The sequence below is a fragment of the Tripterygium wilfordii genome, chromosome 20 (assembly GCF_013401445.1).
Source record: "Tripterygium wilfordii isolate XIE 37 chromosome 20, ASM1340144v1, whole genome shotgun sequence".
NCBI lineage: Eukaryota > Viridiplantae > Streptophyta > Magnoliopsida > Celastrales > Celastraceae > Tripterygium > Tripterygium wilfordii.
Window position 1 is genome coordinate 9,214,790 of NC_052251.1, and position 125,542 is coordinate 9,340,331.

Genomic DNA, 125,542 nt, shown 5'->3' on the forward strand with positions numbered 1-125,542 from the left:
TTAACCCCAGCGCGGTAGCGACAACAGAAATTTAAGAGGAAGTGTTCTTCAGCTACAATTACTCTTCCCGTCACTTCTTCTCCTACCGTGGTTGGATCAGATTCTGAAGGTGGAGGTGAGGAAGACCCGGATGATGATGAACTTCAGGATACTTCCAACGAGCATTCATTCTCTTTAGGTGTGTTTTCCTTTGCTTAATATAGTTGTTATTATTATATATATATATATATATATATAGGTACTTTTATATACATACCATTTACCTCGTATGATTGCAGAAGCTCTTCCAGGCGGATCTTCCGGATCTCTGAGAAGTGTGTCCATTCCTGATCTTCCTAAAACCAAATTTAGTCCCTGGGCAAACATCTTTGGAGCTCCTAATCCTATTGGAGGATCCTTAACCTCATTCACGAGCTCTTTTTTAGTTAAGTCGACGTTGTCTTTTCTGTCTCCAGAAACTCATAGTCTGCCTTCCTTCGGAGTGTCCAGAAGTGCTGATAGCTCTTCTTCTCAAGGTAGTGGTACTATGTTTGCTCCCTTTACTCTTGGCAGAACCGCCTTGAGTCCTTCATCTTGGAATAATGTCGACAACATGTTTAAAGGTTTTGTGGATAATCCCTTGTCTTTGCAAATCGGATATTCACCTTTCTGCCTTGAAAAGCTTTGTTCTACTATCTCTAATGAGGATAAAGAATTCTCTAACAAACTTCCCAAAGGCGAAGACTTTGGCTTGCAGATGCTTCTCGGGGTTTTCTTCTTACTTATTCTTATTTATTTAACACGTATGTGGATTAATTCATACTAACCCTTTCTTTGTTTGAATCAGGGATCTCAAATGTGCCTTCATTACATAGTTGATTTGAAGTATCAACTTTTTGACGCAAAGGCAGAGCTAGTGAAATCAAAGACTATGCAAACTGAGTTTGAGAAGATCGTGCAAGAGAAATCCATTCTTGAAGAGAAACTTGCTGAAGCCAACGAAGATAAAGAGAAGACCCGGAGCGAATTTTCCAAAGCCAAAAACCAATTTTCCAGAGCTGAGGCAGAAAAAACGAAAGCGGTTGAAGAAAGCATAGCCCAGTGTTGTAAGAAATATACAGAAACTCATGCTGTTGAATCCAACGAAAAATTTGGACTTGGGCGTGGTTGTACACTTCTTGCACTCAAGATTCCTCCAGAACATAAAGCTTGGTCGGAGGACTTCTTCCAGTGGCCCGCCCCCAACCATCCTCGCCCAAGCCTAAAGAAACTTCGTGAAAATGGCATTGGCCTGGGCACCAATGCTCCTGGGACTACTTCAGCCACTGATCCTGGACAATAGGAATATGTTTCTTCTTGCTAACATTTTAGATTCTGCCTCTTCGGCTTGCATATTTAATTAATTGTATAAATAAAGCCTTTCGGCTTAGACTTTTCTTAGTCTGTTTCTTTGAATAAAGTCTCTTGGCTTAGACTTTTCTTAGTCTATTTCTCTTAATAAAGCCTCTTTAGCTAATTTTTTTTTGGAATAATGCCTCTTTGGCTAAGACTCATTTGTATTTTTCTTGGAATAAAACCTCTTTGGCTAAGACTCATTTGTCTTTTTCTTGGAATAGAGCCTCTTTGGCTTTGTTTTTGTATAGCTTTTTTCGTAGGTATTTATTCAGAAAGTACCTTATTCATTGTATAAAAGGGAAAATATTACAATCTTTAAATGGACTAACTTGCTAGAACTACCATCGCCGTGTCTAAAATAGATTTAACACGGGTTGAGAGGTCCAGAAGAGACATCCGGAGCCTTTGTGGGTCTTGAGCCATTGACGCTACCCAGGCCATGTCACATATCTGGATGAGTGAGTGCTGAACAGTTTGCAGAGTGCCTAGGAACTCCTTGTTGCAATTGTTAGCAGTCTGGAACTCCCTCTTCAGATACTGTAATTGTTCCTTAAGATCCTCAACTTGGTCTTCCGCATTCCTGGTTAGGAATGAATCGAGAACCTTCAGTTCTTCGTCATCCTCATCGTCTTCAATTTCAATCACCTACGTCGGTGAATTGTTTACTGGTTGTCATGGATGACCATGTCCTCATCCTCTTGATATTCCAACTTAGCCTTTTTCTGGAGGGAGGCGCCTGTTGGACGTTTAAGATTGATCAAATCGTCATCCTCCTCGTTCTCTATCATAGACCTCTTCTTTGGTGGGACATTGGCGGAATGTGAAGAAGAACTCGTTGTTATAACAATTGTTGTTTCTTTCTCCGTCTCTCTGTACCTTTCTCATTTCCATTTATATGTGGAAGTGATAAGACGGTTGAGTTGTGATGAATAATGTGTGGAGTAACTGCTGAGACGGTTGAACGACAGTTTTGAAGTAACTTCTGGCCCTTTTTCCAACTGCAAGTAACCTCTAGCCTCTTTTCCAACCGCAAGTAACTTCTAGCCTCCTTTCCAACCGCCTCTTAGTGAAAACCACTTGATTGATTTTTTGACTAAGATTCCCAACTTGTCTTGGAATCAAAAATCAATATTCTTAATAAATTGAAACCTGAGTAAGAATTAGATTACACGACTGAATCTTAAAACTTTCGTAAATTTAGTTAAAGAAGTAGCAAGAAGTAACTAAATGCAAAATTAGATGAAGAGGAAACTTATTCTTTTATTGATGATACGTTGCCGAAGGCTTAAATAAGCCATAATCGGCATTACACATAAAATCTCCTTAGGTTGGAGATATTCCAAGTTCCGTGGACACTGATGTCATCTTGCCTAACTAGCTTATAGGCTCCTTGGCCAACCCGTGCTATGACTTGGAAAGGTCCTTCCCAGTTCGGACCCAACTTTCCATCAGTTGGATCCTTAGTCTGAGATAAGACTTTTCGTAAAACGAAGTCCCCAATTTCAAAGCTTCTTGCCCTAACATTTTTATAATAGGATCGAGACAACACTTGTTGGTAAGCAGCCAGCCGCACCATGACCTAATCCCTTCTTTCCTACAGCAAATCCAAGTTTCTTTCCATTGCCAGATCATTGTTGCCTTCGTCAAACATTTGCGTTCGGAGAGTTGGAAGTCCTATTTCTAAGGGAATGACAACCTCTGCTCCATAAGCAAGCACAAATGAGGATTCTCTCGTAGACCTGCGAGGAGTGGTTCGGTATGCCCACAATACTGATGGGAGTTCTTCTACCTACCTTCCTTTGGAAGACTCCAATCTTTTCTTAATTCCGTCTAATATGATTTTGTTGGACGCCTCTGCCTGATCATTGCACTGTGGGTAAGCAGGAGTGGAATAAAGATTCTTTATCCCATATCTACCACAAAATTCTTTAAATTTGGCACTTGAAAACTGAGTTCCGTTATCACTGATCAAGGCATGAGGGATTCGAAACCTTGTTATGATATTTTCTCAAACGAACTTCCTCGTTTCAATGTCTCAGATTGCTGCCAGAGGCTTTGCCTCGATCCATTTCATGAAATAGTCAGTGATAGTAATTAAGAATCTTCTATTGCCAGTAGCTCGAAGAAGCGGTCAAACAATATTCAATCCCCATTAGGCAAAAGGCCACGGACTTGTAAGAGGACACAGATCCCTAGCTAGTTGGTGGGGGATTGGTGCAAATTTCTGACACTTCTCACACTTTTTTATGTACTGCAAAGCATCTTTCAGCATGTACAGCCACCAAAAGCCTTGGGTGATTGCTCGAAATGCAAGTGTCCTTCCCGCTGCATGTACTCCACAAGAACCTTCATGAATCTCAAACAACAGGTCCTCAACTCTTCCTAGGGGAACACATAATAAGTATGGACCTGAGAAAGACTTTTTATAGAGCTTCTAATCAGGAGACAAACAGAAGCGCATTGCTTTGACTGCCAATTTTCTGGCTTCTTTCTTATCTTCGGGAAGAATGCCATCATTTAAGTAAACAACGATGGGATCCATCCAACTTGGCGCCTGCTCTTCTGCGCATCGTTCAAGCACTTGCACTTGGATAACCCTTTTCACCCCTAGTTGGTCGGCCGACGCAAGGGTAGCCAAAGCATCTGCGTGGTCGTTCTGTTCCCTTGGAATTTGCATTACCTTATAGTCATAAAGTCGGTCGAGCAACTGCTTAGTTTTTTCCATGTAAGCTGCCATAGTTACCGTCCTGGCATTGTAGAGTCCAGTGAGTTGATTGACTACCAATTGAGAGTCTGAATAAATCACCAACTCCTTTGCCCTAAGTCTTAGAGCATTCTGGACTCCTTGAAACAGGGTTTCATACTCTGCTTCATTATTTTTTGCTGGGAACCCTAATCGTGTAGCCATCTCTAACACTTCTCCTTCCGGTGCTATGAGCACAATTCCTGCTCCGGATCCTCGTCATGTTGAAGAACCATCAACCTGCAACTCCCAAAGATGCGAAGGAGTTACTTGTACCTTCCATATCTGGTTGGCTTCTTCAGGCCATTGCTCCGTGGCGAACTCGGCAACAAAATCAACTAAGACTTGAGCTTTAATGGCAGTCATTGGGATGAACTGCAAATCATACTGAGCTAATTCCACTGATCATTTGGCAACCCTTCTAGACATGTCCGTTTTTCCTAACAAGGTCTTCAATGGATATTCTGTCACCACTTCCACTGGGTATTCCTGGAAATAATGGTTCAACTTCCTAGAAGCCATTAGCAATGCCAAGAGAAGCTTTTCCAGGGGTGAGTACCTTGTTTCAACATCTAGCATTGTCTTGCTTACATAGTAGATTGGGTATTGGACCTTCTTTTCTTTTCTCAGGATTACGGCACTGACGGCATGATCTGACACTGCCATGTATAGTTGAAGCGTGTCTCCTTCCTTGGGAGTTGCTAACAGTTGGGGCTTCTGTAAATAACTCTTAAACCCAAGAAACGCCACCTCGCATTCATCATCCCATTGGAAAGCTCTCCCCGACTTAAGCAATCGAAAGAAAGGACTGATCTGTCTGAGGATCTACTGATGAACCTGTTAAGTGTCGTCGCCATTCCAGTTAATTTCTGTATCTCCTTCACCTTGGTGGGTCACTCCAAGCATTGAATGGCCTTGATCTACGTTGGGTCAGCCTCGATTCCCCTTTGTGTAACAAGATGGCCTAGGAATTTACCCGTACTAACTCCAAAAGCGCATTTGCTAGCATTGAGTTTTAGGTTATTTCTCTTTATGACATCAAGTACCTCATGAAGGTGCATCAAATGATCCTGCTGAAATTTGCTTTTGACCACCATGTCATCTATGTAAACTTCCATAGTCTTGCCAATCAGAGGTCCAAAAAGTTTCGTCACCATCCTCTGAAATGTGGCACCTGCGTTCTCTAAGCCGAAAGGCATTACTTGGTAACAGAATATTCCTTTTGGGGTGATGAACGAAGTCTTCTCCTGATCAGACGGATGCATTGGTATTTGATGGTACCCTCGGTCTGCATCCAGGAAGCTCATCCTTGCCATTCCTGATGTCATATCCACCAATTGATCAATTTTAAGAAGCGGGAACAAATCCTTCGGACATGCTTTGTTCAAATCAGTAAAATCAACACAGACCCTCCATTTTTCATCCTTCTTTCGGACCACCACTGTGTTCGAGAGCCATTCGGGATATTGTACTTCCCTGATGGCCTTAGCTTCCAGCAAGTTTTCTACCTCCTTAACCACGACCTCCGTATGTTGAACGGCTGACCTTCTCCCCTTCTGTATTACAGGTTTAAAACCTCGTTTGACATTCAACCTATGGATTACCAATTCCGAATCCACCACTGGCGTCTCATAGGGAGTCCATGAAACACGCCCACATTTCTCTTTAACATCCCAATTAAGGATTCCTTCTCTGGTATGGGCAAGCTAGTCCCAACTAAAGTATCTGTCAGTACTTTCAGGTGTAACTTGAACCTTTTCGAGTTCTTCCATCGACTTTGTTGCTGGCTCCTTTCCAACTTCCTCTAGGGCTGGAGCGTCTTCTTCCATCATCATTATTCTTCCTGTTTGCTTTGCTTTTGCCATAAAACACTCTTTTGAGGCAGCTTGGTCTCCTCTTATTTCCACCACTTTGTCCCCGAAGGGGAATTTGAGAATCTGATGATAAGATGGGGGAACAGCCTCCATTAAGTGAAGCCAAGTCCTGCCCATGATTGCATTATATGTCGAGGGTAGATCTATAACAAGGAAATCCATCTCTATTGTTCTTGGACCTGCTGTGACTGGGATTCTTATCCTTCCGAGCGGCCAAACTGGGGTTGCATTAAGTCCCACCAGATGTGTTGAAACAGGAATCAAATCTGCATGAGTTATCCCTAACTTCTGGAAAAGTGAATAATACATGATCTATGCGGAACTTCCTTGGTCTACCATCATTCGCTTCACTGTTGCTGCTCCGATTTGCAGGGAGATCACAAGAGCATCATTATGCGAAAAGATCACTCCTGTTGCATCTTCCTTGGTGAAAGTGATTGCAGTTGCCTCCCTTGGTCTCTTTGTTCCCAAATGGGGATTAAAATCCATCTGCATTACCTCTTGTTGGTGTCGGACCCTCTTATACTCCGTTCACCTTATCTCATCACCAAGTTGTGCATTCGGTACAATGGCATCAATAAAATTAACCACGTAGTGTGAAGGTTCTCCCCGCTCCTTTGACTGAGGTTCTGCCTTCTTTTCGGCAACGGTTTTCTCTTTGTCAATAAATTCCTTAAGATGCCCCTGTTGAACCAATTCTTCCAAATGCCTTTTGAACTCTTTACAATCTTCTGTCCTGTGGCCTTTGTCTTTATTATAGGAACACCATTTGGATTGGTTTCGAGTGGATGGATCCCCAAGAATTCGAATGAAGAAAGATACTGGGGAAGTCTTATGGAGTGCTCAGAAGAAGGCCGAACAAAGCCTCAGAAAGATGACTTCCACACCCTTTGTACAGGCTCTGCAATTGGAAGATCCACCAAACAAGTTTTCACCCCCGACGTTTGCAGTCTATGATGGAAATTGCCTCTGTCTCCATGAATTCAAGGCTCTTTTGGCAGGTCCGATCGATCGGGAATGGCTCCGATCGATCGGAAATCGGTTCTGGAGTAAAAATCTTCATTTTGCATTCTTTTCCTTCCTTTCTTGCCTTGACACCTACAATATGCAAATATAACTTTCTTAGGCAATATCAACTCTTAATCAACTCAAAATGAGATGAACTTATGTGTAAAAGATGCATAAGTGTATGTATATATTTGACACATCAGTGGTGTTGATGGTTATCGGAGTTGGCCGTATTGGCCGAATCTAGCTCTTTTTCAAATGGTTGCCGTGATTTCAAGAAGATGTTTTGGTGAATCAAGTGATAATCGATGGCCAGTGATGACTGAGCTTTGATCGAGCTTACCTAGAACTTATTTCGGTAGTTTGTTAGTCGAAAATGATGACCGGACGACCAATTTCCAGTGGTCGAAATGAAGGAAGAAGAAGAGAGAAGAAGAAAGAGAGAGAAAAAAGGAGGAAGAAGAATGACATCACGTGTGTGACTCTAGATGGATTTTAAAGATATCTTTAGGGGTATTTTCGTCAACACAATATAAATGTGTTTTTTTCTAATATTTTTTCCGCTTTGTCCTTCCTTGAATATATAACTATCAGATTGTCCTTTCCCCTAATTGCCCCGAAAATTATTTCCTCAAATCCCTTTAGAGTCCATGTAATAGCAGAGGTGGACTTGATTGAGAGTAAAGAAACATTATTGTTCTATGACTATTTTTGGATTCTGGACTTGGCCAAGTGTATAATAGCGAACAAAAAGATATGATTTGACCCTGGGATGTGAATGGAGTAAGACGAAAGGAGAAATTTTCTATAAAATTTTTCAGTTGGGCAAAAACATTTCTTGGGGTAGCATGGCGCGAGGAATAGCTCTATCTCCCGATTTCAACTCCTCAAATATCTTTCCTCGAAACAATGCATTCACGCGAGATCTGTTTGTCTCGGATTTAATGAATTGATTCTTTCAAGAAAATGTCAAGTTTGTCGGAAGGAGGTTCGTGTTTGAAGGACCAGTTATAAGCAATCTTAAGGCCAAAGCAACTAGATTAGGCCTGCAGAAGCCAACGCGAGTAGAGGTAGTGGTTGCACTCCTCTTTAAATGCATCATGTCTGCATCCAAGGCAAAATCTGGTGCCAAGACGAAGTCAGCTTTGTTATCAACTTCGGTGAACTTGCGACGAAGGGCTGAGCCAAAATTCCCATAAACAATAGTGGGAAGTATACTTTTGGTTGCAGCGATAGTAGCAAATAGTGAAGAAACGGATGCACGTAGTTTCGTGTCCCGGATGAGAGAAACATTATCCCCAATGAATAGTGATTTTGTCAAGAGCCTTCAAGGGGATCATGGATTGCAGTCTCTTTGCGAATATTTTAGGAGGCTTGGTGAATCATATTCAAAGGGTATCTCCAATGGAGATGAAATAATTGTGTTTAATAGCTGGTGTAACACAGGCACTTACAGTATTGATTTTGGTTGGGGGAAGCCATTATGGTTCCCAGCTTTTGGTTCTGCCCTAGGGATTTCTGGATCTGTGATTCAGCTCGTGGATACAAGAAGCGGTAATGGAATAGAAGCATGGGTGTCACTGGATGAAGAAATCATGGCTATGGTAGAACATGACAAAGAACTCCTTTCAGTAGCCTCAATGGATCCTAGTCCTATTGAAATTGATTTCAAGTCAAGGCTTTGATCAATTTATGCCTTTAACTCTTGTCGTTGTTGTGGTTTCTAATTTTGAATTCCGTTTTGAAATGGTTTAATTTTCAGTCTCTTTTCAATATTGTTGGTTTCATTTTGATTGAATTCAAACACATTAATAAAAGGAATATCCTTCCTGTGAGTGCACTTAATCTAAGTATAATATTATGCTAGACGTAAGAGCAACAATCTTCTGTAGATTAGAACCTCATGAGAGAGCAGTATTACCCAGAGGATATACAAAACCTGTAGTACTCTACTTGCTATCAACATCACCAACTAAGTCAGCATCCACATAACCAGTAAGTTTCAAATCAAATGCAGTGAAATAGAGGCAGGTATCAGTCGAACCCCTTAAGTATCTCATTATCCTGAAGAAAAAATAGGAGCAGTTGTAGAGAAGAATAGAGACAATATTTGGTGTGTATATATCTTGATGTTTTACATTACAATTACAACCTCATATATATAGGGATCAAACATTACACCCTAAGACAAATGTTCCATAATTTGATGAGCAAATTATGGGACAAAGGTTCCATAATTTGAGGAACAAATTATGCCATAATTTGAGGAGCAAATTATGGGACAAAGGTTCCATAATTTGAGGAGCAAATTATGCCATAATTTGTGGAACAAATTATGGGACAAAGGTTCCATAATTTGAGGAGCAAATTATGCCATAATTTGAGGAACAAATTATGCCATAATTTGAGGATTTAATGTCAATACTCCCCCTCAAGCTGGATCAAGAGGATTGATTGAGCCAAGCTTGGACAATAATCGGTGAAAATGACCAGAAGACAGAACCTTTGTAAAAACATCAGCAAGTTGATCATGGCTTCGAGTGTAAACTGTTTGAATAACTTGAGTCTGAACTTGATGACGAATAAAATGACAATCAACTTCAATATGTTTTGTGCGTTCATGAAACACGGGATTAGCAGCAATATGCATAGCAGCCTGATTATCACAAAAAAGAGTCATAGGAAGACTACTTGGAAAACCCAAATCTGCGAGCAAACTCTTAAGCCATATTAGTTCACATGCACTGGATGCCATTGCACGATATTCAGCTTCAGCACTAGAACGAGCAACCACATGTTGTTTTTTGCGACGCCAAGAAACAAGATTTCCACCAACAAACATACAATAGCCGGAAGTGGACTTTCGATCAAGGGCATTTCCAGCCCAATCAGAATCACTATATCCTGTAATCCGTAAGTGACCGTGCTTAGCTAGAACTATGCCACGACCAATAGAACCCTTGAGATAACGTAAGATTCGTTTGACAATGCCCAAATGGAAAAGAGTAGGAGCGTGCATGAACTGGCTAACAAGACTTACACCATAAGCAATGTCAGGTCGAGTAATAGTGAGATAAATGAGCTTACCAACCAACCGTTGGTAATCACTAACTCCTTGTAAAGGTTCACTGGCTGTATCAAGATTTAATTTGCTATCCAGTGGAGTGGATGTTGGTTTTGAATTCATCATTTCGGTTTCCTCTAGCAAATCAAGAATATACTTCCTTTGATTTAGAAATAAACCTTTGCTGGAAACTGCCATTTCAATGCCAAGAAAGTAATTTAAGGAACCAAGATCCTTAATAGGACATCGAGATTGAAGAGTGGTTTTGAGTTGAGAAATAGCGTCAATATTATTCCCAGCAATAATAAGATCATCAACATAAATTAGGACCACCACTATAGTATTGGAAGAATGACGAATGAACAAGGAAGAATCAGCTGTACTGCGAGAGAAACCAACCTCTTGAAGAACGGTACTTAACTTGGCGTGCCAAGCACGCGGAGATTGTTTCAACCCATAGATTGATTTGTGTAGGTGACAAACCAAAGAAGAATCCGAACTCTGTGGATGTCCGGGAGGTAGTTTCATATAGACTTCTTCTTCAAGATCCCCATGAAGGAAAGCATTTTTGACGTCCATTTGACTCATAGACCATCCACAATTTACGGCAACTGAGAGGAGAGTACGCACTGTATTCATCTTAGCAACAGGAGCAAACGTCTCTTTGTAATCCACACCAAAGGTTTGAGTAAATCCCTGGGCCACAAGGCGAGCTTTATGCCTGTCAATGGTACCATCCGAGTGAAATTTAGTTTTATATACCCAGCGGCTCCCCACTGGTTGTTTTCCAGGAGGAAGTTTAACAACACTCCAAGTCTGATTTTCAGCAAGAGCTTGAAGCTCTTCACCCATAGCTTGTCGCCATATTTCCTGAGAATTTGCTTCCTTGAAATTCTTAGGTTCATGAACAGTAGAAATAGCGGTGAGAAATGCCACATGAGCTGAGGAAAGACGATGATAAGTGACATACTTGGAGAGAGGATGACAAGCAGAAAAAGTTAAGTAATCTTGAAGTTTTGTTGGAGGAACGCGGTTTCGAGTAGGATTTCGTCGAACCAATGACGGTGAAACCTCAGGAATATTAGTGGAAGCAAGCACATGCACATCTTGGAGACTCTCGGGTTGTTCGGCTGGCGGATTCTCAACCAGATTTTCAGCTAGCACATTTGGAAGGAGTTCAGCCTGTCCAGTTGGAGGATTTTCAGTCTGCATATCTGGAGGATACTCAGCCTGGTGTGGAACAAACTTAGCAATATTAGGCTTGTGAGGAACCCCTTCAGAAATAATCTCGGATATAGGCAAGGGAAACACGTCCTCTAAATCATCTTGAGAATTTGTATAATAAGGTGTTGCTTCTTCAAACACAACATCTCTGGAGACAAATAATCTTCGTGAATCAGGATGATAACATTTATACCCCTTTTGGGTCGAAGAATACCCCAAAAAAATACACTTAGCAGCTCGGGCATCAAGCTTATCACGATGAGCTGCTTGTATATGCACAAAGCAAGTGCAACCAAATACTCTCAAGTGAGACACATCAATAGTTTTCTCCTGCAAAACTTCAAGGGGAGATTTAAAAGACAACACTCGGCTCGGAAGCCGATTGATGATATAAACTGCTGCTAATACTCCATAAGACCAAAAAACTTTTGGAACATGCATGTGAAGCATCAAAGCACGAGTTTTTTCCAACAAGTCTCTATTTTTACGTTCGGCTACTCCGTTTTGTTGAGGAGTACCAACACAACTAGTCTGATGCACAATGCCATGAGAATATAAGTACTGTGTCATATTTTTAGACATGAATTCTGTGCCATTATCAGAACGAAGTGTTTGAATTTTAGAGGAAAATTGAGTTTGAACAAGCATATGAAAATCTTTGAAGATATTCATAACTTCACTTTTTGATCTCAACAAGTACACCCAAGTAACACGTGAGAAATCATCAATAAATGTAACAAAATATTTAAAACCATCAATTGATTCAAGAGTAGGTCCCCAAACATCGGAGTGAACAAGTTCAAACATTCTAGTAGTTCTAGAAGAAGAAGACACAAAAGGTAATCTAGTGGATTTTGACAAATGGCAAATATCACAAGAAAAATAATTGGTATCAACATTTGGCAACAATTTAGTGAGAATATTATCTGAAGGATGTGCTAAACGTTGATGCCAGAGAACATGATCTGCAGAGGAAGAAGGAAAAAACGAGACTTGAGTACTTTTGCTAGGTTGAAAATTTCCGGAGATGTAGTAGAGCCCTTTCAGAAAAAAACCTCTACCAATGATCTTCTTGGTGACAATGTCCTGAAAAAGTACCGAATGAGGAAGAAATATTGCACAACAATTTAAATCCAAAGTGAGTTTGCTAACCGAAAGTAACTTGACTGGAAAGGATGGAACATATAAAGCTATTGAAGTCACATCTTTAGATAACAATTTAAGTTTACCTTCACCAAGAAGAGGAACACCTTTTCCATTGGCAATTGACACATGAGGTGGAGTAGAAAATTTTTTGAAGTCAGACAAATTTGTTAATTTATTTGTCATATGATGGGTGGCACCAGAATCAACAATCCAAAAATCATGCACAGTATTAAATTCTATAGCAGTAGAGAGTGCACTGAAAATACCTTCAAAGTTGTCATTGAATTGATGTCCCGAGTCTGCTAAGAACCCAGCAAACTTACCAAGAAGGGCTGTGAAATTCGAGTGTTCTGTACCAGAAACTCCATGTCCTCCCTTCTCCTGAAGATAGGTTGCAAACTCATTTATAAGAGAAATTGGATTTGAGATGTAATTTACCATATCTCCATGTAATGTTTTTGCAACATGGACTCTTGGTTTAGAAAGTCCCTTATCCTTAGCAAACTTTGGTTTCAATTCTGGATGGAGAACCCAACACCTTTCAACTAGATGTCCCAGATGATGACAATGTTGGCATTTTAAATCCGGTCGCTTGCCTTTGTATGATGCATAAGCACGAGACTCAAAGAGGTTAGGCCTAGCTTCCACATTCATGACTTTCCTTCTTAATTCTTCTCTCTGAATCATGGAGATGACAGAAGCAAGCGATGGAAGTTCTGGAGACATGAGAACTCGGCTGCGGAGATCTTCATATTCAGGTCCAAGACTTGCTAACAACTGAAATATTTTGTCCTCCATTACACGATTGCGAAGAATCGTGGTATCAACTGTGTGAGGACGATACAACTCAAGTTCGTTCCACATCTTTTTAAGACAGCTAAGCAATTGAACAAAAGGTTTTCCGGCTTGTTGAAGATTCACAATATCTCGCTGAAGTTCAAAAATTCTGGCAGAATTATTTTGTTGGCCATACATATCACGAATTGCCGACCACAAGATAGAAGCAGACTCCGAGTAACTAAAGATCTCTGCAAGAGAAGAATCCATGACCGCACTAATTGGTCTTTTGATAACCATGCTCCATAATCTGGAGACTTTTCATCAGGAGAAGGAATCTTTTCATCAATAAAATCGAGTTTAGGTCTTCCACCAAGAGCCAGTGTAATAGATCTGGACCATGGAAGATAATTAAACTCATTAAGAAGGACAGAGCACAACCGTTGATTTGGATTGGACTCTAACTCAGGAGCACTTGGAGCACCTGTAGAAGACGACTTTGCGCCAGAGAAGATAGAATCGTCGTTTGCCATAATTGTTGAGCAAACAAGAACTTAAACAGGACAAAAAACCTGCTCCGATACCATGAAGAAAAAATAGGAGCAATTGTAGAGAAGAATAGAGGCAATATTTGGTGTGTATATATCTTGATGTTTTACATTACAATTACAACCTCATATATATAGGGATCAAACATTACACCCTAAGACAAATGTTCCATAATTTGAGGAGCAAATTATGGGACAAAGGTTCCATAATTTGAGGAACAAATTATGCCATAATTTGAGGAGCAAATTATGGGACAAAGGTTCCATAATTTGAGGAGCAAATTATGCCATAATTTGATGAACAAATTATGCCATAATTTGAGGATTTAATGTCAATACCCCTTAAGTATTCTCACTAACATTTATCTTAAGTATCATGTCCAGACCCTAGCTTACATCATCAACCCTATAGCTGAGTGTATGTATGTTTTTCATCTTTTTACGATCTTCATCTGTCTTGGGTGATTGATCTTCCCCAGTTTGAATTGACTGTCCGAAAATATACACACGGATTTGATTATGTCCATGTCAAATCGACGGAGAACCTTTTCAACATACTCTTTGAAATCTTGAGTGTATCTTTGGATTTGTCCCTTGCCATCCTCAGGCCAAGAATCTTTTTGTAGCTTCATATCCCTAATCTAAAATTTCTTTGACAACTGCCTTTTCAGCTTACTAATCTCCTCACTGCTGGATCTTGCAATGAGCATATCATCCACATACAATAAGTTGCCAAATTACCTAAAATAGCAGCAATGTTCTGCATGAGTTCTACTATAAACTAGAACTGCACATGAAGTTGTCGAAGAGCTAACCATTGTCTTGGCGCTTGTTTCAAACCATACAAGTTCTTCTCCAATTTGCAAATAGGATTCTCTTTACTGGTACTGCGAATTCTTCTGGCTGATTCATATAAACGTTATCCTCCAAATCCCCATGAAAGATAGACACGATTATGCATACAAAATCTCAGCTGAAACAAAATTTATTTTATCACATAGTGTTTCACATTAGGGAATAGAATAACAACATGGTGAAACAAATCCGGACAACAATTTTGGGAAAGGGTTTTGAGCAAGTGAACGTTCAAATTTCTAAATCATTCCTTCACGTAAAATGTTCATCATGATGTGTTTTAGGTTTCTACGAAATTTCAACTTAATTGAAGTTCATTCAATACAAAAACAATCGCTGAGTTCTTAACTAGTTTTAGATCACTTCAATGAAAGTCATATGAATAAGTTCATTTGATACAAAAACAATCGCTGAGATAATATCAATAGAGTGCATCAAACCCTAGGGGCGTTTCTGAGGACGGGTGAGACAGGCGGTGGCCTAGGGCCCCCAAATCCTCAGGCCCCATAATTTTGAAAAAAATTAAATTATTGGTAGTATTTTTTTTTTTTAAGAAAAGGGCTTAGCCTGAAATTTTATTAATCAAGGAAGAGAAAAAGCCTCTTCAATGGCTTACAAGAAACGAGTGGGCATGAACCTGACCTCGACAACAAGAAGAAAAACACACAACAAAAGCACAACCAACCACACAACAAGAAAATCCACAAGAACCCTATTTTCTGATACGAAAAGCTGGGATCCCCAACCTATCCATCTGGAACAGACCTTTAACAGTAGGGAGGAGATTACAGAAACTATCAAAGACTACAAAAACTTTACTATTGGAAGCTTTGAAAGCCAAGAGCAGCACCATTGAGCTCCCTGTATACATGTTTGAAGCTGATATCCAACGACATATAATTTTTGGCTATAGCTCTCTTCAAGTAGATCAGATTCCAAGGGCAACTCATGCTCTCAGAAGGAAGGTTAATAACAATTAATGAATCAGATTCGACAAGAAGGTTTGAGAGCCCTAAGTAAGCAGCAAGATTTATACCCTCACATATAACCATCATCTTAGTAAAGGTAATGGAATTAGAGCCATAAAAATTAGATAAAGCAGCCACAAAAATGCCAAAGCTACTTCTAATAACACCTCCACTCTATATTGTCTATTGAAAGTGATTTGGCAGAAAAAATTGATTACACTAACATAATTAGTGATTTTGCATCTAAAAATGCTACAAGATGTCATATTTAAGTATTATATACGATATTTAATTTTTTTTTGAAGAGGCCCCTTATTTGAAGTTTTTCCAGTGCCCTCGAAGACTCAAGTACGCCACTGACAAACCCTCATCTCCAATACCTCATCACCTTAGAACCCACAAGATCTCTCTTATCGTTCAATTCAGCATCAAACATGTTTGTTTTGACAATCAACTTTTATCTCCCAAACCAATAGCTGCCTCCATCTCCACGAGATCCCAAGTGTTGAAACAATACGCTGGAAAGATCCCAAGTGTTCAAACAACACTCTTTCCATTGATTGTAACAACGAGGGAATTGCTTATGCGTTGGCATGAGTTAATTGTAATTTATGCAATTATCACATACGGCCTGATTTCTCGAAACTACCCAGATGTGTGCCATGCGAAATCATTCTTCATAAAATGACTCCAGGTGCCTATGTTGTTATGGTACAAGAAACTGTGTTTGTTTGTGGTGGTTTTTTTTAAATTGAGACTTCTCTTAGTTTATTTTATAATCCTTTAGGTATTAGAAGATAGAGTTGTGTTTTCATCAAACACTTATATTTATATGTTATTTAGTTAGTTCTTCTAGTGGTAATAGAAAAAGGTCTTCTAATAATATTAGAAAACAATTAGGTGAGTTCTATATAAGTGAAGATTAATTTACGCTTTGTACGGTGAGCTTCTCTCAAAGACAAATTTCTATAGTTTTGTCATATTTTTCGTTCTCCAAATTCTGTGATATCTTTTATTGTTCCCTGTCTTGGTATTTAAGAAGCTATTTTTCTGGTTATTTCAATTGACAAATTTATGGTGTTTTTGGTGGAGATTTCTTGGTGATTTACAGGTTAGTAAACCTTCAATTTCTAATAGTGGTATCAGACCTTATATCTTTGAAGGATCTATGGAGATTTCTAGCATGTTTGCATAATTTAATCTGCTGGCCAGGTCTGATTTCTGAGTTTGTGAATCAGATCTGATTTTTGGAGTATTTTTTTTCTTTACTAGCTTGCTGGACATTGTTGAAGTTGCTTATTTCTAATTTATTAGCAACATAAATTTCTACCAAATATATCGGCTTCATCTTTGCCTTCTCCTCTGATGTTCAAAGCAGAAAACAATGATTTTTGGGCAGTCAAGATGGAGGGTTTCTTGATGGCTCATGGTATTTGAAATATAATAGAAGTTAGATATGATTCATCCTCACTATGAGAGAATCCTTCAATTCAGCAGATTAAAGATCATGCCGACTTGAAGCAAAAGAATTTTAAAGACTTAACATTCATTCACTCAATTATTGATGAAACAATTTTCTCAAGAATCCTTGGATTGAAAACATCCAAGGTTACTTGGGACAAGCTTAAAGAAGAGTTTCAAGGAAGTGAGAGAGTTAGGGCAGTGAAGGTCTTGATTCTAAAGAGAGAATTTGAAAGTGGTGGAAAAAATGTTGATTAGCTTGCATGAAAAATTGAAGCTAAAGTGTTAACTATATATAGTGGAGTCTTGTGACTTTAAGAAGTTTGACAATTTCTGAATTGTGCGACAAGTTGCAAGCACAAGAGGAAAGGACCTCCATAAGGTTAGATGAAACTATTGAAGGTGCGTTCCAAGCAAGACACAAAGGGAAGCAAAACTCATTCAAGAAGGATGATAAGAAATCAGGATTTGACAAAGGAGGGAACGATAAATCACATGAAAACTTGAGTGACTCATCTAAAATAGGAAAATTTCCACATTGTGACATTTGCAAGTTGACTAATCACTTTGAAAATGACTGTAGGCACAAGGGAAAATCCAAAAACATAGACAAATTTGGTATAACTTTTATAAAATCATAATATGCCATAACAAATTATATGCCCAATATAATAGTATCGAGTTAAACTTCATAAATCATGTTTTGGTCGAAAGTCATGCACGAAGAATTGAAATCCTTACACGAGAACCACACTTCTAACTTGGTGAAGTTATCTCAAGGAAAGGAAGCTCTTAAGAGCAAATAGGTTTACACGTTGAAGATTAAAAGTAATAATTCACAACAGAGGTATAAGGCACGGTTGGTTGTGAAAGGGTTTGGTCAAAAGAAAAGTGTTGACTTTGAGGGAATTTTCTCTCCAGTTTTGAAAATGTTCTCTATCTAAGTTTTTCTTCGTTTAGTTCCTTTACCGTGATTTAGAAGAAATTTTTTTTTTCATGGAGTAACTTGAGGGTTTCAAAGTCAGTGGAAAAGAACATCATGTTTGTAAACTAAACAAGAGTCTATATGGGTTAAAGCAAGCATCAAGGCAGTGGTACAAGAAATTTGATTCTTTTATGGTAAATCATTGGTACAACAAGACAACTTCAGATTATTGTGTGTTTACAAAGCATGACTTTATTATTCTACTTTTTTATGTTGATGATATGTTGATTGTTGGACATGATGTAATTAAAGTTGAAAAGATGAAGAAAGAACTTAGTAAGTCTTTTGCCATGAAAATCTACTTTGAGATCAACAAAGCAGATTCTTGGTACGAAAATCTCCCGTGATATGAAGAATGGAAAGCTTTGGTTATCTCAAGAAAGCTACATTGAGAACGTTCTTGGAAGATTCAAAATGAATAAAGTCAAAGTAGTGTCATCTCCACTTGCAGGTTTTTTCAAGCTCACTTCTCAACAATGTCCTATAAGTGAGAAAGAGAAAGAATAAATGACTAACGTTCCTTATTCTTCTGCAGTTGGCAGTTTGATGTATGTTGTGGTCTGTATGAGGCTAGACATTGCTAGCTTATGCATCGGGGTTGTCAGTAGATTCCTCTCTAATCCTAGTAAAGAACATTGAGAAGGAGTCAAATGTGTACTTAGGTATCTCAGAGATCACTCCAGCCTTATCTCTCTATAACATTTCCTCATCTTTGTGATCCTTGTATGTATGACATATGGATGAAAATTAAACCATTTCAAATCGGAATTCAAAATTAGAAACCACAACAACGACAAGAGTTAAAGGCATAAATTGATCAAAGCCTTGACTTGAGTAAATCAATTTCAAGAGGACTAGGGTCCACTGAGGCTACTGAAAGGAGTTCTTTGTCATGTTCTACCATAGCCATGATTTCTTCATCCAGTGACACCCATGCTTCTATTCCATTACCGCTTCTTGTATCCACGAGCTGAATCACGGATCCAGAAATCCCTAGGGCAGAACCAAAAGCTGGGAACCATAATGGCTTCCCCCAACCAAAATCAATACTATAAGTGCCTGTGTTACACCAGCTATTAAACGTAATTATATCATCTCCATTGGATATACCCTTTGAATATGATTCACCAAGCCTCCTCAAATATTCGTGAAGAGACTGCAATCCATGATCCCCTTGAAGGCTCTTGACAAAATCACCATTAATTGTGGATAATGTTTCTCTCATCTGGGATACGAAACTACCTGCATCTGTTTCTTCACTATTTATTGTTATCGCTGCAAGCAAAAGTATATTTCCCACACTTGTTTGTGGGAATTTTGGCTCTGCCCTTCGTCGCAAGTTCACCGAAGTTGATAACAAAGCCGACTTCTTCTTGGCGCCAAATTTTGCCTTGGATGCAGACATGATGCATTTCAACAGGAGTGCAACCACTACCTCTGCTCGTGTTGGCTTATGCATGCCTAATCTCGAAGCTTTGGCTTTAAGATTGCTTATCATTGCTCCTTCAAACACAAACCTCCTTCCGACAAAGATGCCCTTTTCTTGATAGAGTCGATTCGTTAAAGCCATGATAGTTAGATCTTGCGAGAATGTGTTGTTTCGAGGAAAGATATATGAGCAGCTGAAATCGGGAGATAAAGCTGCTCCTTCTCGTGCCATGCTACCCCACGAATTGAGGAATGCCATCATCGAAGTTGCGTCGATAATGTTGTGTGTAGTACCAAAGCCTATTGCAAAACCACCACAAGCAAACATAGTTTCTTGTATCTTAACAAGATGACAACCTGGAGTCATCTCACATAGAATGATTTCTTCTGGCACAAATTTTGGAAACTTTGAGAAATCTGGTTGCTTGAGATAATCAGATAATTTGCAACTGACTTTAGCCACTGTATAGGAAATCCCCTCATCATTACAATCGATGGAAAAGTTGTCGATGTTCCTCCCAGCGAAGGGATAATAGAGAGTTAGTGTTCGTGATAGCGATTGTTTCAAAACTTGTGATCTCTGAGAGATGGATATGGAGGCAGCTTCGTTCGCAGAATAAAATAAGAGGTTTGAAGCATAAATGGGAGGTGCAAATTGATCAAGAACACTGATAACATGGGTTCTAAGGTGAGTAGGTGTTGGAGAAGAGGGTTTGATGTTCTCTCTTGATATTATCTCAATCTCCATTTTTCTTTTCTCCACTTGCCAGATGGAGCTCAACTCCCAATATAAGGGCTATGTAGACATAAAAATTTGCAAGGTCAAACTTGTACACCTACTAAATTTAACCTTCGCATGGCATGGAAATCGTGCCAACTTATATGACATGTTAAGCAATAATTAAAAATTTTAAAAAGAGAAAGAAAAAAAAAAAGAAGGAACAACATTGATGACATCCATGACAAGAGACTAGAGAATCGCGAGTAGCTCAGATGAAACTCATGTGTGTGGTATTTTATAGAGGTCTTAAGTTCGAACCTCTCTCATCCCCTTCCCTTGTAATTAAAAAATAATATTGAGAGACACTGTTTGGTGAATATGGGTTTTGAATGTCAACTTTATTTGCTTCTTGTTGAAGAAAACCGCTTAAGAAGTTGGAGAAATTGGATTTTGAATGTTAGCTTTATTTGTTTGTTGTTGAAGAAAATCACTTTCAAAAATTGGGCTTGCAGGCTGACATATATCTCATATAGCATGTCAAACAGAGAAATTGATGCGGATCAAGATGTCAAGAAATTTCCTATTAAAACTCTTCAAAACTAGAGGTCGGGGTTTCGAAGAGGAAGAAGATTGTCTTTAAATGGAGGAGATTGACATAGGATAAGATTTTCATTATCTACTTAATTATTAAAAATTATTGTTGTTGTGTTACTAATAAGACGTATTTTGTAGTTATTATGAATTCAGGAAAAATTAACATTTTTGGACGTAGAACGGTCCATGGAAGAGTTCCTTGAGAAGTTGAAACGTCCTCGAAGGAAGCCAAATCGAAATCGGAATTGAAGTTGCTGTTTTTGGGAATTAAAGATTCAACTTCCAACTTTGACGTCCGTAACTTTTGATTCCCTTGTGTGTTTCCTTATCATAATATGTTTCTGAGGACTGATTTTGGAAACCTGAAGTTTAGAATTGGAAGGAGATCGAAAAGACATCGTTTTATAGTCCAACGGAGTTAATTAATTTTCCTGCACGTTTTAGGCTTTCAATTTTCCAATTCTATTTTAATTAGGAGTCCAATAAGGGTTTGATTGTTTTGTCAGTCTATAAATAGTCTCATAAACGTTTGTAATTGATACATTCAGTTTTATTAATAAAATTCTTTGAGGGTTTCTCAATTGTTCTTGGTGGATTCCAAGTTTCTTGATTTCGACGTGAACGAATTCAAGGGTTCTAGTTTCCGCACTGCGTCATTTTATTATTAATATTTTTTGGTAATTTAATATTGTAAAGAGTACCAAAAATTGATAAGTTTGTCACAGTGGGGTGATGGGGCTCTACTGTAGGGAAAAAAAACTACAGCAAAGCCCATTGTAAAATAATTTTGGGTGTAATTTTTATAAAAAAATTTTTGAAAAATCACATTTGCATTTTGGATTGGTTTTACGAATCCAACGATATTTTTTTGTTTAAAACAAAAATCAAACTCAACATGAAAAATGTATGTAATGTGTTTTGATTTATATCCAATGGTTCATAATTGTTATGTATTTTTCATGTTGAATTTGATTTTTGTTTCGAATAAAAATATATCATTGGATTCATAAAACTGAGAAAATATAAATATAATTTTTCAAAAATTTTAAAAAATCTTAAATCTTATTAATCCCCTACAGTGGGGGCCCCCTCTCATCCGTCATCTTGGTCTACTGTTTATTTTTTTCCAGACTAAAGTGAAAAAGCAAAACTCATATAAAACAAATAATAGAGAACCATTAGATTTTCAGCTATAAGTTAACCACTTAACTAAATCAAATATAACTAAGAACTTATTAACTTAAGCTAACTATAAATATTAAACATACATATATATAATTAATAACGGTTGGTCTGTTTTAACCGATCAGTTTTGTATAAAAACAAAAAACCGACCAAACATTCAGTTTATTTCATCTACAAAACCGATCAATCGGTTTTTTTCAACACATTAATATTAAAACCGACCAATCGGTCGGAAGGTTCGATTTTTTTTACACCTCTACCCGTCACTGTGACCTGGCGCTGACTCTGCTTGAGCATGAACTGCCAAGCAGTATCTCATAGTGGAAGGACGAAAAAGAAAACGTGTGGGGACAATTAAAAGGATGGCGCAAGTTTGTCTTTCTTTTGCACAAGTACGGCAGTTTGTTCTTTTATCAATGTTGTGTGGGGAGAATAAAAAGGTGTGTTGGTGTAGCACCAATCAGGGCGTGAGCGAGGAGAGCCGTGGGTACAGAGCCGATGAGAGATTCTGGTGCACCGGTGCTGTGGTGCACTGGATGATATGCTGGAGGCGGTGGTCATGTGAAAGCGCAGAGTCAGGAATTCATGTTAGGGGGGACAGTTAAAAGTTGACAGGGTTCGGGGGCTGCCCTCGAAATTTTTTTTAGACTATTTACATTACACCTATTTAATTGACAACACATGTTACTGAAATTAGTTTGTTAGACATGTAGGTTTACTGTTAGTTGAGAGTCTTGAGACGAACTTACGAAGCAACACGATTAGACACTTGCACTAGCGAAGGATAGTAGGTACGAAGTGTGTTTTTATTTAGGTTGCTAAGTGTATATTTGAGGTATGACGCTGTATATAATTGTATTTTTATTTATTTATGTATAATTATATAAGTATATATCTATGGAGGAATTCTCCTATGTTGACCAAAAAGTGTGGACCAACTTTATGGATCAAAATCTAATGGTTGTAATAAAGCACAATATAAGTGAGGGTCACACATTTATTATGGGACCCACCACATCTATGGTTGAAAAACAACTCCACAAAGTTGGTCTACATAGGAGAATTTCTATATATCTATGTATATATATGTATGCATGCATGTATGCATATATATGTGTATATACGTGCGCGTGTATATATGTGTGTATATATGTATGTATATATATAAAATTACCAAACATTTGGGGGGACTTCAACCTAGTGTAGTCCCCCTAAATCCGCCCTCATGTGTTTGGTGTGATACAAAGAACAAATTCTTAAACCTCTAGAGTGAATAGTTGTTGGCTGGTACTATTCCATGTGGTTTACGGTTTTGTATCAAGGTATTGTCTGTTCTGGGATTCCGTCACTATATTAGACGAAATATAAAATCTGTCGCCAAATTCTATCTCATGACGCACATCTTTAGAAAATATTTAATACAAATTAACGACGGAATAGAAAAACATGTATTTCCTGGCCAATTGCATAAGAGAATCGACTTTTACCGACACATATTAGGCGATGGATTTTAATTCTATCTTGTGATACATATCCTTAAAAATATCTAATTTTAATCACACAAATTAGTTGGGGAATTCAAATTCCGTCACTAAATTAGCGATGGAATATCAATTCCGTCGATAATATCTATTAATATACTGACACAAATTCCTATAAAGTATCTACTTTTACTTGCACTAAATAAGCAACGGAATTAATACAGGAAAATTTGGTCCCAAATTAGCAGTTTTCTTATAATGTACCCAATTTATCAACTAGAGTATTGAGGTCATGCGTCGGTCACGTGCCTTATTTGGGTCGTGACAACCAGGGAGAGAGAGAGAGGGAGAAATACTTGAAGCAAAAATACACCTCCATCCATAACTGATCCAGAGCCAAAAGAGGCTTACCAGATGATTTTTTTTTTCGGGTGTAATTTATAACTCTTAAGAGACTTGGTTTAATGCTTATATTTGGCAATTATTGGAGAAGTTCCTCTGATAGCTAGCCAGTCGAGGTTTTGATGATGGGATTTTCATTAAAGTTAGTTTCTAGTTCAAGTAACCTTTGAGTCAACCTGCGCTCTTATCAAATCCCAGATCCTGAGTTTGCGTTGATATGTAAATTAGTCATGGTTGCCGTTTTGTGTGTGTTTAAGGATGTAACGCAGGTGTGATAATTAACAAATTAAAATTGCATTAATCTGAGAGTTAACAAATGCACAGCGCCAACCATTGCAGATAAGCAAAAGCATCCAAGAAAATCCAAGTGGAGTGTGGCGTCCACCCATTTTACACATAAAATTTATGAAAAATATCTCAATCTCAATCTCAATCAATAGCAGAGAGAGAGATGGGGTTGGGAGCCTACATAATAATTAAATTGAATAAAAAAAATTAAAGTACAATTGATTTATTATTTAAATATGGTTTTGTTGGACCAAGACTTAGTGTCTAGGTCAACATTGTGTTTTTGATGATTATGTGTCAAAATGTGTGTGAGAATAATCGACTTGAATATGTCTTAAAATGTGAAAAAACATGTTTTGATGGTTCACCAAAATACATGTTGAATACGTGATCTTGAGTGTGAACTATGATTATATCTTAATTGAATGATTTATCTACGAATTGCTTATGCTTATAATGCTATATATGCTAGAAGTTTAATTATTTGATCATAACTAACCTATGATTCAAGCATGAAGCTCAAACGAGCTTACAAGCATTTTTTAGAATATTTCAGGTTAAGTTTAAATACTCCAATGAATATGTGAGCTATTTGGCGGTCCAAAAATGGTCTTGGAAGACCTAGGGCTTGCTAAGAAATTCCTAAGTACCCTTGGCAATCCACTAGATGCAAATTGGAGTAAATTTGGAAAATGTCATATTGGCAAGTGAGGTGGCGAAGCATGTTATATTTGTGTAGATGACATGACGCGTTTAAATTATTGTTCAAGGTTGCCATTTGAAGACAAAGTGAAGAAGGAAATTTTATGTGAAAAAAAACGAGCAAGAAATAAGGTTACTTCCTTATTCATGCTAGGTATGTGAACCAAGCATATGAAGAAAATTCAATATCCATCCTTATGTGTACTTGACGTGGAGAATATTTTGTGATTAAGTGAAAGTTCCACTTTCCATACTTAAAATCTGAAATCAAGGAAGCCATTTCGAAGAGTAATTCACGGAGAGCTCAGTCAAATATTCAAGAAAGCATAAATCACTGAAGCATTTAAAGGAGATCTTCTCATATGATGCAAGAATGAAGTCGGCTAAGAATGAAACAAATAAGATGATGCAAGTCAAGACCAGCCAAGCAATGAATCAAATCATGAGACTTTCCTTTTCTACATTGAGACAAATGAGTACACGGCAAGTGAGGAAGTTTAAAGCTACATTCCATATCTATCAAAGAGAAGCCAATTAACTAAGGAAAGGGATTTGAATTCAGCCGATCATATCAAGTCAAAAGGAGATGATTTTATTTCCTATTTCATGAAGATTAAATTCAAGGCAATCTGAAGATACTTTCCATATTCATGAAAGAGAAATCCCTAGCTAGTCTACGTCAAAGTCAAAGCTGATTTGTTTTCCATCTTATGCGAACTAAAATGGAGTCAAGTTTCCCAATCTATGAAGAGGTAAATATGGGACGAAATTGCTGAATTTATGGAGACAATATTACAAAGCTTAATGGGTGAAATTCAAGAGGAAAAAGTTACTGAAATCGTGAGGAGACTTTTAAGGGCTTTCAAACCTTATGTGGCACACCTATATATGCAACATATTCAGTAAGTGGAAGATTTGAAGAACTTATGCTATTCTCTTGAACCGATTTTCTATTCTCAGTCTCTCAAAGTGCAAGCAAGCTTATTCTAAGTTCTTCTACCAAAGAGTATCACATACTTGTATTCATTGATTGTTCTTCTTTAAAGCTCCTATACACTTCATTAACATATCATACCCGTGAGCTATCATCCTTGTTCTCCTAGTTTGCTGCTGTAAACACCGAGAGAGAACCTGAGCCAAACACTTGTAAAAGCCCTTAATTGGGTATACCATCCTTGTGAGGATTGTGAGAGTTTTGTGGTTTGCCTGTAAAACCACGTGTGTAAAAGTTAGGAGGGTGAACTTGTGAAAACTTCTGAGTTTCGGTGGTGAACTCCGAAAAATCACCGTTTACATAGTGGATTGAACTCCTAAGCAAGGGTGCGTAGGGAATGGAGTAGGAGGACATGGTGAAGTCGTCGAACCACTATAAACCACTGTTTGCATCTCTGATCTCAACCCTACCCTTTTATAGTTTTGTTTTATTGCTTTAATATGATTTTATATGTTCTATATTGTTCACTGTCTAATATATATTGTGCAATTATGTGTGATTGTTTTATATGATTAGAAACTAATATATTTGTTTGATTGATACATGTGGGTCTAGTTGGAGAAAGTCAAGTTTGCATTGATTTAAAATTATTTTATTAATTGATGAAATTGCTTCCGCTTATCATACAAATTATGCATTGATTAAAACTTGAATATTCGCTCATTATCTTAAATCTAATATTATATACATTGTCTTGACTTTATTTTATATATTGTTGGAACTTGTTTTTGTCATACTTATATTACAAGTGATTTGGTTGACTTGATTAAAGGCCTCATTGAAATTTGCTTGAATTGACTTAGGATTTCCTACTAAAGACCAAGTATTTGTGTGTGTTGTGCTTTTGTGTGACGATTTTGTATTAGAAGATTCCTAATAGGAATTTGGGGACACAATTCACCCCCCTCTTGTGTGGCATAGGTCCTTCAGGTTTCATTTTTTGTTATGGAAGTTGTAAAAAGAATTGAGTTTAAATAATAAAATTGATTCAATAAATGAATATTTAAATGATTTAGAGTATCAAGTATGTGATGGTACAGTAAGAGAAATTGTAAATCAAATGACATGTCTACAGCCCATTTCGAGCCCATTTGCATATGTACTTACAAATACACAGAACAAACCAAGTCAAAAGAAACATTCAAATAAAAACATGAAAGTTTATATAATAGTAGAGGAATTCTTCTATGAGGTCCTAATTTTTAGGATTTAAATTTTTTTTAAAAAAGTTTGGAAAAAATATTTTTTTTATTTTGATCAGTTTTACGAACCCAACGATATAAGCCTCTCTCATCCATATCGTCTCATACTATGGACTCATCCATCTAGAAATTCATTTGCGGCAGTGCCACATGAACGAGGAAATCTTAATTAAAGAATGGAACTTATCGCAAATGAGCCATTGGTTGAGTGACAATGACTTTGCATGTCCCTGACTTCAGGTCATGAGTTCTAGTCTCACCTCCTCCTGAATATTTATAAGGAGATGTGTGGGCTTAATATGCCCCTGCATGGGGGCTTGCTTTGTGTCTCCTGCGTGGGGCCTGTTGACACATGTACTTTCATAAGGAGGTGTGTGGGCTTAGTCTGCCCCTGCATGGGCTTGCTTTGTGCCTCCTGCGTGGGGCCTGTTGACACATATACTTTCATAGGCTTGATCTGGTCGTGTGTTGTATATTGTATTTGTACTTCTACCTAAAAAAAAAAAGAATGGAACTTACCTACGGGCTGAGACTACTTGACTGGTAGGTAGAAAAAAAGAATGGAACTTACCTACGGGCTGAGACTACTTGACTGGTAGAAACAGGAAATCTCAATGAAAGAATGGAACTTACCTACGGGCTGAGACTACTTGACTGATAGCATTGGTGGTAGAAACAGGAAATCTCAATGAAAGAATGGAACTCACCTACGGGCTGAGACTACTTGACTGGTAGTATTGGTGATAGAAACAGGGGATGTTGATGTTGAAGATACAAATGAACTTTTGGGGACTAGAAATAGAAGTCAATCATCGAATTTCTTGGTGGGCATGCAGAAGTAGATGTTCATAGCTAACAAACATGTCATAAAGTTGGCACGATTTCCATGCCATGCGAAGATGAAACTTAGTACGTGTACAAGTTTCACCTTCCAAATTTTTATGTGTCTATATAACCGCCATTATATTGTGAGCTCCATCTGGCAAGTGGAGAAAAGAACAATGGAGATTGAGATAATATCAAGAGAGAACATCAAACCCTCTTCTCCAACACCTACTCACCTTAGAACCCATGTCCTCAGTCTCCTTGATCAACTTGCACCACCCGCTTATCATTCAGCCCTCATATTTTATTCTGCTAACAAAGCTGTCTCCATATCCAACTCCCAGAGATCACAAGTTTTGAAACAATCGCTATCACGAACACTAACTCTCTATTATCCCCTCGCCGGAAGGAACATCGACAACTTTTCCATCGATTGTAATGATGAGGGGATTTCCTATACGGTGGCTAAAGTCGGTTGCAAATTATGTGATTATCTCAAGCAACCTGATTTCTCAAAGTTTCCTAAATTTGTGCCAGAAGAACTCATTCACTGTGAGATGACTCCAGGTTGTCATGTTGTTAAGATACAAGAAACTATGTTTGCTTGTGGTGGTTTTGCATTAGGCATTGGCACTACACACAACATAATCGATGTAACTTCTTTTATGGCATTCCTCAACGCTTGGGGTAGCATGGCGCGAGAAGGGGCAGCTCTATCTCCCGATTTCAGCTCCTCATATATCTTTCCTCAAAACAAATCATTGCCGCTAGATCTAACTGCCTCGACTTCAATGACTCGATTCTTACAAGAAAAGAGCACCTTTGTTGGAAGGAGGTTCGTGTTTGAAGGACCAATGCTAAACTATCTTAAGTCCAAAGCAACGAGATTAGGTGTGCAGAAGCCAACACGAGCAGAGGTAGTGGTTGCACTCCTGTTTAAATGCATCATCTCTGCATCCAAGGCAAAATCTGGTGGCAAGAAGAAGTCAGCTTTGTTACCAACTTCAGTGAACTTGCGAGGAAGGGCTGCGCCAAAATTCCCAGAAACAAGTATGGGAAATATACTTTTGATTGCCCCGATAAAAGCAAATAGTGAAGAAACAGATGCGCGTAGTTTCGTGTCCCGGATGAGAGACACATTTTCTCCAATGAATGGTGATTTTGTCAAGAGCCTTCAAGGGGAGCAAGGATTGAAGTCTCTTTGCGAATATTTGAGGAGGGTTGGTGAATCATATTCAAATGGTATCTCCAATGGAGATGAAATAATTGTGTTTACTAGCTGGTGTAACTCAGGCATGTACAGTGTTGACTTTGGTTGGGGAAAGCCATTATGGTACCCAGCTTGTGTACCTGCACTAGGGATTTCTGCATCCGTGATTCAGCTGGTGGATACAAGAAGCGGTGATGGAATAGAAGCATGGGTGTCACTGGAAGAAGAAATCATGGGTGTGGTCGAACGTGACAAGGAACTCCTTTCAGTAGCCTCAGTGGATCCTAGTCCTCTCGAAATTGGTTCACTCAAGTCAAAGCTTTGATCAATTTATGTCTTTTAAAACTGTTTTGGTTGTTGTGATTCTCAGTCGATCCTAGTCGTCTTGAAATTGATTCACTCAATATTCTTGTTTTTGTTTTTGAACATTAATAAAAAGGAATATGCTTCGTGTGTGTGCACCTGATCTAAGTATAGTTTTGCACAAGAATTTTGTTATAGATACGGGGACTAACAAAATCTTCTTCTTTTTTTCTGACCGGGAAGGGCTCAGCCCAACTACCATTTTGTAATCGGCAAAAATATACATTTAATTTCACCCAATGCTTGGCCTAAAGAGAACCTTGAGACAAACTGAGCATTGATGTCCTTCACTCCTCTTCTTTGCCCTGACACCTCTCTCAGTCTTGTTGTCACAGTGTTCGATGATAAAATGCTCGACAGAACTTCTGCCAGCAGTTTCAGTGCTGCTGTTGATTCCGGACGCAAAGCAGCCTTTGTTCTTTTTATGGCTGGCTCTGTGACCTCCTAGAGCTTGGTAAGAGTGAAATGTCTTGCTGCAACTAGTACACTCGAATTTGTTTCTCTTACTAGAGCTATTGAAGAATTTAGAATCAGAAGCATCGATCCTGAATCTCTTCGAGTAATAACAATCGAAATGATCGCTCCATTTTCTCTCGCTTGAATCATAACTAGCTTGATCTGGTCTAGTTTTGTTGGTCTCAATTTTTTCTTTCTTCACAATAGCATCAACAAAATCTTCAGGTTTCATAATCTTAATTACTAACATTTTTACTAGTTTGAGTGGATGAGGGAGCATCCAAAGAGACATAATTATTATCAGAATACTCAGCAAGAAACTCGAAACGACCCCAGTTACTCGCATCCTTAGATAGCATGATCAAGCACATTGCAACCTCTTCTTGTTCTTGCTCAATATCAGTAACAGAAGAGGAAGCATTAGTTAAAGACAATGAAGAATCTGCAGTTGTCATCATACAATACCTTGTTATTCTTTTTGATCTTCGATTCAAACCACAGCTTCGGCTTCTGATTTACTGTCAAGGTCTTCAGTTGAATGATCTGTGAACCTCCAAGTCTTCCTGGGATTCTCTCTGAGGCCATAACCAGTGGATTCATGATCTGTGTTTAGCTTGCCATCAGTGTCATTGATGTTGTGAGACCTTATGTGGCCTCCCAAGGATCTACCACATTGAAACCTAGCGTCTTCCTGCAGAACTTGCACTCATGTCTGAATTCTTGATCTTCACCCATCAAAATTGGGATCACAATCAAGAATTAAAACAGCAGATCAGACAATGAAATGGAACTCCAAATCTAATCCGAGCAATGCTTCAATTCCTGATCTTAAATTAGTGCTAATGAAACAGAGGACCAGATCAGGGTGTTGAAACAAAAGCTTGCATCCATGGAGTTGAATTGTATAAAATCATGGTTGATCGTACTTTGTGGAAAATTTGGACAACAACCCATCTCAAAATTCATCTCTCTCTTGTGGACATCGCTGTAACAGCCTGCCCTTCAATACCAGTAATACTTTGTCTGTTTTGGGCTCCATTGGTCCTCTTACAGAAACACACTTAATTGCAGAGTTTTTATGGGATTTGGAGTCACCACTCCAAGGAAAAAACAGAAAAATTGATGCGGATCAAGATGTCAAGAAATTTCCTATTGAAACTCTTCAAAATTTGAGGTTGGGGTTTCAATGAGGAAGACGTAGGTGATTGTCATTAAATGGAGGAGATTGACATAGGATAAGATTTTCATTATTTACTTAATTATTAAAAATTATTGTTGTTGTCTTACTAATAAGACGTATTTTGTAGTTATTATGAATTCTAGAAAAATTAGCATTTTTAATTTTATTATTAATATTTTCTGGTAATTTAATATTGTAAAGAGTATCAAAAGTTGATAAGTTTGTCTCAATGGGGTGCCGGGGCTATACTGTAGAAAAAAAACTACAGCAAAGCCCAATGTAAAATAATTTTAAGGGTGTAATTTTTATAAAAAAATTTTAGAAAATCATATTTGCATTTTGATTGGTTTTATGAATCCAACGATATTTTTTTTTGTTTGAAACGAAAATCATACTCAACGTGAAAAATGTATGTCATGTTTTTTGATTTATATCCAACGGTTCATAATTGTCATGTATTTTTCAAGTTGAATCTTATTTTTGTTTGGAACAAAAAAATATATTATTGGATTCGTAAAACCAAAAAAAATATAAATATAATTTTTCAAAAATTTTCAAACATCTTAAGTCTTATTGATCACCCTACAGCGGGTGCCCCTCTCACCCATCGGCGGTCACTGTGACCTGGCGCTGACTCTGCTTGAGCATGAACTGCCAAGCAGCGTCTCATAGTGGAAGGACGAAAAAGAAAACGTGTGGGGACAATAAAAAGGATGGCGCAAGTTTGTCTTTCTTTTGGCACACGTACGGCAGTTTGTTCTTTTATCAATGATGTGTGGGGAGAATAAAAAGGTGTGCTGGTGTAGCACCAATCAGGGTGTGAGCGAGGAGAGCCGTGGGTAGAGATTCTGGCGCGCCGGTGCTGTGGTGCACTGGATGGTATGCCGGGGGTGTGCCGGGTATGGTGGAGGCGATGGTCATGTATGTATATGGTGTGATACAGAGAACAAATTCTTAAACCTCTGGTGTGAATAGTTGTTGGCTGGTACTATTCCATGTGGTTTATGGTTTTGCATCAAGGTATTGTCCGCTCTGAGGTTCTGTCACAATAGTAGACGAAATATGAAATCCGTCGCCAAATTCTATCTCATGACACACATTTTTAAAAAATATTTAATACAAATTAACGACGGAATAAAAAAAAAACATGTATTTCCTGGCTAGTTGCATAAGAGAATGGACTTTTACCGACACATATTAGGCAATGGATTTTAATTCTATCTTGTGATACATATCCTTAAAAATATCTAATTTTAATGACACAAATTAGTGGGGGAATTCAAATTCCGTCACTAAATTAGCGATGGAATATCAATTCCGTCGATAATATCTATTAATATACTGACACAAATTCCTATAAAGTATCTACTTTTACTTGCACTAAATAAGCAACGGAATTAGTACAGGAAAATTTGGTCCCAAATTAGCAGTTTTCTTATAATGTACCCAATTTATCAACTAGAGTATTAAGGTCATGCGCCGGTCACGTGCTTTATTTGGGTCGTGACAACCAGGGAGAGAGAGAGAGGGAGAAATACTTGAAGCAAAAATACACCTCCATCCATAACTGATCCAGAGCCAAAAGAGGCTTACCAGATGATTTTTTTTTTCGGGTGTAATTTATAACTCTTAAGAGACTTGGTTTAATGCTTATATTTGGCAATTATTGGAGAAGTTCCTCTGATAGCTAGCCAGTCGAGGTTTTGATGATGGGATTTTCATTAAAGTTAGTTTCTAGTTCAAGTAACCTTTGAGTCAACCTGCGCTCTTATCAAATCCCAGATACTGAGTTTGCGTTGATATGTAAATTAGTCATGGTTGCCGTTTTGTGTGTGTTTAAGGATGTAACGCAGGTGTGATAATTAACAAATTAAAATTGCATTAATCTGAGAGTCAACAAATGCACAGCGCCAACCATTGCAGATAAGCAAAAGCATCCAAGAAAATCGAAGTGGAGTGTGGCGTCCACCCATTTTCCACATAAGATTGAGGTGCTGTGAGGTAAAAAGCTGTGGTGCTGTGAGGTGAGTTGGAACGCAAAAGCTGTTTGACGTGTCACAAAAAACTGTGGTGCTGTGAGGTGTGTTGCAACTGAACACAGTTGACAAAAGAACAATGGAGATTGAGATAATATCAAGAGAGAACATCAAACCCTCTTCTCCAACTCCTACTCACCTTAGAACCCATGTTATCAGTCTCCTTGATCAATTTTCACCTCCCATTTATAATTCAAACCTCTTCTTTTATTCTGCGAATGAAGCCGCCTCCATATCCATCTCCCAGAGATCACAAGTTTTGAAACAATCGCTATCACGAACACTAACTCTCTATTATCCCTTCGCTGGAAGGAACATCGACAACTTTTCCATCGATTGTAATGATGAGGGGATTTCCTATACAGTGGCTAAAGTCAGTTGCAAATTATCTGATTATCTCAAGAAACCTGATTTCTCAAAGTTTCCAAAATTTGTGCCAGAAGAAATCGTTATTTGTGAGATGACTCCAGGTTGTCATCTTGTTAAGATACAAGAAACTATGTTTGCTTGTGGTGGTTTTGCAATAGGCATTGGTGCTACACACAACATAATCGATGTAACTTCTTTAACGGCATTCCTCAACGCTTGGGGTAGCATGACGCGAGAAGGAACAACTCTATCTCCCGATTTCAGCTCCTCATATATCTTTCCTCGAAACAATGCATTCCCGCAAGATCTAACTGGCTCGGCTTTAACGAATCGATTCTATCAAGAAAAAGGCATCTTTGTTGGAAGGAGGTTTGTGTTTGAAGGACCAATGATAAGCAATCTTAAATCCAAAGCTTCAAGATTAGGCGTGCAAAAGCCAACACGAGCAGAGGTAGTGGTTGCACTCCTGTTTAAATGCATCATGTCTACATCCAAGGCAAAATTTGGTGCCAAGAAGAAGTCAGCTTTGTTATCAACTTCTGTGAACTTGCGAAGAAGGGCCGAGCCAAAATTCCCAGAAACAAGTGTGGGAAATATAGTTTTGCTTGCAGCGATAAAAGCAAATAGTGAAGAAACAGATGAGCGTAGTTTCGTATCCTGGATGAGAGAAACATTATCCCCAATGAATTGTGATTTTGTCAAGAGCCTTCAAGGGGTGCAAGGATTGCAGTCTCTTTGCGAATATTTGAGGAGGCTTAGTGAATCATATTCAAAGGGTATCACCGATGGAGATGAAATAATCATGTTTAATAGCTGGTGTAACTCAGGCACTTACAGTATTGACTTTGGTTGGGGGAAGCCATTATGGTTCCCAGCTTTTGTTTGTGCCCTAGGGATTTTTGGATCCGTGATTCAGCTCGTGGATACAAGAAGCGGTAATGGAATAGAAGCATGGGTGTCACTGGATGAAGAAATCATGGGTGTGGTAGAACATGACAATGAACTCCTTTCAGTAGCCTCAGTGGATCCTAGTCCTCTTGAAATTGATTCGCTCGAGTAACATATTTGATCAATGTATGCATGTAACTCTTATCGTTGTTGTGGTTTCTAATTTTCAATTATGTTTTGAAATGCTTTAATTTTCAATCTCTTTGCAATATTGTTGTTTTTGCTTAATTTAAATCGAATTTAAACACATCAACAAAGGAATGTCCTTCCTGTTGATCTTAAGTATAATATCATGTTAGATGTGAGATCTCGAATAGAGTTTGAACTAGGATAAATTCTGTGTTGTTCTTCTTTTTTACTTTTCAATGTATATTTTTGCTCTTATTATATTTTTGCTTTCTTCATCTGATTGGGTGGATATCTCTAGTGGGGGGTTGATTTGATTGAGTCACACAATGTTCACACAATATCATATCCTGATGTATTGTACCATAACCAATAGGATGATGTCAATTCATGAGTGGTTGGTGACAATTCATTTGTAGTCGGGAATGGAAATAGTTATCTTACAATTTAAATTTCAAAAATGCACCAACAACCGCCTGTGAATTGACAGTGCTCTCTTAATTCTAATGCATCATATCAACGTATAACGTGGTGTGTTAGATAATTAAATAATTACTCATTTTCACTAAACTCAAGAAATCAAAATTATGGAACACGTTAGTGGGCTGGGGTTCTATTGCTTGGCCCAATTTCATTAAGGTTATGGGTTTTGATAAGTTCTAAATGTGTATATTATTAGCCTACACTTGCATAAGTAGGTACCCTGTCCAAAAACATGCCATTTATATGCCATGGACGTAATATTTCTTGGATTTTCTCATTTATGGGTTCTAACTTCTAACAACCAACCCTACCATCTTGTTTCATTCATTTTTTCAACAAGTGATAACCATAAACTTGGTGATATAACGCAAACGCAAACACATATTAAATCATATGTGCCAATTAAAGTAAATGCCATTCAACAACCATCACCACACACCATCTTGTTTCATTCACCATCTTGATAAAAAAATTATATATACTTTTATAATTATACATAAACAAATAAAAAAAATATACTTATACATACTCATAACTAAATATCTAAGATCTTAATTGTTTAAGGCTCTAAGCGACTAAGGGCTAACTATACCACATAAGGCCCTAATTGGTTAAGTTGTCTTCTAAGTGCTCACTATCTTCTTGTTAATTTCTTGTTAATTTCATTTTAAATAGGTGTAGTGTAGCAAATGATCCTTAAAATAATTTCAGGGATGACTTTTATTATCCCTCCAACATCAAATTCTGACTCCGCCCTTGACAAGGGATGACATTAGAATTCATAGAGGTGGTTATCAACCATATCACGTGGTTGACCTCATTTTCTAGAAGAAATTAAACAAAAGTTGGAAGCTAGCATTTCAAATTTTCCAAACTCAGACTTAGGGGTACATGTCATGAATATCGCTACTTGCATGAATGATAAGAGAGTAGTGGTAAATTTTATGTGTATATAAACACCGAATTGGGAGATTCAAGTTATGAAGTAAAGAGGTCTCCAAGTGATCCAAAAAGAAAATGGAGATTGAGATAATATCAAGAGAGTGCATCAAACCCTCTTCTCCAACACCTCATCACCTTAAAACCCACAAGATCTCTCTGGTTGATCAGTTCAGCATTCCCATGTTTGTTTCCACAATCAACTTTTATCTCCCAAACCAAGCAGCTGCCTCCATCTCAAAGAGATCACAAGTGTTGAAACAATCTCTATCAAAGACACTCACTCTTTATTACCCCCTCGCTGGAAAGATCATCGACACTCTTTCCGTTGATTGTAACGACGAGGGAGTTTCTTATACAGTGGCGCGAGTTAATTGCAATTTACGCGATTATCTCAAGCAGCCTGATTTCTCAAAACTACCCAAGTTTGTGCCAGGGGAGATCATTCTTCATGAAATGACTCCGGGTGCTCATGTGGCTATTGTGCAAGAAACTATGTTTGCTTGTGGTGGTTTTTCCCTAGGCCTTGTTATTCCACACAACTTTTTTGATGGAACTTCTGCAATAGTATTTCTGAAAAATTGGGCTATGATTGCTCGACAAGAAGAAGCTCAATCTCCCGATTTTAGCTCCTCGTATATCTTTCCTCAAAACACTTCATTCCGACAAGATCCAATGAGTTCCACTTTTGGAAGCCTAGCTTTTGGTAGAGAGGGATATTTTGTATCTAGGAGGTTTGTGTTTGAAGGATCATCTCTAAGCAATCTTAAGGCCAAAGCAACAAGGTTAGGTGTGCACAACCCGACGCGTGTGGAGGTTGTGATTGCAATCCTCTTTAAATGTATCATGTCTGCATTGAACGCAAAGTTGCCTCCACGGAAGTCAGCTTTGATATCAACTTCAGTGAACTTGCGACGAAGAGCTGTGCCACCATTCGCAGAAACAAGTGTGGGAAATTTAGTTTTGGTAGCACCAGTACCAGTGAATGGTGAAGAAACAGATTCGTATAGTTTTTTGCACCGGATGAGAGAAGGCATAACCCTAATCAATGGCGACTTTTTGAAGAGCCTTCAAGGTGATCAAGGAATGTATCGGTTCAATGAATATGTGAAAGAGCTTAGTAAATCATATTCTAAAGCTTCATCAGACGGAGCAGAAATAATCGTGTTTAATAGCTGGTGTAACTCAGGCATTTACAATGCTGATTTTGGTTGGGGCAAACCTATATGGTTTCCGGCTGTTTCTTTTGCAGTAGGGCTTCGTGGATCGGTGATTCAGCTCGTGGATACAAGAATGAGTAATGGAATAGAAGCATGGGTGTCCTTGGATGAAGGAATCATGTCAATGGTTGACCAGGACAAGGAACTCCTTTCAGTAGCCTCAGTTGATCCAAGTCCTCTTGAAATTGATTCAATCAAGCCAAGGCTTTAGTCCATGCCTGTGCGAATGTTGTTGTGGTTTTTCTTTTTTCAATAATCGATGCATGTTGTAATAAAAGTATTATGACAATAAATCTCTATGTTAAAATTTAATACACCATCAAAGTCGGATCTAAATAAAATAAAAAGTATATGACAGATTTGTCCTCATTTATATAACATATTTGTTTCCTAATTTTTAAGAATCTTCAATTTTTTTTACCGTGGTCTTCCTATCCTCTGCAACCTTACTCAAACTCGCCATTGCTGCTTCATCTCAATTTCATATCAAACCGCAAGTATTAATAATTAGAAATTTAGATCTCAAGGTCTTTTGAGGAATCGTTCACCCTCACGACTACAAACCGTGAATTCTTCAAGAATTGAAAGTTTTCGAGATTTTATGTATTATATACTGGTGTGACTAGGATGCTGACTGGATGTGAGAGAAAAATGTAGTCCAAAACATGTGAGACAAATTTTGAATTTTAAAAAATTTCAAACAAAGAACACACTCTCTCACCTCTCCCCTCACTCTCATGTTCTCTCTCTTCCTCTTTCTTTTCTCTCTTTTTTACTCTCTCTTTCTCTCTCACTACTGGAACCCAAGATCCGCCGTCCGGCCACCAATCAGGGCCGGCGACCCACTGAAATGAAGTGCAAGAACTTCATGACTCATGCCCAACCTTCGTTCTTTGTCAATAGCCACTTACTTCTCCAAAATCTCGCCTTGAAGCCACGGCCAAACGAAATTTTGAAGGCCCGATCCGGCCACCATAGGCCACCTCTCCACAAACCACCACTACCGTTGGACTAGTCTTGTTGAGCTCTACAGGTTTCAGCCCTTCGACGGCCGGAATAGTCATCGGAATAGTTATTCCATTGATTTATGTATGTGCATTCTACTGATTTTAGTATAACAATGTATTTGAATTTCGTATGCATGTACTGCTCTCAGAATGATGTAATAATGGTTTTGCACTTCCAATCCATTCTCATTTCCTCGTCTTACTATGTTAAATTGTGAGTTTTGATTGTTTAATTTCACTATATACCTCTTTAGACGATGGATCTAGAGATTGGCTCCATATCAGGATTGTGTTTTTTTTTTTAAAATGGATGTTAAACTAAAAACAATGGATTCTAGACTGTGTTTTTTAAAAAACAATGAATTCTGCACTTTGTTTTTAAAAAACAATGAATTTTGCACAGTTGCTTTCAAAAACAATGAAATCTGTATAAAAACAATGAATTTTGGACAGTTTTTTCAAAAAAAATAATGAATTATGGACAGTTGTTTCATTGATTCTGTACAATAAATTCATTGTTTATAATAACTGGAATAGAACTCACTGTTTCCCATGTATAAAGAAAATCAACAATTGGCCCCAAAAACTCTCAAAAAACAATGAATGCACAATATATTCGTGTCACAGCTATCTACACCAAAGGACAAGCTCCTTAACCCTTAATCCATATCATCTAGGCTAAATTATTACATAAACCTTTTACATTTGTAGAATCAGTTGTTGTGTGTGCTTGGGCAAAGTAAATTGTTGTTCTAATTGAATCACAAGTGATGTTGTTGGGATAGCAAAATTCATTGTTTTGAACCAACGAAACAGCTAAATCCATTTGTTTGAACCAGTGGAACAAGCTAAATTCATTAGTTTAAACCAGTGGAACAACTAAATCCATTGTTTAAAATCAGTGGAATAGATAAATCTATTTAAAAGCTTAAATGTAATCGCAAGAACAAACTTCCTGTTTTTGCGCAAAGGAAATAAAACTTAGGGACACAGGCTATGTTTCTATATTTTTGCTAGCTTTCCAAACAATCAGTAGAATAGCTAAATATGAAATCAGCGCAATCAAAGCCTGAAATGAAATATAAATGTCTGGTCAATGTGAAAACATAATTTAAAAAAAAAGAAGAAGAAGAGCTTCATTTCTGGTGACAGTACAATTTTTTTTTCTTTAATATAGATAAATGCAATGGAAGAAAATATATTTTGTCTCTGTCAAACTAACAAAAATAATGATAGAGAGCCCAGAAATAACAAAAATATTTTTCTTATGATATAATCTTCATCTTCAGATATGTAAATGACAGATAGATCATTGTTTTCAGCTTTGATTTTTTCCACTCTCCTCCTTTTCTCGGTTTCAACCTTTTTGTGACATCCTCTTCTCGATTTCAACCCGTGCAAGGAAAACATATACAAAGAATACAAATAAATTTATTAACTAAACATGTTCAGGAGCCACAAGAAATTTGAAGACTTCAGGCGAAATTGAATGGAATAGCTAAATTCCATTTAATAAAGTTATTCCATTGAATTCCGTACATTGCATACCCCAGAGGCGATGGGAATAAACTGTACACAGCAAACAAACTCATTCATGCAATACACTACCGTTGCCTATAAGCCAAGCCACACTGAAACAATTCACCAAATTGAAAACAATCAGATTGTTAAACGTGGCAAGGAAATTGGGAGCAAAGATTTTATAAAGAAACCAAAAATTGAGACCAATTAATACATAAAATAAAAGAACCACTGCAGATTGAGAAACTCATCTTCTTTTGTTCTAAGATTTCGAAGCAAAAACTCAGCACAAGTCTTCATTCGAGAGTAGATTCAACTGGGTTATCCTCCGTACAAGTCTTCTCAGGTCAGGCGGACGGTTCTGATGGATCGTACTTAACACAAGAGGGGGGTGAATTGTGTCCCCAAATTCCGATAGGAATCTCTTTTTATAATTTAAAAGGAAATCAATGTCAATTAACAATTAGCACACAAAATTGGACTCTAATAATTATCTTAATCAATATTCATTTCAATGCAAGATGTGATACAATATGGTGAATGATCAATTATCAAATAATCAAGGAATTGCAAAAACAGATTTTTTAAACAACACACTGCGCACAGATTTTACAACTCAAATTTCACCTAGCAAATCAAGTCAGAATTCAATGAAATTTGGTATGCAATATCACAACACCCTAATGAATACTATAATCTTCAAACTTTACAACCAAGGGTTTCAAGCACTCCCTTAAACTCAACCTCAACAAGGTTTTTGCCCAATGAAGGGACTTTTACAAGTGTTCGGTATAAATGGTTCACTCAAGGTTTGCACTAAGCAAATGGGGTTGAGGAACACTCAAGAATCACAATATCACCTCACGGGTTGGATAGAAAATGAAGAATAATGAGGATTTTCGAATCTGAAAATAAGAAGCCAAATGAGAAGCACTCCCTCTTTGCAAAAGCAAAATAGTGAGGAAGCCTTTAGAGTGGCTTGGGTAGAAGCTTGGATTCAATGGCACAAACTAGCTTGAAAGCTTTGAGAGCAAGAATTTCTTCAATGTAATTTTGGCTACTCCAAGTTGGAATGAGGAAGAACCCCTCTTTATAATTTACCAAGCTCTTGTGATTTCCACCATTGGATCTTTTTCTATCTTCAAATCTCGACCTTCAATTACATGTGTAAATCTTGGCCATTGAATGAATAGATCATTAAATCTCAACCTTGCAATATGTAGCCGTTGCACTTGCATCATTTTCCAAGTCTAGCTTTCCAAGATTTGAGTTGTCATGTGCACTTGCAGCCATCTTTGACAATTTGATCAAACTTGCACCAAATCTTGACCTTGGTATCTCCAACAATTTTGTCATCTTTGACCATTTGATCAAACTTACACCAAATCTTGGCCTTGGTATCTCCAATGATTTCCTACAAAATGTGTAGCAACTTGCAACCATCTTTGACTCTAAAAATCAAGTAAGATCTTCTTTTAAGTCAAAAATTGCAAGCAAGAATATGGTCTTATGCACAACCATTGGATTCACCTTTTAAATGGTCATCTTAACCCTTCAAGTCTTGTTGTAATCTGATCCATTCATAATTCAAAACAATTCAATCTCAGCCATAGATTAGTGTACCATTGGAGCTTGTAGTCTTCAAGAATATCTTCATAATCTAAGTCTTGTCTAGTTGCAAAATATACTTTCTCATCTCCTACAAATTTCAACCATTGCATTTGTCCTTTAGCTTCATCAATTGTCTTCTCACAAAAATCTGATCATTGACCTCAATAAAGGAAGCATGTACAAGATCTTGTTTGATGAAGATAAGAGATCCTTCACGTGACCAAACATGTCCCTCCAATCTTGACTTCAAACTCTGAATTTGGCAGCACCAATATATCCATATTATACAGCCCTAAGGCTAATTCCAATCATCAATCAAAATGCCTTAGTGGAAGGTTGATGAACATAGGTTTTTCTTGGTTTTCTAGAGATCCAAGCTCATACTTGAAAACCGGACTTCAATTCACTTGAGCAAACTGAATTCTGAGTGATATAACATCCTCATGATGATTAACCTACAAAGAAATAGGAGGTAGAACTCCCCAATTGCATGTAAGAATTCATATTACTGCATGATAAATCATTTTATATATATTAGAATGTCCATATAAAATTTCATAACAATCGGAAATCGTTTGGTCACTCAACCAAGCAAATAAGTCACTAATAGTGAAACCGATGAATTCTAAGTGTAAATTCAATGTCATTTTGCAAACTCAGTGTAAATGACCTTTTCTCTTAAACTTTACTAGGTCAAATATGTTCATAGTGATAAAACTAAGATGCACACAAAATTTCATTTAAATCGGAGTTCATTTGGTTCACCACGTTCACAAAAAACACATATGCACAAAATTAGGTAAAACCTAGTTTTGGCGGAATTTAAGCATATGACCAAATATATATGTGATGCACTTAATTTATCATGATTATAGTCCTAGAACATATATTAGACCTTCATATGCATGTGGTTCAAGTTTCAAGTCATTTGGACCTAAGTAAGATAAATTATGATCATTAGAAGATTAATGCCCTAACTTAGTCCATGTATGTTTGTTTCCAAAACTTAATTTCCAGCACTATCTCAAAAATATATAGATATCAAATTCACATAGAGATATACATAAGCCTTCATTTGTATATGCATAATTAAGATATTAAACAATTAACCAAATAACCATTTAAGCATGTTTTCTAGCATTTTAGGATATGTTCAAGTCAAGCATGCTCACACACATTTTAGTATACAATCATACACAATCATCAAAAACACAATGTTGACCTAGACACTAAGTCTTGGTCCAACACTTCCTTCATATTCCATTCGTATAAATATTCAAAAGTAAGAATCAGCATAAACCAATATCTTCCTCAAGAAATCTTCAAGGATGGATACTCCTAACTCTCCACCTGCAAAAAGGTCTAGAACTGATGAAGGTTCTACTTCTAAAGAAGAAGAAGGTGGAGATGATCCCAGATTCAACCTCTCCCCTATAAGGGAAGACGTATACGAGGACGATCCCCAGAAAACCATCGAATCTCTACAAGAAGCTTTGATGGAAACCAAAAGGAGACTTAAAAAAGTAACCGACAAAGTTCAAGACTACAAAAGGCAACTTATGGTTTCAAGGTATGCCATACAAGGTGTTCGATATATGTCATGGGGCAGACAAGCAAGTACTCATAACCCAGATAAATTGCACGAAGCAATCACTGAGATCACAGTACAACTTGGATCTGTTGCAGATGGAATAGACAGTGTTTTTTATACCCTAGAATAAAATTCCTGTCCAACAGGTTCTGAAGAGGTTGCACCGCCAACGCCATGCCTGAGAGAGAGGATATCGGAGATGTTAAGAAGAACCGGAGAAATCCATGTAGACCCACCGCCGATCTCAGAAGGGTTCAAGGTCTTTGGGCGAGAGATGGATGGAACAGAGAGAGAGGGGGGGAGGACGGTAGGGTTTGTGTAGGAATATTTCTGGCACGTATGATTTTTGAAATTTAAAAATTATACAGCGTGACAAATGATATGGCACTGTCACATAGATTTGGGCTCCAAAAATTTGGACTCTTTGTCATTTTCCTTATTGTTCTATGGCTATTTTCGGATTCTGAACTTGGTCGAGTATATAATAGCGAACAAAAAAGATATGATTTGACCCTGGAATGTGGATGGAGCAAGGAGAAATTTTCTACAAAATACCTTATCAAATTAAAGAATATTGTCTCATGGATGACTATGATTGTTTCGAAAATGGAAAATAGGGCGCGAGGGTCATATTTGTATAGTGAGATGAAAGGAGCTGGTGTGTCATTTGACCATGTAGAACAATGAACGGGCAACAGGGGCGAAGCTTCCCTTGCTTGAAGGGGGTCAAATGATTGAAACAAATAGACATGTGACAATTATTATTTATCCTATTTTATAAACTTTTGATCTTTAGTGTTGTTTGTTGTACTTTCGAATGTATAATTAATAGATAACCCAAAAAGAAAATTATGGGACACCCCCGCTTAGCTTTACTAACCTTGACATAAAATCATGCGTCCGTCCCTACCGAGCCCCCTCGTATGTATCCTGACTTCATCCCTGACAGGCAATGCACATTGAAAGTTAATTTCTACAACTCTTTTCTAGATGCAAAGCCTGTGATCTAATGAAGTGAGACTTCCTGACATAAGCTTCACTGCAGTTCTCTCTGCCAAGCAGCCATGCTGGATTTCTCGACGAGGGTTGTCAAAATTTTCAGGCATATACTACAACAGTTGAGGCAACGTCGGCGCTTTTATCTTTAATGACGTATTAGCACCGTTAATACATGGTGTTGTTAATGTATTCCCGGCGCCTTAGATGAAACGTCGTTAATTTAAAGAATAACGGCACTTTTTAAAAGCCATTTAATCACTGAAAAGTATCAGATATTCAATTGTGGAATTGGTTTGGTGGAACTAAGTGCCATAATAAGTTAATAACGTTAAGAGTGTCGAATATTTTATGGCGTTTTTTGGAACTGGGTGACATAATTATTTTTCGTAGTTTCGTTTAGGTCAAATGTCATCAACCCCTGTGGTTATGGTTATTTCTACATGCACTCATCGTTTTGAATTCGTAAGAATTGGACTCGCTGTGATTTCTGTTTGACTCATGGTTGGTCCCTCTGTCTAGTTGATTGTCATTGACTAACGGGGCTCAAAACGCACCGTTTTTGTATTTTTTTGTGCCTCTCCATGGACAAAACGACATGTTTTGCTTTCAACTCCACCTTTGTCTCCACAACTATCCAAAATCACCGCCACTACCACCTCCATGTCCATTGCCTCCCTGAAACCTAGTTTCATCTCCTTCACCAAGAACCCATTTCTTAAATTTCTGAAAAATCCAATTGTTCGCAACAGTGAAGGCAGTGTAGTAACTCAGGTCAAGATGGCGGGCACCAACAACTATGATTCCGTCCAAGTAGGATACAAGAGGGTTAGGGATCGGAAACTTATTAAGCCTCTTGTGACCCATGGGTGACAACCTGGTTGCTTCGGCTAGGGCTGTTATTGGTACGGTTACCGTTACCAAACACGGAATACCATTACTATACCAATTCTTTCGGTAGCTCAAAAAATGTTACCGTTACCGGAAGAGTCGGTATACCGATGGTCGGTATACCAATCGATCGGTAATGGTAAGTCGGTAATTGGTAAATTTACCAATTCTTAAAACCTATTTAAAAAAGAGAAGAAAAAAAATACATCAAGTAGCATTGTGCTTAATAGTCATTGTATGAGACTACAACACTTTCATCTTGCCTACAATACCAATAATAAAAATTATAGATTAATGAGAAGGATCGTTGTGCTACATGTGAATAAGAGAAAAGACCTATCAATCGGAGAAAAAAAGAAAGGAGAATTCACATAACATTATTCCAACAATCTATTACGGAAAATATTTCATTTCATTAATTTATAATATTTTTAGTATCCGAAGTGTTTTAAACTCCATAACAGGAAAGCTAAAAGAAACAAGATAAATAAAGATAAAAGACCATAATGGAAAGGGAGAAGAAAAACATGTGTAATCAATACCCACAAAGCATTTTGTTATGTAACAAACACGGCTTTAAAGTTAATAAAATTGCTACGAGTTATATATAAATGATAACCCTAAAAATAATCAATGGTTTAGATTAAATTAGATCAATCTAATGGTCATAATTAAATAAAACTAAAACTAAAACTAAAACTAAAACTAAAAATAATATTAATATATATTTAATATATATGCCGGTAATCGGGAAATTTACCGGTTTTGAACTTTGCTTACTGTTTCCGTTACAGAAATCATCGGTAAATTTACCGTACCGAACAATTGGTAACGGTATACCAATCTTCTGCTATTTTCGGTAACCAATTCTTCGGTAATGGTATACCAATGGATAATTTACCATACCAGTAACATCCCCGCCTTCGGCGGGGGAGAAGGTAGTGTTTTTGGATTCTGTTTTATTGCAACATAGCAAAATCACAACTGGTACATCTTTGAAAGTTTTAAATTCCTTTAGGAGATCGAATCCGGCCACTCCAGGTATATGGTAATCTGTGATGATCAAGTTCACTTCGACCTCTTGATTTTGATTGGAGAAACAGAGGGGGATTGGGAGATTGAAACATGGAGTTGTTTTATTTTTGTTTTTTTTCTTAATTTTATTAACTTAAAACGGTACCATTTTATGCTTTCTATTAGTCAATTGATGGTCAAAGGATGGAGGGACTTATGATGCAACGAAATCAAAGTAGAGGGAGTCTAATTCTTATGAATTCAAAAAGAGAAAGTATATATAGAAATAACCCCAACCACATGGGGTGTTGATGATATTTGGCCTTTCGTTCATTTTTACTATTAAATTTATGTTAAGTTTAAACTTATAAATTAGAAATATTTTTACATAAATAAAATTAATATTAATATTTAAAAATTTTATAATATTATCTTAATAAAAGAAAAAAAAAACATGGAAAAAATGTCATGAAATAAATTGGAGTTTGTTTTTTTTTTTAGTTATAAGCTAGCATTTTTAGAATGTTTGTTACCGTTGGTATAATCTCTCCACATTATAAATCGTACCATACCTATGATAACGAAGTAATAGTATTTTTGGGTACTTAATGATTTGACCCAATTCAACTCGAGAACCCATTTTTCAAACGTTTCAAGTTGGGAATCGAAAATTCGAATTGTTCCAACTTAATCACTCGATCAGTTTTCAGACCTTTTGGGCAGTAAAAATGCTTATCAAATTGTATGTTCGAAAAGGCAAAAAGTTGTTCGTGTGGTTGGTTTGAAATAAATTTGAATTTTCGATTCTTATCTTGAAACGTTTGAAAAATGGATTTTCAAATTGAACTGGGTCAAATTATTCAGTACATAAAAGTGTTATTGCCCCCCTACGATAACTGTTATAAATTTTAAAAACCTTTCAACCTTCAACCTATACGATTTGATACGATAACTGTTATAAACTTTAAAAACCTTTCAACCTTCAACCTATACGATTTGATACGATAACTGTTATAAACCTTTCAACCTTTCAACTTTTCAACCTTCAACCTATACGATTTGATACGGTTTTAAAAACAGTGAGTATAATGTCTCCAAATTATAAGTCGTACCAAACCGGCGGTAACTGTCCACATGCATTCTATCAAGTTTTAAATGTTTGTTGAAGAACCAATACCCGTCAATCGAACAGGATCCAGAGCAATACAACAAAACCTGTTCTCTCTGTTGCAGAGTTGTAACTGCATCAAGAACATCAACCAGATCCACAACCAAGTCATTGTTAACGGCTTCTCCCAGAAGAGTTTCCTCGTCGTTAAGCTTCTATCTTTCTACGTGGCTTCTGATCATCTTGTACTTGCCCAAAGGATCTTCCAAAACATCCAATTCCCAAGTACTACCATATGGAACCAGATGATCAGGTGCTATGTTCGACGCGGAGAGCCGCAGAAATCAGTTCAGACATACAACGAAATGGTCGCGGCTGGGTGTGAGCCTGATGGGTTCACTTATTCGTTTGTTTTGAGTGTTTGTGCCAGGTCAAGGTTGTTGAGAGAGGGGGAACAGGTTCATGCGAAGGTTTTGGCCAATGGGTACTGCTCGAATGTGTTTGTTAGGACCAATTTGGTTAATTTGTATGCCATTAATGGTTATGACGGCATTGAGTATGCGCATCAAGTGTTCGATGAAATGGGGGAGAGAAATGTTGTTACTTGGAATTCGATGCTCTCTGGGTATATTAGGCATGGGGATGTGGATGGAGCCAGGAGGATTTTTGACGAGATGCCTGAAAGGAATATTGTCTCGTGGACAACCATGATTGCTGGGTGTGCCCAGCATGGAAAATGTAGGCAAGGGTTATCTCTATTCAATGAAATACGGAGAGCTGGTGTGGGATTGGACCAGGTTGCTTTGTTGTCAGCCTTGTCAGCGTGTGCTGAATTAGGAGATTTGAGATTGGGGAAATGGATTCACTCGTATGTTGAACAGAGAATGCATCGTGGAAAGCAGCCCATACCGGTATCTTTAAACAATGCACTTCTACATATGTATGCTAGCTGTGGTGTGATTGAAGAAGCTTCTAAAGTATTTAGAGAAATGGAGCAGAGAAATACTGTTTCTTGGACAACCATGATAGCAGGATTTGCGAAACAGGGTTTTGCCCGAGAAGCTCTTACTACATTTCACTGGATGCAAAGCTTGGGATCTAATGAAGTGAGACCTGATGAAATAACCTTCATTGGGGTTCTTTCTGCTTGCAGCCATGCTGGATTGGTCGACGAGGGTCGCCAAATTTTCAACCATATGAATCTATGTTGGGGCATTAAACCAAGGATTGAACACTACTGTTGCATGGTTGATTTATTGAGCCGTGCTGGTTTCTTGGATGAAGCTCATAATCTCATTCAGTCTATGCCCATGAAGCCCAATGATGCAATTTGGGGTGCTCTGCTCGGTGGTTGCAGAATTCACAAAAGTTCAGATCTGACTTCGCATGTGGCTCAAAAGTTGGAAGTTGAGTGTGATCCTGATCGAGCTGCAGGCTATCTAGTGCTGTTGTCAAATATCTATGCCACGGACAGAAGGTGGCTGGATGTCTCCCAAGTTAGAGAAAAAATGGTTGAATTGGGTGTGAGAAAACCTCCGGGCCGAAGTTGGGTTCAAATAAATGGGGTTCTTCATGATTTTATAGCAGGGGATAGTACCCATAAGCATGCATCTTCAATATATAATATGCTTGGCAGGCTCACACGCCAAATTAGCTGGGAAGGTCATCAATCAGACATATCAGAGACGTATAAAGATGTAGTGAATTGAAGTCTGCTACCATGAAATTCAGCTTTGAGTTTCTTTTCATAATTAAAGTACTAAACCTTGCACATTCTTTGTCACGAGGTCTACTACTTGCGAAAGGGCCAAGTGAAAGAGTTTCTTTGAACTTCTTGGTAATAGCTTATCTTCCTTGATAGGGTCATATTATTGATAGCCTTCTATAACTACAGAACATTTTGAGCTCTTCAATGTTATGTTATAGAAACATAAGTTACTTTTTTTCTTCTTGACAATATTCTTGACATGCTAACCAAAGATTTCCATGACATTGACGTGTCTTCTGATTTGCAGAGTCGCTGATTGAGTAATCCGCTGTGTGTTTCTCATGAAGTTGTACGTTTAACTTGAACTTTCTATTGTTAAAAGCAATTTTTTATTTCAGATTCCTGTTTTGGTGCAGCATATAATTTCACAACTTCTTGTCTCCACTTTGGTACTTATTTGATTATTATGAACTTACTTTTATGTCTTCCAAATAATCTCGACTCAATCAATAGTTACTGCCAGCAACTTAATCTTAGCCTGACCAGCTGGCGGCAACTCTGCATCTCCACTTTGGTAATGAAATAGCTGCTGTACAGCACTACACTGTAGAGATACAACATGTTCATTTATTCCTCCTTCATTGTATTACTAATAGTATGCTAGTGACTTCTCATATTTCCTTGCATGCTTCACAATATATTAGAATGATTTTGATATTTTCAAATTTCAATGATGTTTAGGAGGAGGAATGACCATGCTGTTTTTACCGTCTTATACTTGGCATAGTTGGTATTAATTCACAGCTCATGTGAAATTTATTGCACTCTAGGAGCCCTGATCCTAAAACAAAATGAGTTTGTTATTATTTTTTGGTGGTTGGTGTTGTATATGACTCTAACTTCTTATGTTAGTACAGTGGACTGGACTTGCTTGGTTCACGACCCGTATTACGGCAGCAAAGACCGCCACCCCTGACGGGGGTCCTATTACTCTCTGAGCAGGCTGGCCGTGTCAGGAATCTGGGGCGGAGCACCTTGGCAAAAAAAAAGAAAGAAATTCAAGGATATTTTCATCATTGTCCGTAACATAAATATTCTCATTTTGAAAGCCCTAGCCGCTAGAACAAATACTTGTAGTATTCAGAAAGAGTTGTTGAGCGAGAGTTTGGAACTTATCAAGATTTATCATTGTTGCTCGTGGATGTAGACAAGATTGGCCGAACAACATTTGTCTTTGTGTGTGATTGATTTTGGTTTTCGATTTCTCTATTTTTTTCGTATTAGTTATTTGTTGATCATGAATGTCTTGAGCTGTTTATGCACAACAGTTAGAAGATCCATTCAGAGTTGATGCATTTAAGGGAAGCTAGGGTTGCATTTTATCATGTTGAACGGCCAACTTTGAATTGATCTACTGTAAAGTAGCAGGAGTGAGGGATCAAGTAGATGAACATCCTAACTTAGTTCCCAAAGGAGATGTGGGAGTCAAGGCAAGTCCACATGGTTTACCATAGACATTTCTTGCATCCACGGATTTTGGATGCTTTGGCCTTAAAGAAAAGCAAAAGCAAGGAATGATACCTGAGTGTGTGTGCTTCCTCTCCAATTCCACCAAAACTTCTTCACTGGGTTTCCCAAAAGATTGAGTTTTGTTTCTGGGTTTCCAGATCAAAAGGGTGGTGGAGTAGCTTATAAAAAATGTTTTACTTATTCAAAATGAAGTCTTTTATTATAAGTTGGGCCAGCGGAGTACGGATTTGGGATTCCGCAATTCGTTTAAAATTCTAAAGCTTACAATTTCAATTCAATGATTTAAAAAGTATACCACATCACATCACATTTTTATTTTTTTATTTTTAAAACTTATCTTGCGGAGCACTCAAATCTACCGAGCACAAAGAACTTAAGGTGGTGGTGGAGGAGCTTATAAAAAAATATTTTCACTTTTTTTCTTTTTTTGTAAACAAATTTACAATTACTTAATCTCTCCGAATACCTAAAGAATCTCATGTTAGTAGGGGGTTTGATTCTAAGCTTGGTATTTCCAATTAATTTGTGTCTGACAGATTTGTAAGTGTAGTCCGGCTAAAATTTGGATTTAGCGAACTGTCCAAAGACACGTCTGCTGAGGTATTCTCGATTACTAAAAAAAAGTCACTTTATTTTATTTCAAAGTTGAGCCTGCCGACTACAAACCCAAACCAAATCAAACCAAACCCACCTCACTAAGCAACCCAAAGCCCACTCTCCCGTTATATTGGCGCGTCTCCGTTTCAGAGAAGTCTTAAACCCTCCTTCTCTCTCATCTTTCCTTTCAAGAATCATCCCCGTCGTCATGGGTTCGAACGACGAGAGATCCGAGATTGCATTCTTCGACGTTGAAACCACGGTGCCGACTCGACCCGGTCAGGGTTACGCCTTACTTGAATTCGGTGCAATCTTGGTGTGCCCAAGGAAGCTGGAGGAGCTTCACAGCTATTCGTCTCTAGTCCGACCCGCTGATCCGTCCCTAATCAACTCCCTCTCCGTTCGCTGCAATGGAATTACGCCGGAAGCTGTTGTTTCAGCTCCCCCTTTCGCTGACATATCCGACGTCGTTTATGACCTGCTCCATGGTTCGTCTCGCTCGTAGTCTTAGCTTCAATTTCGAAATTTCAACTATAATGAAATTGATTTCATTTTTCTTGTTTTGATAGGTCGGATTTGGGCGGGGCATAATATTATCAGGTTTGACTGTAAGAGGATAAGGGAGGCATTTGAGGAGATTAATCGACCTCCGCCGGAGCCTAAGGGGATAATTGATTCTTTGGCCTTGTTGACTCAGAGATTTGGGAGAAGAGCTGGTGACATGAAGGTTAGAAAACCATTCACTACCTGCATATATGTGAATTTGTTACATTCTGTTTTGAAGGTTTATGGTGTTCCATTACTTACTAGAAGCTATTGCAAATTGCAGTCTGCCGCGTGGTTTTTATGTAATTGGGAATTATGTTCTTAAGTTCTTTGTGAGCCTATTGAGTATTGAATTTCTAACAACTGAGTTGGTTTTGGAATTTGATTCCACATGGTGCTGCTATTTCTTTTTTGAGGCATCTGTATATGTCTTCGACTCCTAGGAGGGACGTATCTTTTGCTGGCAAATGGTATGCCTTTTGGTGGTTTCTGGGCATACCAATATAGTAGAGATGAAAAGTGGAGCCCGTTTTCTCAATTTCCTCCGACTTAAATGAAATTCTCCTACTTGTGTTCTTTTTATAGGATGAGCTTAATGAAATGTAGAATACTTGACCGATCCATTCTTGGCCTGGAAAATCAGAGATTGACATATCAAATCTCATAAAACTTGGAAATTAACTGATTGAGAAACAAATCAGCTGATTGAGGATGCCTGAGAAAATTAACGCAAAAAATGTGGGGAGTTGTGAATTTAACTTTCCAAATCTTCAGGTCTAAATATATGCAGAATGCATAGGATTTTCCCTTGTGATTCTCCTTAGTACATATTAAATTTCTGGATAATTTTTTACTTATTGCACTCATGAATGCATCACTAGATTAAAGATTGATCACTTAGTTAATTGATTCATGGTTTACAAGGAGAGACAGAAAAATCTGTATGTAAGATACATATGTTTGTTATTGTGGGATTCAAAGACTTGCTTATAAGTATTTCTTGAGATTTGCAGATGGCAACTCTTGCAGCATATTTTGGGCTTGGACAGCAGACACATAGGTAATTCTGCAAATATGTGAGGAGTTATTTGCGTAACCTTTTCTGTAGATAGGCATTGTTAATTTAACTATATGGTGTTCCACTTTTCTTTTTTTTTTACTTCTCAGAAGCTTAGGTGATGTGCGAATGAATCTTGAAGTTCTCAAGTACTGTGCAACAGTTTTATTCCTGGTAATTGTATAATATTGACAATTACTAATTCTTATTATTCGTTATTGATGTTGTCATTTAAAATTTTATCTGAGCTGTATCCCATGCAAGTGTTTTTCTTCTTGTTTACATGATTGTTTTCTTGTTCTTGTTTAGGCAAATATTATGTAAATCCTATAAAAATCTCCGTAGATTAAATATTGAAGAATGTTCGACTGGCAATGAATAGTCTTCATAGTCCATACTATCTACTTTGCATCAGTGTTAAGTTGGGTGGTTGCAGACTTGCATGTTTCAGTTGATCAGATGTGTGATCGAATTGAAAATTTTCACATTTGCAGGAGTCTAGCCTTCCAGACATATTTACTGAGAAAAGCTGGGTCTCGCCTAATGCTACTACCAGAAGTCGTACAAATGGAAAATCAAGCCCTGGTGGAGTAAGCCCAAACGTGAATACTACCTCATCAAGTTCAAAGCTCGCCAATAATCCAATCCTGTCTACTACAGATCAAGTAATGGACCAATATAATCCATTATTGTCTCTTGCCAGTAGCGGCAGCAGCAGCACTGACGAGTGCTTCAATTCAGTGGCATCGGATACCACTCGTTCAGATCCTTTCGACATGGGCTCACTTAGTAATGAAATGAATACTGAATCCCTTCAACGGGATATCTCTATGGAAGAAAATTCTGTGCCAGAGTCTTCTGAAATATCTTCCACAGAGGCATTCATTGAAGGTTGCGGTGGCTATATTGAATTCCTGGCCCCTGATGAAGTTTGCGTTCCTGATATCCGTGCTTCTCTAGTCCCATTGTATCGTGGGAGTCAGAGAATAAAACTGTTGCATAAAGATTTCTCTTTGCAGATTTGTTATTCTCGTTTGAGAGTGCGTTTTGGGATTAGCACAAAGTTTGTTGACCATGCTGGTCGACCACGAGTGAGTTTTGTAGTGGATGTGCCTCCAACTTTGTGTACAGTTCTTGATGCATGTGATGGTGTTGTGCAAAAGGTGTCCTTAGATTCTGGTAGCAGCTCAGAATGGAGGCCTGTTGTGACCAGAAAAAATGGCTTCTTCAACTATCCTACAGCAAGACTGCAGTATGTTTTACTCCCAAGTCCCATCTGTTTTTATCTTTTCATTGTTCCTCTCTTCTTGCTTTGGCCACAAAGAGATGACTGCATTGGCTTAAGGCAAACAGAGTGTTTTGTCCCCTGGAATGGAGTTGCTCAAATAAATGTATCCTCTAGAAATATCAATATTTCGTGTTTGTGTGTGTTTTTCTTTATTTTCCTGCATACTTGAAAATGTGTTTGATGTTTTCCTTGAAGATTTATGAAAGAACCCAATGCAAGAAACTGTCTCACTTTCTTTTTCCTTCTCGCAGCATTCCTACCGTAGTAAATGAAGATTTAGCCCAATATGCCACCGAGATGTACCAGAAAGAATCTTCCGGAGCTGCACAAAAGCTTGTGTTTAGCAAATTTGATGCTGCAGAACTGGACAGTTTCTTCAAACCTGGGACCTTTGTGGATGCATACTTTTCCTTGGATCCGTATGACTATCAACAGAATGCTGGCATCCGGTTAGTGGCAAAAAAATTAATAATTCATTCGGAGTGATGCAAATAAGGGATCAACAATTTGGCTCGCCGGGTAGTCTGTTACTTGACATTAGTACCAATTGACTGTAGATTTGCTAATCTCTTGTTCCTGAGGTTAGAATGTGAAGGGCATGTACCATGATTTATGTTCAGAATATTTTCTGATGCACCGGAAGGGACACAATGGTTTATGTTGAGAATATGTTGTAAGTGGAAAAATTTGTCCCAAGTGATCAGCTTCTTGTCGGATTTTCCACAAGAAGCTGATTCTAATCCAATCTATGAAATAGAAGACAGATTTGAATCTACGCTAACCCAAGCCAATCGGAGCAAGAATACCCCAAAGAGCCGAATCAATCAAGTATAGAACACATTGAATGATTCTATACTATCCCAAGCAAATCAAAGTAGAGAGTGCCTTGAGTGGCCAATTCAATCTGGATAAATCCTAGGCAAAAGTCGTCCTTCAATGACTTTCTCGATACCCAAAACATAGAAAAACTACCCTTTTATACTTAGATTTGATTTGATAAATTACATTAAAGTTCCTTGTCCTAAAGTTGACTCCTTGATTGCCACCATCAATAACTAAATGATACCTGGTTATATTAGGCGACACTGCAACGCCAACTCCACGACACCTCGACGCGCCCTATTCGACAGGGTGCTTGAGGTGTTTATCCTCGTCAAGTTGCAAAGAAGCGCACCTACGATAGAGATACTCGACCTGACCAATGGTGTAGAAGTGCCTGACATCAGCAGCGACGCCCCAGCAAGAGTGCTTTGCTCATCCACCACTTCCCTAGGCGTATTGCTTATACGACTCTCATCAGTGTGGGATAAGCCATCTTGAAACAATCATTAAACTGAGTGTGATACTAAGCCTAAGGTAAGTGGTAAGTGAGAACTATCTCGTTTCATATGAAATTGAGTGTGATACTAAGCGTAAGCTAAGTGTCAAGTGAGATTTATCTCGTTTTATATTAAATTAAGAGTGAGCATGAGCATGAGAATTATGATAAGACAATTATTTTCTTTTAATAAACTACGCTATTGTTAATTTTTAATAAGGATAAAATAATCTTTTCAAAGAATTCTCACTAAGAATTGAGGGTGGGATTATTTGGATTCTACTATTCCAAAACCCAACCAAACAATCAATTAGAGAACGAGATATTTATATCATTATTCTCACCTCAATATGCCAACCAAATACCCCTAAACGGAGTTGTATATCGTTATTGTTACAATCCCTTAGCAAGCTTTAATACAAAAAAAACTTACCCAAATTTCTAATAATTGATGTCTAGATGTCATGAATTTACTAGCATATTATTTTATTTCCTAATTAAAATGTTTTAAAAAAAAAAAAAAAACTAATTTGGCAAGACTCACTGTCAAATGCCCCAAACCAGTGTTTTTGAGTAGGCATTTGTAGAGTTCTGCGAGTATCCAATTAAAATATAGAACAAAATCCACTAATACTAATACAGACAAGATTAGATTGCCCGAGAGATCAGACAAACCCTTGTGGGTGTTGCTTCCATGTCTTCTCCACCATCTCCTCCTCTTACAACCACCTTCCCCACTTCCACTTCCACTTGTTATTAGGGCTTTTCCATTTGGAGCCCCAGATCCCTCTCGCGGCCTTGGAGGGATACTACTGTTTCAATTTTTATTTATACATAAGCATAGATACATGGGACAGGATAGTTTCAACCCGCAGAAGAGGGGATCCGGCGGAGGCGGACTTCCGACGACAACCACGGCCAACGGTAGAGGGGGCCGTGTACTAGGCGGCATGTCACGTGGAAGGCAGATCCACAAGACATTCAACAACATCAAGATCACCATCCTCTGCGGCTTCGTTACCATCCTCGTCCTCCGTGGCACAATCGGTGTCGGCAATCTTGGCAGCTCCGAGGCCGACGCAGTGAACCAGAATTTAATCGAGGAGACCAATCGGTTTCTGGCTGAGATCAGATCCGATGATGACCAGGAAGATCCATCTGAGTCCAATTTCAACGCAAATGTTACATACGCTCTTGGACCGAAGATCTCCAATTGGGACCAAGAGCGCAAAGCTTGGCTTGAACAGAACTCGGAGTTCCCGAATTTCATCAATGGCAAAGCTAGGATCTTGCTCTTGAGTGGGTCGCCTCCGAAACCGTGTGATAATGCTATCGGAGATCATTACCTCTTAAAATCAATTAAGAACAAAATTGATTATTGTAGAGTTCACGGGATTGAGATTGTGTACAATATGGCTCATTTGGATATGGAGCTTGCAGGTTACTGGGCAAAATTGCCGATGATCCGGCGATTGATGCTTTCGCATCCAGAAGTGGAGTGGATTTGGTGGATGGATAGTGATGCTTTGTTTACTGATATGGTTTTTGAGATTCCTTTGAACAAGTACGAGAATTACAACATGGTCATTCATGGCTACCCCGATTTGTTCGATCAGAAATCATGGATTGCACTGAACACTGGGAGTTTTCTATTCAGGAATTGCCAATGGTCTCTGGATCTGCTTGATGCTTGGGCTCCAATGGGTCCCAAGGGCACGATCAGGGAAGAGGCCGGGAAGATCTTGACAGCAAATTTGAAGGGGAGGCCAGCATTTGAGGCCGATGATCAATCGGCTCTGATATATTTGCTACTTACACAGAAGCAGTGGATGGAGAAGGTGTTTTTGGAAAATCAGTACTACTTGCACGGCTACTGGGCGGGATTGGTGGATCGATACGAGGAAATGCTGGAGAAGTATCATCCCGGATTGGGGGATGAGAGGTGGCCTTTTGTGACACATTTTGTTGGTTGCAAGCCCTGTGGAAGCTATGCTGATTATTCAGCTGAGAGGTGCTTGAAAAGCATGGAGAGGGCTTTCAATTTTGCAGATAATCAGGTGCTTAAGCTGTACGGGTTTAGGCATAGGGGATTGTTGAGCCCCAAGATTAAGAGAATCAGGAATGAGACAGTTACTCCATTGCAGAATGTAGACCAGTTCGATATCCGCCATCAAGAGCATGAGAAGAGTGGATCTCTGAGCTAACAGAGAAACCACACATCTTCAGTGTGCCATAATCCATAGGTAATGTAATTTCCTCGAGTTAAATTCAAACGTTTGAACTTGATAACAGTTTACCTTTTAAGTTTTATTTGTTTTGCTGTCTTTGTGCTGTGATTGGAATTGGGAAAAGGAAAAGGGTAGAATTCTTTTGTTTAGTTAATTTGTCTTCCAGAGTTGTTTGAGACTTTAAGTAACAATGAAGATTCCTAATCAACTCTTAAATACAGTGTTTTCCCTGTTCTTTGTTCTCTTATATGGCTCATGTTAAAGCTGGGAATTCTGGTTTGTTCGGAACATTTTTTTTCCTTTGAAGTAATAGCAAGATTGACATCAATGATTAAGAATTGAAAAGAGTGTTGAAATCTAAGGATATTGCTTGTAAGCAAGCAGTGTAGTTATCTGGAGTGAGAGTTTTGATTAGGCTTGTGAATATTCTACTTTCAAACTGGGTATCACTTGACATATGGAACTTTTACAATCACAAGGTGGTGTCCTATAATTCTAGTAGGCCGGGAAAAATCATTATTAGCTAGTTTGCTTTCCGGTGTCGGATGGAGTTACCTATAGCAGTATCTTGTAACCTTTATGGTGTGCGCTTGGATAGGGAAGGGGAGGGAAATTCATTAAAGGGAATGAAAGTAGAATACTTTTTCGTCTCAGGTTAAAGGAAATGATTCGTTATTTATCTTGTTTGAATAGCCATAAAAGTTAAGTGAGAAAATTTGTTTAATCTACTAATTTATTTTTGCTTTTATGTTAAAGTATTATGTACAAGGGTAAAATAGGTTTTCCAAACTTGTAGATGACCTAACTTAGCCTCCCTTCCCTTCAAATGGACCTCATTTTGAGAGGAAGTATTTTGATGAAATCTTCCCCAATTCTTTTCAAACCTCTCCCTTTATTTTTATTTTTCTAAACCATCCAAATAAGAGAATTCGGAGGAAACTCGTTTCCATTCTCTTCCCTTCCCCTGATTCCCTCAATCCAAACACACTCCTAGTGAAAATGATGAGAGATGCTTATGAAAGATGGATTTGTTTCATACTGTTTAGCTGCGAAAACTCAGGAAATGTTTGAAAATTCAGTGTTCCGTTTTTTTGCCGTGTTCTCCTTAAGGTAATGGTAAGAACACAAATACTATCTACTTTTCTGATGATTGCTTAACTTAGGCAGCTTGAAAAAAGTTGTTTTAAATTCTCTCTTGCCGCCAGTTTAATGAATTGCTCTACCTGCAATACTACATGCTAATTACTGCATCAGATGAGTGCTTGAAATAGACAGGGACCAGTTCAATGGTAACTACACTTACCCTACACCACAGAGGGTGGTTTGCTTCATGTGTGACAACCTGCTTACACAGTTGCAATTGCTCCCTTTTTCTGTTAGGAGTTGCTCGATGTCAAACTTAGCTTAGTAAGAAGGACAATAGGACACACCGAACCACTAGTTTGAGCGGTAAGGATGGTGTGTATCACCCTTGTGACAAGGGTTTGAATCCTCATTCCCCGTTTCAAAAAAAGTACAATAGTCTTACATTTAAGTGACAAATAGAGGGGAGAATTACTTAACACAAGCAACAATAGTAACAAATAATGTTTTGTTTTTGGGAAATTTAAAAAAAAATTATCAAATATGATATTATTTCTCTTGAATAATCCAAACAACATTTCACAAAAAAAAAATATCAAAGAATGCTTTGTCAAGTCAAAATATTTGACTTCATCAAAACCATATGTTACAACAAAATAAGGGATCCACACACCTTATCATGTGGACCAAAGAATATTGAATCGCTCTTATATGTATATATATAATGTTTGAATTGCTATTGTATCAATGTTTTTTTCAAAGGATCCAATATTTCACGTATCCTCATTGGACCCTACATCCTTGTTCTGCTGCTCTGAGGAATATTAATCCTCCAGTTATCCTCTGCAAAAAAAAATGAAAAATATACATAAACAAATAACGGGGGAACAAAAGTTATGGGTGGGGTGGAACTTGGAAGTTGACTCCTGGTGATGCTAGCTCAATTACTTTTTTCAGCCATAAGTTCAAGCACATTGGAGAGGGAGGGAAGAAAAGGGAACATTTAGCAGGCAGTCCAAACACAAATACTACTCTCGTTCGACGAATTTATGTCGTGCAAATGCGTCGATAGCATGAATTTAGTTTGTTACAATCTGTTAGTCCCTGTAAAATAACATGTTGAATTTGCATATAATTAAGAAAAAAGTCCAATACCTCTCTTGTATCGGTTAAGTGCAAGAGATCCAATCTCTCTAAAGGCGTTTTGTTTGAGAGTGTAGCAAGCTGCAGCCAGGTGTACATTTGAAATTCAGTAAAATGAAAAAGAAGCCTTGCATATACTTTCTACAGATAATAATAATAGTAGTACCCAGAAACTGAAGCGCTCAGGATCCAATGGTCTAGGCATCATAGATTCCACGTTAAGAAGTCTCTCGAGTCTTCTTCGATCTGTACGCAAACTCTATTACTAATTGCAGGCAAATGCAATGCAAGATACAATGTGGGAAGAGAGAACAAAAGTAAAAAATAAGCCCTCATATGTGCAATCAAAAGCTACATCTATACTCATGAATTCATAGTACTTTCTTGGGGCATTCCAAATGCTTTCCAGAAAAATAGACATTACAAATTTACAAGGCATACCATGTTACAACAACAACCAAACTTCTCTATGCACAAGTGTTAGCAAATACCTCTCTCCATTTTTAGTATAATCATTCTCCTAATGAAATTTTTCAGGAAAAGAGGATGATCAATGGGCTAAAAAATCAGAACATGAGAGGAGAAACGTCCTTGAATTAATAATAACTTTTAATTGAAGATTATGACTGCCATGACAAATTTTTATTCAGTAAATAAAAAGCTAACCGATAAGATAAAAGTCAGTCCCATTCTTCAGAAGAAATCGACTGGGTGAAATTTTTTTGAAATATAACTCTCCCTAAACCCAAATACAAGAAGCAATGAGCAATGGAACAGAAATGAATGCTGAAGTTTATTCAAATAATTGTTACCCATGAAAGTTCACCTTGTCCTGCGGCTTCCTTCACCGTTCTTAACCACAACAAAGCATAGTCTGCTGCATCATTTGTTAATTGTTGCAACTGCAAGCACACAAAATTTACAAAATTGCCCCTGATATAAACATTTAATGGGCAATTCCAAAAAGCCATTCGCAAATGTTACGTTCAATGCCATCGAAAGCTATGGTAAGATGATCTTGTAGAAAGGAAACTAGGTATGTATAAACTATAAACCACAAAAAATGATGCCTGCATATGTAAAGCCCTGGGAACAATCAAATAAATCCCATATGTCTCGTTATTGATATCCTGATTGTATATAGCCTATCATCCCAAGCCGCCTTGTTATAATTCTGGGAATTAAAGGCAGAAGAAATTAAGAAAAAAAATAAGAAGCCAGAAAAGCAGTTAACATACTTCTTCTGGCTGTGCTGGTTGATTATCACATATCCATTCCACCTCAGCAACCCGGTACCTGCATAAAACATTGAAGGAACATAAAACCAAATGTATGAAACCAAACTACCAAAGGCAGTAAAATTTATGAATTTTTAGAGAAATTGACGAAGGCATGGCATGATAATGATAAACTCACCCATCTTGATCCCAAGATTGAAGGATGTGAAATCTTCGTCGGCTTTCAACCTACATAAAAATGTATAATATCAACATTGAAATCGATTTGAGGAAATAATGACTGCAACTCTGCTCATGCATTCTGACCAAATGAATTATCCATTTTTTCCCCTCTTTAACATCGCTCAAGACAAAATAAAATTTAGTAATATTCAAAAAAGCTATTGAACCAACTTCAAACGGGAGTGTATGAACCACTGGGAAAAGACGGTAGGAAAAAATTGCAAACTAGCACTAGATAGTCAACTGGAAAACTTCCAAATAATTTATTGAAAGATTTTAATTTTAACTTGTTTTCACCAATTGAGAAATAATGGATTCTCATTGTTTCTCACAAGGATTCATGACGCCGATCCCAAACAGTTTGGGATAAGTCTCGGACGATGATAATGAGTAATTTTTACCAACTCATTTTTCGTTAAAGAAGAAGTTCACATGCAGACTGTTTGATGAAGCTGCATCCATAAATTTGTGGTATAAGCTGCATCCATACACTTTCTTTAAACAAGGTGTGAATGAAATGAAGAGATTAGTATTAGCAATTAGCTTCAAAAATCAAAACAGCAGTACCGCACGCAATAAAGATGATGACACTCAATATTATAGAGTGGCTTGCCAGCACTTAATCTGAGGATACAAAGCACAACAATTTAGCTGAGGAAGAAAGCAAAACAACATTTCACCTCTATATAGAAACATCCATCCGGAAGTGGCTCACACCTACATTAGAACAGATTGTATGTTAGGAAGATGCTTAACTAGATAGTGAGATTTAAAAGAAAAAAGGAAAAGCAAAAATAACGAGCAACCTACTCAGTTATCTCCACTTCACAAGCATAATCAGCTATCGAACCTCTTGTAGGATCACTGATAACCTAGAGAATGCATACACAAGCGACACCCAGAAACGGTTACGGATTTTCATCCATTCTACATAAATTCATGGAAAAGGAGGAAAGAAGAGGACCAGTGGCAATAATGTACCATTCCCATCCGACGATTTCCTTCCATAATTCTTCTCACCTAAATGCCAAAATTTTATAATACATTAGGAAAAAATATTCAACTTATGGAAGATAATTATGTTTACTACAGATAAATCTTGATGTAAAAGATGTAGGGTATCAGGCATTGATAAGTTACAGATTCTACGATGTAACACTGAATCGCACATCAAAATCACTAAAGCTACCTTTCAGCCAGTAATATGTGAGGTTTTAGCATTTATATCAACCAAAGTATAAGCCATAGTGATTGAAGAAGCCAACTGGAAGTTCAGGAATAAATAAATACAATGTTAGAAGTTTATACCTTCATATGCATAAATTCACAGAAAAATCTAGGAATATGTGCTTCAGGTCATACATATCTTGACAGTAACTCAAATTTCAAAAAACACAAACAGTGTTTTAGCTCCACTAGATAAACCAGCCAGTTCCAAGTCCAAATAAAGGAGTAGGGTTGTGGAAGGTTTTGCAACCAGCCTCAAATTATTTGGTATAAGTCTTTGATGAGAAATTAATTATTTTACTTCTCCGCCGTTTCTCTAAGAAGCGTCTAATAAATCAGCATAATTGTCTCATACACAGAAAAAAATTTCAATGTTTATTTAGCAACAAAGTGCTGGAGAGATTGCGTAAGCAACTATTTGCAAACAATGAAAAACTCAGGCAATGTTAATGCCCCCTTTGATAAAGCAATGACTAAGAGAATCAGAGACAATCTATATCACCCGCACAGAGAATATATTATCTTGAAGAAAAAGGGCAATCTGTAAAATCATAGAAGTTCTTAATTCATGTCATTATAGAAAAAGATCATTTGTAAAAGATTACTGATCAATCAACAAACTCACCATAAGTCTGTACCGGGGTTCAAAAATGTGAAGTGGAATCTTTTGACATGGAATTACAACGTCCATGACAAAAAGAGGTATCAAATCAACGCCAAAGTTTGTCAAACTGTCATGCTCCGCCTTTCTTTCTGTGTATTCCTCTGAGAAGTTCTTCTGTATAATGTTGTTCATCGTCACACTGTTATGAATCGGTAAATGTTATATGATGTGGAACATCAAAGCTAAACCATGTGGTACAAAAACCTTCTACCTTTTGGTAGAGACCATTGTCCCAAATAAGAAGGGGAGAAGGCCAAAGAATAAAAATAATAATTTGACATGTACACTATTAACCAAAGAAAAGAAAAGACTGATATGGCAAGTGAAAATATCTTCAAAACAAAACTTGTCCTAGTATATATTCCCTGCAACGTTTCAAAGATTATACAAGATATTAGGGGAACAAAAAACTTCAGAAAGAAGAGTTCTTTGCATAACTGTTAGTTGAAAGCAAACATAGGTAAGCAAAGATTCGCAGTATGCACATACAATTCAAGTACTCCATTGACCTAAAGTAAGACTACAATTGAAGAAGCATGAACAAAAATCTTCACCATATAAGCTGACCATATTGGTGATTCCATTCATTTAGAATGATACTATAAAAAGTCAAATGTTGATTTGGACATTGTTGGTCCACATCCACTATTCATAATCATTAACTAAAGATGATACCAATTATGTATCCTTGGGCAAGACTCCTATATGATTGCTCCTGGACCAACCACGTGATCTAGATTGTTAATGCAAACAACACAAGTACGCAAATAAGGCCTCCTACTATGGATTCGTGAAACACGCAGTTGAATAACTATGGCAACAGAAGCAACTCACTTTATTGTGCATGTTCTGGGACTGATAAAGAGGACTGTTCGACAAAGTGGACATTTGTTGCCTGACATTATTAAAAGAAATGGTCAGATGATGAAATGATGAACAGGCCTTACTGACTATATAATCTGTAATTAGTGAAACACTAACTTCGGTCCATCGACTGAAAAAGACATGAACGGCAGAAAGAATGTCCACAAGGAGTCGTGACAGGTTCATATAGTAGCTTAAGGCAAAGTGTGCAGTCAAAGTCATCTGTACGTTCTGGTTTTCCATGGTTTTTCCTTCCCATAGAACTGGGTCGCAGTGGCATTTTCTCCAAATTCTGTAAAGAAGCCCGAAGTGGATTGCTACATGCACCAGGATTAAGCATAAGATACTCCAACAGTTGACTAAAATTATATTAAACTATTAACATAATCTGCTTTTTTGTGACAACTGAAGAACCTAACAAAGAAAGTTCATATCCTGATTGTAAGATATAGTACCTGAAAGGATCCACCTGAAGGCCAGAGAGAATAACATCCCGGGCCAGATCATATTTTTCTAACTGTCGATTCACAAGAAGAAACCATAAAAACAAAAGAACAAAGTAATAGGAGTGAAGAAGTGTGTGCAAAACACCCCCACATACTCTGAGATAGAAAGGACAGAGAGAAATGAGTTTGGGTCGATTGGCATTGCTTTCATATGGCACTCGATTCCACTAGAAAAGAGGTAAAAACCAGCTAAAAAGAGCAATTCATTCTTACCAAAATGAGAGCATTAGCTTTTAGGATGTAAGAATGTACTGAATCACTTCGGAGATTTACTCGCTTCTCAGCATCCTTCAAAGCAAGCTACAATAGACGTTGACATATTCACCAAAAGGTCACTAATCAATGAAAAATAATTGTAATCAAGGTTATAATAAACGAGGCAAGAGGAATACTTCAGCATGAATGGTCAGATCCAAGCCATTTAATGGCTGACATTCAGAAACAGAAGCAGGTCTGTGTTTTAAGAATTGGCTGAACCTGCATAAAAGAAAACAGTTTCATTGCAAGAAATCAATTACCATAGGGAAAATTGGGTCGAGCCTTCTCCAAAAAGTCATTTAATGAATACATGCCATCTAATAAAAATAAAAGCAAGGACATCGAAAGGGCAATTATTATAAATATTAACCTGATATGTGCATAACTGCGATTGCCAAGAATAACAGGATCACCAGGTTTGATATTATTGGCTCTTGAGTAACAATTGATTGCCTAAACAACGGTGTTAATTGATCAGAACCGGACAACAAAAATATATAATTTCAAAGGTTAAGCAATTCCTGAACATCTGACACAACAGTAAACTAATTTTCTTGGTGACAGACTCAAATTATCTTAGAACAGCCAACAGAGCGAGATGACAATCATCCTTGAATGAAAAAAAAGTTTAAAAGCAAAGCTACGTGGTCACACAGTCGAAGGATCTATCAGATGTCTAGATTGACTTCCAAGGATATGAAGATTGCATCGTGATGGCATGTTATCACTATAGATCAAATGTAAGAGTGCTGGATTTGAAAGAAGCAGACAATCACAAGGGCGCTTTAGAAGTTGCCCAATATCATGACCAATACAAATAACCACATCAACTTGAAGTCCTTCTAAGCTATTCTACAAGTGAAAACCCAATCGGAGAGGCTCGCACTCTCCTGATCAAAATCACGATTACCATACCATTCAATGATCTTTTTCACAAGAAGTTCTTAAAAGGCTAATAGTTACAAGATAGTTGATTCCCTTTCTTTTCTCTATTAATTCACCAAATTAACAATTCGCAAGTATAAAACACCATTATAGGGGATGGGTTCTGTCAATCACAAGAATAGTGGAGTAAATGCAATCCAATAATAATACAAACTACTTGTATGGATGGAGAGGAGGAGAATAACCTCCACAAATTGCTGTTCTCCAAGAGCCTGATTTCCTGTCTGCACGAGATCGAAAACATGACTAAGCTGATCCCATGGCAATGATCCCTCTCCTTCATTTTCCTGCATTTTAAAACAAATAAAACTAAAAATATCGACCACCTAACTGGTTACTCGGTTATTCAAGAATATGGATGTAAAAATATTCACTCAACTGATCCAAATATAAGTATTCTCACTTAGCAGAGACTACATGTTAGAACAGCTGATCGTTCATGAATCCGAGCTAATGAGAATACAATTGTACCAATCACTGAATTTGTAATCATCAAGGATAGAGGTAGAATAAAACAATTACCAAATCTCCCAAGACATTTTTGCATATATTTTGAAATTTTACATCCCATGGGAGAAGGAATTATCAGATTTTTATCCTGCCCATGGAGTTCTCACTTCTCAGCAACTAAAATATGAAAAACTATAACAAAAAAGAAAGAAAAAAGAGTTCAGTCTTGTCTTTCCCGACATTTTTGTTAGCAACCAAACACTTCAAAGAGAAAAAATACAAACATTTGAACAAAAAACGAAACAATGCTAGTTTGACGTATGTGAAGCAGAGGGGAATTTAGACTGCTGTCATACTTGTTCTCTCAGCTTCAATTTTCCTACGTTCTCTTAACAAACAAACTATCGCAAACAAAACAACACAAACAGTCATCTAGCCGGAACAGCACTCCCTACATTCATAATTGAAAAAACGAAATGGACGAGAATTCAAAGTCGTCTGTACTCTCCACATTTTCTCAGTGAACCAAGCAACAGCAAAGGAATCAAAATCGGAATAGATTACTAACCCAAACGTAATCCTCCACCTCGTCAATTCCCTCCAAAACCAATCCGGACAACGATGTATCACCAGACATTCGAGACCAAAATCCTCTGGATCACCAAAAGCAAAAGAGACTTAATACAAGGCATCGTACAGAAACACCATTGAATGCCAAGTAAAATAAACGACGACGAAGAAGAAGAAGAAGAAGAAGAAGAGGAGACTGTGTGTCGTACTGTCGCGTTCTTCTGTGTGTCCTCCGTTGCGCGCGGACCAAATTCCACTACGTGTTCTCTTCTCTCTCTCTCTCTCTTTTGTTTCTCTCTCTAGATTAGGAGCCTTTTTTTCGTAACAAGATTTTTATTTCTTCTCGTCTCGACTGAACTTATATATGGTGTGTCGAGTTAGATTTTATGTGCGTGCATCGGAATATCAGAACCGTTAGTTCCCAGTAATTTCGAATCACGAGTATGGATTGTATACGTGGAAGCATCTTTTGCGGAGCCCCCAAATCTTTTCACACGCATGCATGGCACCGTTTCTCAGAGTTTACACCTGGAAGTGTGTTTGGTGAGCCGGATAAATGAAGGAATATTATGGATTCGTCTTATACCCATGGGGAGGAAATAAAAGAGATTTGTGCAAGGAATTGAATATATGTGCAATATTTATTAACAAAAATATTCTGTGATCGGAGAAAAATCAATACACTTCTAATGTGGAATCAGAATCAACTGTGATAGAAATTGATTTTTTTTCATTTTGTTAAAGAATTGAACAATGAAAATAGATTATAGATGAGACCGCGAATGCCTGATCAAATTGATCAAAGTCATGTTATATGTGAGTTTTTTTTTTTTTTTTACCCTGCAAATACCAAACAAACTCGTTGGTTTACCTATCCAAACAAACACTACTTGAGTTTTAACCAGCGTCATTTGTAGCACAACCCCGCAATCATGCTCAAGAGATGGAAGAATGGTGTACTTCGAGGATTTAGGGGCTCCGTAATTTTCTAGAGTCTACAATTCACATCTAATTATGGAGAAAAAGTCACACAAATTTTAAAAATGAAAATAAAAATAAAAATGTGGTGTGGTGTGATGTGGTACACTTCTAAACGAATTGTGGAGCTCCCAAATCCTTCGGTTGAGTAGTGATTTTCCAAGAAATGAACCCTATTATTGCTTTGCATGTGTTTGTCAATACATGCATGCACATGATCCATTGAAAAAGACGTAACACAATTTGAAGGAGGAGGCGACATATGGTTGGCAGGACTCTTGTTCACCAGAACGGCCACGGGACCTCCCATTCCCATGTGGCCCTTCTTGTGCTGTTTTTTTCTTGTCTTAGATAAGCTGGTGGTATCTATTAGTTGGCCTAGACTTGATTTTATAACCATATAGAACTGCTTTTGTCTAAATAGCCGTAAAGTATCTAATGCCATATCATGCCAAAACCTTAAGAGTTGTTAATGCTATAACTGACTTTGGAAAAGTTGATCGACTACTCACAATTGCCATGTAATTACGTTTTTCACACAGACAAAACAACACAATTAATATGTAATAACCAAACTTGTGTTTCTCCCAAATCTGGTGCTTACATAAAATTATTCGTTGTAGATGCGACAATCTACAATTAATGTAATGTCGATCGAGGCCACCAACAACTTGCAAAGATTAGAAGACAAGTCGTTGAATGAAAGATTGACACTGGTATGGTATTGTTGACTGGGAAAGAGCCGATGGTCAAGTCAGTGGAGAGGTAGAGAGATTTTAATGAGAGAAAGTGTAATTTTAGAAAGAGAGGGAGAGCAATTAATCCTTCCAAAATGTATCCATTACAAGGTACGCGTGACCTTGATATTTATAGGCATCTGGCTCACGTTACCCACCAATGACATATTGGTGCTGAAGCTGGATGGGGCTTTGGGCATACACCTATCCGTTGAGATTATGACATAGGAGTGTTAGGATTAACCTCTCTAAATAACATCAAGTATCAATAAGATTAAAGAAAAGAGACTATACAAACGTAAGATTTTACTTGGTTCACCAATATGGGTTCCCCACGAGAGTCGTTGTAGTTTTCACTATGTCAAGAAAGAGACACAATGAAATTTTAGGTATTTCATAATAAACAACCCTTACTCCTTAGGGCAATAGTGACATGTTATAATACCGAAACTACCCCGCTATAATCTTAGGGAAACCACATAAATTTTATACGACTCGTCTAAGCTCAAGTATTCCATGTTCAGGCTCTATAAAATTCATCAATCTCCCACTTGGAGACTGATCATTCTGATAAACAAGATAATCTCTTTGCTAGTTTTTGTACCTGCAACATATTTTGCTTCTATAATAGAGAGAACAACAATCTTCTGTAATTGAAAAATCCAACTAATAGTCGTACCACCCAAAATATAATTATACCATGTAGTACTTCTTCTTCCATCAACATCACCTGCAAAAATTGCATCAACATAACCATGCAACACAAATCTTGCCAATTTAAAACAAAGAGACATCCACAGTACTCCTCCAGTATCTAAAGATTCATTTCACAGCTTTCCAATGATGATTTCTTGGATTATTCATGTACCTGTTCACAGTGATCCTACTGCATGTGCTATGTCCGGCTTGGTACAAACCATAGCATACAGAAGGCTACCAATGGTTGAAACATATGGATTCTTTCCATGTGTTCATGTTCCAGCTCAATCTTGAGTGAATTCTCTTAAGTCAATCTAAAATGACTAGCTAGTGGGGTGTGCTAACTGACTTTGCGTCTTGCATGCTGAACCTGTTAAGAAATTTTTTAACATACTCAGTTTGTGATGACAACAGCGTACCCCCCCACTCTATCCCTGTTAGTTCTCATCCCAAGAATTCCTTTGCTTCACCAAGATCTTTCATTGCATACTTTTTAGACAAAAGGTTCTTCAAATTATTTATGCAACAACAATTCGTAACACCAATATGATTGTGGTCAACTTTACAACAAGATAGAACATTTTAGTGTAATCCATACCTTCTTTTTGTTGAAACCCCTTCACTACCAATCTGAACTTGTAGCGCTTATTACCATTATGCTCTTCTTTAATCATGTAAACCCATTGTTATGTAAAGCACTTTTGCCCTGTGGAAATTCGGTCAACTCTCATGTCTAATTTGACATAAGAGAATTCATCTCGTCTTGCATGGTTAATTCCCACTTCGACGAAACTTTAACAAGCAGTGCTTCATCATACCATTATGGTTCACCATTATTAGACAACAAGAAGTAATATATAGAGGAGAATATCGTTGTATAGGTTTAGAAAATCTAGTATAACGTCGCAATATTTCAGTTGAAAGACATGCTTGGCTCTGCTGGAGAAATCACATCCTTTAAATTGTTTTGCTCTTCCCCTTTAAAAAAACATCTTCTAAATCAACGTACTCACCATTTTCACAAGGAGTATCACCATCCTTAGACTCTGAAGTCAACCCGTCCGTAAACATCGTTTTTTTTTGCTTCATTGTTTTGATCTCCCAAAACCGATAATCGAATTCATCACCTCCATACCCAATAAAGATGCATTTCAGAGACTTTGAATCAAGCTTATTTCTACAATTAGAGTCTATATGCACGTAAGAAACACAGTCTTTCCGTTGAGCTCATGAGTGTTAGGATTAACCTCCCTAAATAACTACAAATATCAATAAGATTAAAGAAAAGAGACAATAGAAACATAAGATTTTACGTAGTTCGTCCAATAATGTAATTTTCACTATGTTAAAAAAAAGATATAATGAGATTTCAAGTAATTCAGAATAAACAGCCCTTACTCCTAATTTTTACTCCTCGGGGCAATAGTGACATTTCCCTTATCCCACTTTTCCCAATTTTGCCTTAAAAATTAAAATCATTTAAAAAATACATAGCGCGATTTCGGCTCTCTCTTACTCCAGTCACTCAGTTCGATTTTCTCCGTCGCTTTCCTCAGTCTACGCCGATCAACCTCAGGTATCGTTCTCCGATCGGGTTTGGATTTGAGTAGTTCCGTATTTTCTCTGCTCTCTGTCTTTTATGATTCTCTTGATTTTGGTTTGGATAAATCTATTGATTTCGCTGTTGTTGGTTTGAGAATCTCATACTTTCTTCTTCTTGTTTTTTTCCTGGGTTCGTGTAGGCCTAATTTGGTTGGAATTGCTGGTTTAAACCACATTTTGACTGTCGAGCTAGGGTTTTTTCCTATCAAGGTTTAGGATGCCTCGAGAAATCATCACTCTGCAAGTAGGGCAATGCGGGAACCAGATCGGCATGGAGTTTTGGAAGCAGCTCTGCTTAGAGCACGGCATCAGTAAAGAAGGAATCTTAGAGGACTTCGCTACTCAGGTGCTTAACTTAATTTCTTTCCTTATTTATCGTGTTTATATGTCAGCATATACTTAATCCTGTATTTTTAGGTTTATGTATGCCTACATATCAATTTGGCTTAGTTATAAAGTTGCCTCTTTAATGGACAACGCTCCCCTGGATGGAGAAACATGTGGTAAAAGGATTTACATATATGATATTATGTGACTGGAATTAGGGCTTCATTGAATTACTCAAGTTATAGATTTGTTGGAACACCATTAAATGAGGTTAAGGCTTAATGTATGATAAGTCAAGACTTATATGTTCACTTCCAATATGCTACTGCCTTCTTGTTATAATATTGTTAATTATGAACCTTTGCTATCTTATTCGGCTCAATTGTAGCAATAAGTATGCCAGTGAATACCATCTAACCTCCGAACTGGTCATTCACAAGGGTTTTATTTACAATTTTATTTTACTTGTGGTGCTGTAGGGAGGTGACAGGAAAGATGTATTTTTCTATCAAGCTGATGATCAGCATTACATACCAAGAGCTTTGCTGATAGATTTGGAGCCAAGAGTCATCAATGGCATCCAAAACAGTGAATACCGTAATCTCTATAATCATGAGAATATATTTGTTTCTGATCATGGTGGTGGTGCTGGAAATAATTGGGCCAGTGGATATCATCAGGTTAGTTATTTAGTTTATTGATACTTAAAAATTTTTACTTCTTATTTTGGAAAATGGGAATCTTTTGGCCAAATGATATCATCAGACCACCTTATCACTTGATTTATTTTTTGCAATTTGATATCCTGTTTCGAAAATGGAGCAATGCTTCATTTAATGGGCTTTGAGTTGTCATTTGTGACGAATTCATGTTAGCTTTTTTGTTAATATACATTGCAAAGGATTGTAAACAATGGGAAATATTCATAGCCTTAAGATAGATGGAGTCTACTTTCCAGATACGAGATATATAAGGGACACCTTGTATCTAAAACTTGCAAATGATATGGCGAGCGAATATAACTGCATCATCTTTATAACTTGATTTTGTGATACACATAGTACTTTTATTACGGGTATAATCACATCATCTTTTATTAGAAATCACTTACATCTCTAGGGCGTGTGTAATTCATTTTCTCTTATAAACGTCTGAACAGGGTAAAGGCGTTGAAGAGGATATAATGGATATGATTGATAGAGAAGCTGATGGTAGTGATAGTCTTGAGGGTTTCGTTTTGTGTCATTCAATCGCCGGAGGAACTGGCTCAGGTTCTTTTACCATTATTCTTTTCCATCTATCAAGTTCAACAAATTATTTTTTTTGGTGTCTTGCTGGTGATTGTAATTAAAAAAATTTATTTGATTAATTGGATTTATCAAAAGTTGGGGAAACTTTACATGTGTGATGAATTTATGATGATTCATTCGATGGTTGAATTGCTTTTGTACAATACAGTCAAACTAAGCATAAAATTTTCTGCAACTAGAAGTCTGGAACCCTTATAGCCATTTTGAAATTGGCTTTAGTGACTGTGAGCTACGTACATAATTTTTAATATGTGCAAAATGGGATTTCAGGCATTTGCTTGAGTATTTTGTTCCTATGTACGTGTTGAGCGTCTTTCATTGTAAGTTGCTCCTTGAGCACTTTCATATTAGCTTTATGTTGAGCATTGTGAGATTAGAATTGATTGAACTAGCACAGTGACAGCAGCCACAAAAGATCCCTGGCAGACTGGTGTTGTTCTATGTTTTTATTCTTTTAGTATGCCACAGAGAAGTAGATAAGATTTTCTGCCCCAAATTCAGGTCAAGGAATTTGTTGCAATGGCTGCAATGACCACTCTAATTAATGTTAAATACTTTTTTGCTTCTATTCTAAACAGTTGCTTGAGCACTTGCTTATATACTTCAGTTGAGTTTTCTCTCTTGACATGATGAAGGTATGGGATCGTATTTGTTGGAGGCCCTGAATGATCGCTATAGTAAAAAACTGGTACAGACATACAGCGTGTTCCCTAACCAGATGGAGACAAGTGATGTGGTGGTCCAACCCTACAACTCACTCTTGACACTCAAGCGGCTTACACTAAATGCCGATTGTGTTGTTGTTCTTGATAATACAGCCCTGAATAGAATTGCGGTTGAGCGGTTGCATCTGTCAAATCCTACATTTGCTCAAACAAATTCGTTGGTATCTACTGTTATGTCTGCAAGTACAACCACATTGCGTTATCCAGGATACATGAACAACGATTTGGTTGGCCTTCTTGCCTCTCTAATTCCAACACCAAGATGCCACTTTCTTATGACAGGATATACGCCACTTACTGTAGAGCGCCAAGTAAGACTCCAATATGCATATTTCTGATATGTGGTACTTACACTTAATTCGCTCCTTGGAAGTCAACTGGAGCCACTATGTGAATTGATGTGTGCATAGCTTATTTTACTTCAGCTTATCATTTCTCGCTGGAACGTTCTTTTTGTCCCTGTCTAATGTCTTTCAATTGATCCACTAGAATTAGAAAAAGTGAAGGAAAGAACAAAAGAAGAAAAAGTGGTAGTTATGTTTTAGTTTTTATTGTGAAGTTCAACTTTTTTTTCTTCTCCATGCTGTCTAATTATCAGTTCCACGAAAATAAAATTAAGGCTAGTTACCAATTGAGTCAGTCAATGGCATGGCAGTTTTTTTTTGAGACCGTCATTTCTTTTATTTCTGTCATATCAATCATTTAGGTATCTAGGTTTTAAAATTTTGTGCTGAGCAAGTTATGCTTTACAGGAGGAATGTAGGTGATTTTTTACATAAAAATATGTCTTCTTGGCAGGCTAATCTTATTCGTAAAACCACTGTACTGGATGTGATGAGGAGACTTCTGCAGGTCAGAAACTCATTATTATTGTCTAATAAAGCTGCTTTTGTCAGTTGTCTGATCATAATCTTTGTTGCAGACCAAAAATATAATGGTTTCTTCTTATGCTCGTACTAAAGAAGCTAGTCAAGCAAAGTACATCTCAATATTAAATATCATCCAAGGAGAAGTGGATCCTACTCAGGTAATACCGTAATAGAAGTATAATTTTTCTTTATCAAACAAAAGTTTTTGTTTGTCAGTTTATCCATCCAGTCTCAGACAAACTTTTGTAAAGACTATGATTCCATATTATCTTTTCTAGTCAAAATAGTCAGACAGTTTGTTTCCCTCTTTGGTATTGAAAGATTATAAGTCTTCACCATGGATATTCTATGTAGAATAGTAGATCTTGACGTTAAACCACAATCACACACTACCCCCCCAGCCACGCATCCACCAAAACTCTTCTGAAAACAAAAAAGGTTGGGCAAGATGAAAAGGAATGTTCATGCCCTGATGTCATAAGAAGCTACTTATTTTGGTGTCCTGGCCACTCTTTTGACTTCATGTAATGTTGACGTACAAAGATGTTCATTGAAATACTGAGTGTACTTCTTCTTTCTAATCAAAAAATTGGTAACTCAACCGCATTATGAGGGACCACAGTAGTTTGTATGATATTTGAAGCCCACAAAATGAGAAAAGAATTAGGTAAGGTTTATAAAAAAGTAGTTCTTTTTGCCCTTGCTACATAGGGAGCAGCATACTTAATCGGTTGTTAAATCCTTCATTTACCATCCATGATGGATATTCAAAGAATTTACATTTCCTAATATATTATGTTGGGACCTTACTTCAACTTGCAAATTCTTTATGGATAGTTTCCAATATTATTGCATTGTCAACTTGTCAGGTTCATGAAAGTTTGCAGAGGATTCGTGAAAGAAAGCTTGTTAACTTCATTGAGTGGGGCCCTGCAAGTATTCAGGTCTTTCTCCACAGTAAAAGTAACATTTAGTGCAATTTACTACCCTCACTTATGTAATTATTTGAGGTTATATCATATTTTATTCTTTTCGTGTTTTTGTAGGTTGCTCTGTCTAGAAAATCTCCTTATGTCCAAACTGCACATAGGGTAAAATCCTTATTCTCTGTCTTGAATGTGTCATTTGGGATTAACAGAGCAAAATAGAATACTAGAGTTTTCATTTAATCTGTGGTTCTTTTGATAAGGGAGTTCTATGTTTTCTTAAATGTTTGCTGAGAAAGTAGTTTGAAAGATGAGGAAGTATAAATTTGTGTGTGCTGCATTTGTTAGGTAAGCGGCCTCATGCTTGCAAGCCATACTAGCATCAGGCACCTCTTCAGCAAATGTTTGAGCCAATATGAGAAATTAAGGAAGAAGCAAGCTTTTCTTGACAACTATCGGAAATTCCCAATGTTTGCTGTAAGTATACTGGCCTTGAGGCTTTCATAATATCAGTGCCACTACTTCCAGTGTCATTGATCGACTCCTCTTTGTAATTGAACCTACCATTACACTTCTGGGCCAGAAGTTATGCTTTCATGATGAAACACTGAAGTTCCAATTAGAGATATCGCTTGAGCGTTCTTATGAAGTTACATGCGTATGGCATTGTGCATCTATAGTCTATGTGAAATCGGTACAGTTTGCACCAGCTTTAAGTATAAATGCAATGATTTGTCATCTTATAACAATGTAATGTAACATGGACAGGACAATGATCTTTCCGAATTTGATGAATCGAGAGATATTATTGAGAGTTTAGTTGACGAATACAAGGCCTGTGAGTCCCCAGATTACATCAAATGGGGAATGGAGGTATGTGTTTTGTTGGCAATACTTTTGTCATCTCTTCTTTTGGAATCTTACTGATGACCTTTTCTCATACAGGATCCTGATCACGTTCTAACAGGAGAAGGAAATGCTACAGGAACAGTGGATCCGAAATTAGGAATTTGAATTAATTTTGGTAAGTTGTATTTACAACATATGCCCTTTTGAGTTGATTTTGGTTTTGTTGTATTCATTTTGTGAAATGAAATCAATAGTATTATATACGTGGGGGGGACGTAGAAGGTTACGTGGAATTAGATGGCTGCAGAAGTTCCCCCTTCCCTCTTAGTGTTATATCTCAATTAGAGTTAATTAATTTTTCTTAATTTGTTGCTGTAATGCTGGTACCTCCGCAACTGAATCTCCGCATACTATCAAATTTTACAATTGGTTTCTATTTCTACATTCTCTTTGATTTTTATTAGATAGAATTTCTCAAAAGTTGTCAAAGGGAAACTAAAGGTGTAATCATGATCTTTAATGGAGAAAAGGATCCAAAGAGGGGTGGTTAAGGGACCCCAGATTAGATAAATGGCCCAAGTTCTAGATCTTTACTACCTCCTTTTAATCACCGTCAAATATGAGAAGTATGCACTTCCTCCGGTTAATTATTTTCCAGTCAAATAGAAATTTGTGGGTCGGAAATAGCCTTTGCACATATTATGTGGGGGTAAGGTTGAGTACATCTTGTCTCTCCAACCCCACCCATTGCGGAAGCTTTGTTTTGCGCAGGGGAGGAGTTTACCTTTTTTTTTAGAAAATACTGCCTTTAAATGCTTCCTATAACGCAACTCATTCTCCCCCAGGTTTTGACGGTTATCCATGTTCTCACCATTTGTGATTGGAATGTTATATATATAATCTTAGAATAATGTTTGAGACCTCCAAAAAGTGACCCCCAAAAGACCCCCATTTAATGTGGAGTGTTGGATGTGAAGTGGACCCTACATGTGTGTTTTTAATCAATGATTATTTTAATGCCACAGATTTGGGAGACTTTTGGAGGTGATATTTTGGGGGTCTCTAGTATTGTCCATAATCTTAATCTCATGGACGTTTATTTAAGATTTAATTGCAATTCAAAAGTTAACTGGTTTGAAAACTCATTGCAGGGTATTGCAGACTTGCAGTCGCTTCCGAAGGCTAACATGGAGTCGAGGATTATCGAGTGAATTTGAATTTTGTTTGAGTTCATCGTCTGCTGTGGAACCATGAATTGTTTGTAATTAGTTTTTTCACATTCCATGCCACAAATATTTTCCAGAATAGCTTTTGACTGCTTGAGATTACAGAATCTCACTGTATGTATCAAGTTTTTGGGAACCGAGCTTTTTGTGAGCTATTCAAACTCGGGCTCGATAAGGCTCGTACCAGTTTGAGAATTCATGAGTCGAATCATATTTCAAGTTCGTTTGTAATTTGAGCTCGAATCTGAGACAAATGGTGTTCGGTTGGAAAGGCTCGTGAGCCTATTTGAATATATATAATGATCATCATGATCAGAATTTATTTCAAAAAGTTTAAAGTTGGTTACCCGAGTTTAGAAAAAATCAACAATTCAAATTATATAATAATAGTTAAAAATTAAAAATATGTTTTATATGTAATATGAAATTATTTAATATAAACTATACAAAATATTCAAACTTTGAGCTCCATACATTTTGCTGAGCTTATGGATCGAGCTCAAGCTTTCGAACCCATGATCAAACCGACCTCAAACCCACATATGAGCTCCAGTCAAACTCGATAAAATTTTCGGAGCCCACCCCATAAAAGGGTGGAATAGCTCCCATCCACTTATGATCATAGATTTTAAGTTCGATAACATCATAACATGTCATCTGACTTAAAATCAACCGTATTCATTGGAGTGAGATCTATGCCTCCCTTTTATGGGGTGGGACTCGGAACGGCCCCTCAAACTCGAGGTCGAACACAAGCTATTTATTTTATAGTGGGAGACAGGGAGCCGAGCTTAAACACCCAATCGGCTCGATTACGGCCCTAACGGCAACATGATAAATAAATTCTTATTCCACAAAAGGAACAATAAGCGTAAATATATAGTTGAAGACAGTTGGGCCCATGGGCTTTAGGCCCAAAGTGTCAGAGTTCAAACTTCACAAAACAAATTTCGTTAGTTCGGAGAGATCAGCTAGCGAGGAAGAGTTAATTCAAGAATCAAAGAGTGATGTCTTCTCACGGCAACCCATCGTCGGCGAACGATCCACGCCAGCCATCGGCTGCTCGGCCTTACGTCCCTGCGGTAATTTCAACTCAAGATCTACCGATTGACTATTACGGTTTCATCGCTGTAGTCTTCGGCATAGCCGGCGTCATGTTCAGGGTCCGCAAACTCTCTCTATCTCTGCCTTTCGTTTTACCTAAATTTCAATTCAATTTATTTATTTAGTCTTCTTAGAAATTTATTTTTCCGTTTGGTGCAGTATAAGCTTAGCTCGTGGCTTGCGATTGTTTTCTGTGCCGAATCGCTCGCTAACATGAGGAATATCGAAACTGATCTCAAGCAGATATCCATGGCCATGATGTAAGTTTTGCTCTTCTTCTTCTTCTTCTTCTTGTTTTTTGTTCAGATTCCATCTTCTTTTTTTTTGTTTTTTGTTTGCACTAAATGTGTTCTTGAACGCACTCCTTAGCTTGCAAGATTAATGACTTAATTTCCTCATGCGTCAGTGTGGATGCAAAAAATTATTCAGATTTACTGGAAAAGAGTGGAAATGAGTAGACTGTTGAAGTGATGTGCTAGTTGTGGTGATAATAGGATAAGATACGGAAAATTGAAGGTGAGAAGTTTTTTGTTGAATGGAAAAGAATTTTATTCAAGCACCAAGGGGGTGCAACCCAACAGAGAGTACAAGGGAGCAAGATTCAAATGGTCAAAAATATTCCCAGAGAAGGACAAACTCCAAAACTTAAGGCAATCAAACCATTTATCTATGAAATCAATGGAGGATTCTTTGTTGTTGAATATTCTGTTGTTCCTCTCAAGCCCTAGCAGCCACATCATAGACATAGGAATCAATTGAATGAAGTTCCTTTGATGATGTCTCTTTCTGATCAAAGAGTGATGTCTCGTGTGCATAGGAATTAGAATGTCGATAAGGTGGTCAAGTTGTTTGCCTAAGAAATTAAGAATCACATATTGATGTAGTTTTGAAACTAATGACTTAGATTTTAACTAGGATTGAGCAAAACCAGAGTCGTAACCCCAAATCAGCTCCAATTCAAGAATTTCTAGGGCTAAAATTCCGAATTCCTAGGTCTGAAATTGGAACAGAATTCGTGAACTTTTGAATTGAACAAGATCACCCTAAATCTCTCCGGTAGGATCAGATAAACTCACCTTCCCCTCCCAGCCTCTACGGTCAGTCTCACTGTACTTGTAAGGAATATATCCTATTGCGTCATTGCATAAAAAAACTCTACCTTTATTTCTGAGGCACACAATAGATGTTTACAAACCTAAATGACCTAGACAAACGTAATGACTTAAAAGAAGACCTAACTAAAAGGGAAACCTTCCCCGCAAAGGATTGGTTGGCTCTAAAAATAGTAAATTAAAAAGAAAAACAAATTTAATGGTCTTCCTGCATCACATATCTCTAATTGACCTAGAAAATCATCTCAATCTTTTCATGTTTTATTTTCATATCTTGAGCCCTAACACCGCTTCCAAGTTCAAAGCAAAGACTAATATGCATAGTTGAGCAATATGGTAGCTGTCCTCCTTTAAAAAACCAATGGCATCATCTCACCATGGGGAAAATGGTAGATAGTACCATTTGCACAGGGAGGATAAGACATTTATTTAATCTTATTTCCCCTTTCCTCTCTAAAACTCCCTGGCAAGCCACCCTACATAGGTAAAAAAAAAAAACAACAACTTACGTGCACAAGCCTCCCGCAGTGGGCGGGGGCGGAGACATGCAGGATGTACACTTTTATAATATTTTATTCCTTTTCCCCAAACTTGTTTCTTGTGTAACAAACTAACAATTGCCTTCCACCTGATCTAACATTTTATTTTAAGTAGCATAGTTTTTAATTTAAAATTGTATTTGCATGATATCCATTAGTAAGTCAGGCTTAAAATATTTTGCCTACGATCAGCTTCCTAATATTTTTTGTTGAGATTTCTTTTATTGAATTTTGAGGCCTACTTATATCCTATTGCTTGTTTGCATTTGCTGGCCTAACTTAACAACGTTTGTCTTTTGATTTTCCTTATCCAGGCCATTTGTTTTCTAGTCCAGATAACTTGTGTTATTAGGACCTAAATGATAATTTTCTAGTTAGTGTGCTATTGGAGCCTCAAGAGTCAAGACTAATAACTTGAGCCTCAATCTGTCAATCAAAGTCCCACGGTGTACCATATTGATTTTTGTTGATATTTCCATTTCATTTGGTCCCAACTTCAACTGTGCATGCTATTGACGTATCTCTCCCGTGAATTTGTATTTGCTTGAAAACTTGAGCTTCAATCAAAGCCCCACGATGTACCATATTGACTTTGTTGATATTTCCATTTCTTTTGGTCCCAACTTCAACTGTGTATGCTATTGACATATCTCTCCCGTGAATTTGAATTTGCTGGAAGAACTTAAAACAGTTTGCCGTTCCCTCACAAAGCCCTAAATGTATGTTTTGTATGCTGGAGACCCGTTGTAGCCTGTTTTTGTTCTCTCGTGTTTGGTATGCATTCAGAAGTCCAGATAGCCTCATTCCATTTTGGGGGCTTTCCCTTACTGGATGAGATGAGATTCCTACCTCCTCCATTTAGAGTCCCATTCATCTTTCTTTTTTTGCCAAAAAAAGGTCCATTTTTCTCTCAATGACGTAATATTTTACAAAACAAGACACAGGGATTTGACACTCAAAACTACTTTAAAAAGTTTGAGATCTTTTTTTTTTTCAATTCTTTGAACTAATGATTAGTCCCACGATAGGCAATGCTAATTAACATATGTTATCTAGGATCTTTTGGGTGGAAGTAATGAATGGGGATTAGGATCAAGTGAATGCCAGATTACAATGAAAATATATGTATAAGCTATCTATTATAGGGTTTCTGAGCTCTATTTCTGAGCATTTGGATAATATGAGAAACAGAATTGGGGTCAAGCATGAATGTGTATGTGTTATTGTATTTATTATCGATCTTTTTAATCTTCTTGTCTAATCCCAGGTTTGCTATCATGGGATTGGTGACAAACTACATGGGGCTTGCTCGACCAGGCACGAAAGGTTGATAGTTGGATCAGAGATTGAAGAAAAAATTGTTGTACTGTGGCATTAATCTTTTTTGTTTGATGAGGAAATCTTAGCGGACTATTGAAATGCAATGCAATGTTATGAATTTCGAGAGATTTCTAAAGTTGAAATTCACATTTTCCCTTGCTTCGGAATATGTTGTCTGATTGTTACCTTGTTATTTTGATTGGTTAAATGGTGGTCATTCTGGGATCTGAGAGAGAAGTTATGAACTTTTACCTTGGAACTACTGGTTGATCGAAGACTTATGATTCTGAACTTTTAATATAGGACGCATTAGCTAGACTGTATTTTGTCATTGGTTGAGTGATTCTTCTATTTTCAAGCTTTTGGTTTGGGCGTGGCTAGCGAGACTAGCAAAAGACTTTTGGCTAGCGATGATGTCAGGGCTAGCGATGATGTCATGACTAAATTCTAAATCGTAGACCTTCTAGATTTCAATTTAGAATCTCGATTGCAACTAAAAAATATGGAATCTGGATCCCCTAAAATTTGTATCAAGTGTAACGGACGCCCTCAAAACAGTAAAACTTCAATATAACTTGCAAGAGGACACTTATGCTCTTAATAAGCATTTACCCCCTACTTTTTGATATTATTCTGGCAATTGCTAATAATAATTACAGGTGACACGCGATCAACACGTGTCGTTGACCATTAAACATAACATCTGATCTTGTTAGAGGGGGTGTTTTGTTGTAACAAGGGGTGGTAAAAAATCAATTTCAAGTTGATTTTGGGCTGGACAACAATATATGTTTAAGAAATATTTATATGTTTTTGAACGTATTTAATTGATCAAACTGGAATTGGTTTAAATTCGGATAAGTAAATCGTATAATAACCTAATTCGGATTATGATTCGGATAAGTAAATCGGATAAAATTTATGTGTTTAAACCTTGACCCAGTTTTAAATAAATTCGATCATTCGAATCGAACAGAATTTTGTCATCCCTAGCTGTAAACCCTACGTCTACCATTTTCTAATCAAATCATTGTCATTATCGGTAGTAATGGTATGGGGACATTTACAATCCGGACATAGTTTAGGGTAGTATTAAATTACGGGACTGCCCCATATATGACGATGATATTTCATATCTTACCCGTAAATTTATAAATATAAAAATATTATAAAAATCGTTTTTTTTTATTGCTTTAATGTGCTGACAAGACGAGAATGATGCAAACAACGACGACGCGGTTTTGAACGCAACGATATAAATCGACGACCATGCCCGCCTAACGATTCTCATTTCTTGTGGAGTCGGGAGTGGGTGGGTGTTTGATCGGTATCTTTTTCTGTCGTAGAAAACTCTGATGGGCTGCTGCGCGAGTAAAAGCGCTGACACCAAAGCCAGCCAGATCGCGCGGTGGCGCGCCACCGGCATTGTCGCCTTGCGTGACGCCAAATTGAAGGTAATCCCTATCAATATCATCCTCTGCGATCAACTAAATTGATGTTGTTTATTAGGAATTTTGTTGTTTTAGGTGTCATGGTCGCATGGTTTTCCGTGTACTTGTGTATGTATTACGGATGATAATTCATAGAGGCGGTTTTGTTTCTGATTTCTTGATAATCCTTTTTAACCCCTTTTTAGATAGATTGAATCAGTGTCGAAAATTATTCTTGGAAAGCATGAGATCATTTCGTAATCGTGGCTTAGTTTAGGTCCAGAGCACTACGGTGTACTCCGTAGTCTCATAGTTGGTAGTAAGCTATGTATTTTAGTCGTTCTTATACTGTAGATAATAGGTTAACTGTATATTCACTTATTTTTCTTGTACGTTTTACTCATTATTAGGAGGTTTCCCTGGGTTTTAGTCTAAATTTGTATGCAAAGAGAAATGAAGTTATATTTGGTGCATGGAGGCAGTGAGGGTGAAGTTGGTTTATGTACTGGTGAAGTTATATTACATGTATCTTTTTTACATATTTGTGTATGTTCTTGTGTATTTTGTATATATGTTTTATTTGTTATATTGGGATGCATTCACAACAGTGTTGCTGCTCTATACCAAATTTGGTGTCGTAGGGTTAAACAATAAAAACAATGTCTCTACCATGCTTGCTTAAGGCTTTGAACATTTACCATTCTGCAGTAGCAGGAGCCCTGGGCACTGGGTTTGACCAATGTCTTAAAGTATGCATATGCTTGATGTTGTAGGTCTCAACAAATGAAGTTGAATCACAACTGTGAAAATTTGCTCACTCAGCTGAGATAACTGTGAAAATTTTATGTTTTTAAATATGTATTTTTCGTTCTTCACTATGTTTGTTTATTTGTTATATCAATTGTATTTTTTTTCTTGACCAGACATTTCCTGATGGAGTTCTTGATTTGGGCAGTACTGTGCGCACTCTTGATGTAACACACAACAAATTAGGTACTTTTGATCTTTATGAAGTATATGACTCACTGCCTTAGTTCCCTAGAAACCCCGTCTTTCAGAAACTCATAATTTTTTTTCTTTTCATTCTACAGTTAACATTCCTATTGAGATTAACAAATTAATCAACTTGCAACGACTGGTAAGACATATTTTTTTCTGCATAGATACATATACCATAGCTCAGTAACTTTCTAATTCTTTTATTGGCATCTGGTGGTGGACAAAACCATGTTAATAGGTGTAGGTTCATTATGATTGAACACATTAGGTAAGTTATTTTTCTAAGAAAGTAAACACAAATAATTTTGTTCTGTGATTTCTGTCAAATAAGATTAATTTAGAGTGATATAATAAACTGCAAATGTTATATTCCATGTCGATCTCTTACTCTTTCTATTCTTTCTCCTCTTGAATCACTTAACAATGAAGAAAGATTAATCATCTTAAGTAATTTGCGAATGCCATAAGTGCATTCTGGCTTGAAAATCATCAATTAAAGTATTTTTTTTCCAGGTCTTATCTGATAACCTTATTGAGCAACTTCCGATGAATCTCTGGAAACTTCAGTCTTTGAAGGCTATGATACTAGATGGAAATCGAATAACTTCCTTGTCTGATGAATGTAATGTCCTTCTCTAAAAGAAAACTGTTGTTTTTAAATTATTTGGCCGCACTTTATGGGGTCAATAACTGCCTGTACTGCTTACTTGGCAAAATTATCGGGGGAAGTTTTTTGCGTGAGTCTGTTTTTAATTTCCATTAATGTGCTCTTTATGTTCAGTGGGCCAGCTGGTGAGGCTTGAGAGATTATCCATTTCAGGAAATTTGTTAACAAGCTTGCCTCAGACTATTGGGAGCTTGCGCAATGTAAGTTAGCCCATCCAGTTAACAGAAATCCGATCTTGACTTTATAATGATTTTCTCAATTCTGTATGCCCGCTCAAGTTGTTGTCACTGAGGGAACTAGAGTTTTCTGGGAAAAAATTGAGGTTGTTTTACATTGACTACTTCATACAATTCATTTACTTAACTCTTTTTAGTTTTCTTCCTCTCTTGCTCTTTATTTTATATTGTTTATCAATGAAAATTATGAGCTCTGCCAAATGAACTTTGAAGAAATAGGGCTGAAGATGCTTCAGAATAAAAACTGCAACCAAAACAACAAAATGTCTCAATATTTTTCAATCAATCTACATCTCTATGTGAGAAGGATAACACTGTGTGAAATTAAGTCCTAAAATGCCTCTAGAAGTGGTTTCTTTTTTCATATCGTTTTCTTTGTTCTGGTTTTGACTGTTAATATTTCATCTTCTCATCTATCCATAAATACTGATAATAAATAATGTGATTTTGGCATGAGCCATTTTCTTTCATGGCCATTGTAAATTTAAATTGCCTGACAAAGGAATTAGATGCATCTGTTTCCCTGCAAGCCATATGAACATGGTCCCACTCCTATTTTTATAATTTAGATATGGGTCTTGATACTACTAGTTTATGTTGCAAAGTCTTGGAATCTAATATGTGCAATTTGATGCTGTAGTTGTTGCTTTTGGATGTGTCAAACAACAAGTTGAAATATCTTCCGGAGTCAATTGGTAGTTGCTTTTCTCTGGAAGAATTACAAGCGAATGGTATGCCAAAAATCATTTTTGTGTTGTAATTCTAATGGATGCCAACATTTCCCTGCACCAAAATGTCATTTTCAATTAGTTGATACCTCGGATAATATTTTATTTACCATCATTATGATTATTTTTACATCGGGTAAATGATTTGTTTTCATAATCTTTATTCAGTGTATTGTACTAGTTTAGTAATTTCAGAATTTTGTAGTCGTTTTTATCTTGATCAAGTCTTAGTTAGTTTATTTTTCTGTATCTTTTAGTTCAGTTTATGAAATGCTTTTTCTTCTATAATTAAGATGAGGTCTAGAATCTATAAATGCCTACAATGGAGAGACAACAGTGAGGTGCATGAAAGATGAAACTAATCCAGAGTTGTGGTCTATTTTCGAACTTACGAAGACTTATCTTGTTAGTTCTTCCTTCTCATGTTTCTTTGGTTCAGAAAGGGTGTTGGTCTTACTTATTTAGGTTTTCTTTATTAAAGGAGTCGGGGTATTTTAAGGATCTCTGGATTCACTCAAAACTTATTATTTATAGCAATAGGTTTTATTATTTATGTTACTTTGTTAGGTCAATCGTAATTAGAGTTGACATTGAAGTGCTTATAATAGAATATTATCTATGGGATTAGATCCACTAAGAAATCTATAAATATGCATGTGATAGGATAGGATACCACAAACTTATCAGAAAGAAAGAAAAAGAAAAGAAAAAGAAAAGTGCCACTAAACCATCTGTCCGAAACCTAGAAATCTCATGTTTGGTTTCTTTCAAATATCTTCTTTTAACCGTGTCATTAATTCTTACTGCTTTGCTATTCTGGATAACTTTGCAGATAATCTGATTGAGGATCTTCCTTCATCGGTTTGCAATCTCATTCACTTAAAATCTCTTTGCTTGAACAATAATAAACTGAACCAGGTATTCATAATTTGGATTATGCACTGTGAAACTTAAATCAACTTCATGCCATTTATATGATTGAATATCGTAATGTATTACCCAGATGTCTGATATTTTTTTTTTTATTCATGCACTGACAGATTCCTCCAAATATATTGAAAGACTGCAAAGCATTGCAAAACATTGCCCTGCATGACAACCCCATTTCAATGGATAAATTTCAGCAGGTAAGTCACCAATGCTCTGCTCGGCGATCATTTACAAAATTGGAGAAGCTAATCGATGTTATTAGTTTTTGTACAATTCACTTCATTCATTAAAACTTGGTTTTAGATGGAAGGATTCCCGGAGTTTGAAGCAAGGAGGAAGAAGAAGTTTGACAAGCAGATTGATTCAAATGTGATGATCGGTTCCAAAGGCCTCGATGAGGGTGTTGATTTGTGATAGTATCACTATGGCTCTGCTTGCCGGAGTAAGCTAAAATATCTCTAGGTGTGCATTCATTTGAACAATGTTTTATACGCTCCTGTCAGAAAGTTTCAATTCACCACACATGCATCGCATACTGAATCAAAGACTTATCTGCAGATATCGACTCATTGAAGCCGTATGTGTCAACTATGGAGAGGTGTGGTTGCTTATGGAAGCTATAAATTCCAATAAGTATTTCTTGAAGCTTGCGATAAACAGGATATCTATGAGGCTGTCCCTTAAATCCATATATGTGATCCAATCTCAGTTGTATAGCATTGTAATTAGTGGCTCCTTCAGTAGGTTATATTCTACCTTGTGACTTGTGGGGACTTGTATACAAAACTACTGCTCGAAATAGATCCTTGATACTTAACCCTTGTGAGATGCACTTATGCATCTGGATGTAGACTAATTGCCAACCGATTTGTTTAGTACCCGGCTTGAATGGGTGAGGTTACAAGCCTCTGCAGTGTCAAGTTTGTGGTACTAAGTGAGTTACCGAGTGGCGAGGGTAGTTGGTGTTCTTAATTTCACATCGTCCAGTGGAAAAAAAGTAAAAAAGCAGAATATAATAGGTCGAACTTCACACTGCGGAGGCTGAGATGAAACCAAGTGTATTTTACGGACCTTCATCTCTATTGTTGGATTTGACTAGGCTAAGAATCTGAGATGAAGATCCAACGGTTGAGATGAAGTCATTCATCCCCTCTCTCTCTAATTTCAGCCGACCATAATTCCGACAAATGACTCACCAAATTAAAGCCCATACCACCACAATCAAAACTCCATAAGTCTTGACCACTAACGTTTTATATTCCGATCGAAATCAAGCCTGAAAGGTGCATACCATCGATAGGAAAGGCAACCCAATCCGGCCACCTGAGCCGCTGTTATCCGCCATCACAAAAGTGTTCCTTGGGGTGTGCTCGACCTAACTCACCCCTTGGTTGGCCGGAGAAGTTGTCGGAAAAGGAGATAGAGAGGTGAGAGACAAGATGAAGGAGAAAGAGAGGGGACAAAGGAAAGAGAACATACCTTTATCTCAGCCGTTGGATCAATCGTTGGGTCTGTCGTTAGTCAGCAACAACTGAGATGAAGGTATATATATTTAACCAAAAAAATGTCGATGTAGTACCCAACCAGCTTGTGTGGACGGGCCACAAGCCTCTGCGTAGGCAAGCTTGGGGATGCTGTCGAGTGGCGAGATGGGGTTACATCTCATAAATCCCACATCGCCCAAGGGATGAGGGGAATTACAGAATAGAATAGGTCAAACTCTCAAACCAGTAACAATCGGGTTTCCTTGGAATAGTGGCATGCAGTTAAGTGTGTTTCAGCGAGAGGGCCAATGGGCCCTAAAGCAGACAAAGTATTACTGGTATTGAGGGGTGGGTTGTTACACCGGTATCCACATAAGAAAATTATATATGTTTTTTTCACTAAGGTTATTAGTTAGGGTGAGAGTGAGTGGGGCAAAAGGGCTATCTATACCTTGATAACAAGCCAAAGCAAAGAATAGTTAGGGGGAGGAGTTAGTTTGAAGTTGAAGAAAGTTTTGAGTCTTCAAGAAATAAAAAAACAAATAATTCAATAAACAACTCAGAGCCATCCAATTCAGCTGAAGAAGGATCCTCGTAAGAGTACACGTGCTGCTATTTTTCCTCCCTCTCTTAGCCTTTTTCTTTTTCTTTTTTTTTCATTTTGCTTTCATGCATGGATTTTTCCAAAAAATAGCAAGCTTGAAAGTGAAATCTCTTTCTTTTTATTTATTTTCCCTCTTCTCGGCATTATAAGCAACAAATCCAGATTCAGACATCCATATTTCTCCTCTGCATTGTATATTGTTTCATTACATTATAAGCCATACAACAAAAGAAGCTAAAGTGTGTCTAGTCAGAGAAAGCTAGCTACTTCACAATCAAATCTCCTTCACTATTGATCCATCAGATCTTGCTCTTACTGACGAGAGAGATGAATTTTGAGATGGGTGGTTGTCCAAATTTTCCACAAAGCAAGATCAACCATGATTTTATACAATTCAACTCTATGGATGCAAGCTTTTGTCTCAACACCCTGATCTGGTCCTCTGTTTCATTAGCACTAATTTAAGATCAGGAACTGAAGCACGATTTGGAGTTCCATTCAATTGTCTGATCTGCTGTTTTAATTCTTGATTGTGATCCCAATTTTTATGGGTGAATATCAAGAATTCAGACATGAGTGCAAGTTCTGCAGGAAGAGGTTTCAATGTGGTAGATCCTTGGGAGGCCACATGAGGTCTCACAACATCAATGACACTGATGGCAAGCTAAACACAGATCATGAATCCACTGGTTATGGCCTCAGAGAGAATCCCAGGAAGACTTGGAGGTTCACAGATCATTCAACTGAAGACCTTGACAGTACATCAGAAGCCGAAGCTGCGGTTTCAAATCGAAGATCAAAAAGAATAACAAGGTATTGTATGATGACAACTGCAGATTCTTCATTGTCTTTAACTAACGCTTCCTCTTCTGTTACTGATATTGAGCAAGAACAAGAAGAGGTTGCAATGTGCTTGATCATGCTATCTAAGGATGCGTGTAACCGGAGTCGTTTTGAGTTTCTTGCTGAGTATTCTGATAATAATTCTGTCTCTTTGGATGCTCCCTCATCCACTCAAACTAGTAAAAATGCTAGTAAGATTATGAAACCTGAAGATTTTGTTGATGCTATTATGAAGAGAGAAAAAATTGAGACCAACAAAACTAGACCAGATCAAGCTAGTTATGATTCAAGCAAGAGAAAATCGAGCAATCATTTCGATCCTGATTGCTCGAAGAGATTCAGGATCGATGCTTCTGATTCTAAATTCTTCAATAGCTCTAATAAGAGAAATAAATTCGAGTGTACTAGTTGCAGCAAGACATTCCGCTCTTACCAAGCTCTAGGAGGTCACAGAGCCAGCCATAAAAAGAACAAAGGCTGCTTTGCGTCCGGAATTAACAGCAGCAACAGCAGCACTGAAACTGCTGGCAGAAGTTCTGTCGAGCATTTTATCGAACACTGTGACAACAAGACTGAGAGAGGTGTCAGGACAAAGAAGAGGAGTGAAGGGCATCAATGCTCAGTTTGTCTCAAGGTTTTCTCTTCAGGCCAAGCATTGGGTGGACACGAGATCACATTTAGTCCATCAACATTCAACAACCACCTCCAGAGATTGGAAATTTCATTGCTCTCAATTTTCCTGCTGCTCCTGTTGAAGAAGAGAACAATGAGGAGCAAGTAGAGTATACGCCATGGTGGATTGGAACCATCCATGCTTGAAGCCTTGAAGGCCAAATCTCTCTAACTACACTTGCTATTGAAGACTAGCTTCCTCACTCTGGATACTACATCCAATCATTCATTCATTTTTTTATTAAACTAAAACAGCGTTTATACTCTCTCATTAGTCAAATAACGGTCAATGGATAGAGGGACCAGCGATGCAGCTAAAAAGAGTATAGGGGTGTAAATATTTCAATTTGAATCGGAGGGGGTGCACTTCGAAATGGCATTAACCACAAGGGTGTTGATGGGTTTTCCCCATTTTTAACAGACAGATACAAGTACTCACCAAGCTTAAGGTACTCCAACTAATATGCTAATATGCTAATCTGCTAAATTCATTTTTCATACCGTAAAATGTGTTCATTTGCCTTTTCCTTTTGGTCGTGGAATCTCAGAATTGATGAAACACTCCAACCAAAAAGTTGGTCATGTACTTTGTACTAAAGCTTTCACTTCTTTAATCTGGTCGACAAGAAATTAGTGAGGTGTCATTAACCTGAAGAAAACAATTTTCTAACCTTTCTTACACAAAATGGTTTATGAATCAGACGAAATTAAGAAGTATTCACAAATAGACAAAACATTGTATCACTATACATTTACATTCAGAGCATAAAGTTCTAGGCCACCATCTGAAGACTGAAGCTACATTTTACTCCAGTAACATCTGGCAACCTGGTGTGAAAGAGTTTGCCAACAGCATGGTAGCAGCAAGCACAGAAAATATTGAGCAAATTTTAACTGTCTGACCTGGTATGGAACAGATCGCAGCCACATTGGGTCTCTGTCATCCACTAAACCCGATAGGAAGATACTCTTGTCTAGGTCCTCCTCTCAAAGAATCCCAATGTGCCATAATCCTGTATTAGTTTTTGTCTGGGGATATGATTGTGTTCCTGAGCAGAGGGGGCACAAAAATCATATGGCGAGGCCACTAAATCCGTTGATTTCAAAATGCATTACAAAAACTCAGGATTTTGTAAGCCCGATTAGAAAACAAATAAACAATTTTTGCAGGAAGAAATGAAACTTCATTATTTGATCTGTCTAAAGAATCATTAAGGAAGTTTCATGGACCAGAAATCAAGTAATCAGTACAAGAGCTTGCTTTTTTGAGTTGAATTTATGACTCGCAACTATGTTAATTATCCTTAATAAAGGAACATTTCCAAGATTGACACTATTTGACAGTGATACACCACCTTAAGAATATTCACATGCACACATGAACATTACATTAGTAACTACATCTCCCAGACTCCCACTAAACAGAAAGATAGCAGTTGTATAGCGAATATCAAATGTGAAAGATGCACTCTTAAAGCTAAAGAAAGATACCAAGATACTGTTTCTCAGTTCTCACAACTAAATATTTTCCTTTCAGGGAAAAAAATGAAAGTAAGACATTTCAATATTTTCCAATTAGTTTGTATTCTAGCTTCACCCAATCCCTGTTTCCCCCCTCTATATTGGAAGTTGCAATTGTTAAGAATTATAGACATAAAAGGACTACGGCTTGAAATATACATGACAACCCTCAATTCTTCTGTTAATTATCATATTATTCTTGTTTCTTTTTCAAACTTCATATTGCTTAGTTCTTTTTTATAGCCATTATTGAACCCCCTAATTTTTTACCTTAAACAGAAAGATAATGATAGAATATTATCACCATTGCCCTGTTTCGAAATCAGACTAACAGAAACAAGTACGAATATTCCTGTCCCTTTGTTTTTTTCTCTTTCAATCAACTAGGATATTCCTTCTGAAGAAACCGAGGAGTTTTATCTATTCTTTTCCTTTTAAGACTTGTTTGAGCGAATTAAGGTTTATGATTGTTCCCCTTCATATCCAATTTTCACTTCCTTGTGCTTCAAAGAGTCATTCAGACCACGGATATCCAGGAAAAAAAAAAAGAAAAAAAAAAGAGTATTCTGCATGAATGTCTTTTGCACTGGGAATATTTCACAGAGGGAAGGCCAGAGATCATATGGATTGGATAGGAATGGAGGCAATCCAACCCAACAAAGCAAGTAAACATAGAATAAAAAATTTAACATAATAAAATGAACGACATTTCACTTTGACTCATTTGGATGCCTAAGATAGCAGATGTGTAGTCCTGACTCCTGATAAATTAAATGACTTGGAATCTAGCAGTTAGCTTTTTGTCTTTTGTCTCGCTGGCACCCTTAGACTGAACTGGCATGTATACAAGCATTTTTGATGTAGAAGCAAAAAAGCACTTCAAATACATAGATGAGCTGCACTTAAATTATCATAACATCTCAGATAATCAATGACATTTAAGATTTTTAAGATAGAAAAATTAGAAAGACACAAACCTCTACCCCTGCTTCCAATCAGTGACCCACTACGGTTCATGTTGCACAAAACTCTCATGCTTCAGGGAGACACCGGACCAAAGATAAGGATTTTCCTTGTCCTTGTATCTTGATTGAAAAATAAGTAAACCAATATTTCAGTACATAAGAAAAATTCCTTCTCCGCTGATTAAAGAAAAGCATTCCTAAATCATTACCTGAACCTCTAACTCAGCTATTCTTTGCAAAGATGCCTGTTCAATGCAAGCTCGTCGCTTGCACTCTTCTTCTAGCAAACCTGTTAATTGGTATCTAAGCTCTGCCATTTCTTGAGCAAGATCCTCTGCTTCTTCCTTTGCCTTCAACTTTTCCTCCTTTAGCTCTTCCTATTTATTCAATGCATGTTAAGGGTCAAAGGCCTTAAAAGGAAGGAAATCTATGTTGCTTAAGACAATTCCAATTTAGTTATTGATACCTGAAACACGCAGGTTCCTTAAATGTTCCTTTGGACAAGTAAAATGCATACCTTAAGCTGCTTCACAAGAAGCTCATATTCATGTATCTGATGTGACTTACTCTCCATCTCCTCCTTCCATTTTGCATCTGGATTTAGCATGGCTGCTGATTCGGAAATGAGAGAACCAAACACATCTTTGCAGCTGCTTCAGAAATATGTAAATGGTATTAGTTTATGAAGGTGGTGTGCTGAGATGTTCAGTTTTTAAGAAGATGTAATTCTTGGAGACCTGATATCTAAACAGATACCAAAGACTATTACCAAGCTCCAACTTTCTAAATTGAAGAAAAATAATTTATCAGAGGACTTCTTCCAAAAGACAAACTTAATGGAACTTTATCCTTCTCAATAGTTTAATGTCTCTACATATGGTCTTTCATCAAGACTTACAAGAAACAAGACAATGATATTGAGGTAATATGCTCAAACACAAAGTAGCATTAGGAATCAGATAATTTTGAATACTGGAAATGATAGTCATTGATTTGGTATGGTCCTTTCTCCTTTCCCCATTCCCCATCTTCTGACATTGCCGTAAATTGAATTACATAGTTGGCTCGGCATGGTAAGCTTGTAGCTATAGAACAAAAGAACAGAAACCATAGGTTGTAACTTACTTCATTTCTTCCGATATAACGAGCTTGCTCTCTAGTTCACTGTGTAAAGTATTTGAATGTTGTGTTTCCTCATCTTTCGGTCTCTTGTCAATCTTTTGACAAAATACTCTACCATTCATTTCAGATAGAGCAATCCTGTCCCTCAGCTCTTTATTTTCCCTCCGCAAACTTTCAATTAAATCCCCTGCATCCTGAAGTTGATCCTCGAGATCTTTAATCAACCGATTCATCCTATCTTTTTCTTGAAAGGTTTTTTCCTGAAATTTCTTAGCTTCGAAGCAAGTTTGCTGCAATGCCATCATATCAAGCTTCATACTCTCTATTTCACACTGGGACTCCAGCACTGCAGAAGATATTGACTCCTCCAATTTTTCTATACATGAAGCTGAATTTTCTAACTCTAGTTCTTTGTTCCTTAGTTCTTGAACCAACAGCAAGCACTCCGACTCCGACCTCATCAGTTCCTCTGTCAATTGGTGTACCTGCGAAATTTCCATGCCTGCCAGTTTCAACTCAAGATTGTTTGAATGCTCATTCAAGCAGTTCAGTTCTAGGTTTCTTGCATTCAGTTGATCCTGCAGATAATCTGTGATAAATTTTATGATTGGATCGCCAAGTAATAATAGTCGTATTATACGAGAAATTAAACAAGAGTGCACCGTCAGTCATTACCAGGCATTTGAAGTTAAAATTACCAAGGTGCCAAATGCAATCTTGTAAGTACCAAGTAGATGGCCAGAAAGATGATGCGATACCAATTATAGCAACCAATAGAAAAATTAATTGCATACACCTACACACAGGCTTTTTCTCTAAACCTTTGCATGGGAGCAACGAATAGATGGCATAGAGGAGGACATCTCCAATTCTAACCAATAAAATCACTACTAACACCCATATTGGAATGGCAGAAAAAGAACTAGATGGACTGAAATTTTCAACATCCAACAATTTTCCACCTTTTTCAAAAGCAATATGATTTCTGCAGCTACAAAGAAGTCAGACCCAAGTACAACAATAACTTTCTTCATATGCTTATTCAAATTCAAATTAAGATTGAGCCTCAGTTTTGTAGGTTGAATCTAGAAGGCTAACATGGAAAATAGCATTCAAATACCATCACTGTCTCACTAAGAAGAAAGGATAAAATCATAAAACATTGACCGAGCAGTAATAAGCAGTATTCAGAATTGTGATTCGAAACTCAAAATTTTACGACGTTCTTTAAAGACTTTATGATTATTTAATGCAAGCCAGGATAGTCAAGGATATATACTCTATGCAAAGAGATTATCAATAAATGAATATCTAGCAGAGATGTACCAGTACCACACAGAAATTGAATTAGTCAAAGTGACAACACATCGGATAATAGAATATAGAATTTGCCAAACATAAACTAGAAACTGAAGCAGATCTTTATGTGGTATAGAAGTGAGAATGACTACCTATTTCTTGAGAGCAATTCATGAGCTCTCTTTCCAACTTCTGAATCTGTTTCTTGTCCTCTGTTCGAGCGTCTGATAGTGACTTCACATGAAGCTCTAGTCTCTGCATCAAAAAACTCAATGGTCCAATGAAATGTGATTTTAAGATCCACCTATTGTCTCATTGTCATTTTATATTTCTTACTGAAAAAAAAAAAAAGAAAAAAAAACAACACACTAGTCCCACGGCAGAAGGAAAGAAAGGTTGCCACAAAATGGGAGTAAACAAAGAGTTCAAACCACAAACTTCTTTCAGTCTTTGTTTTATAAGAACACTTGCAACTTGAAATTGTTTTGCACAGCTCAATTACAAGATGAGCTATAGAGGAATGAAACGAAATAAAGCAAGAAAATCTAGTCAGATGTTCATAAAAAGATCAAGTCAAAAGTTCTTAATTTTGAAACTTTTCCTTCAGTATTTGTTAAATATCTCTTGTCTCCATCCACCCCTACCACCTACCAAATCATTTTACACAACTTACATTGAATTGTCATTTTGGCCTCTCCAAATAAAAACTTATAGTTATAAAATTCAAAAAAAAAACCATGCAACTATGCAAGAACTAACAGAAAAGATGAATGAATAGTGATGCCAATGCTACTAATTGGCACATCAGTCCTGCTTTTCATGACCTAGGCTTGCACTAAGAGCTCAGAATAAGCAAATCAACCATAACTAGAGTTTCATACATTATATTTGTTTTCCAAATGTAAGTACCACAAACTTGCATATATTATTACCCTGATTAGATCAATGCTCTGGGCTTGTGATTCTCTCAACAAGTCTTTCTCCTTGCGCAGCTGCATTTCAAACAAGCAATAAATATAAACACACACAAAAGAAACACAGTTGGTACTGACTGAGACAACTGAAAACTTTTTCCATGAGTAACAAGTTTTTTTTTGAAAAAATAAACTACACAATTTTCAAAATAATAACGAACCGTCCTTGTAATTACAATAACAAGAATAAAAACTTGCTCATTTAATTAATCACAAGTACAAATACAGGTATTGAAAACGCACTGTGGTCAAGAAATTAGCTGATCGATAAAAACTAAACAGGAAAAGGTACCTCTCCGCATCTCGCCCCGATCTTCAGGAGCTCCTCAACATCAAACGGATTCTCACCGTCACTCCTAGAGCTACTCGACATTTACAGAGACCTCAGACCTGCACGATTTATTGTAAACTCTGAATGTCGGAACTATCGAGAGATTGAGAAACAAACACAATATGAAGCAAGAATGACCATAAATAGCTTGATTACCGATATCGGGAATCGCCGGAGAGGGAGATAGCACCGAAGCCTTACGGGGTTTAGTTTCAATTTGAGGAAGAGGAGCCTCTCCTCTCTGTGAGAGAGTGTTCAAATTTTTGCGCAATGAAACTGGGGGTAGTTTGTGGGAGCATTTTATTCGGGTCGAGTCAATATTAATTTCCGCTAAAAGATGGACCGGATCGGTCCATAATTGGGTTCAATTGCTTTAGGGATCACAACGGGCAGATCACGGTCAACCCTTCACCGACCCACACCTCTATTTGTATGTCTCGCCCACTCTCCGTTCTGCACATGGGAACAACTTTACACCCGTCCCCGCCCGCTGGGCTCATCGGGTCGGGCCCCGCCCTGATCAATCTCGGCATTTACCCGATCCTATCATAATAAAGATCAATATTAATCTATCAAATCAACTTGTATAATCTGAAATAATTCAACAAACATTCGACTAATTTAAGGGTGATTATTAATTCGACTCAAGGGTTAAGATTTTTTAACAATATAAAGTCAATTATATGTTAAATTAAGAAATATTTTTCAATCAATTTGACTTAGGTTTAATAACAAAATCAAGGTAATATATATGCTTTTTACATATAAATATGCTTTTAGATTATAATAATTGATAATTTATATTTATATATAAATTTCAAAAAATTTTATTTGTCGGAACGATTCACTTGCGGAGCGGGTTGAGAAGTAGATTCGTCCCTGCCACGCATACAATTTGAGTTTCTTTGCCCCGTCCCAAAGTCAAATCGGAAAAAAACTAGCGTTTTCGGGGCAGGTTAAGTTTTCGGGGCAGGTTAAGTAAGAATTATCATTCCTAATTTGCATAACATCTTTTGAATTTCCTATAATTCAAAATATTTAAAACGGCGTCACTTTTCAAACCCCCCTTTTTTACTTCCCACACCCCTGTCAGATTATCAACTTTATTGAAATGATGGGTGTCTAATCCCAACCTCAATTTGTTGCACTTAAATGACTTGTGATTGGTGCGTGTTTTTCACGTACATGGTAAAAAGAGCTTGATGAGATTATTTGGGACGAAGAAAAAAAAAACCAATGAATGATTGTGATGTGTTGCTAACTGGCTTACGTATGCATTAATATTATTTTTTTTATACATTTAAATGGTAGTTCAACATAATTGTTAATTCTGGAATTATAAATATATATTTATATATATTAAGGATTGTTGAATTGGTTGTAAACAGCATGTCATTTCACATTTGTTATGTAGTGGTTTATAAACAAAAAGATGATTTTGTGGACTGAATATTCTCTCTAATTAATTATTAGTTGTGTGCATGCTTAATATATATATTAATTAATAACATTTTTTGGTAATTGATAATTCTTCAACCCAACATATCTATCAGACATGTTGGTTAGCTCTAAACTCGGGCTGTCAACTCAGTTCACTTCACGCTGGATTTAAAATAGTTCCCTATTCAAATAAAACTCCCTCATTGTAATGAATGTGGGCCAACTTGTCCCAATTACAAATAAGCTTTTGAAATAAACATTTAGAAAAATAATAGAGGGGTTCATAAATATAATATCAAATTTAAAAATTATATTAAATTTTTTATCATTACATTTTATTTCATATGAGATTATATATATACCGGACATGAAGAACAATATAAACAACAATCCAAACAGTAAAGAGAAAATGAGAGGAATAATATATGTTTTTGTGGTGGTTCGATCAAGAATATAGGAATTTCAATAGTATATTTGGTTGAGTTTATTTTTTTTTATACTAGCTATTTAGGTTTATACTAAAAATAATCAAATCATATTGTAATCATATTACGTAATTATGTTACGCTCCACACTCTCGCTCAATTTCCTATTTTTTTAGAATTTTTATGTATTAAATAATTTCTTCTAATATATAACACCAACAGGCAACAGCACAAGCGAATTTGAACCTTCAACAATTTTAAAAAAGAAAATCACCTAATTAAGCTGTCAACTGTCAAGGTGAAAATGGGCAACGTACTACAGCAGACAAATACAGGGAAGCAACAGTCAATCAAAAGACAAAGTGTTGTAAGATTTGTTTGACTTTTATAATCTAGACTCAAATATCAAGAAATGTCTAATCAATAGGGGTGTAGATAGTAAAAAAAGGGGTCTAAATAACAGGACCCTATTTAAAAACGATTTGGATCCTGGAATCAAATCAATCTTAACATTATTATTATTAAATTTTTGTTTTGAAAAGAAGGTCATAGACCTGTCTTAACATTATTAATTGGCAAAGCAAGACGTTGCACTGGCAGATTTATTGGATGAGCTGAAGGATATGACCGTTGACATGGGATCTGAATTTGAGAGGTTGTTTTCCTGGTTTTAACTTTATGAACTGTTCACGTTGTTTTTGGATATGTGCAAATGTGATTGCCCCCTTGATCCCTCCACCTTTAGAAATAAAAAAAAAATGCAATGTGATCTATGAAGAGATATTTTTCTAAAAAAAAAGTAGAATCAAAATGTTAGAAAATCTAGCCCAAATACTACAACTCCATATTGTCCGTTTTTGAGCCATGGACTCGCACAATTTTATCTTCTTGAGCTGTCGCAGTTGGTGGTATGAGAGAGATTTGACATTTGCTTATATGTCCCTCAGTGGGGTTATGTCAATCCAACGTGAAATAAAAGTTTTAACACTCTCCCGCACTTGTGAGCTGGGTTATACTTGACCCAACAAGTTAACACAGTAGAGGTCATATCCAAATGGATCGAGTCTTTGCTCCGATACCATGTTAATATTAATACTTTGTCATTCAACTTAATAAACTAACTACGTTGGATTGAGGCATTTCACATATCATTTATACATATTCCAACATGAAATTGTTTGATTACTTATTTTTGTGATGATTGCAGGCAGCACAAAGCTCTGGAGGCTCACCATGATGATGTAGATAAGCTACATTTCCATATTAGATTGCTTGGAAAGTAGAGAGTGCAAACTCTTGAAATTCACCTTCAAGACCTGTTTATTATGATGGTTCTCTACTTGTCATGGATGGATCTGGATACATAGTAGCTTATTGAAATTGCAATTGTATACCGTAGCTTATGGAAAATACAATTGTAAACTGTAGCTCATTGAAAGTACAATTGTAAGAAACTTTCACAATTGACATGAAGATGGAATTTATTATAGCTACAATTGACAGAAACTTACAGTTCTGTGATTGCCATGAACAAGAGTGTATGATGAGCAGGAATGATCAATGGAGACCGACTATGCGCAAGCAGAAGCATGAAAATTAGGGAATACGATGAATGCAATAGACAAATGAGCGATCGATATTTCAGAATTCACATCAACTTGTGCAGGTTTCAATATTGGGATGTCTCCATTTTCTGTAAGCTCCAATGGTTTTCCATTAAGAAACATGGTATGACTTCTTAGGTACCCATCTTCAGGAGTCAAATGGTACTCCTCTCTGAACAATTTTGGTCCATCTGGTTCGAAATCTTTGCTTCCAATCCATGAAACCGTCTTGTTCAGATAACGCGATCCTTGTGCTTCCAAATGCAGATGCATTTTCATGGTTTTTGAAACTCTAATTATATAATCAGTAGCCTTGTGTAAGTTAATAAGGAGTAAGGTTACACCTACCTGCAACAAAGACAATGACAGTGAGGCAGTTGTTGTAAGCTGCAAAGTAGACACTACCTGGAAAGGTTTCAGGTATTCAAAGACGGTTATTAGTTTAAATTTTACACAACTGGAGTCAATATATCTTTCTTTCAAAAACTGGATTCGCGTTCTTATTGCAGTCCTTGCAAACCAAATGTAGACTTGCAATAAGTATATATTTTCGAGAATCGTTTAGCTTTTGGTTCAGAAAGCACCCGTCAAATAAATATGCATATGCAGTAGTTGGGCTGGATTTAGATCTATTATGAGTTTTAAAGCACAAAAACCAGTAGATACTCACAGGAGTCCATTAGAGATGAACCAGAGACTTACTCCTTCTTTGGAACAATGGGCGTAAGAGCGTAGATATGACAAAGCGTTGGTTTTGACTGCTAAAACTCGTTTCCCCATCAAACGATGCCATAGAAGAGCACTGGCCACATTTAGAACAACAAATAAACAAAAAAACAATCACTCAACAAACTGTAAATGATTCAATTCTAAGTAATCTGATTACTACAACTGCAAATGAACCATCTCGACACTCTTGCCTGTAATAGTCGGGATTGGGTGCAAAAGTTTCTTTGTTGAGGAGGCCATAATTCCCTCCGATCAAAGTCTGCCTACAATGCACCTTAGTATTGTACTTGGATGCCATCCCAAGCTGATCTAAGTACCTAGTTCATACATAAAAAAAGATATGCAGCACAGCGAAGTACAGTATTTCTGTAATAACAAAATTATACACAAAAATGCACTTTTCTTGTGGTGATAGAAAATAAATGGAAGCAAATTGAAACCAAGATTACCAAAAGCTATTCACAAATGTATCAGATACATCATATCCTCCATTTGTGGAAGCTCCACCAGATTCTCCAATCCATGCAGAAGCCCAAGAACCATTGTCCTTAATGGTTTGATCAACAACAGTCAATGTTCGTGCTAGTTTGTTCAAAAGACGGCGATTCAATATCTTTTCCACAAGATTGGGATTACCAGCTGAAATTGAATTAACAAGTATAAAATTAAATGAGGGAAGTACTAAAACAATACGGTGTCTGGGTGTATACGCATTTTATAATGAATACTAATGTTAAACTTCTCCAGAATCCGAAGAAGTTAAAACCTGGACCCAAGTTGTATATATGATGAGTCACACTATCGACTATGCCAAGGCCTGACACCTGAAGAAGCTTCGCAAACCACACTTGGTCGAAAAATCCTCCTGGTGCAAGAAGTGAAGGTGTAGAGTCAGAGTTCTCATACAAATCCTCGATGATTTTTTTAAGCTTGATCAGGTCATTCCCATACAGTTCAGCATCAATATTTGCTCCATAGCTGGCCCGTCCACATATCTCATTTCCTAAAATGGCCATGGGTGAGAAGAGATGTTAGACAACAAGAACAAGGAGCGCAAGCAGCGAAAACCTCGAGTTAAAGCCCCATACCGAATTCCCAAGAATCAATCTTGTATCCTTTGGAAACAGTGTATTTAATAAAATCGTGAGCATTAGTAGAATCCCAAGCTCCTTCCCAAACTTTTCCCTTAATATGGCGCCTCCCATATAGTGCATTCAACCCAAATGTCACAATGACCCTACAAGTATAAAAATTCAAGTTCAACCACTTTGATAGAATAAAACACTCATACCTTAAACTAAGGTAAGGCATTTTACTATTCTTACCCTGTTTTAGCAAGGAAGTTATTCAGTTCATCCCATCTTTTCATAGGTAAACATCCTTTTGAAAACCCTAACAACCCATTCTTCTCCGCTTTGAGTGGGTCGCAAGGAGACTCCAAATTGCCTACACCATACACTACTTGGTCTTCCAAACTACCTCCCAATCTTATCCTCAAAGACCTAAAAGCTAGTTAAATCAAAACCACAAAAAATTAGAAGAGTCACAACTCACATCACAGTGCAAACAAATTAAACTGCTGAGAAGAACTTTAGAAGAAGAGATGCCTGAAAGATGCAGATATACAAACCTTCGATGGCTTTTTTTAAGGAAGGATGAGATAAATTCTGAAAAACACAACCACAAAAACCCAGTTGTAGTTATTGACATTGTTAGAGACTACTACCCAAAAGAAGAACATACTAATTGGAAATGCTTACCAAATTTAATATAGATGAAGATCCCCAAGGACAGTGCTTGTAGTTGCACTTATCATGAGGCCACCAATCAATTGTAGCACATATGAAATTATCATCAGTTTCTGCAATTGTTTTACTCGTATCAACTGTAATTGTAACTTTTCCAGCCAAAATAGCAGGGAAGAAGCTCAGAAACAAAAATAACTGGTGTTGGAATCCCATTAATGGCAGATCAAATCACAGCTAATGAGCTAATCAACTATTCACAGAACTGTCGTCAGAACCAAGATTGAACACTAAAAATTTGAAGGGAGTGCGGTGCCTTGGTTGTCAGTCTTGGATAGTTCGGTTCAAGGTTAAAAATGCCAGCTAAATACAGCATGTAATAAACTTAGTTTGTGCTTCACTATTTTTTCCCGACAAAACCAACATCATAAAAATGTAAGACAAACAAACTTCTTGGTTTTGTCAGCATTAGAAAACAATCAAACACGGCATGTATGGCTGTAGTAACCGGTTTCCGTCCGGTGGAATTTTAAAAAATAAAAATAAAAATAAACATAAAAACATGAACATTATTTGCACTGTATTTTTTATTAAGTACACCCCGGTCTGGTTGAGGTGCTATAACCGACAATTTACGAACCAAAATGTTTTCAATTGAACCTGTCAGAACCGGTCGATTTTGAACCGGTTCGGTTCATTTATTAAAGTTAATAAAATATTTTTGAATTTTGTTATTTGTATGGTTTGAACTCATCACCTTTTATTTATTATAAAAGGCTTTAACCACTAAGGTATGAGACTCTAGTTGTTTAAAATGATACTTTATTTGAATATATTGTATTTTTATGAAGTTTTCTTATATATTATATGCATATAATATAGATATATATATATATATATATAAGTAATTCATTATGTTGAATCAAGTTCAAACCCGATTTGAACATCGGTGGAACCTCTAAATCATGAATCGAAGACTTTTCCGGTTTAATGACTGGTTCGGTTTTAAAAATCTTGCTTAAAATCAGTCTTTGAAAACAAAAAGGCAAAAATATTTTCAAACACAACCATCGATTCTGGGTCGATTCTAAGACGGACAATATTCATGTGTTTATGAAATATTTACATATTCGGACCCCACCTATAATTGAATTTCGGACTTATTTAATTGACCAAACCCGATTTTTTTAAATCAAGACAAATAAATCAGACAGTAACCTAATCTGATTTATGGTCTGGACAAGTAAACTGCATAAGATTTATGTGTTTGTACTCAGATCCGATTTTAAAACAAACAAAAGTTTTTTCCTCCATACATACAACTTATGTTTAGACTTAATTTAATCTAGAACAAATTTCGTTATCCTGATGGGACACAATTTTGTCATCCTTAATTCCCTATTTACATCTAACTTAGTAAGTCTGGCTAGGTAGGCCGGGCTTGGCACTGCCAGACATCTTTTGTGGGCTGGACCGGAATCCCTGATTTAGCCCGCTTATTATGTAAAGTGAGCTAAACCTAGCATGACTCGTGAACCCTGAAAAGGCGGGATTTTACGTTGCGCACGTGCTTACAAAGAACTTGCACGTGATAGATGGTAAGACAATACAAGCCACTGGGCATGTGATATTATACTTGATACTATTCCATTCATTCAAGTGGAATAAGGAATATAATGAAACCCCAACTCACAAAACCAATCAAATGTTCAAGAAGAGACATACGTTGCTTCCCTTGAAAGCTGAATCATATCCATCTTTGCTTGCACCAATCTCCTGTTCATGCCCTAAAAATTGAGATTATATGTCAAGCCCCTTCTCACTCTCCATAGTTGGGCGGATGGAGGAGCTAATCAGGCAAAAGAGGTAAGTTTGTTCTCTGTCAATATAACACAGATGTCTCTGCTGCTTCTTCTTCTTCTTCTCTGTATTATTTGGTCTTGAAAATGTCTCTGTCAGGGTCAGTTTTTCAGACCAACCACACAAGGAGGAGTACTACCGTGCTCCGGATATCGAGTTTGCAGCAGCGGTTGCAGCTGCTTCATTGTCCATTTATTCACTCCATGAAGCTGAGGAGCAACAAAGAGGGAAGATAATGGAGGAGATCAAGATTAGAAAAGAAGGCAGCACAATTGGTTCTGGTAAAAATTAAATCCACGATTCTCTTTGTCAATACTTATATCGCATATTGGATTGGCATAACTCAACCGAGTGACGTATAAACAAAAGCCTAATTCCTCTCACACAACAAACGCATTTTCTGGGCTTAAGAACTAATAGCGACGGCCTAGGAGAATAAATCCGTGCAGAAATATGGTTCAGAGCGGACAATATCTGTTGCTGTGATTTCTAGCATCTCTTTTGTATGATACATGTGTGTGACTATTTTATAGCTAAGATAACAACTCCAATTTTCCAGGTGAAAATTTTAAAGTAAAACCATCAGGAGTGGATCAAAAGCCACAACAGATTAGTTTACCAAACAGGGAAGCAAGTCGATCATCCTCCCTACGACCGATGGGATCTGCATTCGAAGACCAAAGACGGATAAGGAATTCCCAGAATGGTGGTGGAGAAGACAAAGCAGAGTCTTGGAGGAAAATTCAGATGCAAAAGATTAATAAAAGGTAACGATGAATCACAGACAACAAACAATCCACAGTACTTATAGATGTATAAGCTGTTGTGACCTGTTTTGTTACAGGTATGAGAAGACCAAGTCTATAGTTCTTGTTTGGGAGAGACAGAAGAAAATGCAAGCTGAGCTTCAGAAGCAAAGGAAACAAGTAAGCTGTGTCTGTTCTATGAAATTCACGAATAAAGGCCGATCGATCCTAATTGCTGTAATTGCTTGCAGAGTGAATTGGAGCAAAGAATGCTTATGAACATCAAACATTACAAGAATAAGTTGGCAAGAATCGATAAGATTGTCGGAGAGGGGAGAGGAGAATTAGAGGAAAAAAGAAAAAACGACGAGAAGGAACTGAAAGAGAGGTCTAAGAAGATTCGATCGACAGGGAAGGCTCCCGTCAAGTGTTTCTGCTTCTGAATGTTTTAAGGAAATTGTTGCCAAATGCCAATGTATACATGAACATACAATACATGTTCACAATAAAATGCCTCTCAGAACTCAAATTCTTACACTACAAGTACCTTGACAAGTTATAAATCAGAGAATTTAACTTAAGCCTCTAACTGGATGGATTCATCCCCAGATCCTAGTCACCTAAGCCACCCCTGAGTAAGAGATTTGGATGAGCTGCCCGGAAAAGAACAGGAAAAGCAAGTAAAGAACAAGAAAGCGTCAATACACAATCGAATCCATCAGGCAATAGAATAGATCTGTTGATAAATGAAGCCTCAAATACATTCAAAAGAAAACCATTATGCAAACAATGAATCCAATACTAAGATACATCACGTTCTTTCTTAGGCATACAAGTGATTGGACCTCTATTTTGAGGTTCTAATGTCCTTTAATTAGGATGTTCTAGCACTTAGTTAATGTATTTGATTGCATTTTAGCTTAATTTTACACTTACAAATGTTTCCCCTTGGTTTTGTAGGAATCGGACCTTGTTCGGGCAAGTTGGAGCACTTTTTGGGCACTTTTTGCTGTGAGGTGTCGGGACACTTTCCAAGGACACTTACCGTCCGGACACCCACAGTACCCGTCCGGACACTTTCTTCACAAATTGAGACAGAGGCTCACAAAGTTGGAGGCATGAAGCATCCGGACACCCGTCCGGACACCTACGGCGAATCTGCAATTTTCTGCACCGAAATTTCAAGGGCATTTGGGGTAAATCATGTATGTAACCAATGGGAAACGATTTTATAAGGGTAGTTAGGTATTTTCTATTGTAAAAAGAGAAGAAAACCCTAAGATTTGGTTGGCTTCCTCATTCATTCATTGACTTCTCCAAGATGAAGCCACCATAGGAGTAGTGTAGATCTAGTTTCTCTCTCTAAGTTTTCTTTGTTGTTTTTTGGTGCTTTCTCTTGATTTTGTATAAACTCTGATTTAGATGACAATAGATTGGATGTTTATTGCAACAATCATGAGTGGGTAGTTCTCTTCTCTAGTTTCTAATCCCGAAAGGTGGATGCAAGGTTTCGATTACTCAAGGTATGCTCAAAGGGTCGTAGTTTCGATCCTTCTCTTTTAATTTCGTGATAGTTGTGTGATTGGATATATGAGAATGACATATTTGATTGTATTCTTGGATTGTCTAGTCTAGGGATTGCATCTAATGTGTTAGATTGAGAATTGTTAAATCCATTGCATGATTTCCTTAATTAATTGAGTTTTCCATTGCATAGCTATTAATTATGTGTATTGATGATGGGGTTTTGGGTTAATTTAGGAATGTGCATGGGAGAGTTATGGTTAATTGATCTTTGAGTGTGAAACTAGGGTGTTAGCCAAGCCGAGCCCCAAGGGGGAACATTAATCCATAATATTAGGTGCTTATCCCTTTGCGTTCATCGTAGATTAAGAGACCCGATGGCCTACATGTATGAATTGAAGTCTTATATCCCAATTCTCTTTGCATATGCATGATTGATAGTATCACACAATGCATTGTGTATGGTTGTGTGTGTTTGCAATGATACCTTGAGTATGAGAACCGAGTAACCACCGGGACGGATTAGAGACTAGGTTTTTAATTAATTGTTTTAAATCCAATTTGTGCTTACTTTGATTACAAAATCGCTCATGCTACCGAGTCATTCGGCCCATTTCTTTTACTTGCTTTTATTTGATATTCATTGTGTTTATTAGTGTTAGCTAGTCATTTGCATATCATTCACTTCAAATTTGCATTGCTTCCTCGTGGATCGATACCGGACTCACCGGTTTATTACTTGACGATACCCTACACTTGGGGTAAGTACACACACACTTTGGTGTCGGTCAAGTTTTTGGCGCCGTTTCCGGGGAAGCTAGTGTCAAAGACGGAGCTGGGTGGCTTGTAGATGCTAGCTTTATGCTATTAAACACCATCAAATAAGGAAGGAGCATGGTCACGCTTCAAGGGTAACTTCGTTCCTCCCTTTTACTTGCTTTGTAGTGTAGTCGATTTAGTGTAGTTGCTGAAAAGAAAAAAAAAAAAAAAAATTTGTGAGGAGAACTTGGCGGATGGGGCTAAGTTAGATTCCTGTGGGCGATGGATGCCACCTTGTTTGCTGCTTGGTAGTGATACATTGTTTGAGAGAGCTTTGCGCATTTTTATTTTTATCACTACTTGCTACATCTTGGTGTGTTATTGTTCCTAAGGTTGATTGTTGCTCTATTCCTATCCTTGCTCTTGTTCTTGCTTAATATTGTTCTTGGTTGTTCATTAATTAAAAAAAAAAAAAAAATCTTGTGTTACTTGACGTGGTTGATTGCTACTTTTGTGTGTTACTTGCTATTGTTCCTTGCCATCATGTCTCAACCTAGAGATAATGTTAGTGGGCATGGGTCTAATAGAGATGGGATAGGTGGTGATATAAATGTGAGTGATGCGGGGAGTGTACGTGGGGGTGATATGAATCTTGATGCATTGCGTCGTCTTTTGCAACATGTGAATATTGATGAGTTGATGAATCCGGTGCAAGGGCAAGATGTCCAAATTGGCAATGCCCAAAATTTGCAAAATGTTCAAGTTGAGCATGCTTTGCAAAATGCACCTCAACCACTTCAACAAGACAATGCGGCGCAATTTGCCCCACAAAATGTCTACCCACCTATGTATTATCAAATGCCACAAGTGTCACAATATGCTCCCTTCGGACAAAATTTACATGCACCTCCTCCTTTTGACTACATTCATGCACATAAGTACCAACCTTTTAGGCAAGCACAATCTTCACACCAATGTATAGCTCCACCATCTTACCAACCATGCACCCCACCCCAAGAGAGATCACTTGAGGATACGCTTCAAATATTCATGGAAGCTCAATTGGAGGTTAATCAAAGGAGATTTGAATTTCGTGAGCAAACCAATAGAGCCTTGGAAGATTTAAGAAGCCAATTGACAAAGATCACTCAAACATTAGAATTTCAATTCGAAACTTCAAGTGAGGGGTTGAATGTCCAAGAACAAGAACAACCCATCATTACCTCAAGGAGTGGGATAGTAATTGACAATACCATGACTCCTAAGGTAAGTGAGGATGAGAAATTAGTGGAAGAAGTGGGTGGTGAGGTGAAAAATGTTATAGTTGGAGATAGATCATGTCGAGACAAGGACAATTATCAAGTTGAAAAGGTTGAGGAAAAGAGCGAAGAGAAGAGAAATGAAGAGAAAGAGGAGAACAAAGTGAGACCAAAAGGGAATGAGTTAGACCGTGGGAGGGCAATTGAGTACATCCCTAAGCTTTATATTCACTCTCATGTTGAGGATAAATTAGAGATGACACTTGCAAAGAATTCATTTGAGGGTGTGCTAGTTTTGATTAAGAAAGGTAGTCGACTTTTGATTGAGGGAGATATTATGAAAAAAGTTTTGAAGTTCTTGACTATTTATAGTGTAGAACATTTGCCCCTTCATTTAGGAGCATTAGAGGCTTTCCCAATCAAAGTCGGTGCATACCAAGTGCATCCTCAAGAATTGACAACGTTACCTTTTGCAAGTGGATTTAAAGAATCCTCTAAACATCATGTCACACATAAAATATTTACCAAAATTAGAAAAGTGTGGCATCCCAAACCACGATTACAATTCTTTTTAGGTGAGTTTGGGGAAAAGGGGACCGAATCATATGTGGTTCGTCATGTTCCTCAAAGTGGGAGTAGTGATTTTGAGGATGTTCTTGGGATCTCAAGGATCCCATCCCTCTCTTGTGTTATGGTCGATCCACTTTTGTACATATATGTTTAGGATTGGTTTAGAGATCACTTTTATTTTTGTGTGTCTCGTATACTCAAAATCCATTTCACAATTTTTGCTCCTTGTGCACTTATTCAAGTTGGGGGGTGAGAATTGTGACATGGTTGTGTGTTATGTTTTGATTTTCTTACCCTTTAATTTTGGTGTGTTTTTGTATGTTCACAATGCATTTCACAATTTGTTCTTGCCTTGTTTTCCATTCTTGACATTGGGGACAATATCTCATTTAAGTTGGGGGGTGAGGGAATTGTGAATTCATTGTGAAACTTGCTTTATTTTGGTGTGCTTTTGTGAATATCAAAAACATGAAAAAAAAAAAAAAATTCTTGTTGTGTCATGCTTGGATAGTGTGGTTGGTATTAACTTTTTCAGGATATGCTTCGTTTCTCATGATTCCGATCACTTTTGAAGAGTATGGTATGATTTCCTACCCTCTATCCTATTGTGTTGTGCTTTGTTGTTCATACATGCTAGATGGACTTTAGGAAGGGAATGGTAGATGCTTTTGGGGATTCACTACCAATTTCAACGTTAATTTCTTATTCTTGTTCACACGTGCAAGTGTATAGTAGGTTCCTTGGTTTCTTTTGCGAAATCGATGCATGTGATTGAGTGGGATGACTATAATCAATTTCTCTTGGAATGATTGAGACCTAGTTTGATATAGAATTGTGTAGTTGAGCAGACATCTTGGCATTGAAGCATTTGTATGACTGCGTTTTTGGATCTTTTGTCTGAAAAATTACCTTTTTACCCTTCTAATTCCTTTGAGCCATTCTTCATTGATATACATTAGGTTTTGGGTGATTCTCTTCATTGATATTCATTTGACATCTTAGCGCGTGTTCTTCAATAGCTTTGTAAACATTACATTTGATTACTGAGAAGTGTGATTTTTGTATTTTGCCACTTGCTTGTGAACTTAGGATTGAAAGATTCACTAGGTTGAGAGATTTGAGCTTAGCCTATTCATTTGTGAGTGATTATAAGCCCTAAATTTCTTTAAGCCTCTTGATTTCACTTACAAGCCTTGTGTGAGCTATTTTCCTCAAATATTTCCCACCTTTGGTTGCAAGGTTGAGTAGGAGCTTAAAAAAAAAATAAGTTGGTAGTGATATTACCCTTTCTTATGTTGAAAAAAATTGAGGGTTGTTGTTCAAATGTTGTTCATTTTCGAGAAGAAAAGAGAAGAAAAAAAAAGAAAAAAAAAGTGCATAGAAAAAAAAAATCAAAAAGAGGTGTATGCAATAAAGTTAATCCTTTGTGTGTAAAGGATGAGAAGTGTTTGGATTTGTGGTGCAATGGAAGGGGTGACAAAATGAGAATTTAGCTCACATGTTTGAACTTAACCTTGCAACTTGTTACCTAGTTCCAAATTCTTCCTACCTTGTCCCTTAGCCACATTACAAACCATTTAACCTTTTGATGAATTTGATTCAAGGTAAACAAGTGAGTTGGCGGATGCATTAATTGTTCTTGTAGGTGATTTCTTTCTCAAAGCTATGCCCATCCAAATTATCTTTTATAAACACATACATTTAATTCAATTGTGTAAGTCATTCACTTACCACAATGCTTTTATGTTTTTGTGTACATTTGGGATTGCGGATTTATGAACACCAAAAGGGTCCATAACAAGGTTTTACTTGTGTGAATGTGTTGAGTTGTCTTACTTGATTGCACATATATTTTACATATTATAAAATGTTCTTAATCATCTTTGAGGGGATTGAGATTGGTTGTCTAAAGATTTTGCATGTTTTCGACTAGCGGGGGAATTGGGGGATTAGCTCTATTTCTTGCATGTGAGAACTTAAGAATAATTTATGGTGCTTTCAAAGTAATAGTGGATCCCTTGGTAAGTGTTTGTGGGTATCGCTCTGATAAGCCCTCACGAGACTACAACTCGTCCACTAAGGTGACCTAGGGGTTTAAAGGCTTGTTGCATGCGCTAAATGCAACCGTGATGCCTACGTCAGTGAGTTAGGATTTTATTTAGCAAATTTTAGTTTTAGGTAGTGGTTGCATTGCTAGGGACTAGCAACGTCTAAGTTGGGGGGTGTGATTGGACCTCTATTTTGAGGTTCTAATGTCCTTTAATTAGGATGTTCTAGCACTTAGTTAATGTATTTGATTGCATTTTAGCTTAATTTTACACTTACAAATGTTTCCCCTTGGTTTTGTAGGAATCGGACCTTGTTCGGGCAAGTTGAAGCACTTTTTGGGCACTTTTTGCTGTGAGGTGTCGGGACACTTTCCAAGGACACTTACCGTCCGGACACCCACAGTACCCGTCCGGACACTTTCTTCACAAATTGAGACAGAGGCTCACAAAGTTGGAGGCATGAAGCGTCCGGACACCCGTCCGGACACCTACGGCGAATCTGCAATTTTCTGCACCGAAATTTCAAGGGCATTTGGGGTAAATCATGTATGTAACCAATGGGAAACGATTTTATAAGGGTAGTTAGGTATTTTCTATTGTAAAAAGAGAAGAAAACCCTAAGATTTGGTTGGCTTCCTCATTCATTCATTGACTTCTCCAAGATGAAGCCACCATAGGAGTAGTGTAGATCTAGTTTCTCTCTCTAAGTTTTCTTTGTTGTTTTTTGGTGCTTTCTCTTGATTTTGTATAAACTCTGATTTAGATGACAATAGATTGGATGTTTATTGCAACAATCATGAGTGGGTAGTTCTCTTCTCTAGTTTCTAATCCCGAAAGGTGGATGCAAGGTTTCGATTACTCAAGGTATGCTCAAAGGGTCGTAGTTTCGATCCTTCTCTTTTAATTTCGTGATAGTTGTGTGATTGGATATATGAGAATGACATATTTGATTGTATTCTTGGATTGTCTAGTCTAGGGATTGCATCTAATGTGTTAGATTGAGAATTGTTAAATCCATTGCATGATTTCCTTAATTAATTGAGTTTTCCATTGCATAGCTATTAATTATGTGTATTGATGATGGGGTTTTGGGTTAATTTAGGAATGTGTATGTAACCAATGGGAAACGATTTTATAAGGGTAGTTAGGTATTTTCTATTGTAAAAAGAGAAGAAAACCCTAAGATTTGGTTGGCTTCCTCATTCATTCATTGACTTCTCCAAGATGAAGCCACCATAGGAGTAGTGTAGATCTAGTTTCTCTCTCTAAGTTTTCTTTGTTGTTTTTTGGTGCTTTCTCTTGATTTTGTATAAACTCTGATTTAGATGACAATAGATTGGATGTTTATTGCAACAATCATGAGTGGGTAGTTCTCTTCTCTAGTTTCTAATCCCGAAAGGTGGATGCAAGGTTTCGATTACTCAAGGTATGCTCAAAGGGTCGTAGTTTCGATCCTTCTCTTTTAATTTCGTGATAGTTGTGTGATTGGATATATGAGAATGACATATTTGATTGTATTCTTGGATTGTCTAGTCTAGGGATTGCATCTAATGTGTTAGATTGAGAATTGTTAAATCCATTGCATGATTTCCTTAATTAATTGAGTTTTCCATTGCATAGCTATTAATTATGTGTATTGATGATGGGGTTTTGGGTTAATTTAGGAATGTGCATGGGAGAGTTATGGTTAATTGATCTTTGAGTGTGAAACTAGGGTGTTAGCCAAGCCGAGCCCCAAGGGGGAACATTAATCCATAATATTAGGTGCTTATCCCTTTGCGTTCATCGTAGATTAAGAGACCCGATGGCCTACATGTATGAATTGAAGTCTTATATCCCAATTCTCTTTGCATATGCATGATTGATAGTATCACACAATGCATTGTGTATGGTTGTGTGTGTTTGCAATGATACCTTGAGTATGAGAACCGAGTAACCACCGGGACGGATTAGAGACTAGGTTTTTAATTAATTGTTTTAAATCCAATTTGTGCTTACTTTGATTACAAAATCGCTCATGCTACCGAGTCATTCGGCCCATTTCTTTTACTTGCTTTTATTTGATATTCATTGTGTTTATTAGTGTTAGCTAGTCATTTGCATATCATTCACTTCAAATTTGCATTGCTTCCTCGTGGATCGATACCGGACTCACCGGTTTATTACTTGACGATACCCTACACTTGGGGTAAGTACACACACACTTTGGTGTCGGTCAAGTTTTTGGCGCCGTTGGATGAGCTGCCCGGAAAAGAACAGGAAAAGCAAGTAAAGAACAAGAAAGCGTCAATACACAATCGAATCCATCAGGCAATAGAATAGATCTGTTGATAAATGAAGCCTCAAATACATTCAAAAGAAAACCATTATGCAAACAATGAATCCAATACTAAGATACATCACGTTCTTTCTTAGGCATACAAGCTATCTATATCCATCCTTTATACTTTATTATAACTACAATTGCAGACCCTTACAGTTCTGCAATTGTTATAAACAATAAAGGTATAATAAAAGATTCAGTGATCAATATTACAAGACAAACTATGCACAAGCAGGAGCGTCAAAATTAGGGAATACTATGAATGCAACGGACAAAGGAGAGATGGATATTACGGAATTCATGTGAACATGGACGGGATCTAATCTTGGGATGTCTCCATCGTTTGTAAGCTCCAATGGTATTCCATTTAGAACCATGGTATGGCTTCTTAGGTACCCGTCTTTAGGAGTCAAATGGTACTCCTCTCTAAATAGCGGTGCATCTGATGCTTTGCTTCCAACCCATGAAACTGTTTTCTTAAAACCACGCATGAATGGGGTTTCTTTGTACAAGCCTTGCGCTTCCCCGGAAAGAGTCATGCTCATGTTATTCTGAAGGCTGATTATAAAATCAGTGCTATTGCTTAAGTTGATAAAGAGTAAGGTTATGCCTGCCTGCAACAAGACAATGGCAGTTGTCATAAGCAAATTAACAAATTCTTTATACTCAGTAAAATGTCTCCACAAGAGATTCAAAAAAATAATTGAACTACTAATAATCGACCTTTAATTAAAAAACAGTATAAAAAACAAAGAATTAAATTTCTATTCCCATAGCAATCTTTGTAAATCGAAAGAAAGGTACACTTATAGGCTATAGCAAGTATTTTAGAGGTTTGATTAGCGTTTGATCCATCATATATGAAAGCAGGTTGATGCACCATTCAATGAAGCTCACTTGACATTTGGGTAGAGTAGCGGGAATCTCCTTTGTTCATGGTTATTAACAATTTGACAACTTAAAGATGAACCAGAGACTTACTCTTCCTTTAGAACAGTGAGCATAAGAGCGTAGAAAGGACGAAGCATCACTATCCACAGCTAAAACTTCCTTCCCCATCAGCCGATGCCATAGAAGAGCACTGTCCACATTTGGAAAATAAGTAAATACAAAATTATGAAAGACGTCCTCTTCTGTTCTAAATAATCTTTGTACCACAACTGCCGATGAACAATCATTATTTGCAAAAAAAAAACCTTGCTCTCCTGCACAGGCTCAATCCCATCCCAAATAAAGCGCAACATGGCTTTGTTTATTTGTCTCCCAATAATGTATCTTCCTGCTCTTATTTACCCCAGCCCCCTCCATCTTAAAAGTTAAGACTATATTTAAGTTCTTGTCATAAACAAATACAAGCCAAGCAAATCAAAAATTAAAAGCAATTAGAACTTCATGCTCTTGCCTGTAATAGTCAGGATTGGGAGCTGATGTTGTTTTGCTGAGGAGGCCGTAGTTCCCACCTATTAATGTCTGCCTACAATACACCTTAGTATTGTACCTTGATGCCATGCCAAGCTGATCTAAGTACCTATTTTAATACACAAAAGAGATACGTAAGAAAATGTGAAATATTGCAATAATAACCTAACAATACAATTAACTTTTCTTATAACAGTAGAAAAAATGGAAGCAAATTCAAACCGAGATTACCAAAAGCTGTTCACAAATGTATCAGATACATTACGTCCACCGCTGTTGAAAGCTCCACCAGATTCTCCAACCCATGCAGAAGCCCAAGGACCATGCTTCTCAATAGTTTCCTTTAAATTTACGAAAGTTTGTGATACTTTGCTCAGGAAATAGGGATCCAATATCTTATTCACAAGATGTGGATCAACACCTGAAATTGAACAAAGAATTATCAAGTTAAATAAAGAAAGCATTAAAAGATTTTCTATCCAAAAAAGGTAAAATGACAATGGCATCTCTGCTAATTTATGCTTTGGACAATGATTCTGCATCTTTGCCAAAAAGATATCATTTTAGAAATGGATGCCATCTCAAAGGCCTTGTATAGTTGTATGATGGTCATGGACTGATAGCTATCTCTATGACATTATTCTCCACACAATCAAATAAAATCATAAATCGTATGACGTATAATTTTACAAGATTCTCAATTACTGATTCAGCTTGAGGAATCTAAGCATTCTATTCAAACTTCGAAACATAATGGAGGAAGATTCCAAAAATTTATGGTTCCATCAAGGTTTGTACTCATAAACAACGGCTACGAGTAAATGCACATTACGATGATATTACATCTTAGCCTTGATGCTTACTTTGCACCAAAAAATGTAAATATTGAATACGGATTGAATACCTATATATATGGTTTAAACTCTTGATACAGCATTATGTGAATCTATCAACTATAGAAAGTATCTTGTTAACACAATCTACCTGCACCCAAGTTGTATATATGATGAGTCAAAGAGTTGACTATGCCAGGTCCTGACACCTGAAGAAACTTCTCATACCACTCTTTCTCAAAAAATCCTCCAGGTGCAAGAAGTGAAGGTTTAGAGTTGGAGTTCTTATACAAATCATTGATGATATTTTTAAGGTTGATCAAGTCTTTGCCATACTCTTCAGCACGAACACTTGCCCCAATGCCACTTCCACTTAACTCGTTACCTAAAATGATCATGGTGAGAATAGATGTAAGAAAACAAGGAAAAGAACCACAAATAAATGAATAATGAAAACCTCAAGTTAAAGTCATATACCGAATTCCCATGAGTCTATCTGGTATCCCTTAGAAACAGTGTAGTTCATAAAATCATAAGTATTACTAGAGTCCCAAGCTCCTCCCCAATCTTTTGGCCTGATCTGATGCCTCCCATAAAGTGCATTCAACCCAAAAGTCACAAGGGCCCTGCAAGTAAATAACTCTAGTTATCTTTATACAAGGAGTAAGCAGGGCCCCCTGAACCCCCGTCCCTCAAACCAAAGCCCTGTTTCACTGGTATGAAGATCTTGTGGACAGGACGTTACGAACTTGATAATTTGACTATGAAAATCTGGTAAAAGTCAGTATAAAGTCTACTTTATGGAACTTCAGGGGACCAACTAAAACAGTTAGACAACATGAAACCGACAAAACAAAATGAAAATAAAACACCATGAACTGTTTCGACCTTGTGCTACTCAGTTGCAAAGAAGAATCTGCCCAACGTACATATGCAACAGAGGGAGTAAGTATCTCTTTTTTCCGATAAGTAGGGGGATTCTGTAGTCATTGAGTTGTAATAGAGGTAAGAACTTCTAATGAAGAATGGATAAAAGTTGAAGCACTTGAAACAACCAAAACCAAAACCCAAACCAAAAATTAAAATGATATACCATTCACGTGGGTGTCCAATTATGAGCATAATGATATCCCCATGAACTGATAAAGTCGATTTCATATATGAACTATTAATTCGATAACGCGGATTATTAATTAGGCAGTAACGGGATGTCAGGAGTATGTTAGTAGGTATTGCAAGTTAAATCTTCAATGGCAATGGTAAGTATTCTCTCTTTTCTTTTTTCACAATTTCTTTGTGCAGGGGATGGGTTTCTAGGAAGACAGAAACAGCACATCAAGATCATACCCAGTTGTACTGAACAAGTGATTCAGTTCATCCCATCTTGTCATATGCAAACATCCCTTTGAAAACCCAAATAAGCCATCTTTCATCTTTCTGAATGGATGACAAGGAGACTTCAAATTGCCTACATCATATAGTACTTGGTCTTGCAAAGAACCTCCAATTCTTATCCTCAAACGCTTGAACGCTATTACACCACCAAAAACGAAAGCATTACGTCACGTTGCAAACAAATCAACTTCAAAGGAAACCCAAGAAACACGAATGTCAAGTGAACAGAAATTGCCTGAAAGAAGCAGACATACAAACCTTGGATTGCTTTTGCCATGAAGGGGTGAGACAAATCCTGAAAACACCAAACACAAAGGGTAGCTATTGACATTGTAACAATTTTCCTTTTGCTATCTACTAATCATAAATAATATCCGCAATTGCATAGAAAGCTGACATATCTCCTCATTGACAATGCTTACCAAATTTGTAACAGATGAATATCCCCAAGGACATTGATTATAGTTGCACTTATCATGAGGCCACCAATCAAGTGTCGCACAGATGAAATTATCATCATTTTCAGCAATTGCTCTTGTCCCCTCAACTACAATTTTAGCATTTGTGACTTCTTGAGCCAAAATAACAGGGACAAAAGCCAGAAATAAGAACAACTGGAGTTGGAATCCCATCGGCAGATCGAATTACGGAGGTCTCACTCCTAATCAGCTATTCAAAGAACTGCATTCCAAACAAAGCTAATTAGCCTCCCATCATAAGAAGATGCCAAAGGGATATAAAATTTCAAAGGTTTGGGGAAACTCTTAGAATATGCCAAAAACGTTATTTACAAGTTCTTTATCACACATCTGTATAGCATAAATTCAAACTCACACTTCTACGTAAGGAAGTCCACAGCAAAATGATAAAAAAACAGAAAAAAAAGGGACAAAGGAATGTACTTCAACGGTTTCTCCAACTAAAGTGGTTGCCGGCCCTTCGGCAAAGCCACCAAAGCAAGGGCGGGGGCCAGAAGTGAAGGAATGCACTTCAACGGTTTCACCAACCAAACTGGTTGAGTGTAGAAGAAGAGTCAAATCCAGAACTACCCAAATACGATTCGTTTAAAAATAGAAGAAAAACTCATCTAAAATAAACTTAAATTAGATTCATAGATGTATTAACCATTCAAATCAACGACAGAGAAACTTCAATTCTGCAAGTAGCTTACCTTCCTCAAATACATCAGAAAATCATTATTCACTCACGAAGCAATAAGGACCCAGATGCGAACATTCTACAAAGTAACGAACCCACCAATAATAATGACAGCGAAGCTCAAACCCTGAAGCAAGTTTCTTCCTTTCTTTATTGAAAAAAGCAATGAAGCTTCCCCAGTTGTAGATTAACAATAATGTGGCATCTCAAACGTCAAAAAGTGAGCTCTATCTGTTCCAATCTTGGCGTCTCTTGACCTCCTATAACTTTCCACAAGACACCGACGTCTGGTGAAATGGGTCGGTATTGGATTTGTCGGTTATCGGTAAAAACTAGCGCAAATCAAAATTCAGCTGGTGTGAAATAGTCATATTTTTCTCCCGACAAAAAAACAAATATATACTAATAATTCAAATAGGGACATTTGTGGTTTTATATGCTTGAGTATCCAAGTTGTGTGAGTGGAGCTTAGGCTGGAAGTTATGCCTTTCACCATATACTTTTCTTTCCTAGGAAAATCCTTTTCTTGCTTCAAGAATGGACAGGGACTCTTTAGTCCAAGTTAGTCAAGTAGAAGGAAAGCGAGCAAGACTCTTGTAATGTTGTAACCATTTAATTGCTTCTTGGGTTCATATATGTTAATTTTCTCGCTTCTTGTTCTTGTTGTGTTTTGTATCACATTCTTTGGGAGCGTTTGGTAGACAATTTTGTCAATCAAAACATATATTGTAGACATATATATAGCGGTAATAAATGGTAGCAAATATGGTTCTTGAAATACTGATAGATGTATGGTTGTACTTTTGCTAGTAGCATATATAGTGTTAAAATTGTTGGGTAAATTACGTGTGGTGATATTATGCACTAAAATTGTTATTGATGCAAATAAATAGTAAAATAAATAAGAAACAATTTCTTAAATATTAATAATCATTTAAAGAATTTTTGTTGACAAAATAATTATAGAATTACTTAAATTAATTATTTATAATTAAAAAAAAGAGTAAAAAGTTCAGCAAAGAGGAGGACATTGTCATCCATCCATTTAGAAATTAAGGACATAATTGAAAAATGGTGTCCAAAGTGTCTCAAAATTGTTCAAAATATAACCATTTCAAAATGAGCAATATATGGTGTAAAAAATGTCTCGGTTTTTGGGTCCAAAAAATGATGTTTTGGTTGTGCTTAACATTGTTAAGTTAACAATATATTGTCAAATTATAATATATGGTACACCAAACGCACATTTTACGTAGGTTAACAAGAGAAGTTACAAGTCATTAATATGAGACTTATACATATATACATAAATCAAGTGCAAACTGCAAAAAGAGTTCATGAGATCAAATCATTATAAACATAAATTTCAAAAACACAAAGGGTCATAAATCTCTTAATTATTCTTGATTGGGAGATTTTTTTTTGAAACGGGAGGAGATTCGAACACTGATCATTAGGGTGGTACACACCTATCAACATTTCCTGAACTATATCTGCAATAAAAGTTTGTTTTTGAGGGACTTATTGTTGGCATCAAAAAATATCTTGGGCCTAATAAGCCTAGTCCATGTACAAGGCCCAAGGTGCAGCCCATACGGTCCATCATATTTTATCACAGCTCATGAGCCCATTATATTGAGAAGAAAATGAAGCTCAGTTGGTGAGTAACTGCCCAGGTACAGTTGTGCTGAGAGTGGTCCATGAAAAGAGGAAGAAGTTGTGGGAATTACCACAGGTGGTCCCGGTGGCAGCACATGAGAGAAATGAGGAAAATTGTTGTAAGGAGATGGCAGTAACTTCCAACTTACAGAACATGGAGTAAATCAAGGATAACTGCAGTAGGATCATGGTTTATGGAGGAGGGATTTTGTGCAAAGCAGAAGGTATAAAAGATGGTAGACAGACAGAGATCGACACACAAAATCAGTCAAACAGACAACAACTACTCAAGCCCAAAGGCATTTTCAAGCTTCCTAGCATTTCAATTACATTTCCAAATCCTTGTCAATTTCAAGTGAATATTATGTCGTTCATTCCAAATTTTCTTGTATTTATTTCTTGTCAAGTTTCAATGCCAATCATCGTTGTGTAAATTGTTCTTGATGTCTATTTATGTTTCTTCATTTCAATCTCAACGAACATGGAGTAAATCAAGGATAACTGCAGTAGGATCATGGTTTATGGAGGAGGGATTTTGTGCAAAGCAAAAGGTATAAAAGATGGTAGACAGACAGAGATCGACACACACAATCAGTCAAATAGACAACAACTACTCAAGCCCAAAGACATTTTCAAGCTTCCTAGCATTTCAATTACATTTCCAAGTCCTTGTCAATTTCAAGTGAATATTATGTCGTTCATTCCAAATTTTCTTGTATTTATTTCTTGTCAAGTTTCAATGCCAACCATAATTGTGTAAATTGTTCTTGGTGTCTATTTATGTTTCTTCATTTCAATCTCAACGAAGCGCACTTCAGTGGAGTTGGGGAACCTAGAACTATTGAGATCCCAAGATAGTTCGTTCAATTGTCTAGATAGAAGTCTTATTTACATTTGGTGCATTTTATTCAAATTAGTGTAGGAAACTATAAGCCTTGGCACACCTGCAAATCATCATCACCTTGGGCCACATTTTGGTGACAACACTTATTAATAATTAACCCTATTTTTTTGATAAGTAGGCATTAAATTGAATAATGAATTTGTATATAATATGAGGTACATACCCCAATAATTGATTAATAAATTTATTGGGATTTAACGAAACAAAATCGAATATAGAAAACTTGCGAGAAAAAAAGGACAGAAAGAAGACACAAGATTTAACGAGGTTCGACATAGCTTGCCTACGTTCCCAGGTGAAGAACAATGAAGAATTCCACTAATATGATGAAAATTACAAAAAGAGATGAGTTCTTGAACTCAAGAACTAACCCAAATCCCTCTCTCTTGCTCTAGACGGCACTCTCTCAGTGTTTATACCTCAAAACAACTCACAAAAGTTGGCCACCACAAAAAACCCTACAAATAAAATCTAGTTATAAGGTTTGTCCTGTGCATACCTACAACAGCCGTCTGGACGGCTCGAGGAGCTGTTCGGACGAATACTGAACTGTATACCAAAAATTGCATTGCTGTCCGGATGACTCGAGGAGCTGTCCGGACAGCTCAACGAAAATAGCTCCTTTTGAGCCAAAAAATCACAAAATTTGTACATAGTTCTATTTGTCAGATATGGAGGCTCCGCAATTAGCTTAAAATTGTAGAGTTTACAATTTGAATTCAATGGTTTTGGAGGTATGCCACATCACACCACATTTTTGTTTTTTCTTTTTAAAACTTGTCTGATTTCATTAATAAGAAATTAATTCATAATTGATAAACTCTTATATGCTAAACTCTTATAATAAATGATAAACCTAGTTTAGGATCCACCCTTATATGGAAAAATCTTATAAGAAACGACAAACCTACTTTGGGATCCGCAGGCGCCGGCCTCAAATTACCAACCGCCAGGCTAGCGTTCTCTTAGGTTTGTTTCTTATTATTGTTTGTTTTCCTCTTTCCCGGTGATGAATCTCCATTAATGGACATACATGTCGATGACTACAAAGTTCTTGTTCATTTAATAAAAAAGAGTTTACAATGGATGAGTTTTTATAAGAACTCATGATCAATGTTCAAAATAACAGTGCAGCAGTAGCATTTCTGTGCGGCTCAAGCATTGATGGGGAGACAATATTCAGCTAGTAACATACTAATCATGTTCATTCTTGTGATTCTGATAAGTGTTTTTGCAGCTAAATCAAATGCCAAACCAGAAGGTCCATTTGATTTCTACAGGATTTCCCTTCAGTGGCCCGAATCATATTGCAATCATATCGGTGTCGTTTGTCAATTGCCAATCTTATCGTATTTTACGATTCATGGTGTTTGGCCACAGTACAATCCTGATATTCCGGTGCCTGCTTTTAACAAAAGTGGATGCAATACCATCCAACCCACACCCTCAGATGCTATCACGGTAAGTATATAGTGTGTGTAATACATAATATATACTTTATAGTGAATTATATATGTTAGTTTCTGATGTAGAACATGTTGCAGAAAGGTTTTTACATATTTTTGATCACCAAAAATTCAAAATTGTCTACTTTGTGCGTGAAACTTGGCGGGTTGACTTAAAATGTCGATTCTCAGTGCCCCCAACTTTTTGGCCACATTATGCCTTACAGGGCTCCAAATTATTGTTTCTCTCATTTTAGGAATATTCCGTTTCTATTATATCTTTTTAATTAGAAGTATGTTTCGTCGATTCTGACTTGTTTCATATTATCAGTAGTAGCAATTTATTAGCCCAACCCGATTTTGTTATTTTGGCATGTTTGTTGATTTTTAGAGTTTCCTTGTTTTTGTTTAAATAGGACTGTAAATTGTCAGGCTAAGTAATCTTCAAAAAAAATAGTTTTACTCTACGTTTTTAGAGTTTATTTTTCTAGGATATTGACGCAGCTTGTACGTTAGGTCCGTTCCGTTCTGCCCGTTTTGCGTTAGTTTTGTTCTTGTGTCTTCCTTAGTATGTAATTAACTCCGTTTATTTGTCTGATTTGGTGCGAGCAGACAGCATTATTAGATTCAGCTTCAATTCTATCAGATATGACAACATATTGGCCAAATATCAAAAAGTACACTAAAGCAGTCCAAAACCTCAAGTTCTGGCAAAACGAATGGCAGAAACATGGAATGTGTTTTGCATACCCAGATCAACCAATATTATTCTTCCAGACTGCGTTAAACTATATAAAGCATCATAATTTCCTAGAAATCCTTCGCAAGAGTGGTAAAAAACATGCTTTTGAACTGCATTCTTATATATAACTGATATGATATATATATATATATATATCTCAATGGTTTTTTCCCCATTTTTGAAACAGTGCCTTCTATTGTTGCACATAATGATAAAGATTATGATCGAAATGATATAGCAAACGCGATAACAAATTCGACAGGAGTATCTCCAGAAATTCTCTGCAACAGAGATGCTCAAAAGAGAGACCAATTACTGGAGATTCGTATATGTTTTTATCGAAGCAATACGCTTATGGATTGTCCACAGCAGTTTCTTGGGTGTTTAGCATCTGATCTCAAAATACGTTTTCCTGCTCCTACACTATTCACACAAAGTCTAGATGGAGTATGCATTCAATAAAGCAACAATCTCTCCAACAAAGGAAGTGAAAGAAAAAAAAAATAAAGTTCAAGATGCTAAAAATGACGTTGTAACTAATATATGTGAACCCTACTTTCTTTTTACAGGGAACTCGCGGTCATAACCTTCCCGGTATGCATTAGGTAAACTCATGAACCTGTCTACAAATCACTTGTGCCAGACAAACATGTGGAAAATCCATGTACGGATTCAGAATAAGAATCAAGCGCACAATTTCCGAAGATGACATGATCTCTCCTAACCGTTAGGTTAGAATTTGATTCCTAAAAGGTTAACCATTAGCTTGGAAGTACATCGAATACAAAATGAAGAAAATAAATATTTTGAACCACTAAGTGGTGGTCGAGTTGGTCATGGATGTATTCTTCAAATTGAGAGATTCAAGATCAACTTTTCACACGACTTGTCAAGGTACTTGAGAAGAGTCGTGCATTTCAGGGGGTTTACATAGGTCTACTGTCCATGATTCTCTCATTTTTTTTAAAAAAATACATATTTTCAATATTGTTTTCCCTCCTATAGACTGATCTAGCTAGTTGTATAACTACTCTGATTATTATAATTAAAAGCATATGTAATGGTTTGCAGTTAAAAAAATAATTTCTACATGAAAAGGTTAACAAATGAATGGACAAACAGTTTTACCGTTAATTTCAGTCTGTAAAATGTTGCAATCACTGGAACTCAAGCAAGTGTCAAGCCTCCAATCCAATTTTTAATTTATAGAGAAAACTTGGACTCCCTGGTTTTCAAGGTTTACAAATAGTGAATATAAAGGTGCGTTTGGTAGAGAGCATCGTTGACATATTGGGAGTTTAACCTCCTCTTGATTCAATCCAGTAGGAAAGACAGAGATTATAATAACTAATTCACAACACCAAATAATTAGAGAATAATCCAAATCATAAGCAAACAATCAGGTAAGAACAAAAATAAAAGGAAACAGAGATTTATAGTGGTTCACCCGATCGATTTGATCTCACAAGGTATGTCTACTTTGTTGTAATGCTTCACTAGATCAATAATCACGAGTATAAACACCAAGAACTCTCACCCAACAAGGGCTGGACGCACTCTCTCTCTCACTATTTTAGATAAATAAAACAACCCTAAAGCTGCCTTAAATATGATTCTTAGGTTAGCAGTGTTTCGACAGCTTTCCCCACTGCAGCACTTCTACCAATTCTTTTGAACAATCCTTGTCCAGGCACCAAAGTCTCCTCTCTATATACCCGTCCGGACAGCCCAGCTCTTGCCAGTATAAACACTTCATGCTTCAGGACATGACCGACTTTTTGATCAAATCCAACAATCTCCACCTTGATCAAAAAATTCCATAGCCTTCGCTATAACACTTTCTTCACCAACGGTCACAGCTCTCTACACCGAGAATCATAATATCCACCATAAAAAGCATAGCACTCCACTCAAAATTCACCATTCCAATATTTTACGTTTGGCTTCATGTTGAAAAAACCTGCAAAAAAATTATGGTGCAACCCCCATGTTTGGTTTTTCTGGGAGTTCCTCAGCCCTCGACATACCAACCTTCAGGCCACATTCTCTTATATTTTAATACCTAATGACATATTACTGGACATACATGTCAATAACTACCTACAAAGGCATTGACCATTTAATCAAAAAGAGTTCTGAAACAAACAAATATAATGTGAAGAAAGTTCTTGACCATTTAATCAAAAATAGTTTTCGAAACAAAAAAATCATGTGAAGATATTGCCTTTCTTTTATAAGAGCTCATGATCAATGTCTGCAGCAAGCAAGATTAATGGGGAGACAATCTCCAGCTGGTAACATAAAAATCGCCTTCATTCTTGTGATTGTGATAAGTGTTTTTGCATCAAACACAAATGCCCAACCACAAGGTCCATTTGATTTCTACAGGATTTCCCTTCAATGGCCTGAATCATATTGCAATCATATCAGAGTTGTGTGTCAAAAGCCAATCATAACAAATTTTACGATTCATGGTGTTTGACCACAGTACAATCCTGATACTCCAGTGCCTGCTTTCAATAAAAGTGTCCAACCTACAACCCCAGATGCCATCACAATGAGTATATATATGGGTGTGTATACTTTCATGGTGAGTCACAACAGTGGTAAAAACATGCTTTTGAACTGCATTCTTGTGGAGACTCTTATATATATATATATATATATTAATTCACTGATATGTCAATGGTTTTTTTTTTTTGCCCCTTCTGAAACAGTGGCTTCCACATTGTTGCACATAATGATAAAATTTATGACCGAAATGACATAGCAAATGCGATAAGAAATTCGACAGGAGTATCTCCAGATATTCTCTGCAACAAAGATGCTCTAAAAAGAGAACAATTACTGGAGATTCATATATGTTTTTATGGAAACAATACACTCATGGACTGTCCACAGCGGTTTCCTGGGTGTTTAGCATCTCATCACCAAATACGTTTTCCTGCTCCTAACACCATTCATATGAAGTCTAGATGGAGTATTTATGACTCTAAAGTGCAATACCTCTTTTTCTTATTTTGTTGTTTTGTTTTCGAGTTAAATTTGTGCATTTTACGTTGTTTTTGTTTACTTCTCAGCTGCTTACTGGACCCTAGAGATGGCTTTGGAGTAGATTGATGGTTTTTAGCCCAAGAAAGATCAAAATTAGAGCTGGAATTTGCTGTTCTAGTCAGTGTTTCAAAATACATGTTCGACTGGTCGGTTGAACCAGTTCAACCAAAACCGAAGCGGTCATCGACATGATTTAATAAATATCTGTGAAATATCGGTTTGACCGGCCCGTTCTCGGTATGAATATTGATTGTTCGGTTTGAAATTTTTAAAATTGAGAAATTATCAGTAAAAAATAAATAAGTAAAAAAAAAACTAAAACAGTAAAAGTTGAACTTAATTGAGATTTAAATTGTTTTGTTGGACTTGAACGTTATAATTTATATGGTTATATTGGACTTTCTTATAAGGAT

At 37.1% G+C, this 125,542-nt stretch overlaps 17 protein-coding genes across 29 annotated transcripts; 12 read left to right on the forward strand and 5 right to left on the reverse strand.

Annotated features, from left to right (window-relative positions):
* Nucleotides 1–18,796: 18,796 nt before the first annotated feature.
* Nucleotides 18,797–20,280, reverse strand: LOC119987464 (stemmadenine O-acetyltransferase-like). Its single transcript, XM_038832391.1, has one exon. The coding sequence runs from the start codon at nt 20,201–20,203 to the stop codon at nt 18,845–18,847; it is 1,359 nt and encodes a 452-aa protein (XP_038688319.1). The 5' UTR covers nt 20,204–20,280; the 3' UTR covers nt 18,797–18,844.
* A 7,643-nt stretch (nt 20,281–27,923) lies between these two features.
* Nucleotides 27,924–29,384, forward strand: LOC119986950 (stemmadenine O-acetyltransferase-like). The gene has a single exon (XM_038831639.1). It carries the CDS (start codon nt 27,924–27,926, stop codon nt 29,382–29,384), a length of 1,461 nt encoding a protein of 486 aa, XP_038687567.1.
* Nucleotides 29,385–33,173: 3,789 nt separating this feature from the next.
* Nucleotides 33,174–34,523, forward strand: LOC119986951 (stemmadenine O-acetyltransferase-like). The gene has a single exon (XM_038831640.1). It carries the CDS (start codon nt 33,174–33,176, stop codon nt 34,521–34,523), a length of 1,350 nt encoding a protein of 449 aa, XP_038687568.1.
* A 1,514-nt stretch (nt 34,524–36,037) lies between these two features.
* Nucleotides 36,038–37,390, forward strand: LOC119986953 (stemmadenine O-acetyltransferase-like). The gene has a single exon (XM_038831641.1). The coding sequence runs from the start codon at nt 36,038–36,040 to the stop codon at nt 37,388–37,390; it is 1,353 nt and encodes a 450-aa protein (XP_038687569.1).
* Nucleotides 37,391–46,895: 9,505 nt separating this feature from the next.
* Nucleotides 46,896–49,887, forward strand: LOC119986681 (pentatricopeptide repeat-containing protein At5g66520-like). Of its 2 annotated transcripts, XM_038831340.1 has the most exons (3): nt 46,896–48,755; nt 48,934–48,975; nt 49,544–49,887. In XM_038831340.1, the coding sequence occupies exon 1, from the start codon at nt 46,966–46,968 to the stop codon at nt 48,625–48,627; it is 1,662 nt and encodes a 553-aa protein (XP_038687268.1). In that variant the 5' UTR covers nt 46,896–46,965; the 3' UTR covers nt 48,628–48,755; nt 48,934–48,975; nt 49,544–49,887. The 2 variants fall into 2 exon arrangements, with proteins under 2 accessions (XP_038687268.1, XP_038687269.1); XM_038831341.1 differs by lacking the exon at nt 48,934–48,975.
* Nucleotides 49,888–50,832: 945 nt separating this feature from the next.
* Nucleotides 50,833–54,419, forward strand: LOC119987533 (protein NEN1-like). Its single transcript, XM_038832465.1, has 6 exons — nt 50,833–51,241; nt 51,323–51,480; nt 52,313–52,359; nt 52,467–52,530; nt 52,851–53,608; nt 53,896–54,419. Exons 1-6 carry the CDS (start codon nt 50,962–50,964, stop codon nt 54,128–54,130), a joined length of 1,542 nt encoding a protein of 513 aa, XP_038688393.1. The 5' UTR covers nt 50,833–50,961; the 3' UTR covers nt 54,131–54,419.
* A 1,150-nt stretch (nt 54,420–55,569) lies between these two features.
* Nucleotides 55,570–57,437, forward strand: LOC119987237 (probable xyloglucan 6-xylosyltransferase 5). The gene has a single exon (XM_038832094.1). It carries the CDS (start codon nt 55,811–55,813, stop codon nt 57,164–57,166), a length of 1,356 nt encoding a protein of 451 aa, XP_038688022.1. The 5' UTR covers nt 55,570–55,810; the 3' UTR covers nt 57,167–57,437.
* A 1,372-nt stretch (nt 57,438–58,809) lies between these two features.
* LOC119986599 (LON peptidase N-terminal domain and RING finger protein 2) lies at nt 58,810–66,681 on the reverse strand. 4 transcript variants are annotated; one of them, XM_038831233.1, is made up of 19 exons: nt 66,570–66,681; nt 66,359–66,443; nt 65,526–65,627; nt 64,766–64,848; nt 64,530–64,614; nt 64,351–64,437; nt 64,087–64,148; nt 63,749–63,948; nt 63,602–63,662; nt 62,729–62,906; nt 61,858–61,896; nt 61,687–61,748; nt 61,557–61,593; nt 60,833–60,882; nt 60,655–60,712; nt 60,243–60,318; nt 59,583–59,662; nt 59,429–59,497; nt 58,810–59,116 (listed from the first exon to the last, which is right to left on the reverse strand). In XM_038831233.1, exons 2-19 carry the CDS (start codon nt 66,425–66,427, stop codon nt 59,057–59,059), a joined length of 1,458 nt encoding a protein of 485 aa, XP_038687161.1. In that variant the 5' UTR covers nt 66,428–66,443; nt 66,570–66,681; the 3' UTR covers nt 58,810–59,056. The 4 variants fall into 4 exon arrangements, 1 of the variants encoding a protein (XP_038687161.1); XR_005465293.1 differs by having other exon boundaries at nt 59,044–59,116; nt 60,229–60,318; XR_005465294.1 differs by lacking the exons at nt 58,810–59,116; nt 59,429–59,497 and having other exon boundaries at nt 60,243–60,349.
* A 3,528-nt stretch (nt 66,682–70,209) lies between these two features.
* On the forward strand, nt 70,210–76,839 carry LOC119986495 (tubulin gamma-1 chain-like). 2 transcript variants are annotated; one of them, XM_038831064.1, is made up of 13 exons: nt 70,210–70,350; nt 70,517–70,722; nt 71,183–71,383; nt 71,863–71,974; nt 72,649–73,049; nt 73,537–73,590; nt 73,661–73,765; nt 74,477–74,551; nt 74,654–74,698; nt 74,882–75,010; nt 75,302–75,406; nt 75,479–75,557; nt 76,534–76,839. In XM_038831064.1, the coding sequence occupies exons 2-12, from the start codon at nt 70,594–70,596 to the stop codon at nt 75,545–75,547; spliced, it is 1,425 nt and encodes a 474-aa protein (XP_038686992.1). In that variant the 5' UTR covers nt 70,210–70,350; nt 70,517–70,593; the 3' UTR covers nt 75,548–75,557; nt 76,534–76,839. The 2 variants fall into 2 exon arrangements, with proteins under 2 accessions (XP_038686992.1, XP_038686993.1); XM_038831065.1 differs by having other exon boundaries at nt 76,544–76,839.
* Nucleotides 76,840–77,565: 726 nt separating this feature from the next.
* Nucleotides 77,566–80,999, forward strand: LOC119986644 (protein Asterix-like). The gene is made up of 3 exons (XM_038831283.1): nt 77,566–77,771; nt 77,872–77,972; nt 80,631–80,999. Exons 1-3 carry the CDS (start codon nt 77,616–77,618, stop codon nt 80,692–80,694), a joined length of 321 nt encoding a protein of 106 aa, XP_038687211.1. The 5' UTR covers nt 77,566–77,615; the 3' UTR covers nt 80,695–80,999.
* Nucleotides 81,000–81,890: 891 nt separating this feature from the next.
* Nucleotides 81,891–86,509, forward strand: LOC119986596 (plant intracellular Ras-group-related LRR protein 7). Of its 2 annotated transcripts, none has more exons than XM_038831227.1 (10): nt 81,891–82,137; nt 83,037–83,106; nt 83,205–83,251; nt 83,626–83,734; nt 83,894–83,979; nt 84,656–84,746; nt 85,576–85,661; nt 85,784–85,870; nt 85,977–86,115; nt 86,232–86,509. In XM_038831227.1, exons 1-9 carry the CDS (start codon nt 82,039–82,041, stop codon nt 86,085–86,087), a joined length of 786 nt encoding a protein of 261 aa, XP_038687155.1. In that variant the 5' UTR covers nt 81,891–82,038; the 3' UTR covers nt 86,088–86,115; nt 86,232–86,509. The 2 variants fall into 2 exon arrangements, with proteins under 2 accessions (XP_038687155.1, XP_038687154.1); XM_038831226.1 differs by having other exon boundaries at nt 81,893–82,137; nt 85,977–86,135; nt 86,232–86,505.
* A 1,799-nt stretch (nt 86,510–88,308) lies between these two features.
* Nucleotides 88,309–89,385, forward strand: LOC119986954 (zinc finger protein ZAT4-like). Its single transcript, XM_038831642.1, has one exon. It carries the CDS (start codon nt 88,309–88,311, stop codon nt 89,383–89,385), a length of 1,077 nt encoding a protein of 358 aa, XP_038687570.1.
* On the reverse strand, nt 89,136–95,799 carry LOC119986540 (coiled-coil domain-containing protein 186-like). Of its 5 annotated transcripts, XM_038831130.1 has the most exons (11): nt 95,645–95,799; nt 95,450–95,547; nt 95,116–95,175; nt 94,336–94,438; nt 92,888–93,473; nt 92,280–92,415; nt 91,972–92,139; nt 91,775–91,882; nt 90,180–90,369; nt 89,778–89,925; nt 89,136–89,352 (listed from the first exon to the last, which is right to left on the reverse strand). In XM_038831130.1, exons 2-8 carry the CDS (start codon nt 95,528–95,530, stop codon nt 91,829–91,831), a joined length of 1,188 nt encoding a protein of 395 aa, XP_038687058.1. In that variant the 5' UTR covers nt 95,531–95,547; nt 95,645–95,799; the 3' UTR covers nt 89,136–89,352; nt 89,778–89,925; nt 90,180–90,369; nt 91,775–91,828. The 5 variants fall into 5 exon arrangements, with proteins under 5 accessions (XP_038687058.1, XP_038687057.1, XP_038687060.1 ...); XM_038831129.1 differs by lacking the exon at nt 89,778–89,925; XM_038831132.1 differs by lacking the exons at nt 89,136–89,352; nt 89,778–89,925 and having other exon boundaries at nt 89,966–90,369; nt 92,280–92,412.
* Nucleotides 95,800–98,763: 2,964 nt separating this feature from the next.
* Nucleotides 98,764–101,662, reverse strand: LOC119987102 (heparanase-like protein 1). The gene is made up of 9 exons (XM_038831850.1): nt 101,447–101,662; nt 101,317–101,353; nt 101,012–101,195; nt 100,775–100,923; nt 100,453–100,689; nt 100,136–100,325; nt 99,878–100,003; nt 99,660–99,759; nt 98,764–99,305 (listed from the first exon to the last, which is right to left on the reverse strand). The coding sequence occupies exons 1-9, from the start codon at nt 101,645–101,647 to the stop codon at nt 98,925–98,927; spliced, it is 1,605 nt and encodes a 534-aa protein (XP_038687778.1). The 5' UTR covers nt 101,648–101,662; the 3' UTR covers nt 98,764–98,924.
* A 1,609-nt stretch (nt 101,663–103,271) lies between these two features.
* Nucleotides 103,272–104,507, forward strand: LOC119986955. The gene is made up of 5 exons (XM_038831643.1): nt 103,272–103,297; nt 103,328–103,572; nt 103,851–104,058; nt 104,136–104,217; nt 104,289–104,507. The coding sequence occupies exons 1-5, from the start codon at nt 103,272–103,274 to the stop codon at nt 104,478–104,480; spliced, it is 753 nt and encodes a 250-aa protein (XP_038687571.1). The 3' UTR covers nt 104,481–104,507.
* Nucleotides 104,498–117,551, reverse strand: LOC119987101 (heparanase-like protein 1). 3 transcript variants are annotated; one of them, XM_038831848.1, is made up of 11 exons: nt 117,339–117,551; nt 116,590–116,848; nt 116,426–116,462; nt 116,120–116,303; nt 115,250–115,398; nt 114,924–115,157; nt 114,171–114,360; nt 113,923–114,048; nt 113,502–113,601; nt 112,814–113,134; nt 104,498–104,690 (listed from the first exon to the last, which is right to left on the reverse strand). In XM_038831848.1, exons 2-11 carry the CDS (start codon nt 116,797–116,799, stop codon nt 104,658–104,660), a joined length of 1,584 nt encoding a protein of 527 aa, XP_038687776.1. In that variant the 5' UTR covers nt 116,800–116,848; nt 117,339–117,551; the 3' UTR covers nt 104,498–104,657. The 3 variants fall into 3 exon arrangements, with proteins under 3 accessions (XP_038687776.1, XP_038687777.1, XP_038687775.1); XM_038831849.1 differs by having other exon boundaries at nt 104,498–104,668; nt 117,339–117,550; XM_038831847.1 differs by lacking the exon at nt 104,498–104,690 and having other exon boundaries at nt 112,504–113,134; nt 117,339–117,549.
* A 3,215-nt stretch (nt 117,552–120,766) lies between these two features.
* Nucleotides 120,767–123,377, forward strand: LOC119986956 (ribonuclease 1-like). The gene is made up of 7 exons (XM_038831645.1): nt 120,767–120,857; nt 121,126–121,349; nt 121,825–121,878; nt 121,946–122,165; nt 122,263–122,455; nt 122,645–122,669; nt 123,285–123,377. The coding sequence occupies exons 1-7, from the start codon at nt 120,767–120,769 to the stop codon at nt 123,375–123,377; spliced, it is 900 nt and encodes a 299-aa protein (XP_038687573.1).
* Nucleotides 123,378–125,542: the final 2,165 nt, after the last annotated feature.

Bases quoted from the DNA above. Each gene is read 5' to 3' on its own strand.
- LOC119987102 (XM_038831850.1), bottom strand. From the start codon at position 101,647: ATGGGATTCCAACACCAGTTATTTTTGTTTCTGAGCTTCTTCCCTGCT. The intron at 100,690-100,774 runs GTATGGGGCTTT...TGGCCATTTTAG, and splicing joins GATTGATTCTTGGGAATTCG to GAAATGAGATATGTGGACGG. The intron at 99,760-99,877 runs GCAAGAGTGTCG...AAATGTGGCCAG, and splicing joins CCCAATCCCGACTATTACAG to TGCTCTTCTATGGCATCGTT.
- LOC119986495 (XM_038831064.1), top strand. From the start codon at position 70,594: ATGCCTCGAGAAATCATCACTCTGCAAGTAGGGCAATGCGGGAACCAG. The intron at 70,723-71,182 runs GTGCTTAACTTA...GTGGTGCTGTAG, and splicing joins TAGAGGACTTCGCTACTCAG to GGAGGTGACAGGAAAGATGT. The intron at 74,552-74,653 runs GTCTTTCTCCAC...GTGTTTTTGTAG, and splicing joins GGGGCCCTGCAAGTATTCAG to GTTGCTCTGTCTAGAAAATC.
- LOC119986954 (XM_038831642.1), top strand. From the start codon at position 88,309: ATGGGTGAATATCAAGAATTCAGACATGAGTGCAAGTTCTGCAGGAAG.
- LOC119986596 (XM_038831227.1), top strand. From the start codon at position 82,039: ATGGGCTGCTGCGCGAGTAAAAGCGCTGACACCAAAGCCAGCCAGATC. The intron at 83,980-84,655 runs GTAAGTTAGCCC...TTGATGCTGTAG, and splicing joins CTATTGGGAGCTTGCGCAAT to TTGTTGCTTTTGGATGTGTC. The intron at 85,871-85,976 runs GTAAGTCACCAA...ACTTGGTTTTAG, and splicing joins CAATGGATAAATTTCAGCAG to ATGGAAGGATTCCCGGAGTT.
- LOC119987237 (XM_038832094.1), top strand. From the start codon at position 55,811: ATGGGACAGGATAGTTTCAACCCGCAGAAGAGGGGATCCGGCGGAGGC.
- LOC119986950 (XM_038831639.1), top strand. From the start codon at position 27,924: ATGAAACTTAGTACGTGTACAAGTTTCACCTTCCAAATTTTTATGTGT.
- LOC119986599 (XM_038831233.1), bottom strand. From the start codon at position 66,427: ATGTCTGGTGATACATCGTTGTCCGGATTGGTTTTGGAGGGAATTGAC. The intron at 63,663-63,748 runs GTTAGTGTTTCA...TAATAATGTCAG, and splicing joins TTTTCAGTCGATGGACCGAA to GCAACAAATGTCCACTTTGT. The intron at 59,498-59,582 runs GTACTACTATTA...ACCTGGCTGCAG, and splicing joins CTGAGCGCTTCAGTTTCTGG to CTTGCTACACTCTCAAACAA.
- LOC119986540 (XM_038831129.1), bottom strand. From the start codon at position 95,530: ATGTCGAGTAGCTCTAGGAGTGACGGTGAGAATCCGTTTGATGTTGAG. The intron at 93,474-94,335 runs GTAGTCATTCTC...AATTTATCACAG, and splicing joins GAATTGCTCTCAAGAAATAG to ATTATCTGCAGGATCAACTG. The intron at 92,140-92,279 runs GTATGCATTTTA...TTGAATAAATAG, and splicing joins TTCTTGTGAAGCAGCTTAAG to GAAGAGCTAAAGGAGGAAAA.
- LOC119986953 (XM_038831641.1), top strand. From the start codon at position 36,038: ATGGAGATTGAGATAATATCAAGAGAGTGCATCAAACCCTCTTCTCCA.
- LOC119987101 (XM_038831847.1), bottom strand. From the start codon at position 116,799: ATGGGATTCCAACTCCAGTTGTTCTTATTTCTGGCTTTTGTCCCTGTT. The intron at 116,304-116,425 runs GTTTGTATGTCT...GTGGTGTAATAG, and splicing joins CATGGCAAAAGCAATCCAAG to CGTTCAAGCGTTTGAGGATA. The intron at 114,049-114,170 runs GTAATCTCGGTT...GTATTAAAATAG, and splicing joins ACATTTGTGAACAGCTTTTG to GTACTTAGATCAGCTTGGCA.
- LOC119987533 (XM_038832465.1), top strand. From the start codon at position 50,962: ATGGGTTCGAACGACGAGAGATCCGAGATTGCATTCTTCGACGTTGAA. The intron at 51,242-51,322 runs GTTCGTCTCGCT...TTGTTTTGATAG, and splicing joins CGTTTATGACCTGCTCCATG to GTCGGATTTGGGCGGGGCAT. The intron at 51,481-52,312 runs GTTAGAAAACCA...TGAGATTTGCAG, and splicing joins GAAGAGCTGGTGACATGAAG to ATGGCAACTCTTGCAGCATA.
- LOC119986681 (XM_038831340.1), top strand. From the start codon at position 46,966: ATGTTTGTTGAAGAACCAATACCCGTCAATCGAACAGGATCCAGAGCA.
- LOC119986955 (XM_038831643.1), top strand. From the start codon at position 103,272: ATGGAGGAGCTAATCAGGCAAAAGAG. The intron at 104,059-104,135 runs GTAACGATGAAT...GTTTTGTTACAG, and splicing joins ATGCAAAAGATTAATAAAAG to GTATGAGAAGACCAAGTCTA. The intron at 104,218-104,288 runs GTAAGCTGTGTC...AATTGCTTGCAG, and splicing joins TTCAGAAGCAAAGGAAACAA to AGTGAATTGGAGCAAAGAAT.
- LOC119986951 (XM_038831640.1), top strand. From the start codon at position 33,174: ATGGAGATTGAGATAATATCAAGAGAGAACATCAAACCCTCTTCTCCA.
- LOC119987464 (XM_038832391.1), bottom strand. From the start codon at position 20,203: ATGGAGATTGAGATAATATCAAGAGAGAACATCAAACCCTCTTCTCCA.
- LOC119986644 (XM_038831283.1), top strand. From the start codon at position 77,616: ATGTCTTCTCACGGCAACCCATCGTCGGCGAACGATCCACGCCAGCCA. The intron at 77,772-77,871 runs GTCCGCAAACTC...CGTTTGGTGCAG, and splicing joins TAGCCGGCGTCATGTTCAGG to TATAAGCTTAGCTCGTGGCT. The intron at 77,973-80,630 runs GTAAGTTTTGCT...GTCTAATCCCAG, and splicing joins CAGATATCCATGGCCATGAT to GTTTGCTATCATGGGATTGG.
- LOC119986956 (XM_038831645.1), top strand. From the start codon at position 120,767: ATGGAAAAATCTTATAAGAAACGACAAACCTACTTTGGGATCCGCAGG. The intron at 121,350-121,824 runs GTAAGTATATAG...TTATTTTTCTAG, and splicing joins CACCCTCAGATGCTATCACG to GATATTGACGCAGCTTGTAC. The intron at 122,166-122,262 runs GTAAAAAACATG...TTTTTGAAACAG, and splicing joins AGAAATCCTTCGCAAGAGTG to TGCCTTCTATTGTTGCACAT.